General features: G+C 32.4%; 2 protein-coding genes and 1 long non-coding RNA gene across 4 annotated transcripts; 2 read left to right on the top strand and 1 right to left on the bottom strand.

Annotated features, from left to right (window-relative positions):
• Positions 1-40,600: 40,600 nt before the first annotated feature.
• On the top strand, positions 40,601-113,291 carry LOC123693747 (protein O-mannosyl-transferase TMTC2-like). Of its 2 annotated transcripts, none has more exons than XM_045638951.1 (11): positions 40,601-40,864; positions 50,699-50,826; positions 56,997-57,801; positions 88,184-89,147; positions 96,931-97,045; positions 107,659-107,744; positions 108,058-108,320; positions 108,616-108,756; positions 108,860-108,944; positions 109,142-109,289; positions 110,352-113,291. In XM_045638951.1, the coding sequence occupies exons 2-11, from the start codon at positions 50,738-50,740 to the stop codon at positions 110,443-110,445; spliced, it is 2,790 nt and encodes a 929-aa protein (XP_045494907.1). In that variant the 5' UTR covers positions 40,601-40,864; positions 50,699-50,737; the 3' UTR covers positions 110,446-113,291. The 2 variants fall into 2 exon arrangements, with proteins under 2 accessions (XP_045494907.1, XP_045494906.1); XM_045638950.1 differs by having other exon boundaries at positions 109,142-109,320.
• On the bottom strand, positions 51,647-52,430 carry LOC123693750. Its single transcript, XR_006751715.1, has 2 exons — positions 52,058-52,430; positions 51,647-51,915 (listed from the first exon to the last, which is right to left on the bottom strand). It is a non-coding gene; the product is annotated as an uncharacterized LOC123693750 (long non-coding RNA).
• Positions 113,292-131,944: 18,653 nt separating the features above from the next.
• Positions 131,945-132,813, top strand: LOC123693692. The gene is made up of 2 exons (XM_045638886.1): positions 131,945-132,572; positions 132,743-132,813. Exons 1-2 carry the CDS (start codon positions 131,945-131,947, stop codon positions 132,811-132,813), a joined length of 699 nt encoding a protein of 232 aa, XP_045494842.1.
• The last annotated feature ends 8,151 nt before the right edge of the window (positions 132,814-140,964 follow it).

Raw genomic sequence — 140,964 nt, 5'->3', positions numbered from 1 at the left:
TATTTTAGTGAATATACACTTAATTTTAGTGTTCAGTTTATCATTTTTTCATTGTTTTTGTTAAAGAGCGTGTGTGCCGAGCACACGTGTCAGAAGTGGGCTTTTTTGGCAAGGATCTAGAAACCTTACTCCATGACGTGAACGTTGAAATTTTATTTAAAAACGACCAACACTCTCAATTAACAGTGTTTAAAAAATCATTTTATTATCTTTATAATTTGTGTAAAACGATGTATTTAAAACTAAAAGAAAAGGAGTAGATTAATCGGTCAATTTGTTCGTCCCCTTAATCGTGTCATACGCGTGAACGCTCCTTGGGATAATGCCATTAAAAATTCCTTTGACAAACATTCGTCCTTTCAGTATTTCGTAAACATTTGTCATGAGTTATGACGTTTTATTTAAACGCTTTATGCGGATTATGGAAAGGCAATGTTTTGGGGAATGGGATATAATGTTATTTAATATAAGATTAATACTGTCTGTTATTATTTTAAATATGTTTAATGTGTATTCTCACTTTTCATGAATGAAATTATGTTCCAACTCGGGCAATAATAAGATTTACATGAAAATGTATACTTAGTTAAATGAAACTATGTATGGAGAAAGTAAAATAAAATATGTATATAAGGTAATGTAACTTTACTCCAAACCGGTCACGTAACTTTTGTAAGTATTATTGATTTTAAATGTCATCAATTTTGGGTTGACCTATTTTAGTCAACTCGGGCTTTTATTGCAAACACAAAAGTAACATTTATCGTGCAACACATTTCATAAGGTTTTAAGTTCTAAAGCATATAAATTCAATAAATTTTCCACCCTTGTGCATGTTCCCGAAGAATTTAGTTTCCTACTTTACCTGTATTTAACATAGGGTTACATCAATGCTGGTCTTAATAATATGTATTTTGAATTTCTTACTAAGTATAAGCGAAATAATATTAGGTCTCCCTTAGGGCTTACCATATTTAAAATAATGTGTTTTTGCTGGATTTTGTCTGTGTTTCTTTGCTTTGTGGCCGTGTAACTACTCGATGATTCTCTGATTGCATAAGTCTTTTTACTTATTTACTCGATTTATTCGATTCATATTAGGTACAAATGAAAACTAATTTAAATGTGAGTTTTGTCAGGAAATAAGTTTTTTTTACCACCTAATTAAACACGCCTATTGTGTATGCCAATTTGATAAAAAGCTTAGATAAAAAGTGTATCGTTACATATATAGGGTAAACTTGCATAATTCGTACCTGCGCTTAAATCGTACCTCGTCTATATCTCGGCTTGGGTAATAGTTACCAGCGCCTCTGGTGGCATAAAATGTCAATAATAGTCGGCCATATTGCCATGTGACAAATAAATACCTGTTACGTTGCTCCCGACTAAAATATTTATCAAGTAAGTTTTTTCTTACTTTTTGAGTAATTTTTTCGCACACTTCACAAGAACTGTCTTCCAAGTATACCGTTCATAAGTTGTTTAACTGTTTATTTTATATTTATGCGTATATTTGTGAATATATTTCACATAGTAAAGCCGGCTTGTTCGTTGACAGTTTTTTTTGCGGCAAATTTGAAATTCTTTTGATACTTGTGCCTATTTCGTACTCGCAGCAACTTCTTAAAACGTACCTGTACGAACGAACGAAAACACCTCAAAAAGGAAACAAGAAAAAGAAACAAGAACAAGATGAAAATGACAGTTGGTATTGCAAAATATGTCAAGAAGACGTTAAAGAAAACATGATTAAATGCGGTAATTGTGAAGTATGGGTACCTACCCATACTTCACAATTACCTACATGAGCTATGTGCAGGGACAACTAAAAAAACAAAATGTTATTACTGCGATGACTGTCAGGATTTGGCAAAGACCATCCGCTGTATTAATAAGATTAATCTAGGTACATTAAAATTAAGAAAAAGAGGAGAAGATTATTAAGATTGTGATTTTTAAGACTGTAAACCAATGATAGGATCTCAAAGTACGATTTAAGAATATACTAGTACGATTTAAGGTGAATAGTCTTAAATCGTACTTTTTTTAAGTTTTTGAAAATTGTTTATTTCTCAGAAGTTTATAAGATATATGTTATTTTTTGTTGAAATACTAATAGAACATTAGTGAAATTATAATTACTTAATATAAATAACTGTGTATCATTGTTCATTTCCAAAATTTTTGAGGTTCTCCTTAAGTGGTACGAATTAGGCAAGTTTCCCCTAATTTATATAAGAAAAAAGGAAGAAAAAATGCAGGTAAAATAGGCATTGGCCAACCCTAATCGTATGGTAAGTAAACAATTCGCATCACTCGCATCCTATTTTTTGAACTCTGGAAACGGCGATGTCGCTAAAATAATATATTTTAAGAAAGATTAGGTTAGGTTAATAAGGCTCTCTATATACCTACACTTAATATCTACACAATACTAACGTGGTAAATATTGTATAAATGAAATCAGTTTTATTATTTTAATTAAAGTTGCCACTGTAAGTGGTCACGTAAAATAAAGCCTGATGAAATTCCCAGGGTTTTAACTGTGCTCATTTAAAACTTCCTTTTTGCTTTCAATTTACCGAAATCCCATTTAAAAATTAATTAACATTTAAATTAAAAATAATAATATGCTGATTAATATATTTTATCGTGATGAGAAAGAAAAACTTATTCATTAAAATAAAATCTAGTTTAGAACTCAGATAACACAATTTGATATAATTATGATTTAATGTTGTGAGTAAATAGTTACATACATGTGAAGTATTGGTTAGCTATTATTACTGAAGTACATGCATATCTTGATATCCATGCAAAGTTAGTGATACGTATAATTCTCTGCACTGTAGGTATTAATGTTCGAGTCCACAATTTGTATGCAATGTTAGCTAACGTACGTCTGTTGCTTGTTTGTAAACTGTATTGGTATGAAGGCCCGAGCTCATCCTAACAAGTTAATTTAAACTTTTGACGCTTATCCGACTTAGGTTTTCGGGCTTAACAACACTTTGTAAGTATAATTCAAAATTATTATATTTTACTTTATAATTAATTGGACTATAAAACACAAGCTTAATATTATGAAACATTAAAAATTAATGAATGGTCAGATTGTCGAGCGTCATTTGAAATGTACCGAACTGGGAAATACACATGGTAATTAAGAAGAATTATGCAAATTTATATGGAGATATAGCAAACTCCTCTTGCGTGGGCTTTGCGTCACCCTAATATCGTATGCTCACGATTCGGAGTGTAATAATAAATTCCTTTGTATAAAAGGAACCAAAAAATTAAAATTCCTTCCATGTCACGGGGTTACTTGAGCGCTGGTTTGTCATTTTGTTTGAGATCTCGTATAACATACGCAAATCTCTCGGGTACGAATAGTAGCAACTTTTCGTCTTTATACAAGACGCGTTTCTTAATAAAACTCCCTAAACTTGTACATTTGCATTTCTATAAAGTTCCGAAAAGTTATAATTAATCTTATTTGAGCATCAAAGAAAATGTGTAACTTTGATATATTTTTCTTTTTGATTTATATTTCTTTTAATTCCAATAAAAGTTTGATACAGGTATTAGATATCTTAGGACTTAAGTAGAAGAAAATGGTCTATGTTATATGCATATATTATGTCGATTAGGGGCAATAAATGTAATTTTAAGCGTGTTTGAGAAAGAATAATAAGAGATTGGGTAGACTAACCGACCGTTCTTGACAGGGCTTCTCGCGTTGGTATGTATTTGAAAGTTGGTCATGTTGTGAAAATAGAATATTTCCCTCGGTGGAATTACGGTCAGTCTCCATCAGACGGACAATAAATTAAGTTAATTGTCAACGTTTTATTGGACAGGTGACGCCTGCAGGGAATCAGGGACAAACGAGAGGTGGGATGAATGGGCAGTAAATAAGTTATATCGTTGCAATTATTGGTTTAGTTTCCGCTATCGGTTACCCACTCAAGGATAAAATTTTAGAGAAACACATATGATTTGAATCTTTAAAAATATTTCTCTCAAAATATTATGTGTAATCTCTGTTATCACTTTAGGTAAGGATAAATAAGGCCTTTTTTAGATATAATATGTTTTTGTGTAATTGTTTATCATTGCTTTAATTAAGTTGCCCTTATTAGATAATACCCGTATTGTGTTCGCTTGTAATATTTGCTTATACGGGTTACTTTAAAAATGAATGTAATACTGTATGCCTCACCAAAAATACCAAACAAGTTTAAAAGTTTGGAATATCCAACGCAACTCTATATGCAGGTGCTTTAAATAATTTGACATGGTGCTCCCCTACGTGGCCATAAACCGCAAAAGTTTGTTCGTTGTAATAAAAAGTTAATACTTGGCGCAGACAGGGACGGGTTGGATTGCGCATTACTTGCTACATTATAAACAAGCCTGCCGGTGACACCCCTCCTTTATAACCCCCAGTCTGTCGGGTGGCATGCATAATTAAATCTCCGCGGTCAAATTAGCAATTTGGACCCCAACAATAGGACATAGTTCAGTTTTAAGCGTCTTTATTGTCCAAACAAATTTATTCAACAATTAGAGAGTTCAATTTGCGCACGGCACACACTAATCGCGCTTTAAAAATGATACCGTCGTTCTCAGTTTCGTGTGAACTTTCTTATTTCTAAAGCTTCGTGTATGAATTCAAATTACTCAGTAGTCAGTATCATTTTCAGTTTGCAGTTGCGGAATTACTTTTATTTTCTGTTTGGCGAATATATTATTTGATCCTATTTTTTATAGATTTACATTGAACTTAGTGTAATTGCTGATATTACTTTCGGTGACATTTTTGCAGTGTGACTTGGTATCATCGGTATCTATACCAGTATCGTCTTCAATCTTTACTGTTCACAAAGAAAAACCCACAGAACAGTAAGAACATAATTACTGTTCTGTGGAAAAACCTTTTTCAGACTGACAATTATTTGATGTTTTTAATAGTTTCAATAAGAAATAGCTCTATCATTTATCTTACAAATACTTACCCGTTCTGTGGTTAAATTTTTTTTAACTTTTATTATCTATCTGATAAATACGAAAGATCACGCATACATCCACATATTACACATATAAAATAGATTTACCACATTTAACATGAATTTATTGTTTCCAATATTATCAATGAAATATTGTCTATTAACTATAATCCCATTATTTGAGTGGCTAACGGTAAGTCTGTTTATGATAATGAAACGATTTAGTGAAATATGGGCGGCGTGTGCCAGTCTGATAAAGGTTATTGCGGTTTTTCAATTTTCGTTTCGCTTAGTCAAATTTCATAAATTTATAGAAATATGAATATATGTATAATGAATTCGTGCAATAAACCAGACATAGTACAGCTTTATCCAAAACAGTATCTCTGTAAGGAAGCTAGAATTAATTTAAACTTTGCATTTAATCTTGTTGGCTGACGGAACTTTTGCAAAGTGAGATAAAGTATTACCTAAAATAGCTAACTTTCAGCTTTACCGAAGATAACGCCATTGCAGTATATTATAATGTACAAATTATATATTATATTCTGTGTATATTTTACAAAATAAGTTTACGTTTAATGTAAACCTTAACAAAAAACAATATTATATCATTGAGATATACATATGGAGACGACACCGCCTACATCACTTATGTTCCGCTCACCATAAGCCATATGGCTTAACTGCACTCAGTCGCTTGCTCGCTAATTTATTTATTTATTATTTTTATTTACAATTCACATTTCATAAACATTTAGCGCGAACGTCGCGCTCATTTTTTATTTGTTTTAAAGTGAAACGCATCAAATATGCCTTGGTGTGTGTTACGATATTGCAAAAATAATACAAATAATACGGAAAAGTGCAAGGGAATAACTTTTCATCGGTAAGTACCTAACTAGATAATAATTTTTAAAACTTAGTTAGAGCAAAAATATTATCTCAATGTATTATATGGAGTGGATAACATACCGATATACATACCTATTAAATTTAAATAAGTGCGACATTATGACAATATTTTTTGAGAAGGTGCCACCGATACCTATTTTTTTAAGACCCATCAATAAAAAAAATAAGACTTAATTGTAGTTACATTAACTATTGCTTATAAAATACAGAAGATAACAAAAAATGCATAAAGAAGATAACGTTGTTATTCTACTAAGCTTCTAATAAAACAGTGCACTGTTCTGAGAACAGGCTCTAGAACATATTTCCAAGATATATTTGCATTGGCGGGAGTGCGTGACCAGGCACAATTTATTTACCAAGATTGGGTTCTAAGTGAATGAATTTCAATATTTATTGGCTGGTAAGTATCCTCGATCTAGGTAATCGAGAAGTAATATTCAGACGATTTACGTTTATTTTTTGATTTATGAACGAAAATTTGACACAGTTTAAGTATAATGTGAATTTTATTAGACTTTTTGATAAACTCGGATTTGTTAGAATACCGCTACTACGAAATGTTAATGGATATAAATATTTCTAATGAGTAGTTATTTGGATTTAAATTAAATGAGAAAAGTATCTCTTACCACATATAATATAATAATATACTAGGTAATACTAAAATAGAGAGCTTATATTACATTACATAGTGAGTTATCGTTAAAGTTTGATCTTAATTTAATACTAACTCATAACTAAAACTGACTAGCTAAATGTGTAGAAATATATTAAAAAGCTTTCGACAAGATTAATGCCATAAATCTGAGCAATTGCAAAGTCAGGTAGAGCAGCCAGCAGAGCGACACTATCAACGTTTGTTTGGCAAGTTTTTCATAAAAATACTCATATAATATTGATACAAGCTGTATTCATAAAAGTAAATATTGGTATTTTTTCAAAACTTTTTCCTTTTTTTCGAACGGAAAAATTGATATTGAAATGGTTTTGTATACCCTGGGTACACTTCGTGACTGGATTTTATAGGGGCGCACAATAGATCTAGGTCGAAACACAGCGTGTAAACTCTAAAAAAAGGTATATTGTATTAATATTAATGAGGATGGTGCATATAGATATATTTGCACTTATTATAAAATGCAAGAGCAACTTTTTCACGGTTCACTAGATAGCCCGGGGCAAAACTGAACATTGGATGAAGATATAAACTTAACAGTACTTGGAACTCCTTGCAGTTTACGTAAAATATAATAGGTATAGTCTTAGATTACAAAATAAAAGACAGATGGAGCGTTGCCGAACTAAACCGAATAATTTATCGTCATTTTCAATAAAGCTATGTGTGCTGTCATTTCGCCGCTGCACTGTACGTACACGGTGCTTCTGTGTGCGTGTAATGTTGCCAGATATTGAAAAATTTCCCAAATTTTCCCCGACTACGGAAAAAAGAGGGTTATGTTTTTCGAGTTTATGGATGTATGTATAATATTTCTTTGACACGCCCTGCAGTATAAACCGTTGGACCGATTTTGAGTTGTGAGGTTTCATTGCAATGATCTGAATTATTATGTTAGTGGCGGTAGTGACGCGGACGTAGGCTATATACATAAATGAGAAGTCAAGTTTTAATTTTTATTTAAATTCTTTTATTACATAAAGTACCTGCCTACTAAAGTTATATATGGACAAAATAATTGTATTCAATTTTTTATTAAATAAATTACATAAAAAAAGTTTCAATATTAACTATAATAATTATATTATTTTTTATTTTTCATAATATATGAATACGAATAGCGGTAGTTTTTAGTCGAGAATACGGGACATTTTATTTTCATCATATCCATCATGGAGTTCACATAAATTAAATCGCTAGCGAAAACGACTATGACGTTTTTAAGCTTTATAAAAGTAACAAAATAATGTATTATGCTTATTAAAATAATCTAATAATTATCATGAACCTTTAGTGCACTATACAAATAATCACATTCACGATCGAAAAATCCAACAGCATTACCCTGAAGATCTTTTAACCATTTTACCGTTTTACCAATAAAAATGGCAAATTCATTTTCAAAATACTGGCAACATACGTTGAAGTTTTGTATTCCTTCATATCTGTAAAATTATTATTCGTATTAAAGAAATAAATCAGCCAAATAATCTACAGAAAACCTGTGAAACGATGTTTTATATATTTTTTTTGTTTTCGGGAACAAATTTTACAGCGTTTTATTGTCACAAGACGGCATTTTTTTACTAAAATTGCAAACCCTTTTTGACGTATTGCATGACACTTTATGCGCTATAGCACTGGTGCAGCGACGTATTTGTTTTTGATTTCGTATTTTCTTTGACAAGGGCGACGGGCGGTTGTCATGCTCCATCTGTACTTTATTTTGTAATCTAAGGGTATAGTAGAGCCATTTTAATAGGCAACATTTGACAGTTCAACAAAATTCAACAACGTAACCTAGTAACGGCGACATAGAATAACATGATATTTCGTTTTGTTAGAACTGCACATTTGCTTAACTTTTTTCAATTACGATTACATATTTATAATAATAATGACCGATACAAGTTATTTTAAGATTTCATTTTACTGATAAACCATCCTAAACATAATAAACAATTTCTGAATTGAAGAACTGACGTCGCTACAATTTTGTGTGAATAAACCTTTTTTCTTTTTAAATACTAGAGACGTTACTCTAAAAATCGAAATCTGACATCTAGAATCGAATGCATTGTGACTTGTGAATAAAAATCATCATAAATTAATAAATTCGATTGACAAATGTTTCAAATCCGTATCGATTAATACACTTTAATCGATGTTATTAAGCAGGTTACCTCTCTTCGAAGATAAAATTGATAGACGTCAAATGTTGCCTATTAAATTGGGTCGACTATAAATATGCTATTCCTCTTAGATTACAAAATAAAGTACAGATGGAGCATGACAACCGCCCGTCGCCCTTGTCAAAGAAAATACGAAATCAAAAACAAATACGTCGCTGCACCAGTGCTATAGCAGAGGCTATAGCGCATAAAGTGTCATGCAATACGTCAAAAAGGGTTTGCAATTTTAGTAAAAAAATGCCGTCTTGTGATAATAAAACGCTGTAAAATTTGTTCCCGAAAACAAAAAAAAAGATAAAACATCGTTTCACAGGTTTTCTGTAGATTATTTGGCTGATTTATTTCTTTAAAACGAATAATAATTTTACAGATATGAAGGAATACAAAACTTCAACGTATGTTGCCAGTATTTTGAAAATGAATTTGCCATTTTTATTGGTAAAACGGTAAAATGGTTAAAAGATCTTCAGGGTAATGCTGTTGGATTTTTCGATCGTGAATGTGATTATTTGTATAGTGCACTAAAGGTTCATAATAATTATTAGATTATTTTAATAAGCATAAAACATTATTTTGTTACTTTTATAAAGCTTAAAAACGTCATAGTCGTTTTCGCTAGCGATTTAATTTATGTGAACTCCATGATGGATATGATGAAAATAAAATGTCCCGTATTCTTGACTAAAAACTACCGCTATTCGTATTCATATATTATGAAAAATAAAAAATAATATAATTATTATAGTTAATAAGTTAATATTGAAACTTTTTTTATGTAATTTATTTAATAAAAAATTGAATACAATTATTTTGTCCATATATAACTTTATGTAATAAAAGAATTTAAATAAAAATTAAAACTTGACTTCTCATTTATGTAATATATAGCCTACGTCACTACCGCCACTAACATAATAATTCAGATCATTGCAATGAAACCTCACAACTCAAAATCGGTCCAACGGTTTATACTGCAGGGCGTGTCAAAGAAATATTATACATACATCCATAAACTCGAAAAACATAACCCTCTTTTTTCCGTAGTCGGGGAAAAATTTGGGAAATTTTTCAATATCTGGCAACATTACACGCACACAGAAGCACCGTGTACGTACAGTGCAGCGGCGAAATGACAGCACACATAGCTTTATTGAAAATGACGATAAATTATTCGGTTTAGTTCGGCAACGCTCCATCTGTCTTTTATTTTGTAATCTAAGGTTATCTGTATAACTGGTTTTTCTTCTTTATTGCCTTAGATTACAAAATAAAGTACAGATGGAGCATGACAACCGCCCGTCGCCCTTGTCAAAGAAAATACGAAATCAAAAACAAATACGTCGCTGCACCAGTGCTATAGCGCATATAGTGTCATGCAATACGTCAAAAAGGGTTTGCAATTTTAGTAAAAAAATGCCGTCTTGTGATAATAAAACGCTGTAAAATTTGTTCCCGAAAACAAAAAAAAAGATAAAACATCGTTTCACAGGTTTTCTGTAGATTATTTGGCTGATTTATTTCTTTAATACGAATAATAATTTTACAGATATGAAGGAATACAAAACTTCAACGTATGTTGCCAGTATTTTGAAAATGAATTTGCCATTTTTATTGGTAAAATGGTTAAAGGATCTTCAGGGTAATTCTGTTGGATTTTTCGATCGTGAATGTGATTATTTGTAAAGTGCACCAAAGGTTCATGATAATAATTATTAGATTATTTTAATAAGCATACTACATTATTTTGCTTTTAAGCTTAAAAACGTCGTTTTCGCTAGCGATTTAATTTATGTGAACTCCATGATGGATATGATGAAAATAAAGTGTCCCGTATTCTCGACTAAAAACTACCGCTATTCGTATTCATATATTATGAAAAATAAAAAATAATATAATTATTATAGTTAATATTGAAACTTTTTTTATATAATTTATTTAATAAAAAATTGAATACAATTTTTTTGTCCATATATAACTTTAGTAGGCAGGTACTTTATGTAATAAAAGAATTTAAATAAAAATTAAAACTTGACTTCTCATTTATGTATATAGCCTACGTAACTACCGCCACTAACATAATAATTCAGATCATTGCAATGAAACCTCGCAACTCAAAATCGGTCCAACGGTTTATACTGCAGGGCGTGTCAAAGAAATATTATACATACATCCATAAACTCGAAAAACATAACCCTCTTTTTTGCGTAGTCGGGGAAAAATTTGGGAAATTTTTCAATATCCGGTAACATTACACGCACACAGAAGCACCGTGTACGTACTGTGCAGCGGCGAAATGACAGCACACATAGCTTTATTGAAAATGACGATAAATTATTCGGTTTAGTTCGGCAACGCTCCATCTGTCTTTTATTTTGTAATCTAAGCTATTCCTTATCAAAAATGCAGTTGTCTCGAGTAACGCATGATTAAAATATATACTTTAAATTTTTTTTATATGAAAAACCGCTTTCACTGATTAAATAAAATATGTTAGCTTTTAAAATAATTAATAAGCAAACAACTGCTGAAATAGGTAAATATATGAACTTCGTTGTAAAGGTCATATTTTTTTATAAAATAATATACTACATTGTTACGAAAAATACCGTTATAAAAGGTACTTGAATATGCTTTTTTATTTTATTGGATAGATCAGCGAACTAAATCTAATTGCGAAAAGTTTGCTGAATAGCTCTTGTTAAGGATGAAGGCAACTCCGATGTTTTTCATTTTAATAAAAGCTGAGAATCTCGAATTTCTTACTCAATTAACTTTCTTTTACCCTTAACATAACTCTTAATAAGTACAGAAAAAATCAAACACAATATTTTAAGAACATGAAATATTTTAATTATATAGGTATTATGTAGGTATTCATATGTCCTTTTTGTTTTTGTTGTTTTTGTTAAAATGATGTGTAATTTAAAATTTAGGATAATACTTTTTCATAAGTAGGAATTATTATTATACTACCAACAATCTACTTGATATATTTTCTGTCTTTATATTTTGTCTTACAAGTTTCACAATAAATTTGTGTCTTCGCGTATGCCCATAAAAATGTACGTTTGTGTGTATATAGTGTATACATATACCTACATTAATGTGTGTTTTGTCGGGTATGTAATTATAGAATTTGTTTTAACTGAATATTTAATAACTCTCAAACAACGAATAGAATTAAACGACAAATATTCAAATTTTCCACTTTATGCAACAAAAATAGTGCGTCATTGCTTTTGTTATTTCGTGAAACAGGGGATCATAAATTCGACGATTTTAGGCAACAGGAAATACCTGTGAAATAGTAGTCGTACTATGCCTTTTTAAACACTAAATTCTGAGCAAAGGCATGAATAACAATTTTTTATTTAAATTTTGGACAATCGACTATAGATGATAAAATATGGATATATCTTTACCGCAATATTTTACAATCCATTTATTACGAAGTAAAATGATTTAGTATTCATATATTTAGGATTTATTTGTTTCATCATAGAGAAGAAAAAATCACTAATTAAAACATTGTTTCGATACAGACTATCTGTAATAAAGAGTGAAAACACGACATGACTCTCTCGATCATTAGATAATTAATCCCCAATAAATATTAATGAAAATGCGGGGTGAAAGCTTTATAATTATCCTTTTAAAGTGTATACTTTATAGTTAATAGTTTGTTACGACGTTTATTTCTGAATACATTTATGGTAACATTTTAATTTGTTTCTATTAATAAACACTTATGAATGTTGTATATGTTACGGCTAAAGGTAGGTGAGAACATAAACTTAAGATTAGCTGGCTAAACTTAGGTTTATTTTCGACGAGGTGTTAATGTTAGTGTGTTCTATCTTTAGCCGGCTAAACTTAAGTATAATCGCAGGCCCTTGGCTAAAAATGTAGAAGGAAACTGGCACTTCGCCGGCTGCTGCCGCAGCACGCTCGCTGCGCTCGCTCGGCTCGTGCGGGTCTTAAGAGTTCTAACCTAATCTAACCTAGCCACCAGCTTTCTGCATGCGGGCCCCTCAAGCCCTCCACCAGCCCGGCGCGCCCATCGAATACATTTTTAGCCGTTTCGTTTCGGTTAATGTGCACATTAACCAGCTAAAGATGGAATATCACGACGCAAACAAACATGTTTTCGAACTTTAGCTGCTTCTCGAAAATAAACCTAAGTTTAGCCGGCTAATCTTAAGTTTATGTTCACACCTACCTTTAGCCGTAACATATATATATTTAAATAAACTTTTAATTATCCTAGCATAGCAATACAAGAAAAGTTTAAATACCCCACTTCAAGACCTCCTTTGCTAATGGTAGTCTCTGAAACGTCGTAACAGGCCACTTATCAGGCGAAATCTCGGCTCCAAAATGTTGTAAGTTCGCAAAACTTTACCATATCAGAGTTTTATTGGCTCCGAAATTTGGAAAGAGCAATAAAAAGAAGGTGTCGCGCTTTAATATATTTGTAAGCTTTTGGTCGAGAAATGTTCTAGCAATAATATAGTAGTAGGCGTAAACTTTGCAAGTATATTGTCACAATTAAGATTGTCACATAATAGTGTTCTGCTCTATATTTACCTAGGGTTAATAAATAGTTCTTTAAGATGATTCCAGTACAATTTTTTAGTTTGAAAAGGTTGCAAATCTACGACATAATCCACGACTAGTGTGTTATATTGTGTAGTCCGACAGTGTTGTGCTTTTAACCTAACATAATATACATAATATTAAGACACGGAACTTGTTGAGAGTTTCTGTCATATATAATATTTTAGACTGAAACCAAACAATATGCTTTAATTTTGTTACTATTACTTAGCACCGAGACAGCTGCTACTTATCTTGTGGCTTTACACATTTGCATTATGGTTAAACTGCTCCGCTTTAATAGTTTCTGAACTGTGCTACTGAAATTAAATTCCCACTACTGTCTAAATTGAAATAAACAGGGGGAGAATTCTGGGCATTTTGGAATGACTAAGTAAATACCAAGCAGCCTGTCTTTATGCAACATGCTTTTAAGAGATTATAATAAATATTTGAACTTTGCTTGTAATAGACAAGCAAAGTCCATTTCTAACCACCAACTTACGAAGAGTTATTTTCTTATAAATATTTATTTACACAATTCTACCATTTACATGCATTTTATAAGGACCTGGGCTTCATAATCTAGTGGGTGTATAGTGTATACAAGGTATTTTTATTGTTATTTTGCAAGTGTGATTTTAAATGTTGATAATAAAACAACTGTTGTTAAAACCAAAATTTTTATACGAAACTTAAAATTGCATTTACGTTTTAAAGCTCTGTCATAAAAGATATCATAAATAACTGGTGTCCTGAAAAAACTTATATTTTAACGATTTTTCCATACTAAAGTAGTACGAGGAAGTGGTATGCAAAATATTAAAATAATTAATGACCTATTTGGCTCAGTTGCACCAGTGTTCGTCTGCCAAGCGGCGCGAGGGCTCCCAATGGGCTACGTGTTTATTTGGAAACTTAAAAAAGGTATAAAAAAGGAAAGCCTTTAATTATGAGATATTTTATTTGATGGGGTGTCATGGCTGACTACCATCTTTCAGCCAAAGCCAACCTCACCTGCTCGCGGTGCACCCTGCCGATCAACAAACGAGGCTCTGGCGATTTTTCTTCTAACAGTGGTAAAGCTACAGCTACATGCAACTCACATGTAGCACGAGTGGGCAGTAGCTTGTCCGGGGTAGTACCACTATCTCACTAAAGACCGGCGTAAAGCATTACCTTGCGTTTCGCACGAGTAAATGAGATTGCCGGATGCCCATCCCCTTCGCCCTTAAATAATATGACAGCGGTACTCAATAGAAAACTACCCCAGGAGGGTACTAGCATGTCTCATCCTAGAGAATCCCTCCCTGAGCAACCTTGCTCAGGCTGCCCCACGTATTCTGGGGGGGGCAAGTTTCCGCGCATTTATTCTGCCAGGGGTAAAAAAGGTAATCACGTTTCGGCAACCCCTCCCACAATATTATCAGTGGATTTCTGCAACATTAGGGGGTTAAAGCCAAACCTCAATGCTGTACACCACCATCTGGAGACAGTAAAGCCGGCCTTACTTTTTTTAACGGAGACTCAGATATCTTCTCCTGCTGATACATCCTATCTAAATTACCCGGGCTATGTTCTAGAGCATTCTTTTGTTCCTCGCGCCGGAGTTTGCGTATACGCTAGAGAAGATATCTGTTGTCGCCGTCTAGGCAACCTTGAAGGTCCTGACTTGTCCTTACTATGGCTGCGTGTGGACTGCGATAACCATCCCCGCATCTATGCATGTCTATATAGGTCACACAGCGGAAATACCGAAACTGACCGACTCATTGAGCAACTTCAAACTTCGATCGACACGCTGCTTCAAACGATTCCAACGGTCGAATTAGCGGTCCTAGGCGACTTCAACGCACATCACGCTAATTGGCTATGCTCTCGCACTACTGATCACGCAGGACGATCTTTTCATGATTTCGCCTTGGCCTATGATCTCACCCAACTAGTACCTTCACCTACGAGAGTGCCTGATATAGAGGACCACACACCATCTTTGTTGGATCTCTTTATAACTTCATCTCCTGACAACTATAAGGTCAACGTCGTCGCTCCTCTTGGTTCTTCGGACCATTGCCTCATACGGTGTACAGTGCCTTTGTCACGTCAATCTCGGTGTCGTCCAGCTAGTAGCCGACGTGTCTGGCACTATGGGTCGGCGGACTGGGATGGGATGCGCGCGTTTTTTTCTTCCTATCCATGGAGACAGGTTTGCTTCGCGGAAGAAGACCCTGATGCCTGCGCCGACTCTGTCGCTGATGTGGTGCTGCAGGGCATGGAACTTTTTATCCCTAGCTCTGTGGTACCCGTCGGTGGCAAGTCTCAGCCCTGGTTTGGGCAATCTTGTAGAAAGGCCTCCCAATTGAAACAGGATTGTTATCAAGCTTGGACAGAAGCGCGAGTTGCACAGGATCCCGAAGCCAAGCATCTTAAAAAGATGTACAACTCGGCCTCCAGATCATTGAAGAGGGAAATATCAGAAGCGAAATCAGCATTCATTAATAGAATTGGTAAGAAGTTAACACATTACCCTTCGGGCACACGCGCATTCTGGTCTCTTGCCAAAGCTATCCAAGGGAATTTCTGTCGATCGTCGTTTCCACCACTGCGCAGGTCTGATGATTCCTTAGCCCATACTGCTAAAGAAAAAGCCGATGCTCTGGCCACTCTTTTTGCATCGAACTCGACGTTAGATGACGAGGGGAAAGTACCACCAACCATATTACACTGCAATAGTACGATGCATGAAGTCAAATTCACGCAATCGGCAGTACGTAAAGTCCTCTTCTCTCTCGACACTCACAAGTCAAATGGGCCAGACGGCATTCCTGCGATCGTACTTAAGACCTGTGCTCCAGAGTTGGCTCCGGTATTGACGCGCCTGTTTCGATATTCATACGCCACCGGTATAGTCCCTAGCTCCTGGAAGATCTCCTTAGTACATCCGATCCCTAAAAAAGGCTCACGCTCCGACCCATCCAACTACAGGCCAATCGCAGTCACCTCCTTATTCTCCAAAGTGATGGAGTCCATCATCAACAGTCAGCTCTTACGTTATCTAGAGGATCACCAGCTGTTAAACGACCAACAGTACGGCTTCCGTCATCGTCGCTCGGCTGGTGATCTTCTTGCATATCTGACTCACCGATGGGCTAAAGCAGTTGAGAATAAGGGGGAAGCGCTAGCTGTAAGCTTGGATGTAGCGAAAGCCTTCGATCGGGTGTGGCACAAGGGGCTTCTTTCCAAACTCCCGTCATATGGGCTACCGCAGAGGTTTTGCAATTGGGCAGCTAGTTTTCTTAAGGCACGTAGCATCAAAGTCGTTGTCGATGGATATTGCTCCAAACCCATGCCTATTAATGCTGGTGTCCCGCAAGGTAGTGTAATATCGCCTACGTTGTTTCTTCTGCATTTCAATGATATGTTGCAAATACGCAGCGTTCATTGTTATGCGGATGACAGCACTGTTGATGCCTATTACACTGGCCAAGCAAAAACCTCCCAGGAACAAACTAACCTGTATCGAAACAACCTTGTGTCTAATATTGAGAACACCCTCGAGAAAATCTCGACATGGGGCCAATCAAACTTAGTTGTTTTCAATCCGACCAAGACACAGGTATGCGCGTTTACCGCCAAGAAAAGTCCGTTTGCCGTTTCCATTCGGTTTCAGAACACTCCCCTAACTGTCAAACCTAGCGTCGGAATTCTTGGGGTCGAAATTACGTCCGATGTCCAGTTTCGCGGTTTCTTGGAGGACAAAGCTAAAGTAGCTTCGAAAAAACTCGGGGTGCTCGCCAGGGCGAGACGGTATTTCACGCCTGCTCATCGTCTACAGCTATATAAGGCACAAGTCAGGCCCCATATGGAATACTGCTCTCACCTCTGGGCCGGAGCGCCCCAATACCAGCTCCTACCATTAGACCGCGTTCAGCGACGAGCCGTCCGAATCATTGACGATCCTGTGCTTACCGATTCGCTGGATCCACTCTCACTACGGAGAGACGTTGCGTCACTTTGCGTGTTCTACCGGATCTATAACAGGGTTTGTTCTGAGGAACTTTTTGATCTTATTCCGGCTGCCGAGTTCCACAACCGTACTTCTCGCCACAAATTAAAATTCCACCCTCACCACCTAGATGCATGGCGGTCCACCACAGTGCGCTTTTCTCGGCATTTTTTACCGAGAACAACGACCTTATGGAACGACTTACCTTCTTCTGTGTTCCCAAACGGATTTGACGGGGAAACCTTTAAGAAAAGGGCATATTCATATCTCAAAGGCCGGCAACACATTCGCGGTGACCCTAACATCGCGAATGCTTATGGGCGGCGGGCATCACTTTCCATCAGGTGACCCGCCTGCTCGTTTGCCCGCTTTAACGATTAAAAAAAAAAAAAAAAAAAAAAATTTCAGCGAATAATAGCATTTTATTTCAATAGTATTTTTAATAGGTTTTTTTGTTCTAGATTTATGGGAAATAATTGTACTTACTATTATTAGATAAGTCAATAACTCATGATTATTTTTAAGCTTTGCAGTTCGCAGTCGAGATGTTGTTTAAAGACAGCAAAATAATTAATGCTGTGTTCGGTGGGTTTAAAATTAATGACGCGGCTATATGTTATATAATGCAGGAGCATGTGGTGAGTTTAATGGAATTTTCTACGTGCAAACAAAACATTAATTTTCGTCACGTACGCCTCACTAATAATGCCACGTAAATCAAAAATTAATTTCACCTCGTTGAAAACGTACGTAATGCACTTTCTGAAGGCTAATTTTCATACAATAAATGATTTCCTCGCCTCAAAACTTAAGCAATTAATCACGCTGGAGTTGCATTTATTTCCTAAAACACCTGCATAGAGCGTCCCATAAAAGCGTAGTGGCGTGAAATTAGGCGATGCGGCGTATTCTACGAGCCACCAACGCCGTGAACAGAGTAGGGCGGAACTAATAGTCGCAGAGATACCACAGAATGTGACGTACTCTGAATGCGATGTTCAAGAGAGCCTCAAAATGCTAATTTTTTTATACGTCGACGCCGTAATATACGAGACACTGTGTTAATCTTGCAAATGACATAATGCATTGTTTGATGTGGACTTCAAGTTTATACAAATAATACGCAAATAAAAAGCCTAAAAGATGAAACATTCAAAAGGAAGCGAGCTAAACTAAATCCGGTAATTTTCTTTAAATCCAAGCTAGATCCAAATTAAGTATTTTAAAAGTTCGTTCAATCTGAATTTTAAAGAGCGTTTTAAAAGTTTAGTAGTCTTTTTAGGTTGCCCTGTATAGAACATAGGTATTGCGGCCAGAACCCAAGTATCTATTCCCTCGAGAGGTAGGTATATGTCGCATGTTGCCAATTAAGACTCGAATCTAGTGCACGTAATGATCTTGATTAAAGCGATAGCGATTCAATAAAGATAAATAAGCTCTAAGCTCTGTAATTGCAGTACTAACGCAATTATGCACTCAGGCACAATCTGTGATATCTATGCAATCTAGGCGTTTCAATTTATTATCGGAGTTTAATACTAACCTTTTTACGATAAGTGACAAGAGATAGGTTTAAAGCAATGGGATGTTTTATAGAGACAGCTTGTTTTATAAATAAAATTGCAATAACAATAAGTTTTTTTTCCAATTATAAATATTATATTAAATTTAGTAAGTATTTATATTTTTGAATATCCAGTTGCGTACAAAGAGAATGAAGAAGCCCTGATGTTATAAAATAGTTTTTTTGTGAAATACGTGTCTCAGTTAAAATAAACTATTTCATTTATTATTTACAATTACAAACAAAATCTGTGAACTATTATATGGATTTATATAAATTCCCTGCGTTGTGAAACGCTCTAGTATATAATAATAGTTCATAAGAACTTTAAAAGCAAAAAATTATAAACCCTACTTCTTAGAAAGAATTTATTAGCAAATAAAGTAACTGGAAAACCAATATAAACCAATATACAAATATCCATAATGCTTAAAATTATTTCAAATATAAAGATTATCATTGAAATTATTTGTTCGCACATGTAGTGAACAAGTATTTCATTGTTTTTGATTAAATAGTAATTGAATTATCAATTAACCAAATGATAGTCACTGCACATCTGTTTTGTGGCAATTTATATTACCAGTGTGGTGTAATTAATGATCTGATTTATTTATGAATTACTTTTCGTTATCACATTTACATTACCAAGTTTTCCATTTCAACTGCCACTAGTTATATTCATACCTTTCCTTATATTTTTATGTAAGAAATGATAAGTATGTGTACCTTATAACATTATATTGGTAGAAGATCGTACTCTAATTAATAATATTGAATGAGGAAAATTTTCTTTTACAGTATGGTACTTTTTAATCGTGTAATTAATGGTTTCAGTGGTGAAATCAGTAGTTGCAGTCAATGTGCTTTTTAAATCTGACTGTCAAATTTTTCTTAAAACATGGTTAATGATGATAATAATTATTTTTGATAGTACATCGTGTACTATCTAAGAAATTAATTTTCTTCGTTGTATGTAGGAACGTGAAATACGTTCATTTTTGTGCCAGGCGTAAAATTGTTTGAATATTTAATACGAAGTCTCAGTCGTGCTCTAGAATGACAACATATGCATGTATGTAGGGCATGGTCTTGTAAGCAAGAGGCGGGCCTTGTTGTTGCTGTATCCCCTGAATCGTAAATAACAAATGGTAGAGGCGAAACTTTGCCACAAACTCATCCTGTTTATATCGAATTTTTCATATAACAAGCCCGAGAGATGGCAACGTTAATTTGTATCGTAAACTTACAAGATATATTAAGGCAATATACGTGTCTCGGTGGACGCGAAATTGTAGAATAAGGCTTAAATAGAATAACGACTCACACGTTTCTCTTGTGCAGACAATCCCTATAATATATTTGTTGTTGTAATTTATATGAAAGCATATATATAATATTTATAATAAGTAGATAATTAATTTATTAAATTGTGTCATTAAAATACCTCTGCGCTACAATTGCTTGTTTAATGTTTAAATTTTAAAATATTAAAACTTAAAAGTGAATATTTTATCATAGCCTTTGGCACCTATTGTTTCATTGAATTAAATTGTACGTTATAACAAATTTATTATTTTCAAAAATATCATAGGTACAACCTACCTACGACATTCTTGAGGAAAATTAAATTAAAACTTAAAACAATGTAAAAATGCTACCCACTCAAACACCAATTAGACAGAATATACATTTCCTAAGCAACAAAAGGAGCAGGAAGGAGGATGAAGTAAGTTGAAATTATATATGTAATATCAAAGGCAAAATTTGAGGCATTTGCTAGAAATTTAGAGATCTAGGTAAATTGCAATGCGTGGGGTTTAGAGTGGCCGCCCTACACCGCGAAGTGCAGCAGGAGTGGCCCAATTTGCTTGATACTCACAATCATTTATGAATATGTTCTTTGAGCTTTATGTATGATATATTGAAATAGGAATAACTTTGGATTGGACAAAGGGAATGGAGCGATGTTGCGAAACGAGGATAAAAGAGATACAATTGTTTTAGCATTATATTATTCCTTGCTTTGAACGTGAGATAAGGCTCAAAGTCTTGACTTTATGTGAATAATCCATTTTTGATATCCTTTATATTTTTTATATTTACATGCATTATTGACCGATACTCTATAAATATACCTACTTTACAAACGAAATTAAATCTATCTATTGTTTCTACGCTCATGTGTGTTTTTTACGTATCAATTTTTCGAAGGCAATATGTATAGGAAAAAAGTATATGAATTCAGAAGAATTATCTTTTCAAATCCTGATTGTTTATTTTATATGATTAATACACAAAAACATTTGTGTAAGTGGACTTAGTAAGCTTTATAAACATACTTCATAAAAAAAATCATAGACTAGATATAATAATATTGCGTTATGTAGGTAATCATTGTAGCTTTTATATTGATTTAGGATCGGCTAGAATTTAAGGGCGTACAAAATAGAAAATAAGGACTGAAAAGGGTCAGCCGCAAATCCTATATTGTATAAATTATTAATGTTCTTTACAACGATAATAATACGAATGTAAAACAGGTTAATATTATCTAAATTCAATATTAATACGCATGGAACTTGCCTTTGTTGTGGTCGTGGTAAGGTTCACAGACTGTAAATTCAATATTGGACCCGAACAGTTACGTCTTCTCATAAACTTGGTACAACAGAATTCTATACAAACCAGTTTCAATATTATATTATTGGGTTATGTGAGATATCTCGTCATGATATATTCTTAATTTATTATATATTAATGCATATTCGGACATTTTTATAGGCAGATATTATTTCATTTACCTATTATTATTAAATTGTTAGCAGGGTTCTTTTAATAAGAAGGTAAATATTATGCAGAAATATACAAATATTTTTGTTGACTTAACTGAACTTGGCTCTACATTGCACATTGCACAGACAACAGAATATATCTATAAAAAAACTTTGATTATTTTTATTCTTCTTTAAAAAAATCAGGTCTACGTTTTTAGTAAAAGTTACGAGAGTTAAAAATAGCGATCCATTAATGAAAATCCTCCAAGAAAAGAGCAAACAATGAAGAAAAGATAATATTCATACTCGTAGCGTAGACCCTGTAGTATGTATGCTACGAAATTGCGAATATATCCGCTGTATTCACATTCCTTAGGGTCAGATTTCAATCTACAGAAAGACCTGACAGCGATTGTTACAATCCTATGGCCACATCTTACTGTAATCCTTTGAAGTATTCAACTTTCAGTTTAATATAGGCGAACAATGCGACCCATAGCCGAGTTGTAACAATAGAAAACTTTTCGTTTCAAGAGTCCATTTTATCTGCGCACACCCTTTTGTTGATTTGTATGATATTTGTGCGATGCTGTGTATTTTATGATAATGAATATTACTTAATATTCATATTTAATTTATCTTAAAGTTATAAGGCGAAAAGCGAAAATCTTAATGTAAAGATATGCCCTCAGAAATATAAGTTTGAAGTACGAAACTGTAATGATTATTATTTGAATAATTTTATTGTGTGTATTGTTTTGGGTATATATATACAATAATTTACAAATAACTTGGAGAAGGGTAGTCTTAAGTAAATCTTAGTACTTAGTCTCTTTGTAATATCAATAATTATGTATTAAGTAGAAGTCTTCGAAGTAGCAAAATATGAATAGGTACATATTGTATTGTATTCTATTATAATTACACTCAGGTTGCCGGTATTAATGTTTAATATACATATTTACGAAAAATATAATGTGTAACATATAATAATGGATGAACTTAAAAATATTAACTTGAGTAGAATTATTGTCGGTGAAAGAAATTACATGGTAAGAGCAGTCTAAAAATATACCCTTCAAAGGAGCTGCGACACAGCCGGAACCAAGGCCCTATAAAGTAAATATATCGAAACTCGAGAAAATATGAAGTTTATTAATCTGAAGCATTTTCTGTACGTTGCTTTTAGTGTGATGAAAGTTGGTTCGCGAAGTCCCTAGTGCCGTATAAGTCCATTAAGCAAATGGATGGAACAGAAATGAGAGCTCGTTTTTAATTTCGTCGTCATGCAAATAATGCTAATAATGTGTCCCTCGTTGGCTTATATTTATTAATTATAACTTTCAGCAAATTAAAAATATTTCACATCATGCTTTTGTCTATTTATTAACGAATAGTATTGTTTTTGCTTTCCACTTAAAGTAATAGTTATGTGGAAATAGTGTAATAATTGGGTTCATATTATAATTTCCACGGTATAATTCATGTAGATTGAAAATTGCTTTCATCATACTAATTTATCAAGAAAATCACAAACCTAATTAAAGTCTCCAATTGTTTCGCAGAACATTTTTATGTAAGTTATTTACTCGTACCCTTGAGACGTTTTTCTAAAATCCAATTTATTTGAATAATGGGGGTAATACGATTGTTTAGTCATTTCGTGAGTCCACCGTACTTCAGGACAACCACTTGAAGGCAACTTTTAAATTACGTCTCCGGTTTTCTTAACTTATTTACTCCATATAAAAAGAAACAAAATATAATTTCACTTTTCAGGTCAGAAGATAATGGCCTTTGATAACAGTCTGAAAAAGCTTTCCGCTGTTTTGTTTCTTTTATCATCAAGTTTACGTGGACTTTTTGCAAAAATTATAACTTCTGAGATTAAATAAAAAGTTTTAATAAATTTTCCGGGGTTAGCTGGGATTATCTTAAAGTAACCTTTTAGATGGCATTTCAGCGCAAATTAAATTTAATGGCCTAATTATTTTCATTTTAAAGTGACATTCTTAACAATGGGCTTTCATACCTGCAGGGACTATGCGACAGCTAAATTCATAAAAGCACTTAAGTATACGAAAATGTTTCCGCTCGTCCTATGTTGTCTTTGCGACTAAGTAGTATAATATAAAGAGTATGAGAATAGCAATAAAACAAGAGTTGCCTTCACACCCAGTAGTCGGCATCACAATGGTTATTATGCAAAATTTGTGCCAAAACGTAACTCTGCGTGCAGTTTTCAGTGTCGGAAACCGTTGCCTTTTATTTACTTGCCACGGGAGTGCAATAGCAATTGCGGCTCGCAATCACACATTACTAATTGTCAACTGATTACTGTTCAAATTGCTAATTAGCGTTTCGTGAATGACTTTCATTATGTGCATACACATCTCTGTGTCACATATCTCGTTATCATATTTTACACGGGAGCGCCGTTTATCATGGATAATTTGGAAATTATTGTGGTACCGGATAATTGCGAAAGTTTTAGCTTTTATTGTTACATGTAATTGACTCGTGCAAAGAGTTAAAATTGTTTAGCGTAATGGCGATTATGTCTCATATTTCACGGAAATGGCCGCATAATAGAAATTATTGTTTAATGTGTGTAAAATTCAATTTTCGGTTTAAAACTTTTGCAATCTTACAGGATTAATGGAAGGACCTACGCAAACAATTAAGGGATTACAATGTTGCTGTGGTGGTGTAAAAGTACCTAGGTAATATGTCTTCATTTTTGATTTTCCGGTAAGTCGCTCATTCCTTTTTAAAAAAGATATTCAAAATAAAGGAAATAAACTTTTGGATAACAGAACATCATTATACGTAGTTTTGGAATGCTTTTAATGAATGTTTCATACATCATTGCCTACAGTTTTATTGAAGTTATTGTGTTAATGAAAATAAATTGTAGATTATGGGGCATTTCCTGTGAGGGTGACGAATATATAAGAATCGCGAGATCGTCATATTCATACTTGTACATGATCTCGATAATACATAACAATATTATATGCAATTGTTTTAATATCAAAAAAGCGGATTAGCCAATGTATGATTCATGGCTACACGTGCAGGGAACACAAGAATCGTTAGAGTAAAAAGGTTGAACTTCGACCATCGATTCTTATATTATTTTTAAAAATAAGCTATAACATTGTAGACCATTTCGTATTTTTGGACATTTTTATTTTGTCGTAGGCTGGTTTTCGTTTGATTAGCGCTTTTCTTTGAGCATATTTTTATTTACTGATGTTTATTTTTGTGTTCATCGTACCAAGTGATTAGTAGAAAGGTTGTTTGTCAATAAATAATTGTACCTTTGTCACAAACATCGCAGTTCTCAGTAATAGAAGTACTAATTGGTGACCGCGCCCATGTTCCTGTCACCTCATTTACCAAATTAATGACAAATAGAGGCCAGCCTTGTGTCTATAGTCCACTACCCTGTTTTTGATGGCTAATTGACGTTAACCCTTTGTTAGGACTGGTAAATTGGAACACTCAACGCGACACGGTCATCGACAATATAGTTCTTTTGTCCAAACGATACTTAATTGAACTAGCTAGATAAATACTAATTTTGTTATTTTAACTGTTCATGATTGTATTTCATCATATAAAGGGTAAATAAGTTGTGTCCGAATGATATTCTGTGTGTTAAACTGGATGGAGTAATGGATTTCGATCTTTTTGATTATAATATAATTTTGTCATTTACGATGTCGTTTGTTTTGCTAATAGATATTTGAAGTATCCTCCATATTTTACTGTTAAAAATTATGAACTTCTACTTGAAACTAGCTTGAGGCTTGATTTTCAAAGTAAGAAAGAAGATTCTCTAAGGTTTATCTATCACTATACAAATATTCATAAATATCCTTGTAGCGGTATCCGCAGGAAGAAGATACACACAGTTAGACAGATCTTGCTTTCGTATTTATAACATAATATTATAAACCTATAAAAAATCGTATATACATAATATAAATTTATACGTATATACAGTTTTAAAGATTTGAATAAATATTAGGTATAATGATATAGCCATAGGTGTGATAAGTTATAAGAAGTAAAAATATTAAGCATTTATATATGAAATCAAAAACTTCGAAAATAATATGATAATGGATTAAAGAGCATATTATTCTTACTCGTGTAATCGTAGAAAATATTTATTTGTATATTCTTGTTATTCTTTGATGCATCAGGTCACGATTATTAATTCATATTCAAGAGGAATACAATTACTGATGTTTTTTGAACTTACAAACGATTTAATGTTTTAACAATCCTTATTAATAAATAAAGTCCAACCAAATAAATGTTTATGACTTTAAAATGCTTTGGAAGTATATTGTTATTGACATTTAATATTAAAAACGGCAACAATATTAAAATCCGGTAACGAATCTCATATAACTTTCATAAAGGTAAGCAAATGGACTACAAATGAAAAAACTTTTATACGATGTTATTAAAAACTTCCCCATCAAAATCATTACTATGTCTATCACGATTTTCCATCACAAATTGATTTTTTATCAATATTATTGTTTATTGAATTGATGGTTTAACATGAAATAAGTAGTATTGAATATTTCGCACCATCTGAACATAAGGTCGATAGGAAGAGAACCGTCGTAGTCTAAGCAATTTCCTCTTGAATTGTCTCTGTTGGTTTAAACAGTCTTAGTACAAATACATTGGATGCAACCTGTATCAACTACTTTAATTTTAAAACAAATGGAATTGCTACTAGTACTAGATTACATCGTTCATAGTTTTTTTGATGAAACCAAAATTTTATGTGTATTTATAATTAGGAGAATATATATTATATAGACTAGGTGGCCAGTCAAATTTGGCCGCAAAACTATGTATATCATCGTCATCATCATTTTGTATAATTTTGGCACTACGCATATACCGTGAATACCGTAAAACCAAAGATTATATTTTTAACGACACAAAAGACACTAACGCACTAACGGAAACTATTTCACACACGACTTATTAGAAATGGAACGTTCAAACAACAATTAAAGCGATAAGACGTCATGCATTGTAAGTGAGACTGATCGACTTTCAATTGTATTACAACATAATTGAGTCCATTATTGTTTACGTGGTGAAACACATGCTACCAGCTTGCAAATTGGTCTAGTATGTGCAATGTACATAGGTGTACATCCAATTTAGTACTGCAATCAACTGTGGTTAATATGCCACTGCGAACAGTGTCATCTAGTTACGTATAACACCCTGTTGATTGTATACTTGCTTAATTCGTTATTGCTTATTTTAGTGCTATTTTATATATCTATTATTGTTGAGATATTAACTAATTACCTACCAATTTGCAGCCCGTTGTGCAGAGTCTACCCATAAAGGCTCGCATTTGTATATGACCTCTGAATTATCTATCCTATCTATACTTTGGAAATCTATGAACAACATTGATGCACATATACAACCAATTTTTAGTAATATTTTGTCATTTTACGACTGTTTTCATGTTGCGTTTTTTCAATACAAGACAGATAACATATATAGAACAAACTCGCTGTTTATTTTTAAACCGATAGGTTCCAATTTCACGCTTCAAATAGTTTATTTTTAAAGTTATCATTTCAATGTTGATTTAACAATTAAAATGTCAACTATAATTCAATCGAGTTTGTTCATCGCGTAGGTAGTTGTAGTATCAAAACGTTTGATTTTTACTCAATTACCTATCTCTATTCAGCCGTATAATGAAGTTTTGACACATCAGCAAATACGTAGATACCTATCGAGAACATGTAAAATATGATTTTATTTGTAAAGTGTATATTAATATAGGAATACCTATAATCGCATTATATAAATGAACGAACATGAACGTAAGTACTGATAATTATTTGATTTCTCAAAAACATAATATAATTACTTTCTTATTCTATTCAATAGCAGATAGGTAAATGAGCAGGAATATTGTCAAGATTTTTTGGTTTGGTTGTCTTTAAAGGGCTCAAGCATTTTTTTTATAAATGATGAGCTTCTTTTCTTAACAAAATATAAATTATACAGACAGACAGAGTTACTTTCACATTTATAACATAAAAAATAATAGGGAAGGGATGTTATATAAATTATTGAGTCTAATTTAGAGAAGATAAGAAAAAGGCAAAATGTAAAACGCCGAATCTAAATTGATTTGGTTCTATTGTATCCTTTTTTTAAACGACTACAACAAAATTTAAAAAAATGGTTTAAATGTATGGCTTAATTTCTTTCTTCATTTTACGCTAATTAGAGACTTGTTCGGAAAATTCTTCAGATACTTTGAACAATTGGATGTAACAATATTATAGATAAGAAAGATACTTGGAACTTTCATTGATAAACTATTTTCGTTCTAGATAATATAGTAATAATATTTCGCTGTCTTAATTTTTTATTTCTGGAAAAGTCTGTGTAATTGTAATACACAGACTAAACTATTGTATTGGCTTTATCTGTAAGACGTTTAGACAATAAAACTTCTCGACCAAAAAAATATGCTTATCCTAAACTAAGACATCCAACTTTGTTGTGATAGAAATTTATTATAGTCTGCTTGTTTTTTCCCTTCTTCGTTTCACCTAAATATATTAAATAGCTACTAGTTTTATTATATGAAGCCTATAAAATTTAATTCTAAAACAAATTTATTCGAGAGTAATTGGATGTTCATTGAATAAGGTGATCAAATTAAATGAAAATAAACTTAAACTGCAAACTCTTAGGGTATGAAAATTTCATATTTCCAATGATCAGGAAACTCGAGTCGCCAATTATTTTATAACGATTTTAGAAAATGGAGTCGAGGCTTAAAGGTGGAAGCCATTGATTTAGCAAGTCGACTTTAAAAGTTCCTGGATCTAATTTGTAACATCGATAATTAAATCATCGGCCGTTGGTGCTCCCTCTAATTATAATGCGATTCGTTCCGATAACTCGATGCTTCATTAAGTTATACTTCACTGTAGAAACGTACTTATTTATAGCATGATTTTTTTCGTCTTCATAAAATTAGAATATTCCATCAAAACAAGGCAAAATTATACATTCAGCTTTTAGAATAGTATTTTGTATGGTAGTTATTTTATTGTTTCTCTCAGATCTTATATATTGTAATTATTCTTTCTTTGATACATTCTTATAAAAAAATTGAATTGCAAACATAGACAGCATAAATAAAAATTTGGATAAATAATTGTTCAAAAGATACTAGCAGGCAGCAGGTAATCTGTCTACGATAAGTTATTCTGTGATGGTACGCCAGCTGTTTTTAAAATTACAAAATATAAAAATAATCTTCTTTTTTTGCATAGGAGGAAATTAAACAACGGAAAAAAGTTACGTTGTATGCTATAAATGAAAATATGGTGAAGGTATTCATCATTCATACTACTTAATTGTTTTTAAACTCTTTTTAATACGTCTTTTCACATTCCAGATCTAGTTGAGATCTAGATAATATTCAGGTCACACATAGAAAACAATCTTGTACCTTCTAGTCTTTGAATGTACCTAATTGAGTAAACGTTATCATGTCAATTTTTATTACAGAAGATTAGAAATAAGAATAAAAGACGGAGATTAACAAGAATTGCAGAGTGAGGATCCCCAGCGTATAAACAATGATAGCGCAATAATACAATAATGTCGGGAGAAATCAGAAAATGCTCGCCAAAATATCTTTTATTTTTACCGAGTCCCAAGTAGACGTGCAAATTGTACTTCGTAATCTTCATTCCCTAGCTACATCGAAGCAGCTATAATTATGAAATACTCTTGATACGAGCGCACCTGCTTCTAATATTAATTTAAAGTTATGACGAAAAATTTTTTAATCCGCTTTACGAGAGTTCTCTCGTTATTTCAACGTTAATGGACATTAAAGTTTGAAGTATCGGGTGCTGGATTTAATTGTAACACTTTGTTCAACGCCTTGCTCGTATTGTCTGGGTATAGCGTTCATATTATATTTTCGTGTCGTGTTATATAAGAATGGAATATGGATTACCACGTGTTTAGTGGATTAAATAAAGTTGATAAATTTTCAGATGTCTTAAATTTAAGTTTGAAAAAATAAGTAGGTATTACGCATTGACATTTGACACCATCGTATTATGTACTATATGTCATCATAAGCCTTTTTTGTAGAGAAAAAACACAGGCTGTTACACAGGTCACCATATTACCTACAAAAACTAAACTACTTAAAAAAAAAAAACATAAACTTATAATATTAATATCTTATTTCACTTAGTTTTCATTACTGAAGAACGAGTTTATGGATATACTTAACTTCTTTAGTCACAATAATGAAATCGACATTTCATCTTCATAATACAAACTTATGTGCTATAAATAAACCACTCAAAATCAATAAAGCAATGCTTTATCACAAACATATTTAAGCGACCATATAAACAAAATCGAGAAACGTTATAAAAATGTTTAGTAAGCGTTCTATTTGGTCTGGGTTGTAGTTACACGTCGTATAGTGAACGGTGTAATACAATTTTTATAGATACCTCATCTTTCTGCAATGCGAACAAAGTTGGCAAGCGGCCCGGAAACTGGATTCACACCAAACTGCTCATATCTTTTTTGAGGGTTTAGTTCGAAGTACGGATATTCATAACGTCAATATAAATCCGAGAGACGAAAACGCAACCGCATCTATGGTGTTTGGTGTATTTATCTAGATAAGTACGTGTTATCAAGAAGTGTTATAACACAATTAATCGGTAGTTTGAGCTTAATAATCTTTGATAGGTCTTTGAGCTTAATAGTTAAGGTTTTTGGAGGTCATCAATTAATTTATAGTCAACTAGAAATAATAAAAAAAACGTTTTCGTAAAGTGTGATTATTCACTACTTTACATAAAAATAGTTATTAACTCTTATAATTATTGATATCTCTACGTTATAAAAATCGCGCGCCTCCTTATAACATGTGGTTGTACAAAATAATAAGGTAGCTTTACAATAATTTTGTAAACTTGGTAGTTAAACTGAAGCTGCGAAAAACTGCTTTTAAATATGAATTAATAAACAAAACAAAAATCTAGACTATTTGAAAAGATTATTTTTTGAACTTATTAAGCATTCGCCTTGAAAGCTCGGTAGATTTTAAAATTTTAGATGAGTCGTGTTTATGGTTTAGAATTTTGATGTATTTATTTTGCAGAAATATTTAAAAACTTAAGCTAACATTTTTGTGGTATAAATTACTAAGCTGCAGTTATAACTTTGGCCTTAGAATTTTTTATTACATTGCAAAGGCGACATGCGCATGAAAAGCTTTATAAAATTCCATTTTTTGAGGGAATTAATGTTCATAGCCAGTGTAAATTAAATTAAAACGGATTTTATAAAGCCTAAAATGTGAACAGCGACTGTGTAGTTACGTTACTCTGCACTTTTAATACATTTTAGGTACATTTTATTATTCTGAGTTAGCCACTATTTTTAGTCATTGTTTTCAGTGTGTTAATAAGCTATTGTTATGTATTTTAAGTAGCTTTAAAGCAGTTTCCAAGTCTAGGTAGTTCAAATATGTTCTAAATTAACTGAATTCAATTTACAACTTGGCCCTAACTAAAATATCTGTGTGTTTGATATATTTTTGAAATAAAACAGTATTATAAATTTATCTTCAAATACATATATATACAGGGTTACTTGTAAAACACCGGCAACCTCGCAGGACAAGATAGCTAACATCATAAGCAACAACATTTAATGTTCTACGACTTTTGATAATTTGTTAGATTTTATTTTCATACAAAAATTAATATTCATTTAATTTTCCGTTTGATTATTATAAACTCTACGCCTCCCAAAAATTACGTAAACAAGAACTGAACGAGAGGGGGAAGGGGGTGTCGCGTCGACCATCCGATAATGAATAGAACATAGACTTACAAATGTTAGGAGAGTACAATAAAAGTTTAAAAAATCATTTAAAAATAATTTATTGCGTTATGCCAAAAGTCGTAGAACAAATGTTGTTACTTATGATGTTAGCTATCTTGTTCTACGAGGTTGCTGGTGTTTTTCAAGTAACCATGTATAAATGCTTTTACATAATCTTTGTCGTAGATTAAATAGAGCTACTAACACAGATAATATAGTACAATGCTAGGTACTTAACTAGCAATCATAATAAAGGCTATAAGGTTGTGCTCTGAAGTTTGCCATTAATAATAATTATTGCTCGAAGGTATCACGAATAATGTGGTGAGTGCTTCACTATACTTACTAAATTTAGTTTTTATTTCGTATACCATTATATCAAAATAATCCTAGTATATAATACTAGGATTATTTTGATATATTACTATTATAAATACTTTAAACGCTTCTTTAATAATCATAACAATTGATTAAAAACGGCTTATTTATTTATTTACGGGAAACAACAGCTCCTCCACAATTCCATACATTTCCCTTAGATAAGGATGAATAATTTAGCGTTTTCGTTCCAACAAGTGTTTTATTAAAAAAATATATTAATATATGGAATTAGGAAACATAATCTATATATGTTGAAATTCGTTATATACTTCAATAAACTTTATTATGTGTAAAGATTATCGCTTTTTCATTCATTATTGATAATTGATTATCCAGTAAAGTGAAGCTTACAATGTCAAGGATATAAATTATATATTATAAAATTACCAAATTATAGTGATATAAATGCCCATTATTTTAATAGCAATAGCCACCGCATACTTAATACTTACCCTCTATAATGACCACTCCTAGCTTAGGCTGAAATTAAATTACACCACACGACGTAGCGGCTTTTTGTCGATAGGTTATTGATATTAGATCGATATAGGAGCGTCCAAAAGATGCGTCATCAATAACGTAATATAAACGCGTTGACCAACACGTCGGCCACACAAAGGCCCTATTATATCCCCTAAAGAATGTATGAACCGTGTTCCATGCATAAAAGCTTAAATTTGAATCGATAACGCTTTCAACTCTCGAATATTGGCCCGTATTAAAACGATAGATTAAAATAATGGTGCGATACACGGTATCGATGCTTTTTATCGAATGTCGGCCTGGGTTGAATAATCGAACAGAAAGTTTAAGAGTTTTTCTTGTTCGTATTTGGATGTTTATGTGTTCAATGTTTTTTTGGACGGAAACTGTTACAGTTAGGGGAGCATTTCGTTTGAATCTTTATCTAAAATAGGAAATTGGTTTTGTAAAATGTTTGATGAATTCAAAAACAATCCGAAGTCACAGCGTCCAGCAGAGTTCAATATAGACCAATTTCTGCGAACACAAATTGTGGCCAAAGACAGTCCAATCAATCGCTGCAATTCGTTTATAGCGCCGCTTTACTTTGGACCGCTTTGTTTTGTTTAAACTAGCATTCTATTTTTTAACCATTTTTAATCCAATTGTTTATATCTTATACTTGTGATATTTTATTACTATTTAAATTAGAAAATAGTTTTTTTATAAAACAATTTTAAAACTTTTTCAATTTTAAATTCCCGCATGCAATATGTCTCCGCTTTGTAAATAATCACGCGCTAAAAGGCAATATCTCTTCAGTCTAGTACGCTAGAATAGTTTGATGTATACGAAATGTTTCTTAGAAGAAACTCAGAAAACGTAAGCAACTCTCTTCAAGCAGCTATTCATAAAAATTTTAATAAGTGGAAGCTTTTCTCATAGACACTAAAATTGCAATTTATTTTAGTCCCAGCTACGTATTGTAGAGGCTGATTATGTTCCGGATTTCACTAAATAAGAGAATTTATCCAAAGTGCGCCGTCAAATGTAATCGAGCGTCGTGGAAAGTATTAAAGAAGCAGACGCTATATTGCATAAGTTGAGATGTAACAATGAAAACTTTGAGTGTAGCACCAAGTGTGCGCAATTCCTCTTTGGCAAAATACGTTCAGCCAAGGGGCCGTTACGTAACGTTTATACGGATTTGCGTTCGTCAAGCCACAATAACATTCAATAAATTTCTCGTAAAAACTTCGCGAATTTCATCCAGTTCTAAAATATGGATTTCGGAATTTCAACTTTACTTTTATGTCGTTTTTCACGCAAACTTATCTCCAGGCTTTGTGATATTGATGCGGTTTTATACACAATGCTATTGTTGTGAACTTACACGAATTTTATATGAAATTTATGTTTTATATAGTAAAAGTAGTTGTTAAATATTATTATATTTGTATGAAAGGTTTTTTATATAAGTTAAATTATATGTTTTAAGATTGATTTTATCTAGTGAATTAAAATACAGAAATCAAACACCATTAGCAGTATTGATATGAAAGTATTATTAAAAATATGTTTTCTCCCATAACAGTAAAACATCATTGGAATCGGTTGGGTAGAATTTTCTCGGAAATCTTGTTTTTACCGTTGATATTTTGCCGACGCGTTGTTTCTACGAGGGTTTGTTTCGCTACATTTAGTAAAGGGGGGTCGCTACATTTCATTAATACGCCTTTCCCCCGTTCAATATTGTTCTGCTGTGTTTATTGCGACTACGTACTTTAATTAATTTATGTTACTGACCTTTTTTATTACTTTTTAATGCGAAAAGCGCTTATGTAATTACAACTTTTGGTTAAGAAGTGGTTGTTAGAATTACGACATGAATTTTCTTTACGTTATTTAGGGAACCAATTCCGCGTATTCGACTTTGAGAAACTATATTTGAAATTAAATTCATTCCATGGACATTATTGGAATATGTCGAACGAATTAAAATTAATCAATATAAGCGACGATATGACTAAGCCCACAATTTTACCATAACATTAATATTTATTTAATTCAACAAAACATTTTTACATCACTTAAAATAATTGCTTTAATGAATCATTCAGATTATATTTCATACGGTTAAATAAATGTATAGATTACAACTAATTTATTCTTAATTAAATTATTATCAATACAACTAATTAATCTTAACTAATAGCGGGCTTATAGTCAATTATGATACGAGCGATGTAGCTAGGTACTTATATATCTATTTTGCTCTATACCTACCACAGAACAGTAAGAACATACCTACCTACGCAATAATGAATGAAATATTTGCGTACGATATTTGACATACCTTCTGCGATCGAACTTCGAAAAGGAACAAGGAAAAAAGGGAGGATGATTATAAATAACGTTCAACACATGTTCTCTGACAGGAAACGACCGAGGAGTTCCACTCTTCCGATCCAGGTTAATCACGGCTCCACCGTTTGTTGTTTTAAAATATTGCTGTATGCATAGGTGTGAGTCGAGGAACTAGTTCTAGTTTGAGTTGAGAGCACGATCGGCATTCTCTGGATTAGCTGATGCAACTTTATCTAACAATTACGTGTTCGTTATTAAATTGCTGATAGTTGATAATGAGAGCGAAAAGTTCCGTGATCATTGTTATTACTTTTAGAGTTTAATGTTCAAATTTACACATATAGCTTTATTAGTTTTAACTTTAGACTAATTCAATAAGACTCTAAGAAAATCATTGTTTCGTATTTTTTAAGGAGCCGATGTGGTAACTATGTAATTCGATAATTTAATAATTTTAAACCTTATGAATATTTTTTATGTATGTTGCTGTTGTTAGTGATCATTTTCAGCGACGTTGTGTTGTGTATGAAATTTATTAGTATTTTATTATTTCCGAGAACACGTTTGTGTAAGAGAGCATCTACGATGATATTATTGGGAAACATTAAGCTGCTTTCCATGATAATGAATCACGTATTAACGTTTAAATTTATCAAACCGTTACATTATTTACAGTAAAGAGAATTTAAACGATAATCGTCAGTGATAAATGAATATCTTATGTAGGTATAATACCCAGAACAATGTAATTAATTACTCATGTTTGTACGTAATTGTTGTCAACATTTCTCATTGGCAGTAAGCACTTTGCTTTGCGGTTATGCATAAGTGCAATTAGTGTCGGATTTTCTTTATTATGTTTCTATTATAAGTATGTTTGTGATTAAATTATCCGGCGCATTAATCAGTCGTTCCCAAATCGCCTATTAATCACGTTAAAGCATCTGGTTGACAACAAACTGTCAGCCTAAGTAGCGTTTAGTTTATGTTTAGTTTGTGTAAACAATCATTTGCGGATGGCTTGTCTTGTTGGAGCGTTTATTGTTTAACTGTTTATTCTATTTGAGTGACAGATAAGTTTGCGTTGATTACCAAAACGGTTGGAGATAATTAAATTAAATTGTCACTTAAATTTATTGGAAATTGATAAATTACTTATTATGTCGAATGTAAAGGGCCCATTGTTTGGAGAGACAATACGGCTTGAAGCCTATAAAGTTTGATTATGAACTAATTTGATAGATTTAATCGGCACATTTTTAGGCAATTTTTTTTACAAAATGACGATGAATGAATTCATGATTGCTAAAAAGTATCTTTCTGAAAAAGCGGCGAGCCGTAAACGTACGAAATAAAATGTATTCGGCCTAGCGTATCAACAATGTCATTAACCCCCGTAGTGTGGCAATCAGAGAGTAAGTGGGAATTTCCGCGTCGTTTGATACAGCTCCCGGCTAAATGTTAAGAGCTCGCCAGTCGAAGTACCGGCCCCTCTATCGCAACATACTGCAAGGAAATGTAGCTAACATTTTTAGTTCTTGGCAAAAATACCTATTTTTTCAATTTATTTAGATAGGTACTTTTTATGTAAGTCACTGATTATGAATGAAGAATAGTAAGTAAAACATTTTATTGAAAAAATCAGTGACTCTATATTTATAGAGCTAAAGTGACAGTGACTCTATATTTATAGAGCTTATTTATTTAAATTTTTTACATCATTTTATATCTTCTGAAAAAAGAAATCAGCTGAGAAATTTGAAAAAAGATGGGTATAAAAACTGAACTATAGTCGAGCCAATTTAATAGGCAACATTTGACGTCTATCAATTTTATCTTCGAAGAGAGGTAACCTGCTTAAAAACATCGATTAAAGTGAATTAATCGATACGGATTTGAAACATTTGTCAATCGAATTTACTAATTTATGATGATTTTTTTCACAAGTAATCAATGCATTCGATTCTAGATCTAGATTTCGATTTTTAGAGTTACATCTCTGGTATTTAAAAAGAAAAAAGGTTTAATGACACAAAATTGTAGCGACGTCAGTTCTTCAAGTCAGAAATTGTTCATTATGTTTAGAATGGTTTATCAGTAAAATGAAATCTTAAAATTACTTCTATCGGTCATTATTATTATAAATATGTAATCATAATTGAAAAAAGTTAAGCAAATGTGCAGATCTAACAAAACGAAATATCATGTTATTCTATGTCGTCGTTACAAGGTTACGTTTTTGAATTTAGTTGAACTGTCAAATGTTGCCTATTAAAATGGCTCTACTATAGCTTATAGGGTTTCTAAACTAAGTATATATTATGTGTCTAAATATTCACAATGTACTGTTACTGCAAGGCAAAAGTTGGCAAATCCTTCCAAAGTCTGTGTGTCACGCGTTAATACACAGAACGATAGTTCCGTTTCTATTAATTAAATGCTTCTGTATTGTTGAGCACAGAGGACGAAGATAGTTTTTTAGAATACAAAATTTAATTATGAAATTTTTTCTCATTCCCCATTGTGCACAAAGCGAATATCGTGCATATTCTCGTTATAATTTAATTTGAAAGGAATTTCAATAGTATAACGAGAAATATAAACATTCATGTACCTAAAAGGTTTCCGTTCAGTGACGGATGTATGTCGTTTTATAAAAAGGCAAGTTATGGTGTTATTTAAGTATTGACTTGTATTGTCTATATGTGCCTGTCGTGTGACGCTTCCATGAATGGCGGTCTTATCCTAATCAAAACCACTCATTTGTAAATAAAAATAAAAACTGAACGAAAGAACGAATACTCTAACAAAAGCTGTTATAATTCTTCTTAAAGTGCCTTCTCCTTTTGGAGAACCACTGACGAAGATTTCTGAGCCATGATATCCGTCTGCGGCCAGGTCTGCTGCCACTATATGCCCTGCATGATTAGTTGAAGGAGTTCATACTTCTTACTGTTACGCATGTTTTAATTACAATATGCCTAAAGGTGCCTAAGTTGCGTAGATAATTCAACATTACAACTTGTGTTTAAAATATGTACTTTAATTTTTCAAATAATTTATTAATAACAAAGGGAATGTTAATTCAAAGCTTTGATTCAAAATTGAAAAGTTTGTGAGGATTGGCGGATGGATGGCTGTTTGGACGGATGTTTTGTTACCGTTTCGGACAAAAAGTACGAATTGATCTTTATTAAGAAGGCACCAGTATGACGCAAATAAAAAGTTATTTGAGCTTTGTTTGAAATAATTAGGTATCTTTTGGGATATAACCTTAAACTTTTGACATTTGTCTGTATTTGTTATCTGTTCTGTATCGCGATGGCTGAAAAGTATATGACTTGTTGTTTACATTTGTAATGTAATAGGATAATTAAAGGTAGTTTATTTTGACGAGTAAGTAAGGTCACAGAATATAGTTGCTGTTTATTTTTTAAGAATACATTTTTTTATGAGTAAACACAACTCCCTTGTTTTTCTTATTAATATTTTTAACCAAGTAAATTCTCTGCAATGTTCGCTCTGAAATTATTTATAACGGAAAGTTTCTTACACAGTATCGCGAGCTTTTGAAAGATTAAATATTCTAAAACTACTTAATTAATACTGGTATACAAATTAAAATTAGTCTCCAAAGTTTGGCAACTTTTCATAATGTTTTGAGAGTATCTACACAAAACAAATTTCTAGCTGTAAGCAGAGCTGTGTATATTTTTTTTAACCTTAAAACTCAAATATTGTATTAACTTAATATAACTTAAATTCGAACATTTTCACAAATCGTTAGAGGAAAAACTCGTGCATGACAAGATATATGAAAAAATAAAACTTCCTACACTTAAAATTGGTAGTGCTAATAAAAATTTGCAAGAGCTCTGTAAATCCGGCCCTGCCGTGAAATCTCCTGCTTACAAGCTACCTCACTTACAAAATCCATGTTTATAGGTCAAGCAGTTTTATAAAATTCACGATTTGTCAATGACTTTTTGAGTATACTTTCACTTTATAAGCATACAGGTATTAGATAATTTAATGGATACTCTCAAATTGTGAAAAAAACTGTAATAAAATTTTATTTGAAAATTTTTCTTACAACGAAGCTTTACGGAAATATCGTAACAAACCAAATAAGTATAATCTAGTAAACGCAACGTTGTCATTTCTATACATAATATTGACTATTTCTTATAAAAGTTATAGAAAGGGTTTACGCTGGCCGTCTGAAGGAATACGAATATCGCGGGCACTCAGCTGAAAGTATTGGAGCCCCTTCAAGTGTCCCACCAAGCTTTAGATATTCACTGCTTTGTGAATCAAACGTCGACTTATACGTTTTTCGTATTTTAATGCTCTTTGTGGATGCTCTTTTCCTAAGTGATTTTCGAGTATGGGAAAAATTTAATTCCATATTTTCTTATACTTTGTGCGTTTAGAATTTATGTTGTTTGATGTATTTTTGGGTAGAGTTTTTTATTAAGTCCTTTTATAATATGTTATAGCTACAATTCTCGGCTTTGCTTGCGATCTACTGCTATAAATAGAACATTAATTGTGCTATTCTACTGTCTTGCTGACTAGTACATATCTCTGTGTCGTAGTTAATACACATTCATTTAGTCCTTCCCGGTCCAAATCTCTATATTAAATCCATTGAAACTTTTGTATATTTTATTATTAAATAGCAGGACTTGTCCAAGCAGTATGAACACATTATTCCAAACGTTTTGTTTATGTTATACGTATCTGTTGAAGGATATTATTATATTAATAGGTAAAAGCATCATACTTTTAATAGGCGCGTTTTATTTCTATGATACCTCAAGGCAATTACAGAATCCATTGATGTAATTTGTGGAAAATCATAATGAATTCACCCTCACAATTTTTTCATAAAATATTTATTTTACTGAATACACTCAATCTCTGAAAATTATTCATTTAAAATTTTCAAGAGAGCACTTATATTGCATTCAAAAAGCGCTTGCTTCCACAACGGGATTTTTTTAAATCCATTCTATCCATTATATTCGCAACAATTTTTGAATTTAACTTTTCTGTATTTTTGAATGGTACTCAAACTTCTATTCCAATTATTATATCTCTCTTTCCCTTTAATTGCAATTAGTTAGAATTTGAATAGCTAATACTAATAAAGAATTAAATTTCGGTGTAAAAGTAGAGGTAAATCAAAATTTTGCGGCTGTCACATGAACATGATGTTTGTGGTAAGCATTCATAATTACCGGTTAAGTAACAAATGGGAATGGCGTGCAGCTACGTGCGTGGCTTTTCATCGCATGAACAAAGTCACTGCGCAACAAGTGACGTTTCCTTGATCTCCTCTATTCTTTGCTGAAGATTAGCGACTTTTTTCTCAAAACATGATGTAGTTTCTCTTTAATTATAATATACAAAACTTTATTTACTTTAAAGTAATATATATAATCGATTGTTTTCTTATATATTTTTATATCGCTCCTCGTGTCCTCTTGACAAACTGTTCGTATGAGTTTATTTACTTTCCGCCACTTTTAAATTAGGAAAAGTTGTGCGCATGCGCGGTTTGAGAAAGAGAAGAGGGGAGAGGGACAGACAGTTCTACTCGCTCCGACCAATCGATTAGTCGCATAACGATAGCGACTTGTTAAATGCAGATGTGTCGTGTACAGCAACGTCAGTCGGTGAGCAAGGGTCTCCTCGACAACTCGGCTATGGCCTCGGCGTGCCGGCACGCGTCACACCTCGCGGCCCTTTGTAATGACAGGGTTATTAAGCCGGTTTAAACACATCACTATCGAAAGTGGCGGGCCGACGTGCTGTGAAACGAAATAAATATAAACTGTTTTATGACTGACGATTATAAACATTGGGACATATGATTTCAGAGCGGGAGATTCGTTTGTGTCTAAATAAGATGAATTTACAAATGAAGTGAACAAAGGATTTTAATTAGAAGGTAAAATTAATTTAAGGAACCAATAATATAATGCATTTACACACAAAATTCCATTGTTGTTTGTCAACCGCAAAACCGATTTTAAAACAATATTTCCTGTAATCGCTGCATTTTACAGAGTCTTACAATTTATTTTAATTAGCTTAACATTACACAAGTCAGTTAGTTATTCTTATTTTTATTCTGCGCTAAATTTTCATTTCATAAATACAAAACATAACAAACATAATTTCTATGTGTTTGTGAAATTGAAAATTAAAAAGAAATACTCGAATAGCTTTTATCTATTTATCTATAAATTAATAAAATCATAGTATTAAAATTACTTTTAAATTAATATTGATCAATTTCCTTTTAATAAATAAACAGAGCGGATCAGATAGAATAAACATTATCCGTAGCGATAATTTCGTAGCACATTCGTAGACTCGTAACAAGCAAAATTAAGGTTGAAGGTATTAATAAAAGATATCGGCGTCTTCGGAATATTTCGGGTACAGTTGTCACCCAATACGTGATATCTGCGGTTTTATAGTCCCAATGTTATGGAACATTTAACGATCACACGTGGAAGCGAGCGTGGATAGATCGCATACTAATGATATTATTGTCAATATATAAATTTTACAGCTAGCAAATTCGCATTTTAGCGTTTCAGGTGTGCACATTTTCCTCATTTTTAGTGTTTCGCGTGTTTACGACCAGGAATTCAGACAATGAAGTTTTTTATCAGCGTAGCAGGTTATAGGAATTTTTATGATGTGTCAGTGTGCATTTTTACACTTATTGCTTTACGTGTTATGTTTGTTTTTAATTGAATCCGTCTATTATAACAATAAAAGAAGTTCTGATTACCGTGCATGGAAATATCAAAAATTCCCTTTATAAGCACTATAAAAAGTTTGTAAATAATTTGCGATTTCTGCCTGTTGAAAAATCGTTATATTATCATTATGGCTATTTGATGTCCTAATGAGAAGAATTAGAGTCTGTTATTGGTAGAATAAGGATTTCATATTACTTTGAACCTTTTCTTGGAAATACTTGGAAAATATTTTGGGCAACGTTATTGGGGTATAATAATGATGACAAAATTGTTTGTTTACTTGAAACAGGAATGAAAATGAAATCAATGGAATAGGAATTTATTCATATAATGTAATTACCAAACATATGCTATAACCGTTTATATATTTATTACCAATTTTTCAATCACACAAATACTTATAAAAAATTTATTTACCTACGTATTAAAAATTAAAAATAGGTATGTATAAATGTTGCAATTTTATATTGATGAAAAATAACTGATTGCAACAACTGTTGGTTATTAAGATTAACTTGATATGTTCTGTTAAAAAACCCACAAAATTGCATTCACCAATGTCTGGTAAAAAGTCCGATGGGCTGTAAATAAGCATAGGTACTAAATGTACAGCTTTCTCTTATTTTGTTTATCTAGAGTTATACATTTATCAAATCCTTTTAAACGGATATAAATGACCATTTCTACATAAATTGCAAATCGATCTATTGAAAAGTCCTTACATCTAATTATTGACGGTATTAACCGTCAAAAAACACTGGTCGGTTCATCCCAATAGAAAACCGGAGCGAACCATTGCTTTATTATAATTATGTGAGATTATTACTTAAAGGAATAACTTTCACTGTGTTTATTATTTTTTAGTCCTAAGACCATTTCACGTAAAATTAGATAAAGATGAGAAAATATTTCGAAGTTATTGCGTATAAAAGCGTTATAATGTTTATCTTTTGGGATAGAATCCTGCGGGATTTTTAATGTGGGCTTTGATGGATCGTTTATAAAATAAATATATAATGTTATTTGATTTACTCCAGCTCTTTATTTTGTATCATATTAGAATAAACCGAAATAACTTTTTGTAATATAATTCCCTTTGAAGGGTACTCAATGGGTATTTGCTTATGAATGCTTTTTATTATCTACTACCGTATGATAATCTCAATTTATTCAATTTGAAAAGGCTATAATGTTCGTAAGATATTTTCTTGAACATGGAAAAAATTTTTGAAAGGGAATCAGATTACTTTTTACTTAATGAGAAAACATTTACTTTTCGAAAATTCAATTCCGAAAATATCCACAAAAACAAATATAAAAACCGGACATAGAATATTGTCTTTTTCGTTGAAAAATTAATTATTCAATTTTTTGGAATAGATAAACTACTGGTATAATATTATAATATTATCTGTGGATAAAATAAAAGTAAATAATCGATTTTGATTATATTGATTGATATTTGATTTGATTTCTTTGTATATTATTTCTGAAGGATGTATATTTTATATTTCATCCCAGGCTCCTGGATAGAGCTCGAAAAAGTAAATATCAAATAATAGGATTAGGTAGTAGTTTTTACATTGGAAAAAAAAAACCCAGTGAATCCTTATAACAAACAGTTGTTCCTTCCATAATATTAGGTTTAAATTCAACCATAGTGCATCTTAGTTATTAGCACTATACGTGGATAAGACACGTAGACTGTTCAGGAAATCTATGTGCTAAGCCCACCCCTCATATCTGTAACTGACTAGTACTTCCCGATAAATTCCTGCCTACTCGCGGGTGTAACGAGCCAGTATGAAATTTATCACCTTTAAAACGTCACCGAGAAAAGAATTGGGCGTTAATCTTGTGTAAAAATTCACGCTGTCGTATGAATTATGAATTTACGTGTTTGTGATTTAATGACGGCTTTGTTTTTGTATCTGGGAAATGAAATGGATATTATTTGAAATTGCGTTGAATATTTGTTTATATTTACGATTTACGCGAATTGGAATGATTTTTAAAAAGATGATGATATGAATTGCTTTTATATTAAAATAAAAAAAACTAGAGATAAACAGCATTTCAATTTGTTGAATTCGTAGACTGGAGTATTAAATGTACATTAAATTGAAGAATAATAGATTAAAACAGTGTACTAACGGCTGCGCTATTAAAAGAATTGTTATTTTAATATCACAATTTCGAGCGCTATCTTCAGTCTATTTGTTTTTCTTCCTCACTATTTTACAGTTGCGTCCTATATAAAATTCGCTTGTATCTTCAAGTTTCTACGAAACTTAAGCGTAGGAACTAAAAAGAATTCTTTGAATACAAAGAAGTGTCGTGTTGTAAGTTAAAGATAGGTTCTACTACTCTTTTGGTCGGATAGGTTTAAATGCGATTTATTTAATGGCAAATTCGCTTTATTTGAAAATTTCATTTGAAATATAAAAAGCTCTTTAAATATTTGCTATTCATTTAACTTACATAAAATATTTTTAATTATGGTACTGGTATTAGACTCATGAACGCTTTGCAGAAGAATTAGGTAACATTTCAATCATCCTAATTTTACTAAGTTAACGAAATAATCCCGATTGAAACTATAGGTAATAATTCATTAGGTTAAAAGCATTTTTGGTTTATAAACTTCACAATTGTCCAGTCCAATTGGCTTACAATTTTTATTTAATCTTTGAGAATAAAGCATTTAAAAGTTGTTTTTAACTCTGTTGCATGCAAGCATGCTGTGCTAAAAGATGCCAGTATAATGCATTCAAAATAGAGACCAAACTATATCTCTAACAATATTATTCACGTTTTTTTTTTAAGTTTAGGTTAAAATATGATAGGGATGGTATGGTTTCTTACTAAAATATATAGTTGTAAAAGTTGTATGTATAGAATAACGCAGAACCAATAGGATTCAGGTGCAATTTGGTACACACATTGCTAAGTTTGTAACCTAGTTGAACATATATTTATATAACAGTTTAACCCAGACGTAGACATAAAGCGCTGAGCTTCTTTCGCCCAAGAATAATGTTAGTCGTTAAATGTAAGAATCCTACACGAAAAAAGTGTCTTATATTTCATGAGTTAAACCTCGTCGTTTTATAGAAATGCCTACCACCAGAGATCAACTTGTAAGACGACTTATTCGTCTCACGAAGGCTTTTGAATTTTTAATATTTTATGGTTCTTGTGTATTTCTAATTCATTATTATTAATTGCGAATTCGCTGTTTAAAAATAAACATAAAACGTTATTCCAAAAAAGGAACTTTTTTTAAGTGTTTATGAAAGCAAAAGCGAGCTACTTTTTCAACGATTTCTTAGAATGTTTTAATAGTTATACTAAGTATTTCACTATTATAATTAAATTTTATTTCTGTGCTTAAATAATCACTGATAAAGGTAGAAGAGATCTTAATAATAACATTGTGAATATAAATAGAGGCTATGAAATTGGATCTTTTCAATAAAAAAAAAAAAAAAACAATTAGGCATTTTATTTTCCTCTTATTTATATCTTAAATATCGTTAATTTATTATTAACTTTCCCATACTCATACTACTCCAACAATATATTTGATATTTGTGTACATACTGCGACATATACTATTTTGAATGAATTGCCAATATACATATAAAAGATAACTATAAAAGACCCTTGAAAAATCAAGAATGGTCTGTTACGATTTTGGTTTCTCCGGCTAAAACAAACCTTATCGAATGTTGAATAATATCAATTGTGCCAATGCTACGTATGTGCCCCACTTTAAGTAAACATCTCTATTTTCGTTTAGTGTACGAAAGCAGTCTTGAAGATAATAGTGCAAACGCTTCCTCTGCCCAAGTCAAGCGAGATTATTTACCTGTATCTGATTCTTTGTCTATTTTCGCTCCACAAACTTCGCTTTATTTGCTCCCGGCGATTGGTTCATTCTGCCATAACAAATGTTACTGAGATATTACTCGTTTGCTCGGATTATATTCTTCGGAATTGTTGGCAATTTCTGTTAACACATACGTTAATCTTAACTGTTGATGGTTTTCTTAACGATCGCCGTAATTGCAAATGTTTTATTTTTGTGCCCCAATTTATTCTTGATTGGTATTGATATTATTTGTGGAACATTGCGGTGATAGGCTATTAATGTTGTGCTTATGTGTATCTAATAGTTTTCAAACATTAATTAAACTGAGCTTTGACGGTCAAAATAAACAAATCGTGTCAGTGCAAATAATAACTATTTAGTATTATTGATTTGAATTTAAATAAGCGACACAGATGTTCAATATCAAATTAAATTTTCCTAAAAAAACATAAAATGAAAATGTTTTTGAAGATTTTTATAAGTAACAAAGACGAATGGCTATAAAATAGTAATATAAAAAGCCCAGAGAATAAACAATTCATACAATTTATTAAATACAAACATGATAATATAAACACTATATAAACAATTGAAATATATCCGAGACAATTTGATTAACAAATACTTAACCGCGTTCGATGTCTTGGTAGAAACATTTTCTACATATATGTATATTTGTTAGCGAAGTTTATCTTATGTAATTCAAGGTATATAGAGTAAGCGAGTTCAGCAAAGAATGCAGGCTAAATTCGTAGGAACGTTGGCAGGTATTTTGTCTTCTAAATGTGTTAGTATTTCCAAATCGTTTCTCGTTATTTACCGAACCCTAGTCTACGACAATAACCTCAAATCAAATGCATTACGTTTTAAAGCAATCGACGGAACTTGAACGGATGCAGTAGAACCATAAATCTTGCTAACGTGATAACTTTTATTCCCATTGGATAGTCGCATGTGACGTGGACAAGGCGTTCGCAAAAATATTTTTAAAAGCTTTCTTATGGAGTTAAATATGAAATGATTTTCCGAGGAATCTCTGCATGAACAGAGCTGTAGAGTCCGTTCCGTTTTAAGGTATTCTATTTAAAAATTTCACTTACAATAAATATGTGTATTAAATCTTTGTTTATATTTTAGTATTTTATATGTGTGTGAAAGCTTTCCTTACTTAGTTCACAGGTTAATCAAAGAATATAAACACTATTCCTGATTGATTCTTCCACGTTCCTTTAAACGTACACAGTTTCCTATCGTTCCTTAGCATTATACTAGTAAGGTCTGAAATATTACAGCATCATGTCATTATTTTATATCAAGTTAAAATTGAAAAACCCTGAAAGAGGAGGACGGGCGTAAATCTGTTTAATGTGACGACGTGAATAATGTTTCGAACGCGTTGTTCAGAATCACTTATTTACGTCAACGAAGTACTTATAGGATAAGTAATAAGTATATTGTTTTAGAATCGCGCTGGAAAAACCGGTGATATTTTTTTTACCTTTTCGGTGGCAATATTTCAACAGGAAGTTTTAGGTTTTTATTTTTTATTTATTTTCCTTTACACTTATAACTCAGACATTTTAAACATTTATTATGCAATATTTTGTTTTTTGTTGATGATGTAGTAATGTTCCGAGAAAATTGGAATATATTAGAATTTCTTTTAATTTTTTATCAGTAATTTACGTGTTAGCTTATTTAAAAGGTGTAGATACTAAGCGAAGCGTTTTCGTATATTTTGTTTATCTTTCAAATTAGATTATCTAATTATTTTCTAGCATCTGGTATAAGACATTGAGAACGAAAATTTTAATTACTTCTAAGACTTTGCCTTTATTCTGTAGCGCATTCTAGCAAATATTATTACAAATTATATTATCTAGTCAAACTAATCTCTCATTCATTATAAAGCCACTATTCATTCGTCACTTGACATAAATTGCGAAAAGTTATTTAAGAAACGAAGAGTCATCGTTTTAAAAACAATTCGCAATGGGAAAAACGGTTAGTTCAGGCGGCATCTACAGACATGCAACTAACGAAGGCGTTCAAACGTGCCTTTTGGCATATCGCTTGGTCATCTGCACCTCCCCGGCTCAGACTGTATGCCAAAAATTAAATTCTATGAATCCTCGTTATATACTAGTCTTTATACTTTCAATGCGAATTCGGTATTACGGATTCGTATTTTTATGATACTTAACATTATCACCTCGTGTTTTGTAATTTTCGCCACTCTATCTTTCAGTTCTTATTTAAAAGAGCATCTTACGTAGATTACTTACCTACATGTTATGTTAAAGAAACTGCAATATTCTTTTCATCATGCCAGTCCTGAAGAAAAGAAAATAAACAAGATAAAGAAAGGTAAAAGGGGTGTTAAAACAACGTTACAGCATAAATCCAACAGCTCCTGTAATGGCGGAGATTAAGGATTATATTTCTGCTAAGTAAAAAGGGTGGCGTGTCCAATAAAAATAGAAGAAATGTTTACTAATGTTACGGTTTAGATTTTTCTATTAGTGTGGATTTTCAGAGTCATCTAAATAATTTAGTTGGAACAAAGTAGAAAGAGCTTTAGAGATTAAACTAATGGATATTTATTTCTTAAAACATAGCTACTTTATATTACTTAGAGCGGGTTTAATCGTAAATAACCACGCAGACGTGTTCCTTTTATCACGTTGACTTAAAGGTCAATGAACGCTTTATGAACAAGATTTTTAGATTTCGTTTTGTCAGAATAATGATTAAATTCAGTCTCTTTTTTTTTAGCTCTAACGACTTTCTACGACCTTTTTACCGCTAAATATTTACTTAACTACTAATTTTGTTCATTAAATCCATAAATTAAATGTTAATTAGTTCAGTCACTTACACATCTGCAGTCAATTTACACTTTGTTTGCTTAGTTTACCTCTTCAATTACCTCCCTATTAAAATTTGGTATTAAAACTTTTTCTACCTCTTATTGTCTCGTTTATCTTCTTTACGAGAACATAATTATAATTGGGGCATTGAAAATAACATAAAAGAGTATTTAATTTACCGACCGGAATTGACAACTTGATATCTAGGTTGCGATTTTCTTCCAACTATAGTCTCGTGAGAAATTAAAGAGGTCATTATTATACTGTTCAAGATTTTAGTCTTTTGTTGTAAGAATAATTATAGACAATACCGTGTACGATATAGCTTAAGCGTAAATATATAGGTACCTGGTACAGGTTAAGTATATTATTTACGATCTATTTAACCGACTTCAAAAAAAGGAGGAGGTTATCAATTCGGCCGGTATGTTTCTTTTTTTTATGTATGTACACCGATTACTCCGAGGTTTCTGAACCGATTTACGTGATTCTTTTTTTGTTCGATGTGGGATGGTGTCGAATTGGTCCCATAAAAATTTTATTCGGATAGGCCCAGTAGTTTTTATTTTATGAGCATTTTTGTCTGTATTTGTAAATGTTGCAAGTGCAAGTTTGAAGTCGGTTGTTTTTAACGCAGTTATAACTTGTTTCTATAAACTATCATGATATTATGCAAGTGACTTTATGTATCAACGTTATGTATCAACTAATTGATGTTTTATACTCTTTCAATATACTAATACGAAGAAAAAGTCAACCTAATATACGAAAATAGCGTGTATAAAATCTTATGAGCTATAAAACTTTGCGTAGGAATCTCATTTATTGGTAAAAAATACTATTGACCGCCTCCCTGGTATAGTGGTTGACGCGTGAGCGTAGAACCGAAGGGTCCTGGGTTCGATTCCCGGTGGAGACGAAAAAAAAAAATGTCTCGGTCTGGTAGGATACAGAAGGCTGATCACCTACTTATCCATAAAGAAAATCGATCAGTGAAACAGATGTATGCATAATGCATCTGTCCCTTACCCCACTACGGGGACACGGGACTTCACTTATAGGTATCGAATACTACAATTTCTACCCTGAATTGCAATTAAAATGTACTTTTTATGAATGTGAATATAATATTAATAGATAATATTAATATTATATCACTAAATCAGCCTTAGTTAAAGCATAGTGCCAAAGCTCATAAGTGCAAAAGCCTAATGACTATGGAATGTTGAGGTTACGAGATAGGCGAGTCCAGCTATAAGCAATAAAGTACAGTTTAAGAGCTCACCACAATGCTACGGCGGAAAAGGGTATGAAAGGAATAAGCAATCGTGGCCTTAGTGAAGTAAGCAGAATGTTGCCATTTTATCATAGACTAGATGCTCCGCGCGGTTTCACCCCCGTGGCTCCACTCCTGTTGTTCTTAGCGTGATGATAGCCTATAACCTTCCTCGATAAATGGGCTATCTAACACCGAAAGAATTTTGCAAATCGGACCGGTAGTTCCCGAGATTAGCGCGGTCAAACAAACAAACTCTTCAGCTTTATAATATAAACAAAACACGGCGATATACTTATTATTTAATAAAAAAAACCTCTTTCAAAACTTTTTCAATTAAATGAACAATAACGGAGGAAATTTGTGTTGTGAAAAGTTGTCCAAGCGGACGTAGAAATGCATAAGAATTTTTTTGCTATCTTTTAATATTAACCCTTTTATTATGAAAGCTTTCGGATACTTTTTATTAATTTTATTATGTAGGTAAGTATATACTAACAGTTAATTAATATAATAATGTATAATCAACACTTAACTAACAGCTTTGTATTCGTTTTTAGCTAGGTAATGTGTTTTTAAATTGATTTTTATGTATTTTTTATGAAATATTTATAATTTAAACCTGTATTTTTGATATTATAAATGCGAAAGTGCAGAAAAGGAACGATTTTAATATGATTATGCGTTATTAAGAGCCTAGAGAATGATAGAGGCTAGTTTTTGCCGCTACATCTCATTACAATGGGAATTTTCTTTAATTAGAGTCTAGACTATGTGGTAGTATCACACTGTCTCTATTACGTTCAATCTGTTTCCCCATTTTAATCCTTATTTAGAATTCTATACATCTATTCGATGCCAAATAAAAATGATTATAACATAATTGTAATGCAATAACTTGTAACTTCACGTACATTCAAACCAGGTGCAAACAATAAATCCTCTCTATACCTATCTGATCATTGACCGATGTTGTTTATTGTTGCAGAAATGGTGATAAATAAAGTGATGTAGCGAGCACGTCACAATGGATCAGTGGGTGACGGCGGCGAGTTCGCTTTTGGCGTTCCTGCTGTACTACAACACGCTGGATGCCGGATTTGTTTACGATGACAGGTATTGTGACTTCGCTTTATAACTTTCGACGATACTACTTCCTAGGATTTTGTATGGAGATAATTGTACTTGACGTGTGAAAGCGATCTAGAGAACGTTCTGTATTGCAACGATCATATTATGACATTGGCAAAACGAATAATATAGTTGTATTGACTATGGCCATAAAATAAATAATAAGGCACGAGCTCGTTTCGTAATTTCAAGAATAATGTAATTTTGAAAGTGAGCTTACATATTTATAAATAGATTTTAATGAAAATTTGGAATAATATTTGTTAATTCTCACAAAATAGTATAAGTACTTTTAAATCGTGAAAATAATTCAGCACTAGAATTGTATAAGTATCAATCAGAATTTTCAACCTTCGCATAAACCTTGTTACTTACTCGTACCTATAACAAGCTGCCGAATTTCAATATCTATTGAATTGATCCAATATAATATTGTCTCATCAGGTGTGATTCAAAAGTTACGTAATTAGTGGAAGGTTCAAGTAGCTCGTTAAAATGAGTTTAACTTGACTAACAATCATTGTTTTCAGCAGGTCTGTATTGCGACGCTAATTGCTATTGCTGACATGGCTCTTGATTTGTGAAATATATTGAATATAAATTTTGAGGAATAACAGAGATAGCTTTTGATTTGAACAATTTTCAAATCGGCGTAGCATTTTGAGACTAATAGTATTAACAATAGTTTTTTATGCTCACATGTTGGTTTGTTGTTCAACTTTTACTAAATAATATTAAATGATTGGTGTAAAATTCTGTTTCATTTTTTGATCGAAGTTAAAATGAATTGTAGGCATTTATGAAATTAACACGTTCGCGGACAGTGCAATCTTACAGGTTGAAGCTAATGAGACACTACTTTTTTTCATACATTGCCCAGGGGCGTAGTGTAACAACACATGGTTAAAAAACCATATGATATGACAGAACGGATATAGGCGTAAACGTCGTAAGCACTCAGCATCAGATTCATAGTCACCCAAATGGGTCTTGACTCGATTCAGGGGTAGACGCTGCATCAAACAGCTCTTGAAGACGTTTTTGTTCTTTTTCGAACGAGTCTCGAGACGCCATCTGCAAAAATATTCGTTACAAATTTAGTTACACAAAATCGTGTTCACAACATAAATATGTTGTTTACAAAAGCAACTAGACTTGAATTAGTATATCCAGTATGAGTAAAATAATTAAATTACGTTGGAAACAAAATACTCACTTTCTAAATTAACAATTGCGCGCGAAAACATGCAGCGACACGCGGGATCACCGCAGCGGCGCAGTACTCGACTAACCGTATGCAAACATGGCGCCCACGGGCGTAGTGTGCGCGGGAGAGGGGTATAAAAATATGAATGTGTGCGTGGAAGTACCTTCCTTTGACGAATTTTTGTAAATAATACAGTGACAGTACAAAAGTCCTAATTATACCAGTCAAGACAGTACAACATGCCGTTCTTTATGATAGTATGAAAAATCGCACGGCGTGTGGCGTACTGATTTTATGCAAGTAAAAACTGATACGTCGACAGACGTACTGTCGTAACACTTTTAGCTGTATAGACGCCTGTGTTCGTTACTGTCCGCGAACGTGTTAATTTTATTCTTATTCTTATTACCTTTTCGATATTTATTATTTAAATGTGCTTTCGTGTATTATATTATAACTAATTTCTTGGGTAAAACCCTTATTACTTAATTATAAAAATGACATGTATTCGTAAAACTGTTCATTATAAACTATATCTAATATAAATTTTATTTATATAATAAAGATACAATTATTTAATAACTGGTACGAGTTTAGTGAAGATTATGATAAGAACCCGGTGCTTATAATAAGAGTCTTCAATTAATGGGCGTTAGTGAAATCAAATTTCAAGCAAAGCGTCCCTTCTCACGTTATTTTCCTCATTAAATCGAGCTAAGCATACCAGATCGTTGATTGCATACAAAGATTAACCTTTCATCGAAGTAAAGGTTCACCTTTTGGAGTTATAATACCGCTTAGTATATTTTGTTAAATAAAAATCTGTCAGAAATATTGTTTTGCCTTGGATTTCGATATAAATTGCTAAAAACTTTACGATTGTAATGGAGCAAAATTATGAATTATTACTTTTGAATAAAATAATTGTAATTAATTTATTATTGGTAATATTTCATGAAATTATTTCCAATAACAACTTACGTGTGCCTCTTTAATACCCAATACAGTGCAAATACTTAAACCATGCCGGAGTAAATCTCACTAAATAATTCGCACAACCAAATAGCTTTTAGTAAACCGATTAATTCGTGTAAAATCGTAATAAACATACGTCTGTCGACAGCTCACTACCGGCAGATGCTATTTGCCTACAGCTTGATACATATTTGAGACGCAGTAAGTGCAACTCCAGGCACGCCTTGACTAGGTACATTTAGCTCGTTGATATGCGAAGCTCTGCTTATGCTGAGGTTTACTGGGATGTCGTTGTTCCTCATAATCCGCTTTACTTGCGAGCGGCGCTAGGATTAATGCTGAAGTTGTGGTGTATGGAAGCGATACTAATTTTTTAGACGCTAAAAGTTTTATAATTAAAATAGTTAAATGTTTGCAGTTTTCTTAGTTAAAGGGATTTTCAGTAACAAAAGAGAGGGATCTTATTATTAACGTAATATGTAACAAACTCTATTATTAAGATACTAGCGGTCCGCCGCGGCTTTGCCCGTGGTACATATTCACGTTTTCTCTACATAAGAACCATCCTCGAACTTCAAGGAATATTATAAAAAAAGAATTAACGAAATCGGTTAAGCCGTTCTCAAGTTATGCGCTTACCAACACATTTTGGGATTCATTTTTATATTATAGATAAATTTTATATTGAGTTTTCAATTCATAACTTTAAGATTTTCAATAACAATTTAAGCCTAATTGTTATTGAAAATCGTGGTGAGTATTTTAATGGATCCTCTTTTAATATTACAATAAATAATGTTTTGGCGATGGCGAGCTTTTAATAGCTACATAGAGCGTTCTGAATTTATAAAACAATATATCAACTTATCAAGTTAAATTTATCTATACAGTAGGCAGGAAAGTTAATAAGTTGAAGTTAACTATGACAAAAATAAGTAACAGACTGGACAGATTATGCTTCACTCAATCGAATGTCACGTTACGCTAAATTACATCACACAAAACAAACATAGGATACGTATTGATGTAATCACATCTCTTTGTTGTCTCTGCCATCTGACTGATTCTATAGGAAATAAAAATAAAGTATGTTATTTGTAGTCTATCGACGCAGCGTAGTGAATCGGAGCCGTATTCGCACAATAATAAATTTCTTCCTCTCGTGAACGCTCCGAACGATAATGATGATAGACTCGCTGAACTTTGTCCTGGGCGGTTGCAAGCCACTCTAGTGTTTCGTAATTGAAGGCTTACGTGACGACTGTGAGACGCACGCCACAGCTGCCCGCAACTTTCGCTGCCACGAGTTTTATACCATCCCAACTTTATCTCAATCTAAGTTTGGGCCTCGCTGCGAATGAAAATAGTTTTTATTGAAACGATTCTCAGAAATCATACAATGCAGAATATCGTTCAGCTCTTTAAACTTTTCATTCTCTAAAAGGTATCACTAGTTGGTTCAATCTTGGTTGCTTTGAAATTTATGCCAATAAAACAACGTAAACTTTGTTGTTTGACTTTACATTAATAAAATGATTTGTTTCTATTCAATGTCACCGAGCGAGAGTGATATAAATAGATAGAAATGTCTCCGTTGGTTTCAAGCTCATTTAAAATAAGTCGACAAGTAACAAAGGCTTTCAGTTTTGATGAGAGAATCGTTTAAGCGTGTCCACCGAAAGCAATTTCTGTTTATCGTTCTATACGACTATTATTATAGTTCTTTCGAACAAAATAAAAGTAATTTACTAACAAAATACTCAGTAAAGTTTTTATGTAAATAAGTGAAGGGAAAGGCGTCTTACTCACAATTTGCAATACAATGGCCAAATGTTAGAGATGATTTTTCCCTCTTCGCATAGTAAGCACGGTTTTGCCCCCATAAAAATATATTATTCAATCGGCTTTTTACTGGCTTTCTATTCGAAATCTAAAATGAAGGGATGAAATGTTTAGGGATCAATAGGTAAAATTGTCTCGAAAGGTGAAAAGCAACATACAGTTAGGATATCTTTTAACTCTACAAAGGTATGAAGGGTCTCATAATTTAACCACAACTCTTAGCAAATATTGTAATTAACTAAATGTATAAAATGCCTTAATTATGTGTGGGTATTTAAATTTGTAGACTTAGCTTTATTACTGTTGGTATCTTGGACTCTGTCACGATGAATGTTTTATGAGCTAAGCTTGAAATAGAATATTTATATCAACAGCACGCACCATAATTAACTAACATTATGAATATTTATTTTTACTCGTATATTAAATTTTGAATTATATTCTTACATAAGGGTTATGTCATGACGTTAGAGTTAAGCCCTATTTGTGGTTTGACGAGGGTTAGTCGTGTCTTTGTATAACTGGAAATAGATCTTAATTAACGAGCATATTACAAAAATCCTTTATTTTTCTTCCTGAATCAATAGTTTTATTCGGAACGTAGTTAATTAGAAAAAAGGACACCTAGTCTTAAAACTAATTTAGCCTTATAACCTAGATTAAAGAGGTTCAGAAAATTAAGTAGCGACTTGACATTAATTAAACCTTTAAAGTTCAATAAGACGCTGTGAATCACGAACGGGATACAGAATCCAATAAGCGTCAAATATAGGGGCCGGAAAATCAATCCCTCAAGAAGGATGGGAAACGTATTCCATTATTTAGATGGTATTGCACTGTTGATCGAATAGATTAGATCTGTGGCCTTGTTAATATGCGATATATTCGGGAGTAAAATTAGGGTATCTACATATACGTTATTGTCTCGCATGTTTTTCCATGCTTATATTATATGGAGATAAGTTTTTTTTATGATGGTTGAAATAATCAATAAACTCCGAAGTCTGAAAGAAAGAACGGATTTTTTAAATACTAAACACAACAGTGAAAACTACATTATTATTAAGTGGCATAAAATACCTGTAGTTTTATTTTATTTTATCTCTTGTTAACATTTGATGGAAAATCTGGTGCAAGCGATCAATACTAATTATACATAATGGACTAAAATATTCAAACTGATTGCTCGTGTCCTTGATTGGGGTGCATTATGTTATTGATTTTTTAACGAAAATAATTATTATACCAAAATAAAAAATTCAATCAATGAATACCACAGAACTATAAACAATTTGTCTCTCTATATGTATAGAATGTGATTGGTGGGTGGAAAAAGCGTAGCTATCATTTGCAGGATGTTTTTTTGTATCTCTATTGTTCATGTTATCTTGGAAAAGGAAAATATTTACATAAACTTACATCGGAATATTTATTCTCTACTTATATTAATTTATATTAATACTCTACTTAAAAGTATTAGTTGCAAATATTATTAATGTCCATAATCTACAAAGATTTACTAGGTTCAATATAAAGAACAATTTTTTAATCAGTATTCATTACAGGACAGACAGAACAAAATATTTCATAAAGTCACTTTCATGATTCATATTGGTTAGTGTATTTATGGGAACGTTTTTAATCAACGTTAATGAAAAAATACACCTACGTGACAGGAGCTCGTTTATTGCAATATTCCCACGAGGCATTTCACGGCGACTGTCACGAATGGCATCAAACTCGAAAATATTTCTATCGTCTTTATGCCTTATTGCATTAACATAAACCTGTGAAGCTCGAGTTTTCAAACGGTTGTTAGCGTCGTCGCGTTCCTTGATGGAAGTTTGGTGACTTGATTACTTTGGAATATGAACAATCACGCAATCCGTGTCGATTTTATATTTTATACCTAGTAGGTAGCAAAAAAATGATCACATTTACCATTTTAATATTTCTTAACTAACATTTCTTGAAAATGTACTTTAATACAGTAGGCATAGAGTATAGTTTGCTGCATTGAAAAGTAAATGGGATCAAAAACTAATTTATTTAATATTAATACAATAAATTTGATTGAGATAATCTTCCTTTTGTGTTTAACTTTCTTAACTTTGATTTGTTTCTTTCACAGGCGGGCCATTCTCTCCAACCCGGATGTCATCGGGCACACTCCGATAAAGTCTTTGTTCGAAAACGACTTTTGGGGAACGCCGCTCACCGATCCGGGATCTCATGGCTCTTATAGGCCATTGTGTGTCGCAACATATCGCCTTAACTACGCCTTTAGTGGCTTTAAGCCATGGAGCTATCACTTCCTCAATATCCTTTTTCATTCCACGGCAACAGCACTCGTAGTAATAACGGCAAAACGCTTGTTACCATCGTATTGTATGAGAGTCGGAACGGTTGTCGCCGGGTTGACCTTCGCAGCACATCCCATACACACAGAGGCTGTAGCGGGAGTTGTAGGACGAGCAGATTTAGCCGCGTGCAACTTTTTTCTACTGAGCTTTCTTCTCTACACGGAACATTTGAGGATCAGAAATGAGAGCCATCGGCGGAACTGTCGGCACAACTACAAACAAATCGTCCGACCTTTTGAAACCGTAGATCAAAATTTTCGATTAAGTTGTCATGGACTGGTACAACACATATTGATGAATGTGAGAAAATTGCTGAAAGCGAGCAAATCTGGACCATTGAAAGTGTTGAATGTGTGTGAAGTTCACGTTGAATCAGTGCAGCTTAATAAGTGTCATTGCAACGGTTGTGCCAGTGAAGATACTAGTGAATTGTTGCAATGGTGTACTTTAGTGGGAACACTTTTATTCGCGACAGCTGCGACGCTGTGCAAGGAGCCAGCTGTAATGGTTGTGCCTCTATGTATTATATATGACTTTTTAAAAGACATTCGACAGGAAGAGCCGTATTTAAAGGTAAGATATAAAATCCACCTTTCCTTATTACATTAACGTTCGTTTTAGATCGAAGATATGTTATATATCTCCAAAAGTAGGTGTCATAAAGCCGTTTGATATCGTATATCGCACTTTGGAACTGAGGGGTTTTGTTACCGGGTTTAAAAGGTCTGGGATATAGATATCCAATTCTTTATTTTCACAAGCGGCGTCTTATATTATATAATAAGACGTCTAATGATATTGTGTTAACTTTTTTTTTAATGAAATGATGTGTGCGATATATTCAATATCGGCAGCCGTCGCTAGGAAGATTTTGGCTAAAGTAATGAAACAGTAACTACTTACGCAATCCTTCTAATCCAATTTGTATCTCTGAACGTCTTGATTGTTTTGAAGTCGTGGTCAGAAAGTTTGATTAGATGACTGCTTGCAAAGTTTTCTCATCCGACCGACCGTAAAATAATCTGTAACACACGAAAACCCAGATACGAGTTCGACATAGAGGATAATTCATAGTATATTAAAGCATTTGAGTAGTTATGTTAGTGATACGTATAATGTTTTATAGATATAGTTTAAAAGGATAGTAAGAATGAGACTTTAATAGAAATCTCTTTTTAGTATACATGAGCGATCCATATTGGAACCTAAACTACAAACGATGAATTTATTTACTTTACAATCACATTATAACATATACAAGACGACATCGTTCTTTAGATGGTATGTACCTACTCAATTCAAGCAAAGCAAAAAATTGGTATAGGAAGTCGTATCACCACAATATGGGAGGTTAGAAATAATTATTAAATTAATTATGTATGTAAATAAGCATATAAGTAGCGTTATCTATATACAAACATATATCATATACTCAAGGGAAACGATGGTAGATAAGGCATGTATTCGTGAGCCCTGTTTCACACAACTGGCTAATTAAATCTAATTTTCGGACGCGGGTTACGATAACGGAGATATTTCGGGCGTGTGGAAGCCGACAGCTAAGTGAGAAATTCGAGCCACATGTAAAAAATTAATTAACTCGGAAGTTACATGATGGAGGACTGTTTTACCATTGAGTTTAATTTGACTCCAGTTTTTATTAGGTTTGTGTAACGAATGGTTAAACCAATCTATAGATACATAATATAATAAATCTGTAGAAGGGTCAATTCTGTACAATAAATAGCAGGGGGTGTTACTGGATCTATACCAAACCCAAATATGTGATTAAAAAAATTTTGTCTGTCTGTCTGTCTGTCTGTCTGTCTATCTGTCTGTCTGTCTGTCTGTCTGTCTGTATGTGAAGACATCACGTGAAAAGTAACGGTTCGATTTCGATGAAACTTGGTATAATTATACCTAATTATCCTGGGCGTAATAATAATAGAAAATTTAAAATTTTTATATTTTAAAAAATAGAAAATTTTTATCCTGGAAAAATACATAGAAAAAAATTAATCTTAATTTTTCAGTTTTATCCATAGACATTCTATAAAACCGCGAACACACGTTACGTATTATTATATATTTATAGGCTTAGCCGTATTGGGTCCAATAGATATTTATAAGATGTCATTGTCAGAGTTACTCAAAATGGAGAAATAAACCATCCACGCGAAGACCGACATCCGCGCGGACGGAGTCGCGGGCGGAAGCTAGTATATCATATAATTAAAATGTAGGTAAAATTTCCCTTAGCATAAAGAACAAAAAAGTAATATTGACAAAACAAATCTGAGACTGTCTTGCGTAAATAAAATGACAATTAAGGAAAATCATAATTGAGAAAGATGGAACCTAAAGGAATTAATTGGTATTTTATTGTTCTAATTGTATGAACGTTTTGTGTTAATTGTAAAGGAAAGTTGGTAGTCAATTGTTTTTATTTATTTGATTTCCGCTTTTACATTATAAAGATTTAATGGGTTTCTATAAATGATGTTTATTTAAATTTCGGTGATAATGCGTCGTTATTTTACAATATCCGTATGTATGCGGTGCATAATATTACAGCCATTACAATAATAATTGTCCCATTAACATTTTTTTTTACTGGATATAAATATATAGAAATGACTCTAAACGCAAAATTTTAGTAACTATTAAAACGGTCGAATAGCAATTTGTTTAGCAAACTTTCAGATATACCCTGTAATAACGGAGCCTTGAATTTAACTGTTTGTTTTCGTTATTTAATAGAACCACGTTTAGTTTCTATTAGGGGTTAAAGATCTACTGAGTCAACAGATTTACAGCAAGTAAAGATAGTTGTGTTTGGTTTTGGTAAACAAATGTTTCAGGCATATGGTTAGAATTACAAAGGACTTCACATAATTCAACAGAAGTGTTTTGTTATACAAAGGAGGGCACTCGGTAGATCACGTAGTCTTAACTACTTATAACTCATAGGAGTTATATAAATTCTATGAGCTCGAATTTCATTGTGTGGCACAGAACTTAGGGCGTAATCACTTTTAAATTGTGATTGATGTCTCACAGGATTAATTCATAGTCTCGAAGTGTATGCTGATTACCTTCGAGTAGGATTTAAATAACTTTTGTGATTACTAACATTACCCCGAATTTGTTTCGTTTGAAGCTATTGCATAGCTTCTATCGCGAGCCTTGAGCGCGGGGACCGAATCGAGAAATTCCGTAACGAAAAAACCTCACGCTCCCCACTCCGACGGGCTCGGAGGTGTGGCTTGAAGGCATGCTATGCAATAGCTTTACCGCGGCAGTCCCAGAGTGCCACACGTCTTATTTTATAGCTTTAATAGGTATATTATGTAAGGATTTTGAAAAAGACAAGATCACAACAAGGAATCAAAAATTTAACAAACAAAGGAAGCATAATAAATTTCACGGATGAAAATATACGCAGATATGGAGTAAGAACAATACAATATATTAATTGAATTCCAATTTACGCCCTACAATTAAATGATATACGGGTTGCGCGATTGTTTTTCGATACCGAAGCCATTGCATTCTCGAATTAAGTGAGCGGAAGATTGCCATTAAATGAAGCATTACGTGGCGCAAGCAATAAATACACGAAAGAGCACACTTTTATGGCATACCTATTTACCTTACGTTCTCATATTGGAAAACATGTTTTAACCAGAATATTTTATTGCGTATTTATGTTCCTACCTCCCAAATCCTTAAATCTTATATATCACGGAGATTATACGACCCGAACAACAATGCTCTTCTCAACAAATACCGCTTTACTTTAGGTACTGATATATTTAATATCGGCTGTATCCCAAAAACTAACGAAATGCGCAAAGCAATATCTTCCCGATTGTATAATAAAAAATCAATAAAAGAAAGAAAACCTTCATTGGTTTTTTATTACACGACCCGGATTGGAGGTAGCTTGAGATCGGGAAGGCAAGGCTCCGTTCATATGTATGATACGTATCAATGAATATATAATAAATATCGGATTGTTTCTTAATTTAATTTTCGAGTTTACTTCCGAAACGATACAATGCTATAGTCACATTTTATTACCAGTGCCTCCGCAAGTTTATGCGATCTCATGCAATAAAGTGATAAAACAGTTAGCTCGCAGAACGTTACGGAACTCTCTCAGATATATTGGAGAGAACACAATAAAACAGCCATTAAAAGCACAAACTTGCCGAATGCTTTGTTTTCTCTTTTTCATATCAGTTCAGACAGGATATGAATTATTTTTAGAAGTTAATAATGTTACGATACAGAATAAATATAAAACGGCAAAGCGAACTGATGTTGAAGATGAAAAGAAATTTTAATAAATCCCAGCAACGTACTCGAATGTAATATGAGAAACATTCACACTTCATTAACGATAACTTTTTTATATAAAAGCTTTTTACCGTAAATCAAAAATGTTCTGCGATACGGCGTAGGTACTAATTTGCATGATATCGTTCTTTCACCAACATAATTGTATGCGGAGCCAAATGAATATCGATTTAGGGCCGTTTCGCTCACAGCTCATTTACCCTGCATAAAATTAGTAGCTGGACCTTTTCGCGGATGGCGGGCGATATTTCTCCTATCTTGAATACTAAAGCAATTTTCTGTAGCTCTCAACATTAAATTAACATTTGGGCTTTTTCTGCTCTCACTTGGCCCCGGTACTTTACGGTCCCTAGTATATTTCAGCGGTCGCGTAATTTGTGGCTCGTAAATGTTCTGAAATTGGTCATCCCTTTGGTTGAGGTGAATTTATGACCTCCTCGGTCGGCCTGTCGAAAGGGGAATTAATAAGGCCCCCCTAATGGTGAAACGTACCCTTACCATCAATTTGAATGTCCCAAGATTACTGTGGACCAGTGAAACGAGCGTCTGGCCGTGAAATATATCACTAAAGCTATTTTTCATGTTATCCTATCGAGTAAATTGAATTCTTCTCTTTTGAGAGATATTCATCTTTAATAAGGCAAACATTTTCAATCGAATCTATTCAAACACGCTTTAATGCGTACCTTTTAATATTGAAGATTTATGTATTATAGATATTTTATTTATTTTAAGAATTTAAATACTTATAGGTAATAGACATTTCAAATGTTTTTTTTTAAGGAAATAAGAAATCCAATATTATGCAATTTATGCAGACAGTTTTATGTTCCAAAGTCACAAAAAGTTATAAAACAGTTTTCTCATCACATACCTACTGTGATGAATTTCAACGAATGAAAAATAAAAACTCTTCATTCCGTATAAGTTATTTTTTCTAATTCATTAGTGTAAGTCGATCTCCCTCAAATAGTCAATAAATAGGTGACCGAATCATATCTCATCAACAATCTCATATACTATAAAAAGTAAAAACATTTGAATTGTAGTCATCGACAGAATTACATTTTCAGTCCGATGGTTAAATGACCATATAATTCATAGAATAATTAAAAATTTTAATCCAATTTTGTATAAACTATCATTGCAAAAGTAACAAAGTAATATAGTAGTTATCAAAATACACCCGGAAACAAGAATATGGTTCTAACTCCACGTCTTGAAAGAATATTAGTATTTTCTATTTCGTTAGGCTGGATATTGTATAGTTACGTTCGCTCGGATGCTTGCCAGCTGCGACGCACAAACTCCACTACCGACCGAGATGTAGACTTGAGTGATGCTGGAATAGTTAAGGATTTGCGTCCTTTAAGTAATTCTGTTGTAATTGGGAACTTCCACAGATTTAGACTACGCTTGCTCATTAACTAGTATGGAGGAGGTCTGCGAATTAAAATCATTTGCATGTGATTCGCTGAGTGTCAATACGCATGAACAGTTTGTTTTTGTAGAGTATTGACTTCAAAAAAGTGGACTTCCTCTTAGTTTGTTAGAAATATTGAATGAAAAAGTTGTGTGGCAATTCCACAAAGTCCGCTTTTAACTGAATTTATAGCTATAAATGAAACAACAACGGAGAATATTTATGCTAATCCACGCTTGAAAACTAGTAAAGACTAAACGACATGTTTTTTCTTTTTTAAATTTGTTTCTATAGTTCATAAGGAATTTGAAAATTAAATTATGTTTAATTGATCAATCTGATATGCTAATACTTTCGATTTTCGATTACGATTTCTTTTTATTCAGAACCTTCATATCCTCTACAAAGGTAGTATGTATCCTAATGACAAATTACCTTCATTACTTGGCGCACCATTAAAGTAGAGTCAATAATTTACAATCTATGTAGGTATGTCTCTTCCATTTGATCGTTATCTTATGGTCCCCGGTCTTAAATCAAAGAGCTGTGAAGTCTCCCCCATGCTTCCATATTTTCACACCCCAACAACGTCGTATAATAGCTATTGACCAAATTTATAGACTTTCATGTCCCATTTTCTTCTTTATGTCCCGTTTGAATTAGCTAAATATTAGGGAAGAGAAGCCCTGTGATATATCGGTTATAGCTTTAGGAATAACTTTCTTATAAAAGTATACACCATCAATGAATTCTGTGATATAACATATGAAGGCTATAAGCGGTTTCTTACGTGTTACAATTATATATTTTTTGTTACTGAAATGATTCGTAAACCCTAATTGACTTAATAAGAAGTGAGCACTCCTAAGAATGCCCTCTAAGATGAAACTAAGTGGCACAAAACACTTTAATACTTTGAAAAGTCATTCGCACACGTATGTTCCCATTCAAAAGGCTGGGAGAAGCTAGCGTGAGCAATCACAAAAGAACGGAAACGAGCAGCGCAGAAACACAGCCGTTAATAAACGTCCTTCCTCGATGTCGTACGCCATCGAGTTTTCAAAGAGAGACATTTTTGTTTCATTTAAAAATCAAGTTTCATTTCACAGTTCTACCAGGTTGCATCTCTTTGACATGTATTCAGGTAAATCAAAAGAACATGCCACATTCACGGTTTGTACGCATCTTTTGTGCTCATGACTGAATAAATTGTGGTGTGGGTGGCGTTTAAATTTACTTGTATAGTAAATGTAAAATGTTCTACTTTATTGCGACGTAGCACATAAAAGTGCTTAGCGATAGAGTATGAAGTGATGTATGCAAATATTTGTCCACGCCCTCGAGTTCAATAATTTATACATAACGCTCTACTCACATTTAAGCGAAGAAAGCTTTGAAAGCATTTGAATAAAAAATTATAAATGTGTAGTGAAAAGGCTTATGCAAAAAGCATGACTTTGTGACTTTATTATCGCTATAATACATTTATAAAATTATTAGAATGTTGTATTAAACATAGAATAGTATAGGATAGCAAACAATGGGAGCGTTGTTCGACAAAACTTTTAGAAGCTAGAAGTGAAAGAGTACCGTGAATTCAAAAGTAAGGCGACAGGTGAACTTCGTTCGCGTTCCAGTTGTAAGTTGTCAATACAACAGGCGGGCTTGAAATTTATGGCACTTTGAAGTCTTTAATATTCCTGAACTAGCTACGTATGTTTACTTCTGTTCGATTTATGCTCCTGCCTTTAAATGCCTACGCTGTAAATGTGAAAAATTTCAGGAAATATCAATAGCACAGGATTCCCAATAGTTCTTTAAGATGATAAACTAGCTCTTCAAAAACTACATCATACACAGATAAATTCGCAACGCAACGCAAATAAAAAATAAATAAAATAAAAACGATTAGAACGAGTTTCCTTTTACATTTATAGAGTATTAATAATTCCAGTTTTCATACGTAAGAAGTAAAGTAAATGCGGCGGCGGGCGAGTGTTTATATTAAGCCTGTTATGAAACCATCGAACTGAACGTAGTACGCTTTATTAAGCCCTTCAGCGCCAAGAGCTTTCTTTACACAAACCTTTTTAATGCGTTCGCTCGGTAATACCTTCTTAATTAAAATTTCAGGCATTAATATGAGCTTGTTAGTATACTATGTATATGTTAATAGCAGTTCTGTGTGACTTTGATAGGAAATAATAGTTAAAATGTCATGCTATTTATAAAAACAGTAATTTAGGATTGGTTTGAATTGAGATGATTATGATTTTCTCACTTTTATATTGTGTGGTGGATGAAATTCCTTCGTAACCAAGAAATTTCATAAGAATTTCTTAGCATGTAACTGCTTGAACTCTCAAAAAGATACAAGTAAATATTTCATAATTTCTATAGATACCGTATTATATGAAACAACTAATTCTTAGTATGCATGATAATAAGTAGTCCAAATCAAACTAATTCATTGTTCTAAAGACAAGAAAGAATTTCCTTAATCATGTAAACACTAGACACCCCTTTCTTTCACCCTAATTTAAGTAAAAGTTAACTCTAAAAATAAAATGTAAAATATTTTCTACAAAGAAAAATTAATTAACTCAGTACATAGACCGTAAGATTGGATGAGTCAACAAAGTATGTACTTTGTACGTGTCATGGGTGTGTGAGTGTCTTGCCTTTGTTGCTAATTTGTGTGTTACTTTATCATTACACTTAACCTTTGTAAACGTGGAGGGAATACCGGAATTCGTTTGTCTTAAAGCTTGTGCTCAATTAGCTTCAATACTATGTAAGCGTTTTTATACTACAGAACGGAAAGTTTAAACAACGAAGCAAAATAATAGTGGTTAAACTTAAATGTTTAACACGCAGTTAGCGTGTCTCTAGTATCGTAACTATTGATCAAATAACCAATTTGATTGCGTTTTTTAAATGGAACTAATTCCAGGTTGTCAGCTAGTGTAGTTAAATATTCTAAATGTTGTTTGTATATAATATTGTTCAGAAGAATTTTCTTTATTGTTATGCATACAATTTTATGTTGAACGTTGGTGTTAATGAAAAGAAACGCGGGTCAAATAATATAATGAACAAAGCGCGTTTTAATTCCGCTGAGAAGTCTTTAATTTGTATGTTCTATATAGCAGCCTAGCTTTTGCTTTAATAATTTTTAAAACAATGCACTTTTATGAAACTGAAAATTAATAAGCCATTACTGCGGTAGTTCCTAAAAAATATTGGGCTTGCTTCCCTAGTGCGCGCTCAAAGCGTTTCCAATCTTTGTCGGAATTTATTTTTCATATATTTATTTGAAAGCTCAATTAATTGGATGCACGAGCTCTGTGCTCTATCAAATATGCACAAGAGGGCTGTGCACTCCATAGGCGGGACTGAACAATTGTTGTGCATGAAGCCAACTGATGTGAATTAAAAATGAATGCGTAGTTGGAAAGTCGGCAGCGTTCGTGAATATGGAAAATTTTTAAACAAAAGCGGCACGTTTACAACGTCCAGATTAAACATAATTTATGAAGTTGTAAAAATAAAGCCCGCACATAGAAATAATATTTTTTAAAAAGAACATAAATGTTTGCTTTATTGCGCCTGTTTGCTTTTGGACTGAAGGGAAACTGATTATATTAGGTTATGTTATTTTATTATTTATGTAGATTACAATCGGATGGGGTGATATTTACTATTGCGTAGTATAAAAAGAAAAATCTGCATTTGAAACATTTTTATTCGGTTAAATCGTGTTAGAACTAACATTCACAGTTTATAGATGCCGGATTGTAAACGCTTAAAATAACAAATTTGTGCGGACTGCTGTCCGTAATTGTTTTACCAATTATTCGCTGTTAATTCAAAGTCCTTACCTAAATAAAATGAAATTTATTACATCATGTTTTACAGGCTCCCGAGTTCCTTAATCTAAAATCGATAGAAACGACGTCGGACTAACTTGTGAATGGTACCTTAAGTTAAGTGCGGAAGAAACTCGCTTCTTTTCCTTGAACACCTGTGTAACGATACGGCAATATGATAATATTCGTAGTTTTTAGACCCAACACCAAGAGTGAGATAACACCAAATGCCCTTTTCGTTGCTGAAGTTTTATGGGCATTTTTATCTTTTACGATACAGTATATTTTCACATTTTCGTAAATGTCGTTGATAGTTCACTATTTGTGATAAATGCATGAAAATTTTATGTATTATTAGATAATAAATCGCAGAAGAAATAGAAATTGGTACTTAAAAAACACAAACAAATAATTATCACCTTCCTTTTTCTTCTCACGGGGCTCCTAACGCTGGATCCTTTTTGTTAAAAGTGTAACTATTGAGTCATCTACATGTTATCTATGACTATTTTGATTTTTGTCAGTGTTCACTTTCAAGACCAGTTTTTTTAAGCCTACTCTGAAGAAAATTTTATATATTTTCCTTAGGCTGGTTGCAGAGCTTGACCGACCGTCAGTGCGTACCGTCGGTCCTGACGATACGCATCAACAATTGTATGACTGTGACACTAATGCGCATGACAATACGCGTGCGTATGGTCGGTCTAGCTATGAACGGTTTTATGAATTTCCATACATATGACAAGCGCGACAGCCTTATTGTTTAACACTTAAATAATTAATGTACCTATGAATAAAATTTTAACTGATGATTGTATATCCTGACATTGTAAACATACTTTTGACAAACAACTGTTTATAAATAGGTACTATAAATACTACACCCATTTAATTTTTCAATTATTTGGTAACAATGAATTACAGAATAGACCCCGAAATTACACTCAATTGTTGTTAATGATTATATTAAACTATGCTTTCATTATGTTTCACTAATATTGGAAATTTAATTGTGTATTAATATACAACGTCCAATAATAAATATCAAGTTTGTAATTGGAATATTCCGTAGATTTCGATTCAATTGATTTGCTCGCGGAAAAGGGATCGGAATGGAATTTCGAATTTTAAACGTCAAGTCGAAGAGTCTAGAATTCAATATTGATTTCAACTTGATAGCTCAAGTCACTTCAGAGAAAAATAATAATTGTTACCGACAGACGAGCGGCGGACAAGAGAAAAATCTTATAATGCTTCTCCTTTTAAAGTAAGTAATTTTATTCTTATGCTGGGCGTGCATTCGTGTCTTTGTATTTGTATCTATGATGTTTTTATAAGCATTTTAAAGATATGTAAAGTAGCAGTAGAACGTGTATCTCAGCAATAATACATTTTTTTTAATTTTCGCATCTACTGTTGAAATACATACAAGGTTTATTCAAAATATATTAATTATAATATTCAGTAATGATTTATAGCAGTGAAATTATAATTAAAATTTAATATAATTTGGATTTACATGATTCAATTTAACATACACATCATACAGATATTTCTTGTGGCAGAATACAAATGCTTTCAAATACCTACTCGCAAGTCAATCTTATTTCTGTGTTCGCAAACACAGAGTTAATCCGGCGCGGCGCCAAAATTAGATTGTCACACTCCTAGAAATGTGGGTCGTTCAGAAATCTTATTACTTATTGAATAGGTTATAGGCTGAAATAAATTATTTATAGCGCTCGTTGGAAATTATTGGGTGCCTAAATTCAATATAAAGCCTTTACAGTATTAACAAAATAGGTATATGTTTATTTCAACTCTTTAGGCTTTGTACAAACATTTTAACAGAGGTGTTCGTAGAAGAGAAATGTTAACCAATTTTTTATTAGGTATAGATGCAGATTTTTTGTGTACTCAAGCAACGTTGGGTTAGACCTTGACACTATAATTTCATGGCTGAATTTAGATCAGGCCAACTTGCATAGATAATTCAAGGCAGATTATATCGCATCGGTTGTAATTCTCACAACAAACTATATAAATTGACTGGACTAAGCTGAATCGAACCGAAATTCAATCGCCAGAAACCAGTGTTACGGATACTACAAAATATTTGTTTGTATAACTGGATATTGGACTACGTACATTGAGTTTTAGAAAAGTCATTCAAATTTTTATGATAAATTTTCGCATAAACGAAGAATTTTTTTTCAACATGAAAAAGGTCCATAAAAGTAGTAAGTTTCCTCAGCGGCTGCACATCCTCTCTTTAACAGTGCACCTCTCAAATATTCGAGGTCTGCACTCCAATCTCACCGCTGTCCACCACCATCTCGAGACAGAAAAGCCTCACTTACTATTTCTCACGGAGACTCAGATCAAGTGTCCTGCTGACGCGACATACCTCATGTACCCCGGTTATGCTCTTGAATACAACTTTCACCCCAAGGCAGGCACATGTGTTTATGTCCGCGATGACATTTGCCTATTGCGTCTCCGTCACCTTGAAGAACCCAGTTTCTCTGTCCTATGGGCCCTCGTCGATACAGGCTGTGAAAAAATTGTGTATGCATGTGCTTACCGATCGCATAGCGGAAATTCTGAGACAACTCGTCTATTCAATTACCTCAGTGAAGCAGCAGACCGCACACAGGAACTATACCCTACAGCCCAACTCGTCTTTTTGGGAGATTTTAATGCGTGTCATGCAGACTGGTTATACCCATTCAAGAAGACTGACCATGCTGGAAAAGAGACGTTTAACTTCGCCACATCTTTCAACCTTTACCAGCTGGTGAATGAAGCTACTCGGGTCCCGGATATTGAAGACCACACAGCTAATTGTCTTGACCTTTTTATGACAACTGAACCAGACCGATATGTGGTTACGGTTTCCGCTCCACTGGGATCATCCGACCACTGTCTGGTTAAGTCAGTGTCGACATATTCTCCTCCAGACAGCACTATAAGAGGAAGAAAAAGAATATGGAGATACAAGTCAGCTGATTGGGACGAGATGCGTCACTTTTTTGCATCATATCCCTGGCGGCAAGTATGTTTCTCCTCCACCGACCCATCGAAAGTTGCAGATGATGTTACCGACGTTATCCGTCAGGGAATGGAATATTACATTCCATTCTCTGACGTTCTCGCGGTTGACAAAGCTAGACCATGGTTTAACAAGGAATGTAGGCAAGCTGATCATGTTAAACAGAACGCCTTCAAAGCATGGGTCGATGCTCGCACTCGCAAATTACCCGATGTTGGTGCAAAAAAGAGATCCTTCAATAGAGCGGCCAAGTCATGCAAAAAAGTTTTGAAAAAAGCTCGACATGATCATATCCGACGGACAGGTGAAAAGCTTGCAAAATATCCACCCGGTAGCAAAGCTTTTTGGTCTCTAGCAAAAGCTATTGAGTCTAACTTCTCTCAGTCTTCACTTCCACCACTCTTGAAACCCGACGGTAACCTGGCTCATACAGCAAAAGAGAAAGCCGATGTTCTGGCCTCACTGTTTGCTAATAATTCACATCTCGACGATACCAATTTAAGTCCACCGATAATACCCCACCGTGGCTCACACATGTCAAAAATTCGTATTACCAACAAAGAAGTATTAACAATTATGCAAAATCTTGATGTGAATAAAGCCAGTGGGCCCGACGGGATTCCTGCAGTGGTTTTGAAGACCTGTGCACCCGAGTTGTCTCCTATTCTGACGCGCCTATTTCGCCTTTCCCTTTCGTCTGGAATTGTACCTAAGGCTTGGAAGCTTGCCAACGTGCAGCCAGTGCCTAAGAAGGGATGCCGTGCTGATCCGTGCAATTACCGTCCGATTTCAATCACGTCTTTACTATGTAAGATTATGGAACGTGCATTGAACTATCGACTTCTCGCGTACCTAGAGGCCAACGATCTACTGAACGATCGGCAATACGGTTTTCGCCCTAAAAGATCAACAGGCGACCTTCTAGTACACGCCACGCACCTATGGGGAGAAGCCATTGAGAACCATGGTGAAGCATTAGCGGTATCATTGGATATCTCGAAAGCCTTCGACAAGGTTTGGCACGAATCCCTTCTAAGCAAGCTCCCTTCCTACGGCTTACCTCCAGTCCTCACAGCTTGGATAGCCGACTTCTTGAGGGAACGATCTATTCGGGTAGTCATTGACGGCTGCTCGTCTAATCAATTGGCAATCAACGCCGGCGTACCTCAGGGGTCTGTTCTCTCCGCAACCCTCTTTCTGATACATATAAATGACCTTCTCCAATCAAACATCTTTGGGTATGCAGACGATTGTACGGTTGTGGAGAGATACCTGTCAAATGCTCGTGCAACTAATGTTACCATCCAGAACGAGAGAGAGGCCATGGTGCAGCGAATAAACCAGACTCTACAAAAAGTATCTCAATGGGGAGATGCCAACTTAGTGAAGTTTAATGCTGCCAAAACACAGGCGTGTCTTTTTTCTGCCAAAAGGAGTCCCCTCACCTTAACTCCCTCTTTCCGCGGTGTGTCGATAGAACTAGCCGATAACTTAGAAATGCTTGGAGTTTCACTATCGCCAACCCTCAACTTTGGCCAGTTTATTACGTCCAAAGCTCAACTCGCAGCCAAAAAACTTGGCATTCTAGCTAGGGTGCGGCAGTATTTCACATCTGAACAGCTTTTAACTCTTTATCAAGCTCAAGTTCGATCTTGTGTGGAATACTGCTGCCACCTCTGGGCAGGTACCGCCAAATGTCACCTCGATGTTCTGGAAGCTATGGAACGTCGCGCCAAGCGAATTATTGGAAACGACCGGCTATTCGAAAACCGGCTTCTGAGCCTTGGTCATCGCCGCAAAATTGCCAGTCTCTCAGTTTTTTATCGACTTCATTTCGGGGAATGTGCAACTGAATTACATGGCCTTATCCCAGCTTCCCCTTTTTTCCAAAGAACGTCCAGGCGCACGGCGGGATACCACCCTTACCTGGTAGAAATGCCGACTGCACGCACAGCACGCTTTGCGTCCTCCTTCTTAATGCGAGCTGCCAAAGAGTGGAATTCTCTGCCGGCGTCCGTCTTTCCAGAGAAGTATAACATGGGAATTTTCAAGAGACGAATTAACAGGCACTTTCTAGGCGGGCGTGACTTACCACCTTAGATCTCGTCACCACTTTCCATCAGGTGGGACTGGGGTCAAACGTCCGCCTATCTATGTATAAAAAAAAAAAAAAAAAAATTTGAATTAAAGTTGAAATTATAGGTCAAAATATGGGATTGAAATTAAAGGTGAATAATATCTGGAAAAAATGCAAACGAGTAGAATGTTTATGATTACGAAAACTTGGCGATTAAGACTAGTTCTTCAAAATAAAATAATTTACCTGTTCTCAAATATGGATGGAGTTTTAGTCTTCTAGGGCAATTTTAAATCAGTCCATAAACATTTATTATATATAGTGATTCTAAATTTTTAGGTCACGATGCGTAGTCTACGACTGATATAGAATGAATAAAAATGTTATTCATTTCGTAGACTTTTCTCTCTCAGATATGAAAATTTATTTCGATTTATTGCATCTAGTAAATAACTTTCGTTCATGCTTTCATTTTAGTTCCTACCCATAAGCTTCTTGGTGAAACTTGTTCAATCCACAGTTTTTGTATTTACCTAATAACATTTACCGGGAAAGCAGCAACTGAAAACTTTTCTCAATACATTAAGAAAATCGTTACTTCTTGTTAAAAGAAATCGCTGACTTCAACAATTCTTCTGTAGCAGTAAGTGCAGCGCATTCCCAATCTATTTGAAGTGTCATTCCAAACGATCGCTTGGTTTTCTTTTTAAATAAATTTTAAAGGTTCAATGTAAAAAGCAATAATCGCATGATGTTAGTTATGAAAGTTGTAGCTATTGTGGCTATGAAAATTAATTGCGGTATCGGTGTTTAATCATATGTAATGAATTTAATTATCGTTGCATTTTTGTTAAATAAATCTGTTTTAATTTCAAGTTTCCATAATTGTATTTTTAATTCTTGTATAAAGAACATTGGAAAATACCGGAAATCCAGTATTTTCCAATGTTGTTTATCCCACTGATAGTCAGATGTCAGCTTCTAATGGGGGTTTGCAGTAAAGTGCGAGTTAGGATAAATATACTGGCTGAAATGTCTCTATCTACCTCCCCAGTAACGTTGAAATGTGTCCAAATTTGTTAGGACAAATACCATAATCGGATAGAAGAGAGCTGCTATTATATCCACTGCAAAATTAATTAATGATTAAACAAAGCAGCAAACATTTAAATTAATACCTTTATAAGCTGAATTCTACTATTTGATATTATTTTTCATTCGTATTATTCGTTATTTACTGTAAATGCTTCACCTGGAAAACATTTGTACCTAGTCCACTAAAAACAAATGTATGCCATCATTTGTTTCTACAATAGGGAAAGTTGAGGGCTATTTCTTTTTAGGTTTAGTATAATAAAAATAAACTACCCGTCCGTACCCTTGAAAGCCCTGCAACCTATATCGTGTACATTGCTCTTACAATTGGTAGAGAAACCAATAAGCTTCTTAGCTAAAAATAAAATATTCATACGAATTTATAATAGAGCTATCTTGGCAAACAAATAAGACTATTTTCGTCACCTTTTGCTATTAAAATAAAAAATGTGTGCGTGTACTAGTGTACACACGTAAGGAGTGAAACTTCTTTATGACCTTATTTTTGAAAAAATAATTTACTATATGCAAATTTACAGAAATACGTGGAATCAAGCGTGGTAGGGGTAAGAAGAAGATGGCGCGTAACGGAAAAATGTCATGCGTAACGAAAAATATGTTACACTAAATTTTTTCCAACCCCGATAAAGAAGTTTGACTTCAAAAATAAAATAAATAAAGGCTTTGTATTTGTTAAAATGTAAATGTAAATTTTCCCAATACGATTCATTGATAAAGATTATATGTACCTATTGTTTGTTAAAGTTTTTCATTAGAGAAACAGGAGCAAAATGAGCATAAGTGGATAGTAAAAAATGAATCTATGTAAACCATATACAATATCGTCATTTGTAACTTAAGATAATCTTTTAAAGTCTCAATTATGTATTGAAAAACATTACCCTCCCTAGTTTCAGTTGCAGTTGGATAGATATGACAATTGAATCGAAATTATTTCATTTCGTATCGAGTGGAAAATTATGTAAATTTATTTAATACGTTGAATTGGTTAAATGAAATTATTTGCGTGACACATTTATTGTTCTTTTATATTAATTTTGAAATCATTATTGCGTTGTATGTCTAATTTGAATACGTAAATTGCAGGTTTAATTATACAAGGTTGACTTCAAATACCTATAATTTTAAATTGTATAATTCATGTAATTCATGTGTGTTTTCATTATTTTAATACGTGTTTTGTACACACTAGTGCAGGACTCTCAATAATGATATTTATTAAAGGCGGGCTATGGTATGATAATTTCTCAGACTTACATTACATTTTTTGGATTTTATGTTTATTGGCACAATAACCATCTATATTAAAACATGTTCCTGAAATCCTTTATTGCAGTTACACGTATACGACGCGGGAATTCACATTTCACATGAACTGAATAAGAAAGCATTTCTTAGAAATATAAACTGTTTTACGAGACATCGTAACATTTGTATTAAAATGTTATAAGCGTGTCAAGACGTTTTTGTTTTGTAGCAGTCTCGCCAACAATCGCGTAGAAAAAGATCGTATTGTGAGTCAACTAACAACCAGTCTGAGATAATATGTTACAATTTATTTTATCTTCCTATGGAAAAAAATTAAATCTGCCTCGCCGACTGAAGATCACGAAGCGATGTTTACATATTATTATTTGATTTTTCTTCTTTTGATTAAAAGGCTTATGGATGTGACATCTGTATTTTCTTATATTGTATTCATATCGGAACACGTTCATAGATATGGTTATTTTGATCAAGTTTATTGTAATTATATTAATGAACTAACTTTTAATTAATATTAATTAGCGATACTAATTCCTAAACGCTTCTTAATAATGTATTTATGTAAGGTAGAGTTGTTAAAGACACACAAGTCCATAATTTTCCAACGATTTATTGTATTGTTTAATTTTGAAATGTTTAAATTTAATCAATTAGCAATTAATTATATAAAATTACGTCAATCAATTAATTATTGCACTCGATTGCAAATGTAATACGAATAAAATATTAATATTAATAATTTTGTATCTCTATGATTATCATAATAGGTATGAATTATAATATTTTATCCGTACAATTAATAACGTACAGATAACTTTTCATTAGGTAGGTATTATGGACAAGCACTCTTATGTCTAGAAAAGTTGCTCTTCATAGATTATTCAACTTTAAAATAGGAAAGAATAGATGAAATACAATTACTTAAACACAAGTCCCGACAGACGTACTATTTCACTCTCGCCTGCTATCGTAATACGTTTTCTGTTCTCGTCACTCTCCTTGCCCTCCCCCCCCTCGCCCCGGGAACCACCCCTCCACCCCTCTGGCTCCAACTGTCAGTGCCACCAACAATGACCTCCTATTTCAGAGGGAATTGCTCAAATACGGAACTGAACTAGCACGGAATAGCTTTGGTATTTTATTATAATGTTCCATATCACACACCGCTTAATACGAGATTTTGGGTGGAATTAGAAATTGCTAAGATTTATATGATTGACGAAAATACCTACCTATCGTAATACAACTTATATAAACGGATTAAAATGTACATAATAACCAGTTATCGCGATGCTTGTTAATCTCAAATACTTTTTAACCCCTTTATTAGACTAATGACAATTTGTATACAACTGTTATTGTTTGGCCTCCAATGAATTTTTCAGGAGCAGAATACCGAGGGTTGAGTGTAATTTTGTTTGTATAGAGGAATTGATTGCGCTTTCGAGAAAACTTTCCGAGGCTATCACTTCCGTGAGTTAAATGTTTGTTCAAATATTTACGACGGCGATGCACAAATTCGACGATTTATTTCTCTAAAAATTGAACTTAAAGACGTTTTATCTGTTTAAGAATTTATTACATGTGTTTCAATAATGGGGTGATATATTTATACATTATTTATTAAACTTTGCATTATTTTATACATTATGTTATATTGTCCGTAACTTTACTTCTATTTTTTTTACTAGATACTTAATTCGTTATCTCGGACCAATTTCGAATAACGCTGACGCTGACGCTGTTACGTTTTAAATACAAGATAATTTCACATTAAAATTAAAAACTTTTTACCGTTTTGTTTATCAACAACATAGCCTCATTATCCTGAATGACAGATAACAAGACAAAGTTGGTTCCTATGAGAGAGACCATAGCTGACACAATTATTTATTTAAAGGCAAGTTCCAATATAATAATAAACGATGCATTAATATAATAATATTAATGCGTCAAATGTGGGACCTTTGGAAGGTTGGTTCAAATGTGGGACCGTTCTGTGAATGAAAAGAATGAGCAGTTCACTTTATAGTTAATAGTACAGAAATATAATGTGATTGATTATAAATGAGTTTATGATTATAAAGAAAGCATGTATAAGAACTGAACTATACTGGAGATGTTTTTATTTTCGTACGACGCGGACGATATGATATGGAAATTGGTTAAAAAACGCACCTACTTAATCTAAATATCATCAAAATTAATAGGAAGTGTCTGTTAATGAATCATAATAAATTAAGCGTTGATATCTTATATGACTTATATTTATTAATAATATCTTTTAGCTATTTTCTTATCACGCTTATTTTTACGATACATTTTATAAGGTAAATAAAAGGGTAGGAAACAAAGTAATAGGCCATTATTATACAATAATTTAATGATCGCGTTACAGGAATTTGAATTTAAATTTAGTTTGAAATATTACTCTTGTTTAAATGCTAAGGTTAAGTAACTGATTACTTTAATAAAAAGAACTTTAAAAATTTTAAATGAGAAACCTTGTAATTTATACACTTTTTATAGGCTTGCATGAATGTGGGCCAGTTATTTATTGTTGACGATTATAAATGATATTTTAGATTAGTCATGAGCTACAAATATGACCTTATAAAATGGGTTTTTTATTAGGTCACGACGAAAACGAAATGTAAAGGAAAATGACAAGCTGTATTTTAGCTAAAAAATAATTTGTTGCTTTCCAATGGAGAAACGAAGCGGCGAGGAAAATCGTCTAAAAACCTTTTCTCATAATATCCCACAAAATAAAAGAGAAACAACTTCCCGGCGTGAATGTAACTTTAATGTTTAAAAACATATTCTTCTAAACATCTATAGATAATTTAATTATCAATATGATGCCTGAATATATTAAGTATAGTTGCTTTCAATGACACAAACTGCGCCGACCAACCTACATCTACCAAGGTGTGATTTAACTACTATAATAATATTACATACCTAGTGATAATTAAATAAAATGAAATAAAAATGGTTGAATAAAGTAAAAGCCATATGATTATACATTAATAGGCTTGAGACGAGTTTCAAAGGCTTCAAGAATAATAATGTTAATTACAACGCACGTCGCTATCTACAAATGTGAGGACACGGTTGAATCTTTAAGCATCTACGGAGTGCTTGGAAAATGTGTAAGGAATGTTAAGGCAGTACTTTAAAAATTTCATTTAGTTCTCTTTGAGCGTTGTCTCTTAAGACACGAACAGGCTAAGTATACGTCTCTCACCTGACCTATATACCTTGGGCTCATTATAACATTAATTCTATTTAGTGCCTTTACCATTCGCTCTGAGACTTTTCTTGTGACACTGCTGTTATGAGAAAAGTTCTATATGTATAGTGTATGTATACGGAGTATCAAAGAAGGTTAGAGTTATCCTTAATTTTTACATTTTATGGCATGCGTTTTGTACATCGTTTCTTTCAACGATGTAAACGAACACGAATATAGGTACCCAATACAAAGTAAAGTTTTTATATGACAAATCTTGATACAGATGACAATGTTCGCCTGCCCATATTATAAGATTACTATTATTTCTTATTCAATTAAAAGATAACATATTCATAAAAATAATAACTGAGTTCTACTTGGCAACAATTTATAAAAATATATGCACACATTATATTGTGACAAATAAGTGTGTCAAATGCAAGCTCTTTTCACGAAGAAATAAATACATATATGTATAAACACGCAAGTGCAAAAAGCACACATTATGTGTAGTTACGATGACGACTTAATCACTAACTGCCACTCTGTAGTTATCGATAAGATTGTTGTTGAAAAGTTACAGCTAAAAACAATATACAACGATTTTACGGGCTACACAATGATTCATGAAAATATCAATATGTTATTGTTAAATGAAATAATAAAAACAAGCGCGATCGTGTTTTAGCAAATATTTCTGCTGTATGCGTAAATGAAAATGTAATTCGTATATATTTTTATATGTAAAATTTCGTCATGTAGTTTGCCTAAAATACTACTTTTAAATACTTATAAACGTTGGTAGGTTCAAGATTTATTTTTGTACGTATGTGTAAAATTATGTATGTTAGGAAGACAAGAGAAATAAAATATATTTTACATTAAAGATAAAACTGTAAAATCATTAACGAAATTAAAATTACCAATGCTTTTATTACACAAAAAAGTCTATGTTTACACACAAGTTTTTGGTATTAATATTACACCAGTTAGAAATTGTAACGCAGTAGTTCTCGTAGCACATCAAAAGCTCAAAAAAAATTGTTACAACAGTCAGTCAGTACTGATGTCATTTCACTTCAATAATTACTATTAACGATCCTCCTGAGAATGTTGTACAACTATAAATAGAACAAAATAAAAACATAAGGATTTTAACATCAAGATAACAAGTAAACGTACATGTTAACGGTCTGTAAGCACGAAACTTTCACCACAATTTTAATCTATTATTAAGAATCTTTTATAATTACTAAAATTAACAAGGCTGGGTCTTTCGGGGAAATTTATATTCTGAATGTTAAGTATTTTGTTGTCGGGTTGTAAACTGATATTTGTGATTTGTAAGTCAATATATTTTCGAATTCGACGAATACGGTTAAATTAATATTATTTACAATACAAACTAATTTATACCCCTAATAATAGAATTTCTATTCATGAAAACGGCAACATTGTATCACGTCGATTGGTAAAGGGAAGTTGTAAATATCAGTTATTATGTATTATTACTTTTATTTATAGATTTTTATATTTGTTGAACTAATCGAGGCTCAAATACAGGTCAATGGTGGATCTATTCTAGTATTCTTTGTTCTGCCTTGAAGCATTCTCATTTCAGGCAATTTCATCTCTATTCGTTTGCAACTAAAGATTTCAATAAATTCAAAAAACATGTATACAAGAATTAAAATTAAAATTGTAACTAAATACAGTAAAAAAAAATTCAGTAAAACCTTCCCTTAAATTTTTAAAACGTGACATAAGGGAGCGGTGATGTTGCCAATTTAAATTTGAAATTGTAGATGATGACTTGATAATAAATTACTCATTACTGTAAATCTATATTAGTTGTTATATATTGAATATTCATATTGCTTAAATAACATTCACCTATGGCCAATGGATAGACACAAACATTTTGGAAATATCGTGTAAACCAAAGCCACATCGAGCGGCACAAAAGCCAAGTATTCACGTCGTATCACTGTATAGTGAAGCGAGAAGTCAATTGTTCAGTATAACAGCATTGCTGTAAGCTCTTAATACGGTTAATTTGATAGTCCTACAAGTATGATGTATTGATATACATATGATCAATTCTGAGAATGAGTGGGAGAGATACTAGGTATTATAGGCAATTAATTTAATTTCATTGGCAGCTAATTAATGATAATTGGCTCCATTTGCATTAATTATGGTGTTTGAATTATTCATATTGTATGAAAATAAACAACGCTTAAAATTGTTTTCTAAAAAAAGCAATCCTTACCATGATTTATTTTTCTTAAAGCTAGCGAAAAATTTACTTGGTTGAAAAATACAGCAACCCTACACCTAAACCTTACACCTACTGTAAATTGTAATATTTACTCTCGTATTACATCCTTCACTGTTTGCATGTTTGTAAAGCATATAACCTGTAACGGACGGTCCACAGAAGGCGCACACTGTACACTGATGTACTTTGAAGTAAGTAATACGTGAACCCAGTAAATAAAGGTAACCCGAGTATTTACTGTGGCAGTCAATGTCAATAGAATGTTCGCTTTGTAAAGTCAAGAGCAAACAAAGGTAATCCCCACGATCCGCAAATTCTCTAAAGACTCCGCGCTCCGAATTGCCAAATCGATCGACGACGAAATATTTAAATTTAATTATAATTGGATTGAAAATATAACGCGAGGCCCTTTTTTACGTGTGCTTTTCACTACGCATGCTTAATATAATTTTATTCAAAGAATTAATTTGGTTATGATAATAATAATATACATTTACTATATCACTCTCAACGTGTGGTTATTAAATGTGTTTCCAAGAATATTTATCCAAAATGTTTTAAAGGAAAATTGTAATATCTTTAAAAATATTCATTTTGTGTAGCTCATTTTAACTTGATTAAAATTTTAGCGAGGTGTTAACGAGAGATAATTATTAATATTAACAGGATCCGAAAAATGTCTGTTTACCTGACAATTAGAGAGATAGCTGTCGTGGAAGCTGGCACGATATTTATTTATTAGGCAAAAACACCGCCTTAAATCTTAATTCCTTAATATTGGTTGGAATACTCTCCTAATTATGAATTAAATTAAAACTGATTACAATTCTTTTTATTCATAATCATTGAATGGTATAAAAAATATAATATCGTACACTTCATTGATTAGGTTATTAGTAATACAATGAGCTAATAAATAATAATACGTTTTAAACATTTTGTTGTTGAATTTAAAATGCAAAGGATTATTATTAGCCAATAAATAACTATAAGACTAAAAGTAATCCAGTGAAGACGAGGCTTAAAAAAGTGGTTTGCGACGAAATAACTTTTTTATGCTCCTTTTTTACTATCTGAGGTCGAAATTAAAAAGGTTTTTCCTGTTGGTGGAGATTTTGTCATATAGTTATGAGTGTATTAAAATTAATGGACCCCTCGGCGCTCAGCGACTTTATGACTTTATACGCAAGGTATCTCAACGGTGGCATTTATTTGCAATTTCGTTCCACGAGATTTCAGGCGAAATTTTTAGACGCAAATTGGCCCACATAAAGTAACATAACTAATAAAATCCCTCACCCGGATTTTAATAAAGTTACATTTTGTAGTAAAATTGAGGAAATTTTATAGAATAACCACAAGTTGACTTAACATTAAATTCTTATATGTTTATGGATTTCCATAAAGGATTCCATTTTTATATTTATAAAGGAATTTATTTTTCATTTAAGTATTAATAATAAAGATAATATTTGTTCATTGCACTTCCATGTACAGTGTGTTGCTCGGCTGACACAGTGCCTGCAATTGGGTCACCGAAACAAGGGACGCCCACTTTTACATATTACGTGGGAGCGATTTCTTCCTAGAATTGGTCTAAAAACATCGTTGATAAAAATTCTCATTAAAATGTAGCTTTTATTTAATACCTTTACCATACTTTTAAATGACTTTTAAATAGTAAAAAATATTCTTCGTCTCTTTCTAAAGTTACAACACTCGAAATTAGTAGCACATTGTAAAGAAGATAAGTAAATCAACAAAAGTTTTATATAACACAGTAGATATCATAGTTCTAACCTTAGAAAATTTTTATTGTGAGTTAAATTCCTCCAAACAGTATAATATCGCTGCTTATAAACTAAAGTGCCATATCTAAAAATGCCATTTTTTGTCAGGAGAGCACATATAAAAAATAATAATATTGTTTTGTTAGTTTTATCACAGTCCTTCGTTCAATTATTTTGTGTTATATATCATTAGATGCGTATTTTAATTTCCTACCTTTCGTTGCCTCTTACGTAGTGGGAACTATATACCAAAGCTTACTAGAAGCAAATATGGCCCTTTAGTTTAGAAAATATTGTTTTCAATAAATTTTAAATTTAATAAAAAAGGCCACAATAAGAAAAAATAAAAATGTTTTATTTAAAAAAAAATAACACAATTTGTATTTTAATACGAACTTCAAAAGTTTTAAAAAGAACATAAAAAAGCACTCCTCTTGCATACATAAATCTTCAAAATAAATCAAAAACCTATTTTTTATGACAAAAATAGTATTTTGTCGTCTCATATTATATTATATAGGTAAATAACAAAAATAAATGCTCTGAAACTTCTACATCATTAATTAACAATACTAATAAGTAACACACTATAAAAGTTTTTATACAATCATAGTAAATATGCTTAAAATCCTTTGTACTTTAATTACCTAGAACTAGTATATTGTAATATAAGAGATCAACATTTTTACTTAAAGCATTTATGTTTCTAAGGCATTATTAAATATAAGTAACAATAATAATAAGTAATAAAATCAGTCTGCGACAAAGGCAACTATAAAATATCTAAAGATTAGAATAAAAAGCTTTGTAATACTTTGGTATCACATTTTTTTCTATTAATTTCAGAATACCCTGTGTTTTAGTGTGAGGAACTTTTATTTTTTGTGTATACAACTTTTTAAGTTTTGGGGTTGCTACAGCGTATGACTTTGTTTGTCTTTTAGCCAATGTGGACACAGATTTAAAGTCTTTGTCTTCATAAGAAGTCTTAAAAAAAAACTTATTTGGATTTTCTTGATCAACTCTCAAAACTTTTATGTCAGCCCATCTAATTTTTTCTTTATCTTCTGTATCTGTGTAGTTACCAACAGCCAAAGCTTTTAAATCATAGAAAGAGTCATGTGTTAGCTCTTTTACGGTATAAGGCTTGCCTGTTTTCTTAGCTGTTTTAATCAAGGTTATGTATTGATCTGGAACAAAGATTGGCGAAGATTTCAATGCATTTGAAATATTCCTCCCAATCACCGAATGTACCGAATCACCCTCGTTTTGGGTGTGGCCCTTGATCAAATATTTGTGTGTTATACTTCTAAGTTTTGGAAACACACGGACAGCGTGTTGGTACATTGCCAACATAAATTTGTTCTTCTGCTGACCACAGCAGTTGTCACTATAAAAGACTACATCAAACGCTTTATCTGCATTATCGTGCAAATTTTTTAAATACATAAAAACGCATGAGCCCAATTCGTTAACGCCTCGAGCTCCTTCTCCTTCATGCCATACAAAACATAAAGTGTTTTTAGTCTCAAGCTCAGTAATAGTAAAATTTAGTAAGTTTACTTTAGAGATGTAATAGAAACTCGAAACTTCACCTCGAGGACATGGCATCACCGCTTGTAGATCATAGACAGCAACTATATAAGTATCACTAACGTTAGCTTTGTCTTTATCCTTTTCAGATCTTGCGAGAGATTTCTCTTTTAGGTGTGTGTCATATTTAGGTTGTAGTGATATTTTATCATCGGCATTAGCAAAGGCGACACAGTCTTCACATTGATCTTTTTTTGGCTGCCAAAAAGAGATATTAAAGTCCTTTTTAAAGATATTATAATATATTTGGTATGCAGCGTAATGTTGTCCCTCGCTTTTACAACTTTCAACATAATCTCTATGTAAAGCAGCGACGCTCTTCCCACCTTCAATATACTCACGTCTCGTTTGAGCTCGACAATAATGACTCTCAATCCGTGGGATTGAGTTAATGTGTGCTTTAATGCCATCAATCAGATCAGTTTCAGTCTTATTGTGGTTGCCATGTTTTCCTCGGTTTTCTTTTGACAGAATTCTGAGGCTGGAATTTTTCTTTTGAACAGTTCTAATAAATTTATCGGAAATTGCAAGAGTATGCATAAATAAAACTTTACACACTTGAATGCGAGTCTCGTTGTGGGACAAATAATAAGCGTGATTGAGATTTTTTCGATTACTGCCCTCACGGACATACCGATACTTTGGGGTAATTTTTGTCATATGGTCGTTGACAAATTGCCTCTGAATATGCAAATCAGCTGTAGCCCAAAACCCTTCAAAAATGGACAACCGTTCTTCTTCTTTAAATTTAGTAGAACATTTGAGCTTACATTTTTCACCACAAATCGGTCCCATTTTCTTAGCTTCAAAAAATTTTTTTGATTTCGCCAAAGATGTATAAGCCTTACCACTATTTCTTAGAAGTTTTGCTTGATTTTTCTTCCATAACTCTGGATTTGCCTTCCTTTTGCGAGAGCTGTGCTGATATTGTGTATCGACTAATGGAGATTGTGCTTCGACGCTGTCTAGCTGGGTGTCGATGCTAGCTGGCTGCGTGTCGATGCTAGCTGGCTGAGTATCGACGCTAGCTGGCTGCGTGTCGATGCTAGCTGGCTGAGTATCGACGCTAGCTGGCTGCGTGTCGATGCTAGCTGGCTGAGTATCGACGCTAGCTGGCTGCGTGTCGATGCTAGCTGGCTGAGTATCGGTGCTGGCTAGCTGAATATCGACAGTGGCTGGCTGAATATCGACTCTAGCTTGAATAGTTTCGATGCCTCCTGGCTGTTGATCACAGCCAAAACTCAGTGATTCTTCATTATTATTTGCTAAAAAAATGAAACACATTATTTCATTAATTACCTATGAACTAATTTTCATCTTAAAAAACTGAACTTATTTAAAAAATACATCTCAATCAAATCTTAACTGAACAATGTGGCTTACTTGAACTTAATACATCCATATTATAAGTTCCAGAAGTTGCAGGCAGTGAAATATTGTAGTTTTTTATTGACCTTGGTGAATCATTATCTGAGTCTGACTCAGCTTCAAACACGTCGCATTGGTAATCCGGATCTATTACACTATCGTCTGCTGAAAAAGGATCTTCTTTACTGTCTGAGCTCGAAGATGAGTCACGGCTAGAACTTGAACTAGAATCATCTGAATCTGAGCTGGAATCATCTGAATCTGAGCTACTCTCTGGGACAATTACATGAGCTTTTTTCTGCCATTTTGTACCCTCATCACGAATCAGAATCTTCATTATCGATTAAATCGGTTGGTATAGGATTAAAACTGTGTAAGGACAAAGAACTTTGATTCTGTAAATCGGTAGGTGAATTCTTGCTTTCTGCCGGGATAGGTACATCACCATCTGGCTCTTCGTTTCGAAGATGTATGCGTTTATTGGTGTCAGGTAGAACCATGTTCATAATTCTTTGTATTCTGTTATTCATTCTGCAAGTGGAAATAATATTAATACGTAAATGAACACAGTAAGATTAAACAGTTAAATAAGATAGCTGGAAAGATGCCCAAAAAAATTATGTATAAAATAACATTAATTTATTATTTTCTACATATTTTTTTAAATAATTATATCTAGTTGTATCAATCCTATTTTAATTACAACATTTTTTCTTAAAATAAAATCGTGAGAACGCAACAAATATTTGAAGCAAAACTGCCTTTTTACAAAAATAGCTCTTAAGTTTATAATAAAAGTAACAAAATAGACAGTTTTTTAAATTCTAAATCGACACATTCCAAAGTGTGCCACCTTAGTCCTTTAAATTTTATCATATAAAGCATATTTTAAAATCCATAACGACACATTCCAAAACCTGGCACCTTTGTCTAATAAAAAATAGGTTTACTTACTTGTTTTTTATAAGCTAAACAGACGCAATCCTAAATGTGGCACTATCGCATACAAAATTCACTATGAAATCTGTCGCCTTTTCGATATGTGGCCGTTTAGCGCAGAAGTAACGTGCACTCACGCTGGCAGTCGGGACGGAACTAAAAAGATGGCCGCTTTGCTCTGAACTTACACATCAGAACGTCAAAATGCCAAAGAGGCGCATGCATTAATTTGTGATTAAGTGACCGATTTCGATGGATGTTTTCAAGTAATATCACAATACGGGTTATTTTGCTTTTATTTTTTAATAAAAAACGATTTTGTTTTTTTTTTATATGTGGCCCTTTAGTTTATAAGCAGCGATATGATAAACTAACATTTCACGTAATAGTTGCATATAAATAGCAACAGCAAGATTTCTATACCATTATTATATTTTAATGTGTAAGCTTGCTCTATTTCCATAGCGCCACTGTATGAGCATATGACTTGTACGATTTTAAGTTCATTTCCCTGGCGATCCCGCTTGCCTTCATAAAATATTCAACAAAAATATATTATAGTGTCTTATGCTTAAAACGATATGGGTAATGGGTATTCTAAAAATATTTATGAATTTTAGAATACCCATATGGTTAGTTAATGTTCGTTATGTGATGATGAATCGCTTAGTTATAAATGTTATTTAATCATTCATTTTCATATTGTATTAAATGTAAAAATTAAAAAATTATTTCATACGGAAAACAACACTTAATTTAGACTCTAACTGCACATGGAACAATTCGTTGATACTGTTTATTCTAAAACATGACATTTTTTGATTGTTTGATTGTTGATTCAATTCCCATGAATAATTTCCCGGCTATTTTATCTCCTACGTCAGTTTCCCGTCATTTTGTTTGTCTTAAAATGTCAAAATTGGATTCGAACAAAAATACATACCTATTTGCTATTTTAATGATTCTAGTATCAATTAATTTATACTTATTACATAATATACTTAAATACCTATTAAACGAGTTTCATAAAATGCAACAATAAAGTATTTGTTACTTACTATGAGTTGAATATCTAAAATAGCAAAGATTTAGCGCTACATAGTTGAAATCTTCCTGGATCGGATTAAATATTTCTCGCAGCAACTCTCACCTCGTATAAATTCTAGCAGAAATCCTATACGGATACGTTCAGTGGCGGTTCCCGTGGGCCAGGTCGAATAGGGGACGCAGCACTTACCTTCATAAATCTTTTCCTCCGGCTTCCCGCAACTAACAAGCCGACACTCGGTACTTTCAACTCGTGTCGATACGAACCCCACGCAGTAAATAACAGGGAAAACTTTCATAATACCTCCCAAATAGATTAGAAAACGGGGCGTTTTAGAATTAATAGCGTTCCAAAGTGCTAGGTAATTTCGTGTAGTATTTTAATAATGATTAGTGACGTTCCAACGGTTTTATCCCTTCGTTTGGTTAATTTATTCTAATTGTTATATTCATTATTGAAAAAGTTTGGGAAATATAGATTGTGGGTTTATTGAGTTTTGGATTTTTATTGAATTGTTACAAATGGCCAATTTTATAATTTATAAACAAAATTAGGACGCGGTCGTTTCTCATGGAGTAATTTTGTATTGCTCTAAATACCAAAATACTTTAACAGAAGAAGTCAGTTAACGTCCCAACTTTCAAGCATCTTCTAAAAATGTTTTGTTAAGTTGCGGCTAATTTGATTGATATTAAGGAAATTTTGAAAGTGGTGATCAATCAATGTTCGCAAAGTTTATAAAATGTCCGTGTTGTGGATATTTAAAAATGAAAGTTGTGTCATTATCTGATAATATTAATAAAAACATAAACGATGCTCTAAATTCATAATTTATAATGGTTATTGTATTGACTGTTACTTTTAACTTTTTATTACGTAGTTACTTATTCTTTCTATTTCTTATATCTAACATTGCTCATCACATTAAAATTGATTTTGATCGCATAGTAAAAACATAAGTCCATGGACATGTTTGTTCAAATATGGTTTCGCTTATAATAAAGCACCTCTATCCCATATTTGAATATATTTTTCTTTTCCATGAATATCGGAACAAAGTAGATAGGTTATTGAGGTTAGGGATTTTGGCGAAACAACGAAGAACGGCGAAGCGATTATTCATCCATTCAAATCTTGGATGTTCCTTATAGCCTCTTTATTGTAACACACTGTCAGACAAAAGGGAACATTTATGGAATTGATACATCATTTGTCTTTGTAAAGATATAAATGATAAAATAATTTCCAAAACGATATGATTTAATATCGCTTTAATAAAAACTAGGACATGCGACATAAAACAAATTCGACTGAAACTATCTTCAATTATTCTGAATTAATAATGAAATGTTTGATTTGTAGGTACACAAGTTAAGTAGTGTACCATTACCATTTTAATCTAGGTATTATAATGATTGTGTACTTCTATTTGTTCAACTTCATAGTATAAATTAGTTCTTAAATAGTAGTTAAGTATTGTGTATACGTATTTCATATAAAAATGAACATTAAAAGGATTTTCTTTTGTTACAGTATCGGTGGCGTAGCATCTGCGCTCTGGCCACGGGCGGACTCACATTATTATACTGGCGATTACGAATCGCCGGTGCTCCATCAGGATTCGCCGCCGCCGACAATCCAACATCGCGCGATGCTTCCTTTTTTACTAGACTTTACACCTTCACTTACCTTCCAGTTTTCAATTTTTTTCTCCTTTTATACCCATTTCAATTGAGTTTCGACTGGTCCATGGACGCCATTCCACGAATCACGTCCCTCTTCGATATCAGAAATATGTCATCGTTATTTTTCTACGCCGCAGTATCTAAAGTAACGTGGAAAATATTCACGAGTGAAATAAAGAGGCAACAAGAAAAGAAAGAAAAATTTTATAAAAAGCAAAATAAGAATAAGCAGAAATGGAATAATAACTGCAAACACTACAGTAGGAGACAAGACTGCAGCGAAAGAAAGAGCAACATGCCACATAAAGAAAACGCGTCGTCGAAAAGAGCTTTGTGCCCGTGCAATGGCTGTAAACACGCGCTCACGGAGGAGCACACAAACGTGTGTCGAGCCATTAACAACAATAATATTATGCATACCTCTTCATGTGTATGTCCGACTGTATACGGCAAGACGAAGACTCAAAATCAAAATAAGTACCCGTATCGCAGTCCCCAAATAGCGATGCTATTATTCACGGCATTTATGGTGCTCCCATTCGTGCCAGCTAGTAATATTCTTTTCTACGTTGGCTTCGTAGTAGCTGAGCGTGTTTTGTATATTCCTAGTGTTGGTTTTTGCTTATTGCTCGGCCTGGGTGCGGGCGCTTTGACAAGAACTTGGCGGCGTAATGAATTGCGAAGCCGTATTTTTATGTTCACGTTGTTAGTGACTTTATGCGCCATGTGTGGCTCTACGCTACGAAGAAATTTAGATTGGCGTGACGAAGAAAGTTTATTTCGAAGCGCCTTACATATTAATCCGCCTAAAGGTGAGTTTTCACATTTTCTACTTTTTTAATTTTAACTTTAAAGTTGTAGCAACGTTATTTTGCAAGCAATGACTAGATTTTATATATTTTTATATTTTTAATAACGATATAACCAAAGAACGCCTTGTTATAAGCTAAATATATAATGATTCTCTTTGACCTTGTTGAGAGTGCAGCGTTCATTTTGTACCTTCTTCAAAAGTTTAATACGTAATTAATTTGTTTGAGAGACAGCTACAAACTAGGTGTCGAAGCTGCGTTAGTTCGTTAAAGTTAGAAAAGAGGTTGTCGGTGGCTACTCGGACCTGCTGAGTACTCGGGAGCTTATAATGTATTCACTGCTTCTACTCGCAGTCGGACTCTTGACCTTTCTAGGACGCTATTAAACATGCATGTATGGCGCTCCCGGAGGCCGCCCGCCTCCGGTAGTTCACATCGCAAACTTTAGTGCAAAGAGAAAAGTTTCGCTTGATGGTTCTATTTTACTTTAATTTCGGAACTTAAATTACGTCTTGGGAAGTATGTTCATTTATAAACAAACCGAACTTTAACGCTGCTGATTAAAATATTATGTATGGATGTTATTTGTTGGGTAAACAATACCTACCTGTTGAGTTATATGAATATTGATTTACTTACATAATATACCTTTTATGATAGACATAAAGAAATTGGAATAGTAAAGTTTATCGCAAGACTAAAAGCAATATTTCAAATATATTACGACACATGTGGATGGCTCTTCAATGTGTAACTATCTAAGTTCGCTGGGCTGTTAAAAGAATATGAGAGGGTTCGTAAAAAGGCTTTTCAAAGTTTTATTTTTGTATATTTGCAAGAATAACGAAACTTTCTCTTACGATAGGTGAATATAAAAGCAATTCTTCTTGGAAACATGCAAAATGTAATACAAAACTTGGCATTATTTACTATACCTACGTTGTAACAGTCTAGGCGTAGAGTTATATTTTAAGAGTTGTTTCTTCAAATAATTGTTCTATCGTCTGAAATACATAATAGGAGGATCATAATTTTAATAACGTATTATTATAGAAATAAATTTAGTAGTCATTTATGTTATTTTGTAAAACGTATATTTACAATACCGATTTAATTCATTATTAAATTATATTAAGCTTTCGCTTACTGCGTGAGGAATGAAACAATCAAATCTTATGAATCACTAACTAAAGCTAAAACAACATTGTTAGATAATAGAATTACAACAATGTGCATCCAAACATATCTAAAGAATTTGTACGGAATACCAATAACCCATACGGGGCATAACATGGTATTCTGTTATTCTGATCCAATTTCAGCGATGTTTAAGAATAATAGGTATATTCTGTTATTCTGATACAACTTCAGCACTCATACGATGTTTAAGAATAATAAGTTCCTACATATTTTCATAACGCTGTAGAAATTACATTATACTCGCTAAAAGCTACTCACATTAAAATCTCTTTGTGGTATCATCTGAGCTCGCCTCTACTATCAGACTACATTACTCGCTTCGAAATGTAATATGGAATAGGAAATTAGTATTGCAATAAAAATGTCATATCTGTACCTTATAAAGGACTTGTAGCTTGCTGCACAGCTACTAAAATGTCATTTAAGTGCTTCCTTTTAGATATAGCAATATTGCTGAGCGAAATTTAAAATAAATTTTTATTGGAGCGCATAAAAATTATTGAATTTTGATTCTAAAACAACTATTTTTAGTTTTGAAATAAGTATAAAAAACATCAATAATTTTCAAACTTTGAACAAATATCAAATGTATATATATATATTTTTATAATATTATGTTTGCATTATTGATAACATCTTATGTAAACAAGAATAACATTATGTAAACCTTGTGATGATAAGCCTCTATCTAAACTTTATACGCAGTCAATCATCGTTATGTCAATAGTTATTAAATTATACCCTGACATGACGATCCATTATAATTACATTTCAATTTAGGTAATTGCTAAGATAGCATTAGTTATGTTCAATACATAAAAGTTTGTATGTCATTGAATAAATTAAAAGACATCGACAGCTTTTCCAATAATTATGTTTCATAAGTTGTACGATAAGTGTGTTAATTTTTGGTGAAATGAAACATAAACCTATCGAAATTAGTTTTGTAAAGTTAATAAAGTACTGAAAGTAGTTTCGTAAAGTTAAATTGGGAAAAGAAAATTGTCTATCGTGATAAAATTAGACATATATAGTGGGCGGCATTTAAAATTCTAAATGTATTGGAATTATTTATGCCTCGGTGCTTTTAATCGTTTAAATTCAAATTGTTCTCTGGCTCTAAGATAAACGGGGTTGTATGAGAATTCTTTTAGCTCCCACTAAAGGCTAACTGAATCCAATTTATCTGAGCGGGTATTCGAAACAAGCCAATCACAGGCGTTCTCCCACTTACGATTTTGCTAGGACAAAATTGCGATCTAATCAGACGAGCCTCAGGCTCTATCGAGTACACCTTTTGCAGTGATAACAGAACCATTGAACAGGTAAATCTGTGAGATTCGTGTTTTACTAAGTCTGCTTAATTGGAAATTGGTATTCAATAGAATGGGAGTAACGATTTTGTTAATATTGATTTTACGATTATGTTTTAATGAGGTTTACAAGATGATTAACATTTTTCTGTCGATGAAAATTATTGAAGTAAATAAAGCTTTCTCAGATATTATTAAAATACCTATTCACTTTTTATTTTATTAAAATATAAATCGATTAGTCTTTCATGGCTAATATGTTAGTTGATTATGCAAAAGCTGTGGCAATACTAAGATTACTGCTTCCTTCCTTAAGAACCTACTTCACTTTAAAGTCTTCTACCAAGCATAGCAGTCGCTTGTTGCACTGACATTTTATTTTACAACACATTTTTTGCAGTTTTCTACTTGATATTTCAGTATTATTCTGAATGGACTTCAACCCCAAGCCGTCCGTAGCATGTTAATAAACACTTATAATTGTATAAGAGGCGCTTCGTCACGTCGCCAGATGATACTTCAAAGAACCTACATCGTTTGAGAGCTATCAAATCCACAATTAGCAAAAAAGTGCAAATATTTCTCACAAGCTTGCATTAACGTTTTTCATATGAAGTTTTCAAACGATATTTAAATATCGCGTGTGAGCGAGTGGTATTAATTTCTGCAATATAAATTTTGTTACAGTAAGTAACTAGGATTGTACAAAAATCTATTTAAAACGTTTCAATAGACGTTCCTTTCAATTAACCGAAATAGGATAATAGTTTTATTTTCAATAGGCCCCGAGCTACAAAAGGTAGAGGCACAAAAAGCGATTTATATTTAATTCTTTCATGTTTACTTTTACAAATCGATGTGTTTATTTGTTTTCTTTTTAAGAATTTTTAGTAATTAATGAAATATTATTTGATTGAGTCAAATTGATAAACTTTTATTGGAAAATACCTTTTAAAGTTATTTACGTGCTTTCACAATTTTAGTTCAATTTGTAAAATTAAACGGTGTTCACTTTACAACTTTTAGAGAACTTAAAGTCTTAAATAAAATAAATGAATTCTTAAATATGTTTATCTTCTTTATACGATACTAGCTGTTTCACCCGCGTGGCACCGCTCCTGTTGGTCTGAGCGTGATAATATAATATACTTATATAGCCTATATTACTCGTGGATAATGTAGATTTCGAATGGTGAAAGAATTTTTAAAATCGGTCCAGTAGTTTATGAGCCTATTCATTACAATCAAACAAACAAACAAAGTTTTCCTCTTTATAATACCTATTAGTGTAGACATAGAAAATCATATTAATAATCAGTGGCTGAAACTACTACATTATAAAATATATAATATTATAAACCATTTATTAATAAAAATTGTGTACATTCCAATATTGCCTAAAAGTGGAAACATTTTTTTTCATAAATCTAAATTATATTTCTACTTTAAGCCACCATATAATATCTTAATCCGGTATTATTTGATTTAATCACATTGTTCAACTGTTCGACAACAAAGGCTCGAAAACTTGTGATGTGTTAAGTTGAAGATAACATCAGAAAAGAGCCTTATCAAATCCATCGCATGGCTCTCAGTGACTTTCTGAAGATTAACTTTGTAACGGAGTAGGCTGTCACTAATACACATGTAGACTTATTATATTACTGAGGACATTAACTATGGAAATTAAAATGTATTTGAAATATTTATAGAAATTAAAAAATTTCTTACCTCAAAGTTTTATGTTCAAAAGATTATGTATTCAATAATACAATAGAAAATATACCTATATCAATATTTATAGCTATACATCGAATGTGAAATGAACAACTTTTAATTGAGTTATAAGATGTAACAAACAGAATATATTTGAAAGCGCCTGAGGGTCTCAAGCGTCTCATGTTATAACGAATGAAAACGTACAGAAAATATAACATAGACCGAGATTTAAATTGCCATGAATATTTGGCGAATTCGAAGAAAAATAACATTAAACATAAATGTTTAATGTTATTTTTCTTACGTGAAATAATATAATTCCGAGAAAAGACAAAAAACGTAAAAAGATACAGTAACATTAACGACGAAAAGCTCAAGTTGATATACGTTTAAAATAAAGCCGCCGTACACGTAGATACACATGTTACACTCCCACCTATTCTATGAAAATTTATCTCACCAGAATATATTTTATGTCACAAGTTGACCTAAAAGTCGGTAGTTTTGTACTCAGTGACGTGATAAATGTGATGGCATCGAATCGGTGCGGCAATAAGCGCGTCTATTCAAGCCCTCAACCCGAGCGTGTGGTTTTCAGAGGTCGATAAACGTATGTGCAGATATAAACGTAATTTAAACTATTGTTTTATACAAAAATTGAATAAGAAAATATCCGCTCAATTTATTATAGTAAGGCACAATGCTGACGATAATAAATCCACAGTTGCAGAGGAATGGGGAAGGATCGGTTTCTGGTTTGGGTAGGAATATTGTTGCCTTTGATATTGTTTTGATGTAGATCTTCCAAGGGTATTTCATTCATTGATCTTGTTGTTGTAGCTTTGTGCATAGCAAAACTTGAACATACTAAGAAAGTTCTCGATAATTCTAAAAGTGCTATTCTTCATTTTCTCTTATGCAATATTTTTCTGCTTTGAACGATTCTGAACACCTACACAAGTATATGCGATATTGTAATCAACACCATTGTACATCGCTCAGAGTATATATTATTATGTACATCCTATAGTAGTATTATGTACATCCTATAGTACATCATAAAGTTATTTTTAAAGCGTCATTTAAATCTATTATATAATAGTTATTACTCATTGAAATTTCATGGTCTAAGATCCGAACATAAGTCGACCTGCACCGGCCGCGGCGCGGCGTGATAATAGAATGAGACCAATTTTATAATAAATTTAGTGTATTAAAAATGGGTTGACTGGGAAAATCCTGGACAGGACATTTTTAATGAATTAAAAAAAAAAATTTAATTCATTGCAGTATCAAGATAATAAAAAAAAATTATTAGACTAAAAAGTATGAAACCTACAGAATGTGCAGTCATAGTCGTTTTCTAATATTTACCGGGACAAACGGCTAGGTTGGCACTTGGCAGGTATACTTTCACTTAATAGGATGATGAAAAAAAAATTATGTCAGCGCTGTTTTATTACAAAATTATTTTATTATCTCGAAACTGTAATTAATAAAAAATGAAAATAAAAGATTTTTTAATAATTAATTAAAAAATATCCTGTCCAGGATTTTCCCAGTCAACCCATTTTTAATACATTTTTTAATACACTAAATTTATTATAAAATTGGTCTCATTCTATTATCACGCCGGTGCAGGTCGACTTATGTTCAGATCTTAGACCATCAGATAGACGTATACTATGCTATACTATATACCCATCTATTTAACATGACCACTACTCGATGTCGACGGCATGTCATTTAAATAATTTATCGACTTAATGATATTCAGTCCCTAATAGTTTTCTTAATAGACGGTAGATTCGGGAATGTTCAGTGAATTTCGGGAGTAGAAGTTTAACGAAATCCTAGTTCATGAATAGGGATCAAGCGGAGATCGGTTTGGCGTTTGATATCAGATCATGGGAGCCATCAGATTAGCGCGCAGGCGGCCTCTATCCGATGTTTGTGTAATGAATTTGCATTGACGTCCTTATTAACTGGCTCGTGTTGGAGGTTTACGCTGCATTTTCATTCGCTTGTTTGTGGAAATTGATTCATTATAAACGTTGCCAGCTTTTCAGTGTTATGTGTATATTTAATCAGCGCGCTGTAATACGATATTTTACGGCGGAGGTAATGATTGTATTCTCGTATCTTGTAATTGGCTTCCAAATGCCGAATTTATTTTGAATACACATTTAGTTTGCGCGTTATTTGATATATCTACAAGTAGATAACTGCGTTAAAAACAACCGACTTCAAACTTGCACTTGCAACATTTACAAATACAGACAAAAATGCTTATAAAATAAAAACTACTGGGCCTATCCGAATAAAATTTTTATGGGACCAATTCGACACCATCCCGCATAGAACAAAAAAGGAATCACGTAAATCGGTTCAGAAACCTCGGAGTAATCGGTGTACATACATAAAAAAATAACATACCGGCCGAATTGATATCCTCCTCCTTTTTTGAAGTCGGTTAAAAATGGGAATTGTTTTTATGAAGCGTAGAACAATTTCGTTCATTTTAAAGGTATAATATCGCATGTAAGTTAACAACTTCAAATTATATATAACCTGAGGTGGCTTTATGGTAAAGTTAACAATCTTCCCACCGCATCTACATATTTAGACATACCTCTGTTTAACTACGCCCGGGTACTGCTTAACCATCACGCAGGTGCGTCTTTAATTAGTTTATATTTGATTAGGTAGTTAGCTATCTTCTCTACCATTACTTAGCAATGTTTACATTAGAACGAGTAATCAAATTCACATACTAATTAGATGTTGGTTATGTATTACATGGTTAAAGATTTAATGAGATTTTCATTCAGCGTGGGTGTTTAATAAAATAGATTTTCCTAAAGTATTGGTAATTTTTACGCTAAAAATATTTTCACAACTAACTTAAAATTCCAAAGAATAATACAAAAGCTATAAGGCATACAATATACGATGATTTTGTATAAAGTAACTTACTGATAAATGCAAAATTTGAAATAATGTATGCAACATAACGTAAATTTATAAAATGTTAATGTTTACTGAAAAAATTACGTAATATTATAATTTGCTCGCTTTGACTCTGATCCAAAACCATTAATTGGCGTTCATTAGCAGGAAATTTGTTTGGTTTTAATCGTCTATTTGATATTTCCATTTCATGTCAATCATGAATGTGAAATGCAGTGCAAATTGCTGCCACGGAAGCAAGCTTTGTGGCTTGCAGAAAGTGCGCTACAATATCTATTATATTTAGAACTTAACTTTGAGGTTTATGCATATACGTATTTCGTTTCGAAATAAATTGTGGTGTGCTAAATTTAAACTTTATAATATGAAATTTTCAAATAGAATAATAAAATGAATAATATAGTCAAAATTGTATTACATACTATAACAGTAAGTATTAATAACTTTTTAATGCGAACAAGGCTACTTCTGAAATGGTTTTTGAGTCGTTGAATTTTTATATACATTTTCATTTACACGAGTGTTTAGAAATATGTAACTGTTAATTATCACATGAAAAAAAAGTATCTCTTTTTGTTTAGCTTACGGGAATCTGGGCAGCGTTTTGTCTACACAGGGAAGAATTGCAGAGGCTGAGGCTGCGTTTGAAAGAGCACTGAAATATAGACCAAATATGGCCGATGTTCATTATAACTTGTGAGTACCATTTTCACATTATTTTCGAGGTAGTACGTACATTAAATGTGACTTTTGTCATACAAAAGTAAAATAAACAAGAATTTCTTGGAGGTAATATTTGTTCTTTACATTCGTAGAAGCCTATCAATGTCTTTTGAAAGTCCTTTATTTCGTCTTTGAAAGAAAATCTTTTAAATACTGCGACCTATTATAAGTTGTATTACATTGGTTTCCTTATTTTGCAAAAAACCTCGACAATTTATAACTCCGTGGAACAAATAAAAGCAAAATTAAAAGAAATGAAAGGGTGTTCTGGTAAATTCTAAATATTGTAATCGAGATAACAAAAGTTTAATAATACATTCAAAAAGGTTTCTAAGTTCACTCCAAGGGAAGACGAAAATAATGTTCTTTGTACCTTCCTCGGGGGATTGAAAGGTAAAGGTTCGACCCTTATTAGGGACACCGAAAAATATCGTAAAACATAGATACTGTAATCTTTAGTGAGATAAAATATATACCTGATGTAAAAATTCGCAAGCACAGTGATGAGAGCAATTATAATTTGATAGGAAGGCGAATAATACAAAAAAAAAATGATAAAGTTTTACAATACCTATAACATTACTATATTAGTTGTTTTAGCTAGATATAGCAACACCTGCATAGATTAAATAAATAAATTAGATACCTATGAGAGTAACAGATTGTATTCGTAGATATATCTAAAATTTTGGCAAGATGATATTTACACGTATTCATAATATCTATGATGTGATAACATTATGTAGGTTTGAAACATACTACATACATATTACGATAAAAAAATCCATTTGATATCTAAACAAATGTAAAGTAAATGGATTTTATTTAAATTTTTAAACAACAACAAAACAAAAAAGGAAATCGTTAAAGGGCATCAGCGCGTGTTTTCGTTGGCATCGGTATAAAGAGAATTTTAAATTAACTTCCATAAGTAAACATGTATGAACTTAAAAATAGCATACGTCATTAGAATTCGATTTTAACCCGATTACCAACCAGTAAAATAAAAATTATTTTAAACCGTTCAGTTGTTTTGTTTGTGAAATCAACGTTAAAACAAATTTGAACAATATAATAATAGATCGGCATTTCTACATTGCGACACAAAATCAATAGGCACACAACACAGGCTGTCCCATTAATTCACTGAAGCTTCGAATACTTGAATTAATCGGGTACGCTCCTCTCGACTCCACCACCTAAGCGTCGGGTTTCCGTGCAGTTTCACAAATTAACGTCAAGCCATACAGCATAATTACTGAAAGCTCGGCCTAAACTTTTTCTTTCACAATAATTTGGGTTCCCTTTGATGCCGACTCGAGTCGAAAATTGAATTGTAAGATCTCTTCAGGTCAAAGGAGAAATATTTTGTTTTAGCGTTTTATTATTTATTATGTAGAGGCTCAATTGGCGTTTATTGGTCGATGAAGGAATGATATTTGTTAGCTTTTTCCATTATTCTTTCTTGGTATATTCTGAACGAGGTTAAGAAAATGAAAATGTTTTTGCTGAGCGACTAAATATGCCATCTTGCGTCTTATTTAAAATGTTAATATTATGCCGCTACGTAGAAGCTCGCGTCTGACATGGATGTGGGTAGATTGACAATTTAGGCCACATTAGTCAGCGTGATTTATTGTATGCTAGCGCTCAACGCATGTTATGTATGCGAAATGTATATTTTAATAGACTTTCAGAAAAGCGTTTATTTAATATGGATTTGGAAAACCCTTTACTAAATTACGTTTACATGAAATCACGAAACCGCTATTAAACATTTGTATTATTTTGTGACAACTGTTTATGTGTGGTGTTTAGTAAAAGTGCTAATCGATAATTACAATTTATTAAAAATAATAAAAATTGTATTAATTTTTATGACTCTACAAGTCTACAATAATTAAAACTATGCCTATAATTAGCCTATGTCTACACTCTACATAAATAAACTAGTTTCGATCATATTATCACCATTGTAGGTGTAGTATTATAAGAGGTATTATTTCATCGTTAAAACAGAATTATCTTTGAGAGATTTTATTATATTTTGAATACATATCAGAACATAAATATCCTCCATAAAGTAGAATCGTTAGCGAGAGATCAATTTTAACGACTGCTTTACAAATGCAATACGATTTTATTATGTACTAGTTTTCCGCCCGCGGCTTCGCCCGCGTTTTCAAAGAAAATCCCGAATAGTTCTCGTTCCTGTGGGATTTCCGGGATAAAACCTATCCTATGTGTTAATTCAAGTTACCCTCTATATGTGTGCTAAATTTCATTGTAGTCTGTTCAGTAGTGTTTGCGTGAAAGAGTAACAAACACACACACACACACATCCTCACGAACTTTCGCATTTATAATATTAGTAGGATGGGATAGGATAAAATAGGATTAGTAGGACATATTTGCTTAAAATAAACAAGTGCATGATAACAAATTCATGACGACACAGCACTCTATTTCGTCGATCTTATTACATACAAATAATATTGTATCAGCCACAGACTTAGCTTATTTGATATTCAGTTCTCGCACAAACCTAACAAATAGATGGGTGTTAGTAATGCCGATATACATGTATCATGTCACTTGTACCTTATATAACCTGCTTTCTGCATGAACACGATAACAGACCGCGTTTCAAACACGATGGAGTTTGAAATCTCTACCATCTTATTCTATTAAGGTCATGTAACGCGCATGCTCTGATATTATCTTTAATAACATGCGCTCGGTATAATCGAGTGAAGGGGAGACAATTACAAATACGGGAGTTGAGGCGTTTTATTACTTATTGGTTTTTCGCCCCTGATTTTGTGTTCATTAGAAATTCAAATATGCGAATATATTACACGTTTCAACATGTAAGTTATCCAAGTTTGTTTTATCACATTTAGAGGATAAATAATTTTATGTTGATTGATAACATAATGAGGCTCAGCATGTCGAGTTTGTTTTGATAATTAAAACAAAGGTTTTAATGCGTTATTGTACCGTACAAAACATATTATATATTATATAACAACAATAGTTTCTTATCAAACTATGTATTGAATTTTGATTGAATAAACGTATTCGTAGTCAATTACACATATTTCATTCGATTTCGCACTAGAACAATTAATGCCAGGGTACGGAAGAGACAGGCCCTCGCTAGGGGGTAGCATTTCCCCAAAGACTTTAGTCGACCTGTAACTGTTGGCCGCAGTTACTATTTCCGAACGTGAATTTAAGCTAATGTAATTACGTCCTATATGTTAATAAAATACAGAGGGATGAAAAGTAGAGTGTAATTAACGAAAACAGTGTAATAAAAGTTAATTACCCCAACCAGTATTTAAAAAAAAAACCATTTTGTTTCATTAGAATTATTAGTTACATCTAAAATCAAAGAATAAAGATAAATATAAAATAGTTTATTTACGATACTCATAAAAATTATTTTATTTTAATCCAAAATTTGTTCATTATTATTATTTACATACGTTGTGTATCTTCTATACACGTTGCATTCCAAATTGAACGTTTACCTTTTTGGGTCGTAGCAAAAGCGAATATGTAGTTGCTTCAGGTACGCCACGTCTAAATATAAACTGAAAGCAAACATACGATTTAAAAATCCTCACTTTGCCTCGGATAAAGTTTTCAAGTATTTTTTGCACAGGTAAGTTGGTGTCGACTCGTTGATGAGTTATTGTTACCTATATAAGAATTTTATTAACGTCGTTACAGCGTACGAATTGCTATCTGAATATTTATGTTTCAATTTTAATGTTCGCGTATCAGTAATTCTTATGGATTCTGTGTATTTATGAGTGCAATGCTGAATTGATGATATTTTTTACTACCCCTATTCTTTATTACGGGATTTTCATTACATTATAGAGAGAATGATTATAGAGAGAAGGAAAAGTAAATTTTTGGTGGTTGGAAAATTATAGCACTTATTTAATTATTGTGGTAGAATGCTAAAAATGCACAGAGCATCGGAATTGTAGTATTTTTTTATTTTTTATCTTGGATTTCATGGCCTCAGATGGAAAGCTCACAAAAGCTCACGTGCATTTTCCGTGACTGGTGTTCCAGCTTGGACTTAAATTGGCCTACAATTTACTTCGGCAACCCGAAAACATATTCAATAACATTGGTATCTGATTAAATGCGAATTATCGTTATAATGAAAAGAGATTTGTAAAAATATTGAATTATGCAGAATAATATCATGAAATTTCAATAGGTAATGTTTACAAACAATATGTTGATATTTGGTTTTGAAGGTGATGATTTCTAAGATACTAACAAGTTCTGAAACATAATTATTTACAAGTTTTCAACATTTAATTCATCTTCAATCAATTTGTTTTTCCAGTGCATTAATAACTATTTAAAACAAATAACAATATTATCGCCATGGGTAGGTATTGAAAAACATGCTCTTATTAAATAGAATATTCATTTTCCTCTGAAATACAAGAATAATAAGAGCATTAAATTATGTAGGTGCTAAGATGATTCCAATTGTAGCGACGCAATCACTCGAGCACGTATTGCTATCCAATTTATTGCTGAGCACATTCATGAGTTATATTAAATTGTTATATTTATGGAATCTTCTTTAAAAAAAAAAAGAAAAATATGCTCAATATTAACAAGTGTTTATTCGCCCTAAATATAAGTATTATGTTGTATTGCTATGTTTAGATTGTGATTATTATATATGTTTATCTTATCTTGAGGGGTTTATATTTAAGACAATATATTTATAGATTTATTGGCCGTTTCATTAATAGTTTAATCCTCAATTTTAGAGCAATTTTAAATTAATAATCATTAATAATATTACCTAATAAGTTAATGTTAAAATGGACTGAAGATTAGTTTCTCTACCAAGCTCCAATCAAGTTAAGAACTAGTATTATAACATAAACTCAAATATTTTTTTTAGTGTAAATTAAACCTTCCTCTCAAAGGTATATTTTAATCAAAGCGACTAAAATACACCTAATACAAAGCGACTCAAATCGATATCTAATATTCAAGAGACGGAACTAAAAATAATAGGAAGCCCGTTTCGCTCGCAGCAAAGGGTTCCTGGAATATGAATTTAATACTACAATTGTACAGCAAATATTAGAATATTTCTAGCTCATAAATCGCGCTTACGATACTATCTGCGCTGTAGGTGCTAAATGGTGTGTTAAAATCCATTTCCACCAATGCAAATCCGAATTCACTTCACACCGCTTCCATTACGGCGAAATGGAAGCAATGTGGGATACACATTACACACGTAGAAGTGAACCAAGGCGGGCGTTCTGGGACAACATAGCGTGTCCCTTAGATAAGGCGTAGATTAAGCTCATGTTTGCACACACACACACATATTTAACATTCCCGACAGCTAGACTTGCGACAACACTTGCGAGGTATTTTGCATATCGCCTGTTTGCGAAACAATTTGGTTTTGAACACATTTGCCAGTGGAAGTTAATACGGTTATTTACGTATCTGCTGGCTTACTAGCGGTGTTTACACTTTTTTGTTACTCTATTTTATATAGCTGGCATCAATGAATAATACTTGAGCGAATATCTAAAGCTCAAGTTGATTTTATATTTGTTGTAGATAATATGATATTTCCATAATGTTTCTTTCGTTATCGCAAATATTCATTCTCTAGATTAATCAATTTCTCTCTTGCTGATTACGAATAATTTTTTATTTTTTTTTATGTTTCAGTTATATTTATTTCTAGGTATATCGAGTAGAAAAAAGTGATCGTTAAACGTAAAATAATAATTTTATAAATGAGGTTGATAATATGTCTCTAGTGGATTTATTATTATAAAGCACTTATAAAAGCATAAGTTTAATATTTGCATTAAAACTTTATTAGATGATGTTTTCAGTAACATGCAGGAACTATCGTTAATTAATTGACTATCAAGAACTTGTCTAGTCGTTCGTACTTGGATATGAATTATGTATTAATATCTATATGTACACAATGAATTAGACATTTCGGCTGTAATTTCGTGAACAAGGAGAACTTTTTATAAAAATACACCTTCAATATGTAACTCGACATATTAGTAAACAAAAACAGCGAGCCGAGTTTTCCCAACGGAAAAAAGAAATAAAACAGTACCTTACATTATTTCTATAATTTCTAGCTTTTATCTAAATTACTAAGGTTGGAAAGAAATTAAGGACGCCCACGTCAATAACACGGTGAAATGGTATAAATTTTCATGACATTAAGTTTAGGTCGAATCAAACATGTTTTTGCTCGCAATAAAGCGGCTTTCGAGAAGGTTGTCTTTACAAAATGACGCTCTGAAAATCAATTTTGACGGAACTTTTGTTACCCATGGCCGTGTACGCGGTCCATGCGATGTTTGGCTCAAATATGTGATTTTTCAAACCAGATTGTCCATCAACCACTTATCTTACAAACATATGAATTACTAATAATTTTAGGAAATTTTATTGTCTATATAGTTAGTTAAGAGTTTTTTTCAATTAATACAGTATTTGTGAATACCATCAAGATAACTGAGCCGATGATTACTTGATTTCACTTTTAGTGTCAATTTCGAAGCTAAAAATATCTGAAATTGCTGACAGATCTAACACACATTTTTTTTAACTAACTGCAAAAATCCTTATTAAAATAGTTAGTTAAAAGATTTATTTATTTTGGACTCCTAACTTACGAAATTAAAATCAGAACAATGTGAATTTTTTTAGAAATTATAGTCGACAAAATGATTATTTTCACCAAGATATTTGACTTAGTTGAATATAATTTATACATATTGCAATAAAAGAACGTATTACTTATAAGATAAAATTTAAAAAATCAACTAAGGTACCTCTATTATTTTTCTACAATTTTTTTTAAAGTACTATAAAACACTGCGCGCGACCCGATTAAAATCAGTCGGCAGCGAGCCTTTCCAGAGAGAGGACATGTTGCTCGGCGCTCTCCTGTGGACCTATGCTGTTCATAGTAAAAGGATAGCGCAAGCCGCGATCTATCGTAATAGATCGCGGAGATTTTGACTTGCGTTAAATTGAATAAGCGCTCTTTACGTCTCACGTATATATTTTGAAATTATGTACTCATTGGCCTGTTTAATTTGTAGGTGTTAAATATAATATGTACGTTTTAATATGCACGTGTTAATATGTACGTTTATATATTATTATCATTATATTCATCTGATTAATACTATAATATAATAATTCTAAATCTGATATTTTAAGCGTTTTTTGCTTGAATGAAGCATTTGACCTCTTCTCATTATTTTATTTACATTTACACATAAGTAGAATCTCGGGTCTGAAATAAGAATGAATTTGAACCTATCTACCCTTATCTATTTCTATACAAATATGTCACATTCAATAAATATGACTTTATGTTAACTCTACGCGCATTAGGGATTAACGGGGTACCGAGTTCAATTTACGGTTTTAATTAATAGAACAATCATTTAAGTCTAACAGTCTAATATTTAAAAAAAGTTTATTTAGAGTTTAGCTAGAGGGCTGATAAACCTTTTTCAAATGTATTTTCAGAGCCAAAATTGATCAATACATTGTTTATTTCACTTCTGATAAACAGTTGAATTTCGTGTCGTCGTAATCGAAATTTTTTCTTATTCAGTTTCTCACGGTCTTAGTATTTTTTTTATCAGAAAATGAAATTAAACTAAAGAATAGTTAGAACTAAGTTTTAAGAAACTTGCTTAAGTGATAGTGCTTTGTTGAAATAATTCTGTCCCAATTAAATTTATTTCATATTCATATTAAGTAATTTGCATTTGTTGAGCTTATTATATTAACCAGAAACAATGCATACTAAATCAGGATATGTATCCGCGGGACCGTCAAATGACTTTATATTATTCAAACGTACAGCGGGGAATATTACAAACTATGATTGTGTTAATGTGGGACATAATTTGAGTGTGCAGGTAAACATTAATTCAATTTACGATTTGTCACCTCGGCTGAATCGTGGAATGTCGCAATCGCGTGACAAGGCTGCGCCTGGCGGAAGCTTCGTGAGCTTTCACTGCATAAATTACTTTCAATTGATCCGAGCGCCTGTATTCAAACATACCGCATCAAACAAATATTACAGCGACGCCATTAATATCGCTGAGAACTTTGTTATTGCGGTTTGAGGCAGACTTTTGATCACTAGTTCACTACTTTGTATCAAATTGTATTGCTCTACGTTCAATCATTTTAAGTTGTAAGTAAGGCTGACTTCAAAGCCAGATGAAATTGATATTGTATACTGCTTTGCAGCGTTTATATTATTTTTAAAATATTTTAACGCCAGTGCTGAATCTTAAGTTTCAAAGAACTTTTATTCCGATTGTCTTTTGTCATCATTTGGTTGTAGGTGTCTTACTTCATTCACTAGTTGATATATCGGAGAGTGAACGGTGTAGACTTTTTATTCGTAGACTTTATAGATTAATAATTATTTTACATAATATCTTGTAGGTAACTAAATATAATAAAAAATTCGCTCTCAGCTTGTTAAAGCTATTTATTTATACTTAACAAGTAGAGGTCGAAATATGTAAAAATAAAATACATGGTCATTTCATGCTAGATATTTTCATGGAACAAAATTCCATTGCCATTTTTATACAAAAAATAAATAAATGGATTGTCGTGTTTATAATTAAATGGCTTTTAAGTGCTGAGTATAAACATGTAAACGCTTTTAAGCTTTAGTTAATTTTGTTGGGTGTCAGCTTATCCAAAGCTATTATCTTATTAACACACGTTACTTTTATATTGAAATTAATTGAATATTTCACAATGTGTATGGTATTTTTCCATTTAAGTAGTCCCTTTATTTTGAAGATATTTTACACATATAGGACATGTGACACTTCTCAGTGTAGATCTATTTTAATAAACACATTAATATGATGAGGTTGTGAATATTTATTAGAATTTTTTTTAAAGCATGTAGGTATATTAAACACAATAAAATTGATGAATACCTCCTAGTTGGAAGCTTACGAGTTAGGCCATCTCCTTGTAATTTCGCCGATGCTAGTAGGCCGTTCCCGCACGTGCCTCGCCGCGCCTCACGTAAACCAGCGAAAGTTTTTTTCCCGTAACATTGAACAGTACAACGTTATACCCAGCACGTCACTATAATTAGAGGGGAATTAGGAACAAATTATTGCTGGCGTAGACGGGGTGCAATGGCCCGAGTGGGTTGGACGATTCTCATTAGTGTTCGCTGAGCCCACGTTGAGCTCGACCCATAGCCTGCATTATTCATGCGGACAATATTGCACTGCCGCATCTATGTATTATTAAACTAGGTTTTTTTATCTCACTCGACAACCAAATGACGTTCCGCGCTGATGATATACGATGGTACATTCTCGAACATGCCACGTAGTTGTGCATGAATTATTAGCAAAAACGGTTGTAATATTACGATAACATTCATTTACATAAATCGTGTTATCGTTTTGTTGTTAATATTGTTACTTCCGCTAACAGGGAATACAAAAGGTTTTTTGTTTTATGTTATTTATGCTACGAACAATACATAGATTTGCATAGCGATTTAACCAGATTTCAGTTCCAACAAATATCTTGCAGGTATAAATTAAAAGTTGTTTACTTGTTCTAATAATAATAATAATTAATCAAAGTACAATTTTATAAAAAATAATGAAATGAGAGTTATATGAAAGTATTTATATTCAAAGGAGAAAATGGAGGAAACGAAAATAATACGGTTAAATAAAATATTCTGAAATCAATATTAACACATCAAATTTATTTTTTCTTATCATAAATTCGAAGGGTAGTCTCTTCAAAGATCTTTTGTGAAGAAGGCAAGGGGAGATCATAAATCGAAATCAAACGTGGTGATAGCTACGGGCAACAATTTGAGTAAATATAGCGGTATAATGTATCAAATTTGAGACCCACTTTAACGTAGCAATTGTAATTGAGGATCAAAGGATAAACATCGTTAAGCATCGCGTTTGTTCAAAGCGAGGCATATTGTCCATGAATACATAACTGAATTATTGGCATGTTTATGATGAATTGCCTACTCAAGACAAAGCTTCTACACGTCTTTTTATTCTTTCATTCACTTCGCTTGCTTCTCAACGGCTTCCGAAATAATGAAAGCTTTATGTAAAGGAGATTAAACGGCTGTATTGTTCTGATCGAAGCGCTATGGGTTAATTTTACTTCAGATGTTGGTTATTAAATTATTTATTTATTAGAGATGAAAGGAAAATAAAATTGAATGCTTGCTTCTCATTTTATTAGAAAACATAGCAAATATGTTGAATATAAAAGTTCATTTAATTCAATTAAATTTAGCTCTACCTTATAGCTCTACGAAAACTGATTGTTGTGTTATAGAAGCCAGAAAGTAAAACATGGAACAATAGTAAACAACATCTTGAGGATATTTGTCGATAAACAATGATCTTCGCCCACATGAGCAGGTTTCATATTAAATTTAGTTTATTTCTATACAATAAAGGAATTTTCCTATGTTGTTGCAGAGGAATTTTACATCAGAATCAAAGGAGATACGGAGAAGCTATCAAAAGTTTCGAGAGGGCAATTTATTTTCGACCTTCCATGGCTTGTAAGTGGATATTAATTTGTATACAATTAATTTGATGTAACTTTGCCTTATGGTTGGTTATTGGAGATAATATAATTTCACATAACTTTATCATCTGTCCATCTGTTTTGTAACATTTTGAAATAAAACAATTGGAATTAGAAGTAAAAACATTTATTAATACTGAATCACCATACTGAAATATGATAATGAATTTTCTTATATGATCCATAATAAACATGTATAATGTATGCACACCATGTCACCAAAAAGATCAATACTGTCAAAATATTCAAACCAAACGGCTCCAGAATACTGATCGAGATTATTTCAGTGGCATACGTGAATCTCGGCACATCACTGATGGCGGACGGTAGATTAGCGGAGGCCGCCAGCGCGCTCCGGGCCGGCGCCCGTGCGGAAGGGGTCCGCGTACGTGACCGGCGCGAACACGACGCGGCGCGCGTGTCCGCGTTAGTGCAGCTCGCTGCCTTACACTCGCAAAGGGGACATTGGCACAAGGCGCTCACATCCTACAAAGAGGCTTTACAAATACTCCCCGTCACAAATGCGCCCATCGTCGGTTGGACGCGACACGTACGTTACCACTTATTTCAACCTCTCCATGTCACTGATATTCAATTGGGTCAACATTTCTCTTTGAATATTCAATTCATAGCTTTCACACTGATCACATTTTATTAATTGCCCGATTTAATAACTAGTGTTTTATGCGATGCTTAATGCATATTTCGAATATATTAAATTAAAACTAAATTTCGTATAAAAAGATTTAGCATCCGATAACTGATTATTTATATGTAATATTTATTAGAAAAATGTTTTGTACACTCGAAAAGCCGACTATTTTAGATTGACTTTATTTTTGTAGAACGTCCTAACAATGGCGGGCGATATTTATGTACAATTGCAACAATGGGCCCTGGCTGAGCACAGCGTTTTATCTGCGTTAGCTCTCGCACCTGATCACGCGGCTACGCACCTAAGCCTCGCTCAAATTGTTGCTAGAAATGTAAGTGTTTTTACAAATATATGCTATTTTTTAAAACTGTTTTCCACTGTAATATGATCTTGATAAATTTCCTTGCAAACGTAATTTTATATTCTTTTTGCAGTCGAGCCGGAGTATGGAAGCAGAAATGTGGTTTAAAAAGGCAATAACTTTAGCACCTCATGACCCATCGATACGAGATCAGTTTGGTATGTTCAAAGGAGCTATATATTAGCTTCTGATTTTCCACACATCTTGAATACGTAATATCGTAGCGTAGCGTTAAACATTGAAGCATATCAAAGAAGAAAAAGACTTTTAACTTTCGTATACATATAAATTAATTTGGGGATGGTCCCTCCAGTTAGTTAGGTAAAAGATATACATAATTTAATTCCCTTTTTAGGTATGTTTCTAAGATCACAACGCAGATTACGCGAATCAGCGGAACAATTAGTGACAGCTGCTAGATTATCGCCATCTGACAGTTCGCGGGCTGCGGCCGCGGCGCGTGCGCTACGAGACGCAAGGAAGTGCCGCTCGGCTGAACGCTGGTACGCTAAAGCTGTGGAACTTAGTCCTAATGTGCGTATATAGACACTAAACAGTATTTTCAGTTAACATATAGAATATACACGGTTAGCTTATCATCAAAATAAATCTCATGTGTTATGCCTTTGTAAATAGATAGGTATTATCTTAGATATTTTATTAGTACACGTTATGTAAAAGTTTGGAAACCAAACATTTTGTGTTTGTTAATATTGTTGCGATGTTTCAATCAGTTGTTTTAACTTGTGTAAACTACAAAAATTTACCGTAATACACTCAATAGAATGATTAAAACAAACATAAATATTAAATAATAAGTAATTTGTATAAAAAGTGAACAAACGAACTGCCGGCAAAAATTGTATGTTTTGTTGATAATAATCATATTATTACGATTCAGTATTGGAGTACTCGGCTTTTCAAATACAAAACAGATATAATATTATTCAATATAGGTATATTATCATATTTATTTAAACAGTGAAAACAAACGCAGTTCGCGTTCCCGTGCAAAAAATTGCACGTTTTGAATTTTATTCTGTGATTTCAGTCACTGAAAATAAGTTTTGCATAAAATCAAATGAAATGAGAAATTCTATTTTATTAATTTTTTATTAGTTGCAGTATTATTTGATATTTATCTATGTAAATCTATTTTCGGAGTTTTTAAGTTTACTATTGAAAATAACTACATCGTCGGAATATTACCAAAGCGTACGCTGAAAATCACAACATACTGGCGAAAAATGACTAACGCCGGTTCAAATAATACAAAAAAGTATAAGCTTCATCACAGATTAAAAACGTGGACCGACGTACTTGTTTACTTTTAATGCAGATTATTTCACGTGTCTATCGCAGATTCTGTCAGATTTTACAATTTCCATTCCTTTTATAACATTTATAACACAACTCACGTCAACTAATTGGCAATGTTACACCGTAAAAGAAATAAACCCGTGAAGATGTCATTATAATCTCACAATAGACAATCCACTAATACAATGTTCATGAATTTTTCGAAACAACAAGTTGAAGCATCGACAATTCACGTGCAATTCCAGGATGCGGAACACCACTCGAACCTTGGCGCAATTCTGCACCTCAATGGGAAGTACATCGCAGCCGCCACTTCATACAGACGAGCTCTTCAACTGAAACCTAACGATGAAATCACTATTACCAATCTCAAGAGGGTTAGAACACTAATGAGCAATCAACGGAATAAATGATCACGTCAATTGCCAAATAAGTTATATTATTACGAAACGTTTTGTATTGTACCAATATTGTACAGTCGCCATTAAAGATGTCAAGTGTGTTCTAAATTAAATGTATACCAATTACTTCGTTGAATATATTATTATAAATCAAACTTGGTGTGATGTGAAACAAATAGAAATCGATAATCGATTTTTCATTACAAAAGTTCTTTTTAGTGGCGGCTGTACGACAGCGCAATATTAATGGTTATAACTACTTATTTGATTTAATTTTTATCAACTTCAATACAGTAATCAATTATTGGTTGACCCTTGTTAATATAAAAATTTAATTGAAGTACCCGAAGACTTACGATTATGAGACATGTAAAATTAGTTTATTTGTTCTGATAATATATAACATTAGTAATAAACGGAATATCTAAGTACATAAAAGGATCAATTATAGTTATAACAATAAATTGTATTTGAAAATATGTATATGTTATAAAATTACGCGAGAAGTTTTATTGGTTTTAGTGTTTCTAGAAATCGAAAAAACATCAACGACCAGAATTTACTTTATTTTTTTTCGAGTCGCCTTGTATGTACCTTTTGCTGTTTAAAGGGAAAGAGAAAGTAACGTTTTCATTCTACGCCTGAATTCCACGTAATCTAGATAAAACATTTTTTTTTTGTATTCATCCATTTCGTTTAAGCTCTAAAATACTTTGAAGTTTTTCTTTTGTTTTTTACCATCTCGTAATTAAGAGGGTTTAAAGCATTCATTTAGTGTATTTACAGCACTCTTGTGTGAGAGTCTAGTCAGAAATGAAAGTACAAATGACGTGCTAAATCTATTTTGTTAAACCAACGATGTAAAACAGTGTGAAAGTCTTAATTTTGTTTGTTACAATGACAATTGAAACTATTATTATTGAGTATTATTTTTCGCATTATTCTAATCTTAGCAGTAATCTTATCTACCATTGTCAGTTGTCACTGTATTATGTACCAGACTTTTATGTTTCTTGATTCAAGTCATAATAGGTAATTTGATTTCATTTATTACCATTTTATCTTTTCGTCACTAAGCAATAAGCATTAAGCATATTTCACTAAGCATAATATAATCTCTCGTCTCATTAATTTTATTTTAATAACGCTCCACCGTTATGAAATCTATGAAATTGTAAATATAGTATATATTTATCATAAATATAAAGTAATTTTTATACGCATTAATATTGTATTATAACAGTTATTCCCATGTGTTGAATTACTGTCGGGAATTATTTTTTAATTAATTTGCTTTGTCTTCCAGTATACTTTAAAAAATATTAATATAGTATTTGTTATCTCAATATGGAAGTTGTTATGTCATTTAAAAAGTATTGTATATTCATCTATGACGTGGCATTATTAAAAATAATCAATGATATAAATGACTGAATGGGTTTTAAATTATTAAATATTTTTGTATTACTTTAATGCCTTTGTTGTTAATTAATTAATATGAATATATAAATTGCTAGGTTGGCAGCATTACTGTGTCTTATATTTGTTGTCATCGAAGCACGTGAAGGTGATTAATTAGTTCATATTTTATTTACTATTATAAAATCTAACATATCTATTTAATAAGAAAATATCTCATTCATTGTTATTTCGTGGTAAAAATGTAAAAAGAATTTGTAAATAATGTTTAATATAAAACTCATGGCAGTCGTGTGTCATACTAGGTTATATTAATAAAATAATTCCCAGATATTTTTTGTCATTTTCTTCTCATTCTCATACCTGTGACAATAAATGTATATTACGCTTTGTAGTAATAGTTCATAATGCCAAATTAAACGATCAGTTTATTTGTATTTGAATAATTTACGTCAATGTTTTAGGTTTGAATCGTGGAAGCTTAAAGCTTTTCATACATTCGTTCCTTTTAATGTTTTTGCACGAATATTTTATAAACATAAGTAACGTAGTACATGAGAATATGGCTACGTGTAAAGACTGTATTATTTCATATAAGTTATTTTATTCAACGGCCTAAACTGCTCATTTACTGATAAACATTATTGTTTCCTATAGTTTTAATTACCAGAATGGCATTATGCATATATTAATTATCTTTTACAGCTAGTTATGAAGTACATACATAATTTTTTGAATAAAATAGCCAAATACAGTCCTATAGTAAGCATACTAAGTATCAAATGTGCCTCTATCTATTGAATCTCAACTATTACTGTTCTTTCTGTAATTTTCAGCGGCGAACTTATCGAAATTTAGGATATTGCCTGCCTTACTTTTATTTTTAAATCCAGAAATTAAACTATGGTAAAGTTACAATGTGAAACGATACATTGAAAATCAAACTGTTGTACCTTATATAACTACCTATAGGCAAAATAATAACTGCCAAAATCCTTTTACATGTATGAAAGATTTATGCACGTGATATTAAATAGTTACACAAATCAAAATCTATGGATGAATATGTTATGAAAATTAAACAAAAGTGAATTAACAATTAATTATTTCAGGACACTGATATAATATAACAATTATTAGTCACAAACCATATAGAAATAACATATTTCTTTACTTCATAGCTTCATACTACTACTTTAACTATCTTATTTAGAAATATATCTAATTACGAATAATTTATCAAGGAATTGTAACCACTATTGTTTTTATACTAGTTATATTTATGGTGTTATGCAAGTGAAACTGCAAATTCCCAAAGTGATATTATATGTTGGTAATTTTGTAAATAAAAGCTTCAATATTTTATTTGGTGTATTATTTTCCCAAGTCTTTACATAATTAATTGAGAATTTATAATAATTTTGGAATTTTTACAAAAGGTTATTAGACTAGAGTAGCTTTTTAATTGAATACATAAAAGAAAAAGTCTGTTTCACACGATGGAATAATACGAATAATAACGAAAAAGTCTGATTTGTCTTTTTATGCCTTACTCGTATTTAAGCAAAAACGTTGAAAATCTTAATATATACTAGCTTCCGCCCGCGACTCCGTCCGCGCGGATGGTTTATATTTTCTCCATTTTGAGTAATTCTGAAAATGATATCTTATAAATATCTATTGGACCCAAATACGGCTAGGCCTATAATAATACGCAACGTGTGTTCGCGGTTCTACGGAACAACGTCTATGGATAAAACTGAAAAATTAAGATTATTTTTTTTCTAAGTATTTTTCCAGGATAAAATGTATCCTATTTTACGCCCAGGATAATAAGGTATAATTATACCAAGTTTCATCGAAATCGAACCGGTAGTTTTCACGTGATGTCTTCACATACAGACAGACAGACAGACAGACAGACAGACAGACAGACAGACAGACAAAAATTTTTTTAATCACATATTTGGGTTTGGTATCGATCCAGTAACACCCCCTGCTATTTATTTTTTTAATATTTTCAATGTACAGAATTGACCCTTCTACAGATTTATTATATGTATAGATAAATCTCGTGTCACAATGTTTGTCCTCAATGGACTCCTAAACCACTTAACCGATTATAATATAATTCGCACACCATGTGCAGTTCAATCCAACTTGAGAGATAGGATAGTTTAAATCTCAAATCGTTTTAGAGAAAGCGGGCGAAGCCGCGGGCGGTAAGCTAGTAAGCATATAAAATCTTACTCATTTTTTAATCCTTAAGGGATAGATGTGGAAAGAATAAGCATTGATAGGAATCAATAAAAATAGCCAAGTTGTAGAAGCACAAAGGGTACCATAATGATATCATTATTTCTTTGAGAGCTTTTTCCTAACGTGCATGCTTTCTGTTTCATTTTCCCTATCTAAACTTAAACAATAAAATGTTTTGTTTGTTGATTTTAAAAATATGACAAGTATTTTTTAATTTTCACAGTCTGAGTAAATAGCACGAAGAACTAAGCCCAATTTATTGCAATTCTAATGTATCAGAACATATAAACGCTATAAACAATAAAATAAAAACAAGTAAAACAAGTTTCGCAGGCTATAAACAACAACAATGTTTTAGTGCATGGATTAAGCCACAATCCCTATTGTGAACCGAATAACCACAAAGCCTTTAAAGGCAACACCGTGTGAAGAAAAGTAACGACCAAATTAATTTTAAACTCTGCAGCAAGTAGGTATGCTGCGGTTACGTGGCCCATGGCTTTTTAAAATTAAAAACATTGTTTGAGCTCTGAAAGGGTGCGGTTCTGCGGGCGAATTTCATTTGTTACGGAGTAGAATAAAGGTAAACATACTTAATTTAATTAAATTCCAACTATCGGTATGCAAACATTATATTACGACACAGGTAAAGAAGACAAATATTGTTGCTAAAAGACGGAACAAATAATAAATTTCATATTAAAACAAAGGTTCGTAAATATTTGGTTTTTAGAAACTTATTGGGTTTGAATATGTTTATGCTACGGTTCGTACTTTTGCCGCCATAACAAACCGAAAAGTCTTCATAAAAACGTTTTAAGATGCTTCTATAGAGATTTTTATTGCGTGACGCATTAACGCCACATCGCGTTTGCGTCGGGTGATATTTTTTGCGGTAACACACCGAACACGCTGCCAAGATACGTGAAATAAGTTGGAAAAAAGGCACTTAGCCCATACGAGATTTTCCTTTGTAGACCCATCCCTTAAGCTTCATAATAATTTCCCTCGAACACATTATTATCCATGCTTCGCGCTCACCCCGTGCCATTTGCTTTATCCATCGTTTCCTGCTTCGTTTTGTAGATAGTATTTCTTATCAAATTTATACCGAAATGTAACCGTTTTATTAAAATGTTTGTTGTTTTATTACGTATACGATTTAAGTCGGAATACTAACGCGAAATCTTTTATATAGCTGCAAAAAGCAAATACTATTAACTTTGTTATTCTATGTTTATGATAGGATTACAGCTTCCTCTTCGGGATCAATGATTACCTACCTATCAAGTATATTTGTTTAATTTATGGGATCAGTATTATAGACATCTAGCACGTGTATTCGTCTCGTTTCGTTCGTATAATATAAGTCTTGTTTTGTTTTCTTTGTATGTACTAAGGTAAAATAATAATATGTGATTATTATTTAATTACTTAATTAAATAAAAATCCATATATAAATAATATTAGCATTAAGCTAATAATAGTACTTCAAAAATAAATTTAAATCATAAAACTTAAGAGTTATTTTCAGAGAATAGCTTTTAAATCTTTATCGAGGGCTTATTAATAATAAAGGAGTTGTAAAATAATGCGTACAGACGGATTTTCATGAAAAGATTAAGCAAGTAAAAATTTCCCTTGCCAAAGAAAAATTACGCTGCTCCAATTTTCCTTATTTTGAGGTTCTTAATTTATAAATGCTTATTCAAATTTTATTATAAGGTAGACTTGTAAAGATTGTTTAAAAATTGTCGAAATACATATTCTAATTGATTATAACAGAGAAAATATAATAAATGAATTACATTTTCGATCAGATATTAATATATTAATTACTCTCCTGAAATCTATAACGGCAACTTATATGAACTTATCAAAGAATTGTAAATGAAAGAATACTCAAAGTTACTTTGTAATACCTATATTTATTTTATGTTGTACTAGAGGTCCGCCCCGGCTTCGCCCGTGGTACATATTATGTAAAAACTATCCTATGTCCTTTCTCGGGTATCAAAATATCTCCATACCAAATTTCATGCAAATAGGTTCAGTAGTTTAGGCGTGATTGAGTAACAGACAGACAGACAGACAGAGTTACTTTCGCATTTATAATATTAGTATGGATTGGCATACGTTTAGATGTGGTTAAGAATATACATGCATTTGACATCTAATCAAATGGACTGAATTCCCAGAACTTTATATTTACTGTGATATATCTTCAGATCTGTAATAGACGAAGAATGAAGATGACTATGGTACTTTGTTTTAAGTTAGCTATATTTACTTCAAGCATAAAGTGATTTTAATATTTTGATATGAGTTGCCTTAATATCTAAACTACAATTATAAAGAGAGAGAAATCAGATTTTTCCTCAAAAACTTTTTGCCTAAATCGCATCAATACATAATTTTTGATTGTATTTTTACTTAACTTGCTTGATTTGTAGTGTTTTTGGATAAAAAATTAGAATATTAACATACTTTACATAATATTATTATATATTTAGAAATAATTCCGTGGTTATTATGTACTTACTTACCTCTTTACAAATAGGTAACAGTATATTACAGCCAAAGTAGAAATTATCAATACACGTGTTCCAAAAACTCTGTGACACATGTGTGTTCGATTTTCAAATATTCTTGTTACTCTTGGCTGTCAAAATGACATTTCACGCTTATCTCCAACCGCTGTGTTGCGGTTCTTTGCTAATTGTATACCACACCTACCGAAATTTCTGCAAAAGAAACATACATTAGGACATGATAGGATAGACATGATTATTATTCAATTAATAGAGTTCAGTTTGTCAGCCGCATTGTTAGTATTTGTAAAATAGGTAAGGAATTTTACTTTAATACACCAACAATGCTTTAAATCAGAAGGAAATTAATTACATCTTGGAATATTATAATTTATATAAATAATGAGGACCAATTATTATTGGTATTCCTACTTGTAAAATAAAACGAACTAACCTGAAATTCACCTTTTATTCCACAATTCTAAATCATATATGAAATCCATATCTATTGCGAGCAAAACCAAGTCATTATGTAGGATTAGCCGGCTAATGCTAAGCATAGTGGAATCGAGTAAGCTATCGATTCTAGCTTCCATATAGAAGCTTCTAGTTAAACCTAAACCTCATTGTATAAAACATTCTGCAAGCATAATATTTTATCATCATTCACTATGAAAATAAAAAAATATAATGTTTGACGCGAGCCACAAAGCATTTTAATTTGAGATCCCGCGCTATTTATGGTTTAATCAATTCAATTCGAAGTGACTCGTGCGGCTCTAATTTGCACATTGTTTGTGTAAATTCAAAAGAATTCGTTAGTTTACAGAACGCAACAAGTTCACAGAGGAAAGTCGCGATTTGCATTCAAAAGAAGTATAGAAACGTACAGGGTTGGCCGAACGGCGTGTCACAGTTCATTAATATTAATCGTCTCAGGCAAACGAGCGGCTACTGTTTTCTATTCATGCATAATTTCAGTTTTGCATCTCTTGAACATTTTAATTGCTGTCTTGGAAAACATTACAACTTTGAAATACTAACAAACGTCAACACGATGACTATGGAAATGAACGCTCTCCACTCTAAGCTTTTTGCTTTATTTTTCTTTGAAGTTTTAAAAATATCGTTCATACTTTGATTTTGATTTGCGGAAACGTAATTGAGTATTAATTAATATAGCATATTTTTGTATTATAAGATTGATAAAACGAATTTTAATGAAAAATAGGTACATATGTTATACTTATAAAATGACTGACTTACATTGCGATACAAAATTTTCATTTTTGTCGACGGTTAGATAGAAATCTAGAATTCTTTTATTAAAATTCTACGAATACAGATGCCGAGATGGAAACAGTTCGAGCAAACTTCCTATGCTTTGAAAAGATATCGAGTATTGCAAGGAATGAGATAGATTAATATATTTTATTCATTGAAATATATTAAAGGAGAAGTCTTCTAATTAGATACTGGCTCAAAAAAAAAATATTTGCGATATTTCTATTCAAAAAATGTATATTCTGCAATTAAAGGTTCCAAAAGTGAACTTGAAACATTAAGATAGCTTTTTATAAACGATAGATATACGTATCTATTTATTTGTTTTAGGAACCACCATATGTATGTTTGAATTTCCGACTCCAACTTTAATGGAATTTTAAATGGAAATTAACTGCTTATTTTTATAATTAGGAAATTTAACGAGTGCCTATCCGAAATTATTCGCCTCAAGCAGTTCCAATTACGGCCAACGACATTAAAATAACCTAAAACCACTGTGTTAAATGACTGAATTACCAGAAAGCGTCTGCTATTCCGTGCCTATTTTCGCCGTCCAAACATGTCAATATCTTCAATTACATCAAAGGATACGTGGTCGACATGACTTCGAAGGTCACGTTCCGTGATGAAAAGGGTCTGGCATTGCTGCCAGCCTCGAGTTTGTGATGTAGGCGTACACATGGCTCCTGTTTATTTGATCTTCATGACCAATCTAAATTTAATTAAGCCTCGTCTATATATGAATTATATAAATATAATTAATTCGGGATAGACTGTAATGAATGATATTACTACGTGATGTAGAATGAATAATTCACCAATTCATTCATGTTGAAAAATCTTGAAGACAAAGTTATGATGGAATTCGAAACTTAAGTAAACTAAATAACGATAAGATATTCCTGATATCAATTAATTATACTGCCGGATATCAAATTATAAAATATATAATATAGCGGAATATGCACTGCTTTAAATTTAATTAAATTGTCTTATGACACCTATGCATTACAAGCCGTCTTGTATCAAATTTTCAATAAAATCCGTTCATCAATCAAAAGCGCTCCTTAAAACTGATATTTTCGTTTTAGTAAACAAATTATATAACAAAGTATATTTTCCATTTGTTCTATACTAACACGTTAGAAAAATTGTAAGTCTGTTTTATATTTATGTCATCCTACAAGTCAGTTTACATTGTTACTTTATCTCAGACAGCTTGACCCGTCCTTGCATGCGCTTCGTACAAACCTAGATAGTATAAAGCTGAACATATTGAATGAAAATCGGTTCCTAACATTTGCATACTGGGACGCATAATGTACTATTATTTTTTACTTTTCTTCCGAAGATATTATAATGTCTCTAGTGCGGTAAGATAGTACTTAGTACAGATTTTGCATAAGTCTTTGAAAAAGTTTAGGTGACAATGTGACAATATATTAGTTTTAAATTTTCATTAAATATGATAATGGATGACGTTGTTAAAAGGTGTTTTTAATAATGCAATGCAAGTTTTTCACATTAATATTAATAGGTATAACTTCATATATTATATTACACACATTATATAAATTAGTTACCCATAAGAGCAATTATTATTGTAACATTAAAAATTAACCGTATCGTTTCATGTGTTGAATAATAAAATGAAAACAACCAGCCACAAAATAAAATAACGTTGAATTTTAGTTCCAAATACATTATGTAGTAAGTATTGATTAAATTAAACACGATATTGTAACGTAAGACTCTTGTACTAATCACTTATCTTGTAATGTATTACGGGATCACGTTACCGTGTTAATTAGACAAAATACTTGACATTAAAACGTATTAATGGCTGTTCCACGAAAAACCCCTTTATACGCATGGAAGCACAAATAAAGGTAATAATACGTATAATAACTTTAATTTATCCTTCCCAAGTTAACGCGAGGCGCGAAAGCCCAAAGCTCATTAAGTACTGACACAAAAAGTTATCGCGACGAGATCCGTAGCGGAGTTCGTTCACGTACTAGCAATCTGCCATCTCGGAGGAAACAAGTATAAGATTATTATTGCTCATCCGGAACCGTTTAATATTCATTAATTACTTACCAGCCTTTACGTGGAAATAAGCTTACGAACGGAATGACCAATTGTACAGAAATAGTATTATAGGAATACGATTTATGGAATAAAATAATAATAGTTAACATATTTGATATTATATGAAACCACAGGCAAAAAATATGATTGGAAAGAATTAAAGAATAAGTATGAATTATGTTTGAAAGGATTATCCCAATAAAATTGTAGCTTTGTCTCTTTATTGACAGAGAAAGCCATCGCGAGGGACTTATTTGTGGATTATCTAAATAAATTATTAAATATTTGACGTAGGATTGTCTGGACCTTTGGAAAACTTCTTTGGCAATAAACAGTGAATATTTTATCCCTAAACACATAAACTTGCAACGAAAACTAGACAAATATAAGTAACGTCCTACACTCACGCAAGATACGTTTACTGTTCAAACAAATGACAACTTATTCGGAAAATATATAATATAGTACCTACTATAAGCTGCCTAACAGCTCGTAAATATGTCTGAATCTTAAAATTAATACCCGGCTTAATTAAGCAAAGTTATAGCCTAAAAATAAATAGCTGGTAAAGTAGTTGAAAATTATTTATGCAACAGCTAGGGGCATTTGCTTCGAACGTAACTCATTGCAATAAGCAGCCACCGAGCTATCCGCGCTTCGGAATTAGTTAATTGTGAATTTGCTGCTGTTTCAGAAACCAAGTGAAATTGTGACGCCATCTCAAAGATGGTTTAAGAATGGAAGGAACTTCTATTTGATGCTCTATTTTCATATATTATGGAGATAATGTGAAGTGATTAAGGTAAATATTTAATAGAGCTAATTGATGCTTTTTTAACCTTATGATTCGGACCGAGATTTTATACTTGACATAAATTGTTTCCGTTGATTGACTAATCCCAAAATTATTTTACTTTCGTAAAGTTATCCAACACTTATTAATAAATTCTTGACTTTTCTATTTCAGACTCAAATTAAACAAAGTTAACATAAAGTCTACATTAACAGCGGTCTCGGTTGTAGCCTATGGCCTATTTATTACTTAGTATTTATTATATTTAGCTAAGAGATTTTGCGGAAATGAAGTCTCCGAGCTAAATGTCATTTAAGCCTCTAAGTGACTCTTCGTGTAGTGAACGTTGCTGGTTGATTAGAAAAGTGCTATATTAAAAAACTTAATTAGTTAGCTATTAATTTCACTTTATAAATATTAGGTCGGTATTTATTTTAATGAAATGTCAACGACACATATTTTTTTATTGGTACAAAGGTTAAATATACCTTTTTGTAGAAGTAAAATCATTTAAAACCAGTCAACAAAAACCGATGAATTAAAAATAATTGCAGACATAAAACTGATTAAATGTTTTCATCGAAATAGATAGAAAATATATTATTCATTTAAAATAAACTTTTACAGGAAAAGCTATAAACCAACTCCACAATAATCAAAATTTATTCAATTTCCCTTTTAAAGGATACCGGAGTTACCTTTTTGAATAATGCTTTTAAGATAAAATTAACGTGGGCCGAGGAAATGAGAAAAAGTAATAAAATGTAGCAGACGGAGTGTTAAAAGCGTTATCATAAGTGGCACATCGCCGCTTTCATATACAATTAAAAGAGGAAAAACGCAAAAACTATCTTCGCTACATGGAAATTTACTTTGCTTTAACGCCGCGCTAGAAACTTAAAGAAAAACTGACGAACTACAAAGCCAACCCAACAACTATGAAAAAGGTGACAAGGCACAAATCAATTTTGTTTGAGTTTCGTCCCAAAAAGGATAAAATAATTTTTGTTTTGATGTGATATATTCTAAGGATTACCATAAACAATTGAGCTATCTCCGTCTACATTTTTGTTTTATTATTTTTGCCCAAAACGTAAATAAGCGGTTTATTGCTTGTTTCATTTACCGGACTCGTTTCTCCCGAGGACATTTGGTCCCGTTCATATTTTCCTCAAATTCATTGCTCACAATCAAAACCAGTGAAAATTTCATTAAGTTTTATGACAAATAATTCAAGGGATATTATTGTCTGTTGTTGCAGGAAAACTTTGTATTGGTTAAGAAAAATGTTTAAACATATAATTATAATTATTAAATAAATCTGACTTCTGAGTAATAAAACTCCTTCTTATTTCATGTCGATTCTGTTATTTTAACTCGCCAGCTCCAGGGTCTTTTCATTTTCCAACTTTTGAAGCAATTACGAAAGTAGTAGTAAAGTTTCCCATCGTCCCTCTCAGGTTTTCATTTTCAAGAATGAATTTTCAAATTAGGAGCGTTCGGTTTAGCCTTTTAAGTATTTCATAAATAATTTATTTTTTAAATATAAGTCGCTATCATTAGCCGAAAATATGAAATACAAGCTAAAAGTACTTTTATAAATACTTTAACATGATGGCCTGTTTCTTAATGATTCATTTGAAAAATTTAGTACAAACGGTTTAATATGGGATATAAATATATCGTCTAGCAAATTAAGTGATCGTATGAAAAGCTTGGTTTCATTTGCCGCCATTCGCTTTAAAGACTCGATTAGGTCTTTTAAAATCGGTAAAGATAAAAATGGATGAAAATGGAGGCTGTTAGTGAGTTAAAAGAGCATTGTTTTCTAAAAAGTCTTTTGTGGCTCGTAAAGCACGTTGTGGTGTGAAGTACATGCGAATTCAATTTGTGTCATTGTAGCGCTTTCACTACAAGTGGTCACTACAAAGCCCGTCATGCAGCGTTAGCTAAAAGCAAAGTTAAAATCATTCTCGTAAGACGCTTTTTGTTTAATTCATAGCAATGCTATATTCCTAGGACGCTTAAAATACCAGTGACTTCATTAACGTTGACGTATTGTTTTAAGAGGTAGTTGCAAAGTGAACAAGCATGCAACTTTAGCGTAGGAACTTTTAAAATAACTGCAAAAATAAGGTGGATCTTAATTGTATTTGGAATGGTTCACCGTAATAGAATGAGGTATCAGCTTAACAGCGTAATCGGAGAAGCCATGTCGATAATATAAAGGTCAAAGTAATTCAAAAGCTTTTAAAGGTTTATAGATTTTCCTTCAAACAATATTCCATTTTGATAAAAGAAAGAATGTGGCACGTCTGCGACCTTCGCACCACCTTTTAGTTTGTTATACAATACGGTGGACATTCATAAATATTTCAACTTCAGGATTTTCTTAATATTGTAGAAAGCTTTGGAACAATTTTTATTGGCATTTTTTTTCATTTACCCATGTTGACTTTTTCTACTCGAAAATGTATTTTTCTCGATTCAACACGTATTTCTAGGCTATTGTTATTTTTTGACATCAAAAATAGAAAGGGCATTCATTTTCACTAATTTAGAATTACATAATTACCCGCTAAATCGTGCTGTAACCACAGTTTCCATTGTACTGTTTTGACAAATCCAACTTTAATCTAATATTAAACGTAACACCCAAACGGCTGATTTGCGACCTTACTCATGATGCCATAAAGAGAAAATTGCGTATTTCATGAATTACCTACAGCTCTCACCATCACAGTCAGTAAATATTTAAGCTTTCATATACTGCGTGTGCTTAGTGCTGTGCAAACATCAAGCGAGTCAAGAATGTAATAACGAAGTACTATTAGTTGTTTTTATGATATCCATTGTTGACATTTTCATAATAATTGTGAAGTATAAATCTGCAAATTGCCACTTGAAGTAGAATATAGTTGTGTAGATAAGTGCATAGGTAGGTTATATTAAATATAAAATGGAGATTTTATGAAATTACTAATTTATTTAAGATTTGATGCCAGAATTCTCGATTTCATTTAGGTGTAACAAAATACACGATGTAGGTGGATAGATTAGGGCTAATTTTGGAACTCAGCATCTAGAATTCCTTTTAAGTTGTAATTTGAGACGTCTGCTAAAGCAAAAATAGAGTATAGCCGTAATAAGACTGTTACCTATTTTTAACAATTTAATTTTATATTTAGTAGAATCAAACATTCGCTTTGTAATGTTATTCATTGTAGTCATATTATAAGAAGAAAAAATTTCACTGAGAGGTAAAGGAAACATGGTTATTGGTTATATTTAAATCGATTTTTGTTGATTGTATTATGCAACCTACCTATCCATACTAATATTATAAATGCGAAAGTAACTCTGTCTGTCTGTCTGTTACTCAATCACGACTAAACTACTGAACTAATTTGCATGAAATTGGGTATGAAGATATTTTGATACCCGTGAAAGGACATAGGCTACCTTTTATTGCGAAATATGTACCACGGGCGAAGCCGGGGCGGACCACTAGTTTAAGATATAGCAACATAAACGGAATATACAAACATAACAAATTATAACAAAAAAATTTTGTTCAAATAAAAATGTTTATAGGTAAACATTCTCACCATAAACAATACATATAACATAGCAAGTAAATGTACTGTTTCAGTAAATTGCAAGACATTAAAATTTATAAACGGCCGCAAATACGATACAATATTGAAGATGATAGTTCCTATGGGATTGAGGCCGACTCCAAGATTAAATGCTTCTACTATTCGGCAGTGATTTTACGCTACGATGAGTTTTGTAAGCATATTTTATTCATGATTAAAACAGTATTTATGTTGCAGCCATCTTTTTAAATCAGCCATTTGATTAAAAGTCTAGGCTCTTGATAATTTGGAGATTCTGCTAGATATTCTAATTATAAATAACTCGCATATTATCGCTTATTAAACGGATATGGTGCCATTATATTTTATCTAATAATTAAATTTCTTTATTATAAACACAGACTCATCTGTTAGTTACGTGACTTAAAAATATGTTAGTAAATAAAAGTAAGAATTACACATCAAATTACATGTGAAATAAATAAATACATAATTACATTATTTTATCATATTCTAATTGTCATTATGCATCGAAGAAAGTAGAACTTGTACTACAATATTATGATGAATCTTGGGTTAATTATGCATAATTGATTTCCACAATAGCTTATTGTATGAGACTTTCTTTCATAGATAGTAATAATTTAAAAGCTATTCACTGCTCAAGCACTTTAATAAAGAATAATTTTTATTTCTTTTTATTTTAGTTCAATAATTAAAAATGTTTCTAACAGTATCATTGAACATTGTTGTTTTGTTTAAAATAGCTTTAAGATCAGAAATGTATCATGGTGCATTTACATCAAACCAGCGAATGTTCATTCTAACTTATATGTCAAATTCTTTTAGTGTAAACAGGCGTAGAGCATTCTTTCGTTGTTCTTAATGCGTTCGTAAAGATTCGATGCAATGTTCAAATATTAAACAACACTGAACTACGAGTTTTCGTTTACCTGCACAGACTATACTACAAGATCACGAAATAATGCTCTTGCTCTAGCTCTAGCTCCATGTTCGTTTGGTGTAAATGTACCGTCATGCAAATGAGCATCTACTTATCCGGATAGAGATTTTTTTTTTGTTTTGTATAAATGTCTTTCAATATCTACAAATTAATATTTCTAAAGTTTTTTTTGTCAGTTAATTTTTTCTTTAACATGTAACACAAAACATGTTTATTTGTTGTTCTTATAATAATTTGACCTTCTGGAATAATATTCATTAAGTTTATTGGTTGAGATGGTTGTTAAATCATCTCAATAGATGGCGCGCGGTGTGTCCCTTAAGACACATAAAACTGAAAGGATAGAATAAATTCGATTACTCGGGCGGGTCACGAGTGGCTGAGTTGGTTAGGCATCCGCCCCGGAATGGCGCGAAGGATGCGGGTTCGAGTCCCGCCTCGTGATCGAATTTTTTCTATTCTTTATAAATTTATATTTATAAAGCATTTGAATGCCATAAAAACCAAAAAATATAAATTCATTAAGTTTCAAGTTTAAATACATTTTTAATAAAAAAATGACAGCCTGAATTATTAACTATGGACATGAGAATTACGAAGAGTGACGCTTAACGTTATCCATACTATTGTTCATCTATACATATAATAAAATCGTAGGAAAGTCAAAACTGTACATTGAATATTTTTTTAAAAGAATATCTGGGCCGTGATCTATAATCGATATAGAAGCCAAAAACATAGTTTTTAGAATTTTTGTCTGTTTGTCTGTTTGTCTGTTTGTCTGTTTGTCTGTTTGTCTGTTTGTCTGTATGTTTGTCCGAGCTAATCTCGAAAAGTACTGCATAGATTGACTTCAAATTTTGCATGAATATTACTAACAGGTCGGGTGAGGCTATAGGCTACATATTATCAAGCTATCACCTACGGGGGAGGAGCTGTGAACCTTTATTTTTCTTACGTATTCCGTGTATTACGACAGCGTACAATCTAAAGACTCATGTTTAAATGTTGGTTTCGAGTAAGCCATGCTATTATCTAGCTTTACAAAATAAAAACTATGTCATTTACGTAATTTGGGCAGAGAAACAGTTTAATGAATTTAGTAGTATAAAGACAAATTAGAAACAGCGCCATCTATTAAATGTTATAAAAATCAAATCAATTTACACGTTAACTATTGGAAATTAATAATCAAATGACGCATATATAAATGTTGTTTGACAATATCTAGATTGACACTATAAAAATTGTGCCATTTAAGTAACTTGGGAAGAGAAACATAGCTTAAAGAATGTAAGTTGTATAATGTTAATTTTGTAACAGCGCCATCTATGAGATTTCGTAAAAATCAAATCAATTTACATGTTAACACTGCTGAACACAATGTTAAAAATTAATAATTTAAATATAATTATGTTATTTATTTATTTAACTCTTTAACCCATATCTTCCATTCCCTATAAGATATATTTCGTGGAAATAATAAACTACATTTTTTTTAAAGTGAGGGTACTTAGATGTTTATTATTTTAAGTAAAAATAGACACCATTATCTACAGTTAATCTAATGATTGTGTTACAAAGAGTATAATAATATATTGTTGTGTTCATTAGTTACAATTTTTAAAATCTTCGTGTTTTATAAATTTACTAGCTTACCGCCCGCGGCTTCGTCCGCTTTGTCTAAAACCTAATAAATTATGTACTAAAACCTTCCTCTTGAATCAGTCTATCTATTAAAAAAACCGCATCAAAATCTGTTGCGAAGTTTTAAAGATTTAAGCATACAAAGGGACATAGGGACATAGGGACACAGAAAGCGACTTTTTTTATACTATGTAGTGATATTTATAAAGCAATTGAATGCCATAAAACCAAAAATATCAAATGCAATCTTCGTGTTTTGTGAATTTTCACCATCATGCGTTCCCACAAAAGGTAAGTTGTTACTTACAGGTATTTATTGAAATGAAATGAAATGAATGATTCTTTTATTATTTTGAGGTGCATTGGGAACAGAAGTTTTTGATAAAATTTTATTTGTAAGTACTTAGCTTTTTTTATAGATTTACAGTTAACTTTTGATTTTTTTATTCAATGCTAATAAAATTATATCGCCTTTGGAAGACGATTTCTGCTGATATTTTTACTACACCACTTGAAAATTGATGATTTGATGATAAAGACAGTAGCAGCGAGGATTAAGTGGAAATTAGTAATCATCCGCTTCGTCAATTTTTGACTGAAGTTAATGTCCAACGTCCAATGGTTCAATCATTGGAAGTATCTCGGGAAATTTTGGAGGATATTTTTCAGGAAGGAGAGGAGGGGCAGCCAACCACATATCAAACTACTACGTTTTAGTACCGAAAAAAATGTTATTGCCAAATGAAACGTAAATTTTGCACTCACAACTTTACAAGTAATGTTTTTATTTTGACTTTGCGGTTATCTGATTATAATATTAATCGTTATGGCTATCGATGTACCGACCGTACTGGGATCAGAGTAGGTACATGATATACAGTTCATCATCCAGGATTGCTTAGAGCATTTTCACACTGAAAAAGATGTTTTCTTTGAATCGTAGTTGCTTCATTTATTTATTTTTAATCATTTTAAATAAAATGTTTTATATTTTATAAATATATCATTTTCATTATTTAAGTAGATAAAATAAATTATGTTACGGTTTTATAAGAAAACACATTATATTTGTTAGGCGACGGTGATTTCTTCCAGGCAAAAGAAATCATCTTCAGGATGGAATCATCCTGGATCATCTTCAGAATCATCTTCTGAATCATCTTCAGAATCATCTTCAGAATCATCTTCTGAATCATCTTCAGGATGGAATCATCATCATGGATCCAGATGGGGGTCAAGTGACGCGGGCCACGTACCACAAACATGCTTTGTTTGTGGTATCGAGCGCGAAAGATAGTCATCGTGTTTTTAGTAAAGTTACTATGTAAACTAACGTAATTTAATACTTAGGTACATATTCTATAATGGTGTGCTCAAACTGTTAATCTACATTTAATTTAGATTATTATTTGATACTAAGTAATGTAGAATTTAAACCACATTCATGTTTTCTTCAGATTTTAAGATTTTCTTATCAGAGTGTTCAATTTTAATGTAGTTAAATTTTATAAGAGACAATAATTAAGAAAATTTTAAAATAAAGTGTCACGTATTTTTTTTAAACAACGAATGACGAAAAACGACCTAATCGCGGACGAAGTCGCGGGCAACAGCTAGTATACTATAAAATCCTCACAATTAGTAGAGCGTACTAACAAAGGGAAATTATAATAGTAACTACTCTGAATAGGACTGAATATAGAGCCTCATTATGAAGGTCTACTATAAAGCAAGCGCAATTAATATTTTGTGCGACACATTGCTGAACAAAAACGCAAGTAAAGAAAGTTTCTACAAAATGCACGGCTGCTTTATCTCGTAGCAGAAAAATACTGTTGGTTATAAATCGTAAGAGACAGTTTATTTTAAAATAACTGATTAATTGTAAATGTTATACAGTTTCTAACTAATGTTTAATACTTGTTGGTCAGTAGGTACTGAGCAGTAAGTTTTTCCTAATGCATAAATAACATCTGAATAATAAATATAGCCTTAAAAACTATGAATATTGAAAATTAAAATGAAATTTGTAAATGTCATTACAAAAAGTGAAGTAGGTAAAAGAAAATCGCAGTACCCTTTGATGTACAAATGCTCGAATAGGATGCAAGGTGGATACAGTTATTTCAAGGTATGTTAAAGCAGAGGAACGTATGTATAAACCCGATGCGGTCTGAGACCGCGAGTTGTCACTGCTAATTTGCACCCAATTGTTCATCGCAGAATGAAAGAGAAATAAGAAGAAAATAGCCGGAAGTCTATCTAACTCACTAATTAGCCTTGCGAATTTACATTCCTTTTTCACTATGAGGTAACACAATTGAATTCATTTGTAATTTTAAACGAAGCCGGTTGATGTTGATTTATTCAGTCGTCTGAATTATTAATAAACTTACAGTCTACCTGCGGAAGACGCTTCTTGAAAATTTTTGTATTGCAATAAACCGCTCTGAAACAAAACTTGTTTACGATTGGGTTGGAATATGATAAGGAATGTTGATATTAAGCGGTAGACTAAAGCAATTGAACGAAAAAAAGTCAGATCTTTAATAAAAAAGGTTATTTTTTATGTAGTAAATGTAAAAGAAAACCACGAAACACTTAGAAAAATAAGGTACAAATTATGTATATATATCCTTGGATAAAAATGATTAAAAAATAAGATTTACAAATAATTTTAATTTCGCAAGTACGGTAACAATAATAATCTCACATTTATGCTTAAGTCAATATAAAAAAGATAATATGTATTCACTTCTTTTATTTTAACGTCAACGAACAAAGAATATAGAAGACATCGAATTATATCAAATATTCTGTATCTGCGTTTGGAATACGGCAGCCAATGAAAGATAATAATTTGACAGATAACTGACCGAACCGCCTGGATTGTTTCGGTGTCATCGTCCAGTCGCTATATATAATTAAACCGCTAAATATAATCGGTAATCTGCCATATTCTTACTTATATTAACAGCGAATTATTCGAGCATAATTCGAACCGTGAATAACTATATTGAGAAGCTTAGCAACTCGCAACTCATGAAACTATTAGCTCATTTCAGAATATGTTTCCCAAACTTTAGCTTAAGCTGACCACAAAACGAGGAAACTTTTAGGATCTGTTTTGCGTATGTTATAATATAGAAAACTGTATTTAATACGTAGACTACACTCGATTAGTATTATCAAATATTTATTAAAAAGGACCAATGTTTGAGTTTGGCCTAGCATTAATAAAATATGTTGGTAATTTATGAAAACTAGCAATCATTAATATTCATGGCTTACTAGATCTAAATGAGATAATATAATAATTGTAAAATTTTCTATACAAAAAGCACGTAACAGTTATGGGAATTATTATCAAATGGATGAAGTGGAAATGTGGTATTTTTGTTGGTCCATAATAATATACACTTCAGTGTTTTTGTTTCTAAAATATTTCCGACGATATCTATAATTGTATACCAAAAATAAACGTGTGGTTGATCTCCATTACTGTAAAGATTTTTTTTGTTGGTGACGTACAACATTGAGAGTTTTGAATGCATTCTTTGAACGTTGAATATGCCTTAATAATGGATTGATGCGTTATATTAAAACGAGTTAAAGTCTGCGGTTCGAAGTTCAGAAGCAGACGCAGAAATTTGAGTCAGCAGCTTAACTCTGAAGATTTTAAGCGCGTTCCATTCCATTTCACTTGTCAAGGAATGCTACGAGTGAATTCTAATTTAATTTCTTTGGCGCGAATGCTAATATTGCTTTTATATTTCTTTGAAAAGATTAAACGCAAGAGCGCAGGAATGCAAATTTTCTTTGATCAGCACTATTGAAACAATAAAATAAAATGAACAATTTTCGTTTGCATAATCTTTATTGTACGTTGAACTGGAAATTTATTTATTTTTTAGTTTTATTGATTTTATTTGTTTGATAGATTTAATAAACCCACATTCACACGTTAATGTGTTTCAAATTATCTAATTCATATTTTCTTCTGTATGGAACTGTTAATAAATAAATAAATTTCAGTTAGTAAACTAAAATTTGTACCTACTCTCATAACCTCTTAAACAATAAAAGTACACTCGTACTTACGTATACCAATTTTCTTTTCTATTTTCTTATTATAATTAATTAAAACATAGAAAGCCATCGATAAAATAAAGTAATATTAAATGTACGGTGCACAGTTGAACACGTCTGTACTCGTGTGGCAAGTTTCCTTTTATTATAAACTTTTAAAAGCCCTATAAAATCAGCTACTAACAGTAACTGCTCATTAATTCTTCATTATTTTCGATAAAGCTTCTCTTTCACAGAAAAACAAAGTTTCACACAAAAAACGAACATGTTTTTTGTCTCCGTTAAACTTTTATTCCCTCTATTACGGCTGAAAGCAAAGTTTGTTATTAATATCAATTCCAGTCTTAAAAAGTTTATACCACGAAAACAAGTTACAAAACGTAGGATTATCATCATTTCGAAGAAATCCTTTAGCAGTGTTTTATATTATACCTTGTAAAAAGCTATTAACTTGACAAAAACAAAAAATATACTTAGGTACCCTAAAATTTGGATTGGCCTGGTAAAAGGTGTTTCAAAATGACATTAATCTGACTGAGACTTGACTGAGACTTGACTGAGACTGAGAACCTCAGCTGAGAACCATCAATTCCTATAAAATATTCAAAACAATATTACATGCTGTGAGCTGTCTCTTCCTATATTACTTGCTCTGTGTCAATATCAGTACAGTACGAAGTAAGTCACGACACGAAGTAAGTCAAGTCTGTTGAACGCGAGTCATTGCGCTCCGTAAATTTTAATCCAATTTTCGCAAAATGTCGCAGTCTAAGCTCGAAAAAGTGGTTTCTGAGCTGCACAAATCCATCGTCGAGCTCACGAAAAAGGTGGAATCGTTGGAAACTATAATAAACGAGCAAAATACTTTAATTAAATCTCAGGCGGATTCAATATCGAAGTTAACAAAGCAGCAAGCAACGGATTCAAGTACCTCCAAGTTGCAAGAAAACAATGAGGTGTCATTAAGAAACAGACCAATCCGAGCCGCTAGACTTCGTGTACCATTGGTCGCCAACGACGTGCGCAAGAAACGTGATGTGCTGCAGGGCGCTGCGTCAGCGAGCGACGCCGCTTCCGCGATGAGTGCGAGCGAGGACGACTGTGCTAACTCCCTTGCACCTATGCAGAACGCGAACACTGTCATCGACGCAAACGCCGTACAATCAACGGACAATAATAACTGGATTCAAGTTAAACATAAACGACCAAAAAATGTAATGCGCGGGAGTGCAGCCCCCGGCAATTCTATGATCGAAGCTTCTGAAAGATGGAAATACTATCATTTGTTTTACGTAAAGGCGGGAACCGCTGCCGAAAAAATTACTGAACATATAATGAAAACTTGTAAAATCGATAACTGCACCGTTGAAGTATTAAAATCGCGAGGTAATTATTCGTCGTTTAAGATTGGCGTACTTGCAAAAGTATCTCAGCTGATTATGGATGTCAACAATTGGCCGGAGGATGTTTGTATAAAGCCGTGGCGCAATAACTTTCGTAAACAAAGTAGTGATCAATAAGTTTTGTTATATGACTATTACCTATCAAAATTGCAGAGGTTTACGCAGTAAAACAACGGAGTTTAGAAAGTCGGTGTTTAATTCTTCATCACATATATTCGCATTGACAGAAACATTTTTGAACGATTCTATGTGTGATTCGGAGTTATTTCCCAATAATTATACAGTTATAAGGAAGGATCGTGCAAATGACACAGGTTATGGTGGTGTTTTATTAGCGGTACGCAGTGAGTATTCAGTGAAACGTATATACGATGTAGATGGTCTTTCAAATGATAAAGAAATAATCCTCGCTTTGTTATCATATAAAAATATTAGGTATTTGTGTGCTGTTGTGTATATTCCCCCGAGTTATAATGATAACCAATTTTCCAATATTTTATATGTGTTAGAAAATGCAGTATGTAAATTTTCACCTATAGATGTACTCATTTTAGGAGATTTTAATTTGTATTCCATGAGCAGGCACTCAAACGAGATATTTAATTGTTTTACAGCCTTTTGCAAACTAAATCAACATAATACTGTTTTAAATAAATCGGATAGAATGTTAGATCTTGTTTTGAGCAGCATGTCATTGCAATGCGTATCTGTGAGCGGTGATATACCACCTCTCGTACCCATGGATGCACACCATCCACCACTCGAAATAACAATAAAGTGTAGGCGAAGTACAGCCCTCGTTAGTAAGGATGAGGAACCCCCTTCATCCCAGGAATCTATAAATAAATCTTATCAATATTTTTGTGACTGGAATTTTCGGAAAGCTGATTTTAGTTTGTTACTAGCTGTTGCCCGCGACTTCGTCCGCGATTAGGTCGTTTTTCGTCATTCGTTGTTTAAAAAAAATACGTGACACTTTATTTTAAAATTTTCTTAATTATTGTCTCTTATAAAATTTAACTACATTAAAATTGAACACTCTGATAAGAAAATCTTAAAATCTGAAGAAAACATGAATGTGGTTTAAATTCTACATTACTTAGTATCAAATAATAATCTAAATTAAATGTAGATTAACAGTTTGAGCACACCATTATAGAATATGTACCTAAGTATTAAATTACGTTAGTTTACATAGTAACTTTACTAAAAACACGATGACTATCTTTCGCGCTCGATACCACAAACAAAGCATGTTTGTGGTACGTGGCCCGCGTCACTTGACCCCCATCTGGATCCATGATGATGATTCCATCCTGAAGATGATTCAGAAGATGATTCTGAAGATGATTCTGAAGATGATTCAGAAGATGATTCTGAAGATGATCCAGGATGATTCCATCCTGAAGATGATTTCTTTTGCCTGGAAGAAATCACCGTCGCCTAACAAATATAATGTGTTTTCTTATAAAACCGTAACATAATTTATTTTATCTACTTAAATAATGAAAATGATATATTTATAAAATATAAAACATTTTATTTAAAATGATTAAAAATAAATAAATGAAGCAACTACGATTCAAAGAAAACATCTTTTTCAGTGTGAAAATGCTCTAAGCAATCCTGGATGATGAACTGTATATCATGTACCTACTCTGATCCCAGTACGGTCGGTACATCGATAGCCATAACGATTAATATTATAATCAGATAACCGCAAAGTCAAAATAAAAACATTACTTGTAAAGTTGTGAGTGCAAAATTTACGTTTCATTTGGCAATAACATTTTTTTCGGTACTAAAACGTAGTAGTTTGATATGTGGTTGGCTGCCCCTCCTCTCCTTCCTGAAAAATATCCTCCAAAATTTCCCGAGATACTTCCAATGATTGAACCATTGGACGTTGGACATTAACTTCAGTCAAAAATTGACGAAGCGGATGATTACTAATTTCCACTTAATCCTCGCTGCTACTGTCTTTATCATCAAATCATCAATTTTCAAGTGGTGTAGTAAAAATATCAGCAGAAATCGTCTTCCAAAGGCGATATAATTTTATTAGCATTGAATAAAAAAATCAAAAGTTAACTGTAAATCTATAAAAAAAGCTAAGTACTTACAAATAAAATTTTATCAAAAACTTCTGTTCCCAATGCACCTCAAAATAATAAAAGAATCATTCATTTCATTTCATTTCAATAAATACCTGTAAGTAACAACTTACCTTTTGTGGGAACGCATGATGGTGAAAATTCACAAAACACGAAGATTGCATTTGATATTTTTGGTTTTATGGCATTCAATTGCTTTATAAATATCACTACATAGTATAAAAAAAGTCGCTTTCTGTGTCCCTATGTCCCTATGTCCCTTTGTATGCTTAAATCTTTAAAACTTCGCAACAGATTTTGATGCGGTTTTTTTAATAGATAGACTGATTCAAGAGGAAGGTTTTAGTACATAATTTATTAGGTTTTAGACAAAGCGGACGAAGCCGCGGGCGGTAAGCTAGTAAATTTATAAAACACGAAGATTTTAAAAATTGTAACTAATGAACACAACAATATATTATTATACTCTTTGTAACACAATCATTAGATTAACTGTAGATAATGGTGTCTATTTTTACTTAAAATAATAAACATCTAAGTACCCTCACTTTAAAAAAAATGTAGTTTATTATTTCCACGAAATATATCTTATAGGGAATGGAAGATATGGGTTAAAGAGTTAAATAAATAAATAACATAATTATATTTAAATTATTAATTTTTAACATTGTGTTCAGCAGTGTTAACATGTAAATTGATTTGATTTTTACGAAATCTCATAGATGGCGCTGTTACAAAATTAACATTATACAACTTACATTCTTTAAGCTATGTTTCTCTTCCCAAGTTACTTAAATGGCACAATTTTTATAGTGTCAATCTAGATATTGTCAAACAACATTTATATATGCGTCATTTGATTATTAATTTCCAATAGTTAACGTGTAAATTGATTTGATTTTTATAACATTTAATAGATGGCGCTGTTTCTAATTTGTCTTTATACTACTAAATTCATTAAACTGTTTCTCTGCCCAAATTACGTAAATGACATAGTTTTTATTTTGTAAAGCTAGATAATAGCATGGCTTACTCGAAACCAACATTTAAACATGAGTCTTTAGATTGTACGCTGTCGTAATACACGGAATACGTAAGAAAAATAAAGGTTCACAGCTCCTCCCCCGTAGGTGATAGCTTGATAATATGTAGCCTATAGCCTCACCCGACCTGTTAGTAATATTCATGCAAAATTTGAAGTCAATCTATGCAGTACTTTTCGAGATTAGCTCGGACAAACATACAGACAAACAGACAAACAGACAAACAGACAAACAGACAAACAGACAAAAATTCTAAAAACTATGTTTTTGGCTTCTATATCGATTATAGATCACGGCCCAGATATTCTTTTAAAAAAATATTCAATGTACAGTTTTGACTTTCCTACGATTTTATTATATGTATAGATATTCTATTTTTGAGAATATAGATTGGTCTGATCTTTATGCTATAAAAGATGCAAATGAAGCCGTCGACTTTCTTTATTCTAAAATTTGCAAAAGTTTAAGCTATTGCGTACCTTTAAAAAATGTTAACAAGCCTGCTAGTCGTTACATTTATCCTACTTGGTATACGGCGGAGATTATTTATAATATTAAAAATAAATATTATCACCACAAAACATACAAAACAAGTGGTAATTTAGTTAACTTTGAACTTTTTAAATATTATCGTGCCTTAGTCAAGAAATTGATTAACAAAGCGTACCAAGATTACACTAAAAGGATTGGTAGTGAGATTTGTAATAATCCTGCAAATTTTTGGAAATTTGTCAAGGAACTTCGTAAAAGCAGATGCGCTATGGATTCATATAATTATAACAATAAAACCTTAGTTGGGCAAGATGCTGTAAATTCGTTCGCTGAATATTTTAGTTCTGTATTTTTGCAAAATTCTCCCCGCTTAAACGTCGAAGAAGCTTTACAAATTTCTGATTCAAACTTTAATGATTCTTTATATGTAAAAATTGATAAATTTAAACCTTCTGAGTTAAAACAGGTCAGTAAAAAATTAAAGTCGCATTCTGCCGCCGGACCGGACGGTATCCCGCCCTTCGTAGTTAAGGATTGTATATCGGTTTTTCTGAGTCCCTTGTTACACATATATAATTTATCCATAGAGCAGTCATTATACCCCGCTGTATGGAAAATTTCCCGTGTGACTCCCATACAAAAAAATAGTGATAACTGTGATATAACTAACTATAGACCCATAGCCGTGTTGTCGACATTTGGTAAGTTATTTGAGATGCTACTTAATAATCGAATTAAAAGACAAATTGAACCTCATTTGAGTGAATGTCAACATGGGTTTAGATCCAAGCGATCGACAACAACTAATCTCACAAATTTTGTAAGCTATGTAAACGCACGTATGGATGAAAAGAAACAAGTTGACGTCGCCTATTTTGATTATCAAAAAGCTTTTGATAAAATAGACAACGACATACTATTATATAAATTTGCTCTATTTGGCTTCAATCCGAAGCTCTTACAATTTTTCGCTAATTACCTAAAAGATAGGAAACAGTATGTACAGTTAGGAAATTATAAATCATATATGTATTACACGAGATCGGGTATAAGTCAAGGCTCGAATTTAGGGCCAACCCAGTTTTTAATTTTAATAAACGATTTGCCAAATGTAGTCAGCACCGCTAGATGTCTGATGTTTGCTGATGACCTCAAGTTATACTTGACAGTTAATAACTTTACTGATCACCAGATGCTTCAAAACGATATAAATTCTGTTGCCCGGTGGGGTGTAGAAAATAGTTTGCTTTTCAACACTGAAAAGTGCAAAATAATGAGCTTTTCGCGCTCTCTAGTGCAACAAAACTTCAATTACAAACTAAATAATTTAAATTTGCAGCGCGTTTCAAATATAAAAGATTTAGGTGTCACCTTTACATCTCGCTTAGATTTTAAAGAGCATATAATTAACTTGTGTAACAAATCCCTAAAAACGCTAGGATTTATAATCCGTACTAGTCATAATTTTGATAATATTAAATGTGCCATCTCTCTTTATACCGCATATGTAAGAAGCAGCCTCGAGTATAATTGTACTATATGGGACCCCTATGAACATAAATATATTTTAAAGCTCGAAAAAGTACAAAAGAAATTTTGCAGATTTATTTATAAAAAGATGTACGGATACTATCCATACATTTATCCCTCCTTATTTGTTTATGGCATGACAGGCTTTATGTCACTGGAGTCGCGACGCAAATATTATATGCTAATACATATGTACCAACTGTTACACGGGGGCGTGGACAACCCAGACGCACTAGAGCAGATCTGTTTAAACGTTCCGCCTAAGATCATGTACAGCGTGGCGGGTCCTCTGGACGTGGGCCTGCGACGCCTTCGCGATTTGTTCACCGTCCAGTCGGGAGGGCGAACGAAGAGTGGTAGGAATGCTCCCCTTATACGAGGAATAAAGCTGCTCAATGACATGCTCGCTCACAGCAATGAATGCGATATATTTTATTTAAGTTTATATAAATTTAAAAATATTATTGTGTTCTTTCTTAGTCATAAAAAATGATGTAATTTTAGTTAAGTAACTGCCTTGTAATGTTTTGGGTATACATACCTGTAAATTACTTGTGTTGAAAAATAAAGAATAAAGAATAAAGAATCTATTCATACTATAATATTATAAATATGAAAGTAACTCTGTCTTTTACTCAATCACGCCTTAACTACTGAACCAATTTGCATGAAATTTGGTATAGAGATATTTTGATACCCGAGAAAGGAGATAGGCTACTTTTTACCCCGGGAAATAGGAAAGCTTTTATCCCGGAAATCCCACGGGAACGGGAACTATGCGGGTTTTTCTTTGACTGCGCGGGCGAAGCTGCGGGTGGAAAGCTAGTTAAATAATAAACGGATTCTTAAAAGATGACAGATATAATTTTCGTTTCTATAATATCACGAATATAAGTAGCCATTGTGAATAACTTTGTATAACCCCAAAAAGCCAAATTAAATTAATTACATAGTATCAATATTCGAGCCTGAAGTGTTCATTAACAAATAAGAATTCAATCAAAAGTTTTCGGAATACAAATTCGTCTGAACAATTAGTACAAACTCGAGTTGGACGATGAAAGAGATCGCGTGCCTTTGAAAGAAGATAGCAGTTAGGAGTAATTACGATTGTTGTGCGCGCCGACATTCACTTAGAAGCACCTTATCTAAGGCCTGCTTAAAGCTTACTCGGCTATTAAGTCATAAATCGTAGCCAGTCACGCAACAAGCTGACGATTCGGCGGTTAACACTCTTATCTTCGCCCTGCAATCTAATTAACCGAATTTGTCTTCGAATTGAACCTTATAAATCCGTTGGTCATGATTAACAAACCCAATGAATATCGAAATGTCGAATTTGGGTAATAAATGAAATCGGATTTTCCCCTTGTATACTGTATAGTGAGCAATGTAAGCAATAACAGGATAGGACGGTGACCGAATTATACGGCTGAATATGTACGGGTGAGATATGCGATATTCCATTTTTTGCAAACGTTTAGACGGTTAAATCTATGAGAGTATTGACACGTATTGAATACATACAATTGACATACCTTTCTGCATTTGATTTCTAATTATTCAAAATTACCTCATTATTATGCCTTTTTATTCATTATCGCTTATAAGTGCAGTAAATAATGTTTGTTTTAATACTATCATATTTGAACTACAATATCTTAACTAGAATTGGAAAGGTAATTCATATTTTACCAAAGGAATAAATAAGATAAACATTATTTCTTCTTCCAAATTCATCCAATTCAAAATTAACCTTACATTTGTATGTACTTCAATACAGATGAATTGCCTATGAAACTTTTAGCGGCCAATCAAAATTCAGCAAAAAGTTGTTTAACTAATTTGGTAAAGACTTCGCAACTTCGTTGGTAACTCGAAAGTAATTTGGCTACTTATTCAGAAAGGTTTCTATTTATGTTAAACATTATTTCCATCTACGTGAAAGCGTAATTTTTTATCTTGTCTCGCTTTTTGTATTATCAAATATGTGACATGTAAGATATGAGATGACTCCACTCTGTTTTCTGTTTGCCAATCTGGTGCGACACGTTTCGTGATATTAAAATGTGTCATCTCTGAAGCAGGCATAAAAAGTGACAGCACGGGATTAATTCATTCCTTTTTGCTTAGCTTTGGAAACAATGGTTCACATAATTTATTAAATCTCATGCTTTTAATGTAATAAATTAATGTCCTTTCCTTTTTTTCAAGAAAAATAGAAATTTTATGTAGGAAATACTTTTTAACTAAGGTTTAAACGAAATATGATCTAACATTCAAAAAATTTGTATCCTACCATTAGAGCTAAAATTTAATCAAGTTCTACAATCGATCGATCTACATAAGCAGTATAAGTTATGGTATTTAATTAGTACGTTCGAGTATTGCACCGTGAGACATTGAGTATTTTTAATTCACATCGTGTATTTAGTTCAGGATACATCGCCCATTTTTGCAAGTGACTATAACTATCAAGCTAATTTTCCGTTTGTAGCTTTATTTTGATGAGACGCCCAATAATTTCGTGTACGAAAGTCTCGATTGTGGTAGCTAACAGAGATAACAAGGATAAAAATTTTTGATTTGATGGTTCTCAAATATTTATTACTAACTGAATGAATTTTTTTTGTTCAATCTCAAGATAATTACCTGAATTATTCGAAAAAATATTTGTCCTACAAAATCTATGGTTTGTTCAAAGAGTCCCCCTTTCCAAAGTGTATCGATAACGAGGTCATCATAAATGATTACTAACAAGCTGATTTTTTTGTTTTCACTTAGTTAATGTTTATATAATTCAACAGACATATTGTCCTACAAACTGCGTAATAAATATTTGAGAACCATCAAATCAAAAAATTTTATCCTTGTTATCTCTGTTAGCTACCACAATCGAGAGTTTCGTACACGAAATTATTCGGTGTCTCATCAAAATAAAGCTACAAACGGAAAATCAGCTTGATAGTAGTCACTTGCAAAAATGGGCGATGTATCCTGAACTAATTGGGCCGCGGCCACTGTCAGCACTTGTGCAACTTATAACTAATCGACCCGACGATAAAATATATAACGTGTGCACGTGAAATTAAATTGTTTTAAAAGAACGTGCTGTAGTTTTCAACAATTTCGCCCACAACTCTCTAGAAAGACCAAACTTCCTCTTTTAACGGGTAACTTTGAGCACCGTTTAGTT

This window comes from Colias croceus, chromosome 8, assembly GCF_905220415.1.
Source record: "Colias croceus chromosome 8, ilColCroc2.1".
Lineage (NCBI taxonomy): Eukaryota > Metazoa > Arthropoda > Insecta > Lepidoptera > Pieridae > Colias > Colias croceus.
This window is presented reverse-complemented; position numbering and strand designations above follow the sequence as displayed.

Excerpts from the sequence above, each read along its gene's own strand:
- LOC123693692 (XM_045638886.1), top strand. The coding sequence starts at position 131,945 with ATGTCGCAGTCTAAGCTCGAAAAAGTGGTTTCTGAGCTGCACAAATCC. Across the intron at positions 132,573-132,742 it reads TGAAGTATTAAAATCGCGAG|AGGTTTACGCAGTAAAACAA; the intron begins GTAATTATTCGT and ends TCAAAATTGCAG.
- LOC123693747 (XM_045638950.1), top strand. The coding sequence starts at position 50,738 with ATGGATCAGTGGGTGACGGCGGCGAGTTCGCTTTTGGCGTTCCTGCTG. Across the intron at positions 107,745-108,057 it reads TTTTCGACCTTCCATGGCTT|TGGCATACGTGAATCTCGGC; the intron begins GTAAGTGGATAT and ends AGATTATTTCAG. Across the intron at positions 108,321-108,615 it reads TCGTCGGTTGGACGCGACAC|AACGTCCTAACAATGGCGGG; the intron begins GTACGTTACCAC and ends TTATTTTTGTAG.